Below are 144,179 nucleotides of genomic sequence, written 5' to 3' on the forward strand. Positions count from 1 at the left end.
CAAATATTCAAGGGCGAAATAGGAATTTTATCAATTTTTGGCTAGGCCAGATCGTTTCGGACCCAGGCCCGAGACACGGGCGAGGCTAATGGGTCTAAGCCCGGTCGAAAGCCGAGCCAGGCTCTCACATGCTAGTTACGGTCTTGTGATTCATTTCAATCTGTAGCCATTCATTGCTGTAGTTTCTACTATGGACAAGAGCGATAGGGCTTTTCCAGCCGTTGGTTGGCAAGAGTATCTATAGCTCCATTTCCTTTCCTTTATATATAAGTGGGCTGTCTATCAGTCCATGGACTTCAAATATTAACCCGTCTAAAATTAGGCCCTGAAATGATTGGCGATGATTGGGCCAACTCAGGCCCATATGATTCAATGTGGGATGACCCACGAAAATCATTTTAGAAGATGCTAACATGCAGCTATGAAATTGTCTGCTGTTTACTCTCACGGTACACGTGGCAAAACATGAGGTATGTATGATCAAGACCGTTAGTCATATGGGCCACAAGGTGGATGGGCGGTCGACGAAAAAATTACTATCATTAGAAAACTTTAGCCATACATTGATTGGATTGCTGCTACAATCCCAACCCTGTCTCTAGGATATCGCCTATCCACGCGGTGGCCCACCAGATCAACAGTTTCTATTAATACATCTTTGGCCTGACGTCAAAAGATCTATTTTGTGGGATCCACCCGTGAGATGATTATGTTGAATCTAGACCGTGCTTCCGGTGGACCTCAGTTTAAATGTACATATCAAGAATTATCCTTATCCAAAATTAGGTGGAACACACCAAAGTAGCAATGTACAGTACACCTAAAATGTAAATGGCCTTATCCACGGGGGCTAATATGGTTTTTCGGTAGTCCTTGGTGAAAATATATACATTATATCACCCTTTATGAGTGGCGTCATGGTTGGATTGGCATGATCGACCAAGTAGCATGTGACATGCCTCCATGTCAAGTATATCACATACTATTTCGTCTTTATAATGTTTGTCAATTGATAATGATATAGTATATTGTTCAGTTACCTTTGTCTTGCTGACCTTCTTAATCCAACTGATTATATATAGGGAGGGATAACGTTCCATTTTCAAATGCAAACTCTCTACCATCACCTTGGAAATGATGTTCTCGCTGCTCACACTGTCGATGATCACATCATAAACTTTTCCATTCACCGTACGCCTAGTTCGGAAGATATTATGTCGTTGTGGGTGTACCTCTTTCCTCGGCACATAAAATAGTCACCTCATGATGAGTGACTCACTATGATCCTGCTAAACCCAATCTATCTCATCCGCCTCGTCTTCTATAGCCTGTTCTGGTTCCTAAACATCTGAATCTTCATCGGTTTTTTCAGCACTACTATCATTAATAGCGAGGTTCACCAATTATCGCTGGGGACAAGTATTTGATAGGTGACCTGGTTGGCCACAACGAAAGCAATTGTTGGGTCTTAGCCGAGCATAGGGGTTCAAGATTCAGCTTAGACCAGTAGCAGTCGATACGCCCCTTTGAGGCCTAACTTGCCTGCTTCTTTGATCTTAGTTCATGGGTGTAAGAGGTTGAGTGTGTGCTCCTACAAGCTCCTTCCCTTTGAGCTGTGGAACTCTCTGGGGTGGACCCGCAGCGACGACTCTAGCGGTAAGATAGGTTCGCCTGTTGAGACATTTAAGCTACGCTTCCGCTGAGGTAACCAACTTGATTGCATCATTCATCGTCCAAATGGACTATATCTGGACCTGATCATAGATCATCATACGCAATCCACCGTTGAATCGAGCGACTTTATGTAATTAAATCTGGACTAAATCGTTACACGCTGCCAATCGATAGAATTCGTTTACGTAATCTCTCACCAACCGACAACCTTGCTGACAATTTTAATATTGTTGGAATAGTACCTGATTTAGTCGCTATGGAGAAATTGTGCACCTAGTAGCTGCTTCATCTGTTGCGATGTGCAGATTGGTGCTTTCAGCTATATTTTTCATGCGATTTATAGTTGCTCCCACCAAGCTAAAGCTCCGCCCTTCAACTTGTAAGCCACAAGTTTGACTTTCTTCGTTTCAGGGATTTTCATATAGTCGAATAATCGTTGGACTTCAGAAAGCCAATTGAAGAAATCTTCAATGTGAAGTTAGCCATTGAAACTAGGGATATCGACCTTCATCCTAAACTCTCGATCTCACCGATCTGCTTGATCACTGCATTGTCTGGGATGTTGAAGAATCATGTTATCAACCCCCTTGTCGTTGGATTACCCTTCCTCAGGAATGGCTTATTGGTTCACCACAGGTATCATCGTGCGATCAGGCCGATTATGAGTTCCAACAATTACTGGTTGCAGATTGCTACCAGAAACACAAAGCTGCCCTAGGGCTTCCATCATGTGATCCGTCGTATGATCAATGGAAGTTTGCAGCCCTTTTATGACTTATCGATTCTCTCGCTGGGCCGCTTCGAAGGCCACCACCATCGTTAAAGGATAATTCTCTGGATCACCGTTCATGGAATGATTGCCCGACCCATCGTTAGAAGCCATAAATTTGAGGAAAAGCCTCACTCTAATACCAAATTGACGTAGGGAAGGACGTGAGGTCGAGCACCGCCTTCCTCGGGGGGATAACTGCTCAGAATCTACGGAACTTCACTGAACTCCTCACAGAGAAACCTCGAATCCATGAGGAAAAGAAAATAAAAATAATTCTAAGAAATTCGAAATAATTTGATTAATGATGAAAAACAAGATTACCCCTTTAAATAGGGATATATACTAAGCCATGGAAGAAGTTTCGGAATTAAGCTACAACTAAAACTCCTAGAATTCATGACTTACTATAAATAGTAAAGTTACTAATTATAGATAGTCATGATTCCTACCAGTGCGCATGGTTTTTGACCAAAAATAGTAACTGTCCTATTTAGCTTCACCACGTTGTTCTCCTAATTCTAAGCACTTTTCATGTTGGGCACAACTCTTAAAGCCCAACGGATGAAGAGTTATACTCAAACTAAAATTTACTGTAAATAGTAAAAATGAAATTAAAATATGTATTTGACCGTCGATCTGATGGTATTTCGCAAATTCGGCATGGGTAACCTAGCATAACAGGGTTGGGTGGCTAAAGTAGCTCATTCTACCCCAAAATCATATATATATGATACGTCTGATAGCTTGTTCTGATTTGCGAGATACGCCCGTTTTAAGTTCTGATGGTTTGGATCACTTATGTTGTTGGCCAAACCTTTTCTGATCCATCTTGGCCATAAAGTTATCCACAACCCACTGTACATCAGATATCCTGCCAACCTTTGTGGATTCTTGGATCCACCAAAGCTGCTTACTTTATATCTCCGTTCTTGAAAATAAGTATAGATCTTTTTTACATTGTTAGTTGGTTCCAGTGCATGCTTTTATAAATAAGAAAATTTTAAGAGTCTTCAAAAAAAATCAGTAGGAATTTAGGGATAAAAATCCCTAAAAACTTATTATCAGGAGACAATGAGTGCATGCTTTTATAAATAAGAAAATTTTAACAGTCTTAAAAAAAAATCGGTAGGAATTTTGGGATAAAAATCCCTAAAAACTTATTATCGGGAGACAATGTTTTTCTTCCATTCATCCATGTGACCAAGTTAAAAGGTTGGAGGGTATATAAACATCCCAACACCCCTGAGGAAGTTTTTAATGATGGGCATTCAATCATTATTGTTTTTTCTTTGTGGTATGGTCCACTAGAGATTTGGACATTTTCAAATTTGAGTTCATATCACGAATGATCCCGAAAAATAGATGAATGGCATGGATACAATACATACGTTATAGTGGGTCCTATAGAGAACTGCACCATAGCCATCTTAGTGCTGGCAGCGTAGATGCTATGCAAGTCCAAATATCATTTTCTCGCTCAAGCATCTTTCCAAAGTCTCGGACGCGGATGGGCTAGTCCCCCACCAGTAGCCCCTGGGTTGGTGCTTATAGCGGGTGCCTTACCATTGGTGCGTCAGAGTAGGTCCCATCATGGCTGTCGAGGTAAGCGAAATGACCATTACAAACGGCATTAGGGCCCGTTTCACCCGAGTATCTGCTCGAGACGAGAAGACATCCGAATTCTCTCCCGCCTCTCCCTCTCTCGAGTCCAACAAAAACCCATTTCTCTCCCGCTCTCCCTCTCTCAAATCCAACAGAAACCGCTATGTCTCTGTTGCATCTCACGGCGTGCTAACCCCAACGCATGAATCGGACCTCGAATCCAAAGCCTCTCACCATAGGAGCCCTCCATTGTCCAAGAGAAACCCAAACACTCCACATCGGGTCTGTCTGATTCTCTCTCTCTCTCTCTCTCAATCTTATTTGCAACAGCATGGGGATTTGGAGATTTCTCATTTTCGAATGTGGATTTGGTCATTTTTCAGCTTCGTATGTCGATTTTTAGGATTTGGGGATTTTTCAACTTCGGAGGTAGATTTTAGAATTTGGGGATTTTCCAACCTGAATGTGGAAATTGATTTGGGGAATTTAGCATCTTCTTTGGGATGCCTAATCTAGACTTGGTAAGGAGCAAGGAGTCTGCAAGCATGGGGGATGCATGGTTCGACTTCACATTCATATTCGACGAATAATGGAGGGCTCTGCCGAACATAGATTACAATCTGATTAGAGTCCAAATTCGTTGTTAGACTTGAACATGTTTGAAAAGTAGCCCACCCCTTGGTGATGAAAAGCCAACTTTTCAAAGTTTTCTTATTGGTGCAGTTCTGTGAGCAGAAGATCTACTGAGAATGTCTTGAAAGCTGAAAATCTACTCAGCCAGATAATCTTAAAGTTTTTGCAATGTTTCCAGTTTATGATGTAGCAAGATGAGACACATTTACAAATCTTGCAGATATAAGGGCTAAGGAAATCGATCTCTACTCAACTAATCAAGATTGCATCAAGGTGCTTGTTGTAAACAAAGTTGATAAGGTAATTCCTACAAAGGTTTACAACAACTATACCTCCATTCTCAGAGGACTTTTCAACACAGGGTGGCCTCAGAACTCCTATGCTGTAAACGTGGTTTAAGTGCACTTCCAATCACGGCCTTATTCTTTTGAATTATATATCATAAGATTTCCACAGTTTAAATACAAGATATGCATCTTGATGTTTAATTTTGCAGGAAAGTGGAAGGGTTGTCATGAAGAAAGAGGGAATTGATTTTGCTCGGGAGTATGGATGTTTTTTCCTTGAATGTAGTGCAAAAACTCGAATTAATGTGCAGCAGTGTTTTGAAGAGCTTGTTTTAAAGGTGCACACTCTGTCAACATTTATTTTTATTTTATTTCAGGATGATCATGTGGACATGGAAAAAGTTGTCCTTGGCATTTGTGATGGAAGAGTGGTCTAACGGATCGATTTTTGTCAGAAAAACCGCATAAAACAGATAGCCCACTTGTTTTAACTTATAGTAGAAACCGAGTAGAAATGAGTGGAGTCTGTTATTTCAGGCCGTTCAGCAGGAAATAGAGAGCCTAGTACTTGGCTTGTCATTACTGCAGCATATATATTAGTTTTTATTTATTCAATCAATCAATCATGTTCTTCTTTCTTGCAACGAATTTTGGGTTAGACTGATTTTTAAGATCCAGGTGAGAATATGGTGACACATCTAATGGATGAGTGGACTGGATGAAAATTCTCCACCATGCAGCTATATGCTTAACTATGTTTGTTAGTTCCTTACTTAAATTCTCGTATGTATGTGTGGAAGCTGCTTTAGTGATGGATTCTTTTTTTCTTTTTTTTTCTTGTTTGATATACATGATGGAAATATATTGGTAGGATCATCCAATCAGTCCTACCAAAAAAAAAGTGTGATTTTGCACTGTGGGAATGAAAAGTTGGTAGTCCACATCAGTTGATTTGTATGTCCAAAGGTTTCTAAAAGCTAGCATGGCATAGGCAGCTTCCCTACCCCTCTTGCATAAAAGATCCATCATCATAGTATGTAGTATGTACATGCCTGCTTGCATAATGCTACCACCAGTATGATTTTTTTGAACTGTTAACTCCAGGATGCAGGAAATTGTCTACTCCAAAGGGAGAATTTTCATCTTCGCTCCCTGTCCAAGGCCCCTGTTGGCAAAAAGAAATTTGATTTGTTTTGTATACTTCCTTATCCAATCATTTTCATGATGGATTTCATTTTTAAAATTCCAGCACTTTTCGGAAGTATCTTTTCATGCAGTGTGATTTTATTTTTTTTTCCCTTCTTGTTTGATAGATGATGAAATTAGGGGGGCACATTCAATTGGTTTTTTGCAGGAATTGTAATTAGATTCTTCTCAGCATGTTCGCGCTGCTTCCTCCTAGGCTATTCTGAATCAACCAACAATCAGAGTTGTAACTATAATAGCTGAAGGTTGTAAAGAAGCCTCCACCTACTCTAATGGAGAAGACATAATCAAAAGTGAAAAATAAGCAAGAGGAGCCCAAAGCCAATGAGATGAAAGCGGCTAGGGTTGGACTAAAAGTTAGTTGGAAATTTGGTCAAGATGCAATTCTATAGGCCAATCTTTCTACACTAGGGAGCAGTAATGGTATGGCCTTTCTGATGATTTTATAGGCTAGAACATTGGTTTGCTATGTTCCACTGTGTATGGACTCTGGCATGCTCCAAAAATCTACTCAGCCGGATAATATTAAAGTTTTTATTTAGGAGAATTTTGACCAGAAGGTTTCATATGTAAACTCCTAGAAGCCAAATCCTGTTTTTTAGTATCTAAAACTTCCCTACCATTATTTCAAATCACAGGTGATGGACCACAATTTGTCGGCTTGATGTTTGTAATCTAGATGTAAAATACCTCTGTTATGAGTGGTCTAGATGTTGCACAAGTTGATATTGGTTTGTGTACTGCAAATTGCCTCTTCAATCTCTCCTCATGCCATTCAACCTAGCATTTCTCATCAATATTTTCAGAAATTGACCTTTTTTTTGGAGATTTCTTTGTTTGAATTTTTTTTTTTTTAATTACAATTTAAGGAATTGCAGTGAGTTGTGAAAAACCATGGTGGATCTGTTCTTATTGGATGCTTGTTTTGGTCTTTTGGATATGCATGTATTGAATTTCTGTAACAAAAACATGATCTTTGCACTAACAATAACATGCTTTATAACTTGGCTATGGAACAAACTTTTTGGGAACAGAATTATTGGAACTTAGTGTTCTATGTTTTGGGAACAAAAACTATTTGGCTCAACATTATAAATCCTACTCGGCCAGAAAAATCGAAACAAGGGAGCTTTACAAATCATTTTCCACCAGAAAGATTCGAAAAGAGAATCTCACTTCAGTGGTGAGATGACATGGCAAGATTTGATTGATAGGGTCGCATGCTTATAGATACCCAACAGTGTAAGGTCCACCGATCAAATCTTTCCACATCATCTCACCACCCAATTTAGGTATTACCTCAGAAAATATCTAATCCGTGACTACGTGTATGAGACCATAGATGATGAAATTAGTTGAATGCCACACAACATGGATACCATTTGATATTGAATTTGGACCATCAATAAAATTTTCATAACTGCTCATTTATTTTGTCCTTGTGTGGCCCAACATGTCTTTTTTGAAAATTTGTTTGTGGGAACGCTGTTTGGAGCATTAATTCAGTTTTGAGTTTATTGTTTATTTCATGCAGGAACCTGCATCAGAGATACAGGATAAGATTTTATTTATGATTAATAATATTTCAACTTCAAATATGGATGTGAAAGCAAAAGAATTTACTGATGTCCTGAAAGAGCAGTACTATCCATGGTTTGCTCAGTATATGGTGATGAAAAGGTGAGAAAAATCTTATTAATAACCTTTTAGTTTCATCAGCTGATTTTTACTTTACTGGGACATTATATTTGACAGAGCAGGCATTAAGCCAAATTTTCATGAGCTGTACTTGAAGTTCTTGGAGAAAGTTAATTCAAGAATGCTGAATAAGGAGATTGTCAAAGCTACTTATGAGAATTGCAAGGTGCCTTAGCAAAACTTTTTTGTTACCCCTGGTTGTCATTGTCACCATACACCTTTTCCAATCTCCCATAGACACGGACGAATGAGGTCCAGCCAAAGCTTCTAAAAGGGATCGTCAAGTACTTGGAATGCAGTTTTGTCATCAGGAACGTCGAACAACAATTCAAATACACTGAGGTGCTTTCGACTCCTTTAAAAAACCAACCATCCACTCTTTTTTTCAACTTCCACAAAAAGAAGTGTGGCTGTAAGCACGCGAATGACTACTAAATATTTTTGAGGAAGACAGTTGCACAATAACTGAATTAAAATTTCTGCAACCAGCCATAAGGAGGTGGTGGTAGTCATAGTGGTGGTGGTGGTGGTGTTGGGCCAATTCAACCCCTTCTTCTAAAAGTTGATCATATCAGATAAATGTGACAACACATTGCTCAATGTAATATTTTGGTAACATAGCCGATCATGCTTCTGGTTGTTTCGGTTCTCATGTTTAAGCAGCCGCCTTGGCTTTAGACTTCTTTCCTTTCGTCTCTGGCGCTGGGTTGTTCTAGAAGGGAAGGAAGGCAGTACCCATGAAGGGTTGTAAAGGTGCCGGAATCTCAATGCCATCTTCTTTTTGGTAATTTTCAAGAATACAGCAAATGGTCCTTTCTGTTGCTGTGAGGGTAGAGTTCAACAAATGACTGCCTGTTCTTTCTTTCTTTTGCGAAATATTGCGGAGTCCACCTTCTTTCATGAATTACCAGGAAACTAATTTTGTAATTGTAATTGTAATTGATTGAATAAAGGATTGTAATTGAATGAATGAATGATTATGCAGGTGATAATTGAATGAATGAATGATTATAAATTATTATTTTTAAATAGAGGAATTAGCTACGAATTAAATCCGTAGCTATAATTTTCAGACCTATACCTACGGTCGTGCTACGGACTGAAACCGTAGCAACAGACCTGTAGAGCAGTTTAAAAACCTAAAGTAAGGTTTTTGCAATTTTAGACTTTGGTTGCTAGTGTTCTGTTTCTTTCGTGGAAAGGTATATGAGCACACTAGTTGAACTTTGTTAATATGGCATAAATCTATACAAGCCAAAGATCTCAGGAATCACTTGTTTGAATATGTGCATTAATAAATAGGGCCGACCGAAGATACAGACTGTCAAATATGTTAGGCCTATTGAGGATTGCACATACACAAAAATTCTCCAGATCAATGAAAATTCCAAACATGGTCCCATAATATAAGCTTAAGAAAGAGAGTGTAGCATATCAAAGGTATTTTATATTTTACAGGGACTATCAAGGTTGATGTAGGGCATACTTGAATAAGGAATGCATTCCAATGTTCTTGCAAAATATGGTGAGCAGTTTGGCCCCTTTTATTCGGAGAACGTACCCATAGCCTTCGTAATAATCCTGTTTACCTTCAAATAAACATCTGGGAAATTTACATATTTCAATGCGTTCATCATATTGACAAGGCTAAAGCAACAAAAAAGACTTGATTATTTGCCAACAACGCATTTACATTCAGCTACACATGCAATCCACATTCAACCTGTTAATCATTCAATTACATATTCAATCCATATCTAAATCACATATTCAAAATCCAAATCCTGCCCATATTAATATATACCCATTCTTTCTTCTTCTTTTTCTAAAGGTGGGAAGCACACCACCCAAGATTATTGAGTGGAAATGCTCTATACAACTATTCAGGCGGACGCCAACAAAAAGGGCAGCAGTCACGCCTATCATTTAGAGCACTTGTACAAAAAAAAAAAAAAAAACACAAAACAAAAAATTATACAGGGCTAAAAAAATTAAAAAATTATAACAAACCCACAGAACAAGCCACCAATCTGGCACCCCAAAATTGATCTAAATCTTCAATGACACCCACCAACTACCATCCCTACAAACTAGCTGCACACCACAATAAGACCACACCACAATAAGACCACACCAAACCCACAACAGCCCAAGACAAAACGACCAGGGTAGCTTCTATCCAAAACTTGCACAACACCAACCGCAGGACAACCACAGGGAGCAAAAGAAGGCCACATTGATTTGAAAAGAACATGTTGCTTCTGCTGCTACATACAGGGGCTGTTGTTGAAAACCATATCATGTCCTACATGGAGAGCCATGAGGGTTGCGACTGCTTCCAGCTATGAAGCCACATGCAGCTTAAAAACCTAGAAGTGCTGAAGAGCAATATAATCTTCTCATACACGTCTTATAACATCATTTCAGACATGTAGAATTTACCTGCAACATTATCAACAAGAAAAAATTAATAGGTAAAAAGCATTCTATGCAAATAGAGTAGAAAAGCAGTTACAAATTGGCAAAGTATAATGGATGATACAAAGCAGTTATAATTTACTAAAACATTACATACATAAATACAAGTAATTCCAACTATGTAATGGTCATTTCACTTACCTCGATACCCATGATGGGACCTACTCTGACACACCAATGGTAAGGTGCCAGCTATGAGCACCAGCCCAAGAGCGGACGCGGATTGGCTAGTCCCCTCACCGAAAGTGAAGAGACTAGACGTGCGCACTCTAGACAAAATGAAAATGTTGATACTAAAAGTGCATGCCATGAGCCAACTGAAAGCATAGATATAGAAAGAACACACCCCGAGCCTATTAAAAAAGAAGTTACTTTTGTTAATAACTAGAGTTCACAAACTGTAAGTGGGATTAAAGTAAAGCCTCGAGTTGGGGGCAGCCGTCGTGTGTATCAAAATCCGTTGGATAAAGTATGGAAGAAAAAATCTCGTACTGAATCCATTCAGCCACAAGCAAATCAAGAGAGACGAGAAACTGCTCAAGCACCAAACATAATGTACCCTACTTCATTTCAACCTTCAATTTATTTAATTCCATCTCCTGAACTGAGTCATCTTAATCAGGTATTAGTGAGAACTTATTTACCAAATCTTGTTATGTCACATGTCTATGTTCTTTAAATTCTTGATTTTTTTTTTCCTTCCATCAGGGTACACATATTGCTGTCATGAGTCCCTCAGAAGTACCGATAGGATCCCATGTAGGACCTGGTCATTATATGGTGATTGGCTATACTCCTGCCTCTAGTGGGTCCATAAATGCACCACTGGTTCAATTTCGATACCAAGCACCTCATTTTGGCATGTTTCGACAAAATCTCTTCAACATTAGACCACAGGTAAAAGTGCGATTTAATTTTGTATATTTCTAATATTAGAGTAACATTTATAGGAGTTGACATTCATGTAAGTTGTGCTCATTAAAGTTTTCATTATTGTGTTTTTGCTATGCTAGACTTCAATTGGTACCAGTCTGAGTCGTTTTGTGATACCTAAGATCGGTCCTAGTGGATCAATTAATGGCCCTTTGGTTGCTTGTGGCTACCAACCAAGTACAAACTTGTACAAGCAAATTCCCTCAAGCAACCTGCAATTGGCACATTTACGTGAAGATACATCTATAGGAAGTATTGCATTTCAACAGGTAAAACTGTTAATCTCTATCATTCATAGTATCGAATGAACTTTTTAATTTTCAATACAGTGAGACATCTTATTCATTAAAATTTGAAATCCCTGTTCTTGATGGGTGAGAGAGTAATGGATTCTGTTCTTGATCCTCCTCCATTGATGAAAAATTCAAAAATCTTAAGAGAATCAGAGCAAAACTCGATGAGAAAACCGAACAAAGCTTCGAATCGGATGAGGAAACCTGTAAGAACCGATCTGTTCTTGATCTTCTTCCACCAGCAGAAATCCAAGTACTAGAAAAGAAACAGAGCAGAACACAGATCATAAATCCAAGTAAAGAGTTCTAGTCAATCAGATCATTGGATTTCCTCGAAGCTCTAACAAATCTGAGAAGAACCCATCTCAAATTTCTTGAGTTTCTTGCCTAAGAAGTAGATCTCAAGAGATTGAAATCATACTATTGTGGAGCTGAAATGAAAACTGGTGGTAGTGGTCGGGGCGGGCGTACGGCTGGCAGTGGGCAGAGAAAGAGAAAGGGAAAGGGAAGGAGGTGCGTGGTCGGGTAGAGACTCTAGGGTTTGTTTTATATTTTTTTTTTTATTTTTAAGTTTAAACTTAAAACTTATATTAATAATATATATATATATATATATATAATATTTAATATATTTATTAATCGAGCCCAGTCAAGCTCAAGTTCGAGCTTCGAGTCGAGTCGAGTTGAAATGCCCTCTGGTCGAACTTGGCTTGAACTCAACTCGAGCTTCAAAGAATTAGCTTGGCTCAGCTCGAATCGGCCATTCAAGCCGAGTCAATCTGAGCTGACTCAAGCCGAGTTGAGCGAGCTTTTCGAGCTAACTTGACTCATGAACAACCCTATCTTAAACCCCAAGCAAGGTCCAAGCTTCTGGAATCAACCCTAAGGCCGCTCTAGCAGGAATGAAGGTACAACACAAAAGAACCATGAGAATGTTTAAACATTAGTGTTCTAAAATGAGCTCTCAAAATATATCAACAAAGTGGATTTCTTGTAAACATCACGGTGGGACCCACGTAACATCCCAATTCAATAACTTCGTGAATTAGCAGCCTTTCGTTTTTTATACTAATAATAATAATAATAGAGAGATGCTCACACAACTAGTTGGACACTGCATTTTAGTCCAACTAGCTTGGCATTTAATGTCAAGAGAGGGTAAAGACAGCTAGTTTGACACTACGTTTTAGTCCAACTACCTTGGCATTTAATGTCGATAGAGGGGCTGAAGACAACTAGTTGGACACTGCCTTTTAGTCCAATTAGCTTGGCATTACTTGGCATTTAATGTCGAGAGAAGGGGTGAAGACAACTAGTTGGACACTGCGTTTTGGTCATTTAATGTCGAGAGAGGGGGCGTTTGCTTCACATTAGCTTTTTAAGAGAGTTTTTGAAAATGATCCCTAGCTTGGGTGGGCCCTACTGTGGTGTTAATGGAAAATCCACCTTGACCATCATGTATGTTGACCCATGTTAGACATATGCACCAAAGATCAACTCCATCCATGGTTCAAGTGGACCGTACAATTAGAAATAGTTTGCAAAAAAAAGCTTACCTTTCAAAATAATTCCTTTGATGAGGCACACTTAAATCAAATATGGCCCTGGTTTTTGAGTTCTACGTCTAACCTTTGGTGTGGCATCTAATGGTTGGAGTTGATTTCAATGCCCCCTCTCCACATTAAATGCCAAGTTAGTTGGACCACTACAAACAGCGTCCAACTAGTTGTGTGTGAGCATTTCTCTTACTAATAATAATAATAATAATAATAAAAGATTCCTCAGTTTGCGTAATGACCCGCCTTTCTCCCCTCGTAGACAACAATCTCCAGCCACTATAAATGGTGCAACCATAAGCCAGTTGATTTGAACAAAACATCAATCTTCCCCTTCCATTGGAAAGAGGACCGTCAACTGAGCAACTGACCATGCCCCGTGCTGGCTCACTCTCATTCGTATCCATTTTAGTCATCTGCCTCCTAACGATCAACACTGCGATCGCAGTCATCCGATCATATGACGATCCATGGACCTTGGCCTCTGTCATCTCCGTCTATCTACTGGTAAAGCTTTTGTTTTGGTCTTTACGTGTGTATGACCGAATTTCTGAGAAGATGAAGAGACTGAAGATCCTCATATGGGTGGTGGGGACGGCCCTCAACATTGTCATCGCCTATCGGGTGGCGATGATCATGAATGTAGCCATGAAGTGCGTGGTGTGGGCCATTTCTATCTTCAGCATCAGTTGGGGTTTTTTCATTGTTCTTCATCTTCCCTAATAAGACCAACAAACGTCCAAGCAAGTCATGATGCCCCATCTCAGCCGGTCTCTGCTTCATGCTAAAGTCTGTTTTTGTAATAGCCCAAGCAAGTCATGATTGCTCGTCTCAGCCGATCTCTGCTTGATGCTAAAGTCTGCAACGTCTGTTATTGTAATAGCTGATAGTTAGTTATTATTAAGATTGTAATATTATAATTTAGTTTTTTTTTTAATATATTAAAAGATTCATGAGTTATGTATCTCTCACTGCCAAAAAACAGGGCAAAGCCAAAGGACTTAGGTTGGCCTCAGGTACGGTAAAAGCCGTCAATAATACGAACAGATACTAGCCGTGCCTGAAGCCAATTAATCCGTCGCTAAAGGCCCTTTTTTAAACGGTGGATGTCCAATCGCCTCTTTAATTCTTTCCGCTTCTAAGAATGTCTAGAAATGGATGTACGGCGTGGATAAAACAAAAACATCATGCTGGGCCATATAGCCTTACCAGATCTAATGCTTTAAGGAACCCTTTTTTTTTTACTGAAAATGTGAGTGAGTTTTGCATTTTCTGTAAAATTATGGTGACTCGAATTTAGAAATAGTGGTAATGATATAGGGATATCCAGACCAACCAAATAATGTTTCTAGTAGTAGATGGGTAATATTTATATATTTTCTTACATAAAACTATTTAACCATCCAGTAAATGGTCCTTTACATGTACGGCTGTTAATATAGTGTATGTAATAAATGATGGTAAACACACAATATACGGATTTGAAAGTAGTTCCTCAATCCAGATGAGGGATTTCCAAACGCACTCGCCATGCCTCTTCCCTCTTTCGAACGCCCATTCTTCCTCGCCAGAGCTCTTCCCTCTTTCGAACGGCCCAATCTTCCTCGTCAAAGCTCCGAATCCTTGAAGAATTTCCTCGCGCCATGCGGATTCATCTCAAATAGGTGAGCTTCTCTCGAAATCCCTTATGTTCCTCGCCGATTGTTCCTCTTCTTGCTGTTTTTATTCCAGAATCTCAAATGGAGGAATGTTCTATAGGAGTTATTTTTACTTGAGTGAGGTTGTTGAAGGGATTCAAAATTTTATTTTATTTTTATCAGTGAATATCCACAACCGCCCTGTGGCAGGTGGAAATCTGTCCTTCATGTAAATCCAACCTTCATTTTTCGCCTCATGTTTTTCTATATTCAAGCCCATTGCTGTAAAATTATTCTTTGCATTTTGTTGTGTAAAGTCTCCTAGGGAAGGTGAAGGGGCAGGGATGGATTATGCCATGCCAGTGAGTGTGGTTTGTCTTCTATTTTTTATTTTTATTTTTTTTGGTCTGTCTCCGCTGGTGGGGAGGCATTCTTTGTAGGTAAAAGCAAGCATTCAGCCATTATAGTGTTTTTGGGAGAATCCATATCCTTCTCCCCTTTTCTTTGTAAAGCAATTAGGATACAAAGAACAAATATTTACACCTCTACATCTATTTTGTAGGATTTTTTTTTTTCCTCGAGAATTTAATCGAGTGAAGTTTGTAAATGGCAGTTGGTTGCATATACTTCATGCATTGTATGTGATTTCTACATCTATGACAAGTTTTCTTTTGCTTCTGTCTTTGGCTTCAAGTGTGAAATGAATCATTGGGCTTGATTTATGTAATGGCAACGAGACATAATCCCTGCTTGTGAGATGGAGCATTTTGGTGACCCTCCCTACTTCCTGCGGATCTCCACGTATGAATGTAGGATGTACGGCCTGGGTAGGCTCTCGGCTTGCTTATTAGCTGGGCCTCATTATGTGGCTGAGGCCTGGCTTGTGGGTCTCTTACAGGCTTGAACCCAACAGGTTTTAGGCAAGGGCTGTGGGTCATCTTCAGTCAAAATTTTTATAACTCGTCCATTGCATAGCACCATTAATCATGAAACAGGGACCAGCACCAATGGTGATTCTTCAATTACAAAGGAAAAAAGAAATAATAAAGAAAGCGAAAAAGAAAAGAAAAGAATACTAGTTACCCATGTGTTGATGGGATCCCATGAAGGGGGCTGATGAAGATTTCCTCTCTCTTCAAATTTGCACTTGGCCGCAATACCCAGGGTTTGCCTGTCCTGCCTGCTGGTTTTTGGAAACATGCATTCCGTGGGTCCCACTATGGTAAGTGCCTAGTGTGCCAAAATCTGATGAGATAGGACGTTCACATATTGTTTTAACTGGACATTTGTGTGGCATTGATTATGAAGGTCATGTTGATATGGGATTGCATGGTAGTATGCATCTATGGTGGGGGTTCTCATCTCTGCATTGGAGACCAAAAAGATGAGCAATCAAAGGGAATGGATTGAGCTTTATTGATCAAAGGAATTCAAATGCATCAAAGGAGGGTTTTAACTGTATAAGACAGCCTCCAACACACCATCCAAAACATTTGAACAAGCAATGTATCATCCAACAATAGTTTAGGTTGTAAGATTTTATGATATTTCATGAAATATGGTGCATTCAAACACTCCCTCAGACTCAATAGAAAGGTGAAACAATAGATGGTTGGTTAAAGAATGAACTTAGACTACATAATTTACTGGATGATTTGCAATTGTACTCTTTCCCTAAACACTGGACAAAAGAGATCTTCAGCCAATGCAAAAGTAAACAATCTTTCATTTGGTTGTTATTTACCATATTTGTGAGCACTTTCAACAACAATACGATGAATATTACCGAAACCCGTCTGTTAGTGCTCTCATCTCCACAATCAAATTACTGCAAATGCTGAACTGAGAGAAATCAGTGACAAAAGTTTTATGCCAATTTCAAAGCACACCTGCCCCACTCGCGAAACACTAGTGCATCTCAAATCACTGCCCATCTAATACCATTTTAAGTGATTTTTTAGGTGAAGCTCTTGCACATGAAGTACAAATATGTTTGACAGTGTTTGATGTTTTTTTTTTTTTTTTTCCTTTCTTTCTTTCTTTTAATTGTAATTCTCTTTGACTGTTTTAGATCAACAAGGGACGTCCCTGTATTCAAGCAAGGCTACATTCCCGTATTCAATGGGCAATTTGTGGATTCGACATCAGGTTTGTCCTTCATATCATGGAATTACTTGAGCTCAATCTGGATGTTCCTTTGTTAACCGCAACTACAATTGAACCCATGCTCTAATCTCACTTGGTTGTCATTGTCACCATACACATTTTCCAATCTCCCATAGACACGGACGAATGAGGTCCAGCCAGAGCTTCTACAAGGGACCTTCAAGTGCTTGGAATGCAGTTTTGCCATCAGGAACGTCTAACAACAGGTCAGATACACTGTGGTGCGTTCGACTCCATTCCTCGAAAATTGCATTTTACTGATTTTTACCCTTCAATATGTTAGGATGAGATGTTTTATTGTGATTTGCACTTTGTGCATTGGGACTGTTGTTCTTGCAAAATATCATGTACATGGTCCACAGTTTTAAAGGTTTGATTTGAATTACTAGTAATATGTTAATGTTCAAATGTTTGCCAAGCCCACAAACATGCATAAGGCATCCCACCTTTGTGCACATGTATCAGTGGCCAGTTGTGATACTCTTATCTGTTCATCAAGTGCAAATTGAAGATGTTTTCAGTAGTGTTAGAATGATAGTGTGATGATAATGGGTCTGGCCTGTTGTTTTACATACCGTATAGGATTGGGTGCTGCTCATGTGATACTAATCTGGTGGGATTTGATTGGTAGGTAAGCTTTTATTGCATATAATTTATTTCCTTACATATTTTGTAAAAGAAGTATTGTAGATGATTTACGTCCTCTGGGAGTGTATTCTTTCCTTAATGAATTATATATGCTTATTCAGATCAGCTCGAACTGCTTGGGAGTGTATTCTTTCCTTAATTTCTTTGTTCTTGTGAGATTATTGCGAGAGCTTTGACAGCCAATTCTATGGAAGAAGTCCTTGGCTAGACATAGAGACTCGGTTCACAGGACACAACGTTCCATTTAACAAGTAGCTCTGATATGTATGTGCACTAATAGAGAACTCCTCAAAAAGAAATTGGGAACTCTACCCAATCCATGGTGCTGGTTGTTAAAGGGCATTGCATGGCTTTGTATGGATTTTCCCGTTGACTTCTTCCATGAGCTAAATTTCCATACATTTTATAAGAACAAAAATGATGGTCATTACCTTTGTTTTTAAACTAAGAATGTATCAAACAGTTGAACTGGATTCAGAGCGATGCAGTAGCTATTCAGCAAATGCCAAGAGCATTACCAACAGCATTTGATAACAGATTTAATGGGGATGCATCATCATTAGCTCTATTTTAGAACTCAGAGAACCTGCTAACAAAGTGCTTGGAAGCTACAATGTTTTAGGAGATTTGGAGTAGTTACAGGCCTGTTTTGGGGAGGCCTGCAATTTTCTCTCTCCTGATTGAGCATGTGCTCAAGCAGACGGTATACACTCTTGTTTTGTTTGGCTGTGACTTGTGCTAGCTTGAGGCTGTTTCAGAGTGTGTTTGGATGCAATGTGAAATTGAATTGTAATATTCTAGTAACTCTATTTGATTAGGTCGATGGCTCTTTCTATTTGCAGGCAAGCTTTGGACCTCTTTGGCAACCTCATTCATGATGACCGGAGGTTAAGACCTGTATTAGGCTATTTTGCGCTTGTGTAAGTACAGTATGACAGGAAACATGCTACTGGGTTTAGAAAGATAACCCTTCACTCTAGGACTCTATTTTATTTTTTATTTGTTATGCATAAGTATTCGCTGACAGCTCTTATGGTGATTGTTAACATCTAGTTCAATAGCATATCGTGCTTCTCCTTTATCTTTTAACTAATGTATCCTATATGCTTATTTACCGAGTAACTGAAGTTCTCTCTTTGTTGGTACCTTTTCCAGTTTAGTTATGATTAGATGTTAATATTGTTTCTCAACGAACACTCAATAACATTCCTTTCTTTTTTACTATTTTGTATATCTTTTGTTTGCAGAACCAGTATGGCGTAGTTTTTACGTGCTAATGGAATTACTGTTTTCAAATTATGAGAGGAAACTGTCAAATTACTTGGAAAATTGGACATACTGTTTAGTCCTAAGCATCGACCCTTGACTGAACTAGTTCAAAGGACATCCAATTGGGCTCTAGATGAGAAAGATAAAATCAGGTAATTTTGAAACTATTTTCTCCTCGCATTCTTGTGCTAAAATCCGTCGGGGAAAGTCATTGCCGGCGGTTTTTAACTGCCAGCGCTGCCCTATTTTCTGGTAGTGTCTCTAAATAAACTTTTTTAGATTAAATCAATATAGACAATTCAATAAGAATTCTCCAAAATATTACCAAATTTCTGACTTATCATGGTATCAAAGAGGTACATCTGGTCATTGATCATTGAGTCCTCTACCTAATGACCATTGAGTCCTCTACCTACTAACGAACGTAGAGGTTCTCCTCAAACCCATTACCTCATGTTGAAACTCCTGTGAGCATGCTACGTAGGCATAAGGACACAAATTTAGATCTTCTTTTGTTTATGAGTAAATGCCCTAAATTGATCTAGCAAAATGGATGAATTATGAGGATATAGAATAAATACTTTAAAGTGGGCCCAGGATAAGGGCCACATTGTCTTGGGTAAGACAGAAGCTGCACCTAATCCGCTCCCCTTGATTTTAGGGAAACGAATTGGACGGTGTAGATAAAACATAGATCATGGTGAAGCCCACATAGCAACCACTAGCTACCCAGCTAGTGGCAGTAGGGATGTGGAAAGAGCTGTATACAAGTCGAATCAAGTCGATCTTGGCACAGCTTGATTCGGCTCGGCTCGGTCCTCGAGCCTGACTGGCTAGCTTGGTTCGGTTGGGCCAGCAACTCGGGCCAATTCGAGCCGAGTTCAAGCTTGTGCGGCATTTCTCAAACACATGGAGTGCACCTTCAATTTCTCACGGTATGCAAAACAACAGCAGCAGTTTATAAGTATTTCACCAAGCACTCAGCAGACAGCATCAAAATCAAAATACAAAGTTTTATCTTGTGATGATTTTTTATTTTTTTTTTTGTAGTAATTTGTTTCATTTCCATACCTTTCACACCACTAGCCAACCTCGCGGAGAATGTATGCACCTGAAACAACACTTTGTTGTGTCATTTCATCAAACACTTGATGAGCAACATCAATATCAAAATAACCAGGTCACCGAATTGGTTCGATCCAAGTTCGATTCGAGTCGATTCGAGCTCGAACTCGGCTCGAAATATTTTCTAGCTCCAAAAATCAGCTTGACTTGGCTCGAACTCAGTTTCGAACCGAGTTGAATCGAACTTTTTGGAGTTGAGTCCAGCGAGTTAACCGAGCTAACTTGGTTCGTGTGCAGCTCTAGATGTGGATCAAGCATTGCCAACACCACCCTGGTGGTGGTGTCCATGAGTTGGGCGTTGTGGGCCCCGATATGATGTGTATCTTATAAGGAAGCGGTCCATCTGTTTTGCTCCCTCCTTCTAGGGCATGAACTAAAAAATGAGGCACGTCCAAAGTTTAAGTGGACCCCACCACATGAAATAGTGGTGATCGAACGCACCATTAAAAACTCCTCCACTGGGCGGCACAAATTTTTGGATCAGGCTGATATTTGTGTTATCCCTTCATCCAAGTCTAAGTGCCATTATCAAAAGCTTAAGATGACAAATAAACATTACCGCTGGCCCTATAAAGGTTTCGACGGTGTGTGTGTGTGACTTTGTTCCCACTGTTTCTTGTGTTGTGGTCCACTTGAGCTTCGGATCTACTTTATTTGTGAGTTCATGCCCTCAAATGAGCTGGAAGAAATGAACAAACCGTGTAGATATAAAAACCACATATCATGTCAGACTCCACAGCCCCTCACACGTAAGCACACCACAACTGGTTTGGCAACACCACATAATCGGCATGCTTGATGGAAGGGGATTGCGTCTTGCCCACGTGGTCCTGCCTGGACAGTGCTCAATAAGCCCCACCACAATGTATGTGTTTTATCACAACTTTGACCACACTACAAGAAAACATTGATGATTGAGTGACCACCATTAAAAACTTAATAAGGCCAATTGTAATGCTTATTTGCCATCTAACCTATTAATTAGGTCACACAGATGAAGCAAATTGCCTATTGAGTAAACTTTGCGGGGTCCACTATGATTTATGTAAATTTGACGTCCAACCTGTTGATGAGGAACTTGAAGAAAAACATTAAATTTGCAAATAACGCGTGATGCACTCCAAAAAATCATACCTTAGCTTTTCCTATTGGAAGGCAGAAACTGGAATCAAGAACTTCCCCTGAAACAGGGAAAGACTCCATATGTGGAGCATCCCAAAATCAATGCTAATTGGATAAATACTTCAAGTTTCACGTGACAAAAATAGTTCCACGTTCGAAAAGCCACTTACAGCAACTCATTTTCAAGAAAAACTACAAGATCAGGATCTCTAATAGCAGCTTTTAAAAGGCCCCGAGCATCTTCTGATGAGTATGGAGTCAAAACTTTCAACCTAGGAATGTGAGCATACCAAGCTGCATAACACTGGATATGATTTCAAAATGAGAACCATCCTACATTTCTTTTAACACACTTTAATGCATTATACAACATATTTAAATTAAAATTGCTTTATTAAGCTCTATTCACTAACAATAAATGCAACTTACATTAAAAAACAAAGTTTCAAACATCTTAAACTACTAAAAGATCAATCAGCTTGACTCAAATTTCTATTTTAAAACAGTGTTTATGACAGCATAGAGAGAATATAGCAACTTACAACTTGCACCTTGCAGCTTCCTAAAATATATAACAGATAATTAGGATGAAAATTGGTTTTTTATTAAGCCACATTAGGTAATTCAAAATGGTAGAATAGAAGCAGATTAAAGTGCAGTATCAGTGCAATAAAAAAAATGATAGACTGCTAGTGAAATTGGGTAGATTAGCTTTCCCCATGTGTGTTCATATCAGTGCCACATCTAGGTTATATTCTGAGCCATATGCCTGCGTAATAATCCATTGATATTTTTATAAATAACTTATTCTAACGATGACAAGTTTAGCTCTCGTCCATCATTTTCTTGCACATAAACCAAAGGCCATGAACTTCTCAAATTTGCAAGAGAGTCAGTTTTTATATATTTGGAGGACTGGTGCTACATGAAGAGATTTTGCCCTATTGGCTTGAAGATTCGTTGAAAACTTATTTCATGTTGTTGCACGTACAAATAGAAGGATGCGTCGATTTGTTGAGTATGTTTGTCTTGAAAAGTTCAGCGCATTTGTTACGTGTTTGGATCGTTTTTCATATTTAATCTTGGCATATCCACTATTATTTTGTTTTGCAACAGCTGGTTCTCTTTCTTCTTACCTTTAACCAAGTTCTCTGATTCCAAAGATCATTTGAATTATGAGAAGGTGCCACCATAGTCTGTTCCAGACCCCAGGTAAAAATGGAAGATTGATGTTCGGTGTCATAAAAGATTTGCCAATCTACCATTCAAAAGCCAACACGGAAGTGTTGGAAGGCTAATATAAAGATGATGATGAAAAGACAACGACGACATATTGAGAATAGAAAAAGTTCCACTAGTATGTTACCTTGTTTAAGAAGAAAAGAAGTACAAAAGCAAGGCATTTATACTAATCCAAGATTTGAATATAGCATGCAAGCTAGCAACTGAGACTCTCCCTAGCTTTTAACGAAGTGTGAACTTCTATACAACTCATGAAACTCTAAATATCTCAGGAAATCATAACTCGCAATCCTTTTTCTTTCTTTTTTTCTTAACTCAGCATCATTTTAAAGAGAGTTTTACCATACAAAACAAAGCATTTCAAAAGAACTCAACAAAACATGTATAACAGTTCCCATGCATTCCCCCAAAAATTCAAGAGATGCATTGTACATTTCAGTCCCATGCACTCCTGCTTTAAAAATAAAAAAAACTAAAAATAAAAAAAATAAAAAATAAAAATAAAAAACACCCCATGCACCATGGCATTGGTTTATAGATGTTAACCAATGATTAGTCTAAACAACTCTGATCTTTCTCTTTTTTAGGACATCCAAAAGTCAGAAGGCCGAAGGAGTCAGGCTTCTTGTCTTTTTCTTTTTCTTCCTTTAACCAAGAAATGGTTAAACAAAAAGACCAGTGAACTAGCATAAATGAGAAGAATAGAATCGACCTTGCTTACTTCTCCAGATCAAGATCCCATTGGAACTACACTTGCACACTCGTGATTGCTATTGCTTAAAGCATTCATCCCCTGCACCTTATGAACACAAAAATACACTACACGTAACTAGTAGATTGGTTAACTTTAGCTTGGCAACCTCTAAAAAACAAAACCAAAATATACATATCATATTGAAAGCCAATAACATGCATACCTGTGTATTTATTGGCTGCCCATGAATCTGGTTTGGCCTCGAGTTGAGATCAATCATTGCAGAGGTGATCTTGCCCGGATCTTCTGTGTTAGCGTCTAGCACTGGAACAGGAGAGACCTGTGGTTTTGCAGTTTCTCATTCGTTGTCAATTTAGGCAGTTGAGTCTGTTACCTACTAAATTCAATTGGTTCTGTAGGTTGCAAGGCCTGCACTCCCAAAGGAATGGGTTTGTCCCCTGGGAACTATATTGAAACCAAACAGGTATTAGTTTTGTGAGGTCTCCTATAGGCAATGATCCAACCCAATGCCCTCTAGAACAAAAACTAACCTCAACCCTCTGCCTCAACAGCAGATATCTTCCATGGGTTCTTTTACCTCCAACATGTACGGTCATGTCACAGTGCAATCAAAGGGAACTCTCATCTATATCACAGCAAAAGAATGCTACATCTAGTTTCCAAGAATAAAAATAAGTTCAATTCTTTCTTAAGTTCAAGGAAAAAGGACTTTCATGGCAAAATAAAAAAAAAATAAAAATGAATGCATATTCAACCATTGCTTGTCCATAAAAAACTTAAGGACATCCCTACTGATACCTTAGAGGCACACAGATCTGATTTGACGTCGATTGTCTCTTCGATCTAGGAAGCATATACATGAGGGCAAACATTTTTTGAGCAGTACTATTTCAAATGCTCTGTTGCCTCTGTCCAACCATGAACTAGAACCTGCAATGGAAGGCCATATAATGCAGTACTTTGAATGTTGCACATGTCGGGTCCTTGCTCTTGCTCCAATGGTAGACTCTCATGAGTTTCAACACCGGGTCAAGGGTTCGAGTACCCATAGGTGGTGAAATTCCACTAGTGCGAGTGTGTGGGAGTGTGTGTGTGTAAAAAAAAAAAAAATGTTGCACATGTCACAAATGCCAAGCAGAGAACTAGGGAATCTGCTAGAAACAAAGGCATGATTCAACACTGTAAAGGAGAAATCAAATAACTGGTTATTGTCAGCCCACCCATGATTTTTTTTTTAAGAGCCCAATGATGAGTCTGATATGATAATGTTGACAAGATCTGTCAACAAAGAAAGCATTTAAGCCCAAATCAAACCCAAGGTAGAAGTTAAGAAACTTGGGCATTGGAGTATGACATAATGCTTGTCTCCTCATTGCCCTTGTAAAGGGCATTTTGACCAAAATGTCCATTAAATTAAAGGAAGAATATGGAGACAAGGCATGACTTTAACCAAAGAACTAAGGTCTTATTACAATACACATAGTAAAATACAAAATCAAGGAATTCAGAAAGCATATTAATAGATTACATGATAGAAAAGAGTTCAAAATCATTATTGAAAATATAGAGAAACCAAAACTTGAAATTTTATGCAAGAGAACGCTCTACATACCTTTAAAGAAGAAGCATTCAATCTAATATAGAATGAACCACTAATGCGCTAAGAAGATGGTTTCTGATGGTTGCCACCTTAGGTCAATCCAAAAAGCCCTATGCTAGATGATGATGGGGTCCTCTTCTCACTCTCCAAACTCTCCCAATGAAAGATTGCACAACATATCATTCAAAGATGATGAAAACTACATCACAATCACTCGATCACATACCCGTTTCAGCAAAAATTCATTTTCTAAAGAGAAAAAAAAAAAAAGAAAAAGAGAGGATTAGCTTTCTCCGTATTCTTTGTTTTTTTTTTTTTTTTGGTTTTCATATAAAGAGCGCAACTTCGACTGATAAAAGACAATTCACGAAAATCTCACGCGGTTCACAAAATGTGAAATTATAAACGCCTATTTGGAAATGCATGTTAAGATTCCTACTATCTGCTATCAGATGGCATGAGACGTGCAGTCTCCTAGTATACAATGTGCACACAATATCTTTCATGAAAAATACAAAAGTCGTATTTGTGTAAATTAACATAGCAGTGCCAATTTATATTTGAAAGCAACGAACGGTAAGCTTTTGATTCATTCATATAAATAGATGAGAATAGGAATATTACCAAGAGGGAAACAAAATGCCGCTCCCAGGACCGAAGCCAACATCACATTCCTAGCCTGCCAAAGTAGGGAACCTTGTACTATAATGAGAAGAGAAAAAGGATTGGATAAAGTGTTGGCTGAGTAGATGATTGAATCAATGCCATTTATCTAATATAAATGAGTGGTTTTCTCAATTCAGCCTGAAATCTTCGAACATAGTTCATAAGTCATAACAAACCTTTCATAAACATGAAAAAGAATAGCTGCCAACCATGATAAGTAGCCTGGATCGATCTACTAAGGATCTTGAAACAAATAGCTACCAACCATGATCTGCCAATCATAATTCTAATTGTAAGTACTGTGAAAGAGTTCAATGAGATCAAGGACTCACAGCAAAGAGTAATAGAAAGTTAGCAGGAAGAATCTGTAAAGAGGATGAAGACCTGTACCAGGAAGAATCTGTAAAGAGGATGAAGACCTGTACCAACACATGCTATGTCAGGAACTGCTTGCCATGAGAATATAAATTTCAAACAAATGATATAATGTAGTTAAGCAATAAAGACATGAAAACATTATAGCTGTGAGGAAGAGGAAAGTAATGGCAAGATATTCAAACATGTGGGAGAGAGGTCACCATCCAAATTCATCCATAATTCACCTGAAACTTTACACAAAGATTAGTTGTGTTTCAAACTATAACTAATATATGGAGTATCTTGCAAGCTAATAGTACCAATATGGTCAACCTCAAAAAATGATTGAATGTCCCAAGAAGAGTTTTCAAATTGCTATCCTCCAACTTTACCTTCCAAACCATCATGGGAGTCTTTTATTAGCAATTGGCCTCCCTCAAGATCAGACAAAAAAGTCGATTCAAATTCTCCTACATGCTTGCACATCGTACAAAATATAGCTCAATGTTTGTCAAATTAAATGTTCCTCTTCAAATAGCCTCCAAATGGCATAAACAGGTCTCCATCAAAACCAACGAACTGCCTTTAAGAATTGTTGAAATAACATTTAGAACAGAAATAGGCCTCCAAAAAGCTGTAGCTAATCCCCAATCTCATTTAACAACTCAACAGAACACCATAAAACCAGAACTCACTTAACCAGATTAGAAGATCCTTTAAGAGTTGCTGAAATAACATTTAGAACAACAATAGGACCAAGATGTTATTTGCCACAAAAATTATTGAGTTCTTTCAATTTAGGCATTGCATTAATAGGCAAGGCATCATTTTGTTGTCAACGATGTTTACCAAAATTTGCCAGCTCGACTACATTTTCCATTCCTGGTCATGCAATCTGAAATATAGACCATTGCAATCCTGGTCAATATTTTTACCAATCCAAAATTACCATCCTATATTTCGAGAAAAGAACACCTTAAAACTGATGCTCCAATCCAACTTAAACGACAGAAATTTGAGAGAGACAAAACTTGAAGAAGCTTGGGCAAATAAGCAAATAGACCACATGAAAGGCTCCAACAAGGATGGAGACAACTTGCGTACTTTACCAGGAATGACAAAAACTGGCCCTGCTAGCAAACTAACTAAACAGCAAACAAACCAAAACCTTAGAAGATTAAGGCCTTGCTCGTAGAAAATCTAACCACCCAAAACCCTGGCTTACTAGAACATTTCACATGCAATAGTTGTTAGCTTTCTCTTGTAGGAACAAAGAAACTGAAACTTAACATAGTTGCATGACATCTCTTGCAAGAAATTTCAAATGAGCAGAAATTGGTCCTGCACCATATGCATATACTAGAACATCAATACAAGAATATTTTCATTGGCCAAAAAACAAACTACTACCATGCATATGATCTTTGCTACCATGCATATGATCTTTCAAATGAGCAGAAACATTTCAAGTGAGTAGAAACAAGAATATCAATACAAGAACATTTTCATTGGCCAAAAACCAAACACCTACCATACTCTATCAAAACAACATCATTTGTAACAGCTGACCTCTATCAAAATCATCAGCTAACAGGCTTTCATGGTCATAATGCCTAGGTTAAGGATCTCTAAATCTTGATATCTTAAGAAAAACACAGGAAGTCAATCGTGCCTGTATAATTGTGACTGATCATTTGAAAAATATGGCCAGTCAAATAAACAGGAGCCGCAGAGTGGACCGGCCCAATTTCAGTGAAGAGAGATTAGCCAAGATTTTGTCCTTCTCAGCTCAATACAGAACCTAGACCTCTGGACCAAGATACATGGCCTGCCCATTGCATCTTTCCCTTTACTAGCTTCCTTTATAATGTCCTAATAGAGGAAAGCTGATCTGAGTAAAATCCTAACTAACACAGCTTACAGCACATGTGTACAGAGTAAAGATGTGCAAGACCTAGCATTCGAAGTGGCTTACCTATACATGCTTGGTGGCACCTACTTGTTCCACCTTGTGTATGAACTGATCAAACGAATAGTAAGGGAGCAAACGCAAGTGCCATTGAGCATACAATCCGATCAGATTCCCCAAATCACTAACCTGTAAAACCCAATCCACAAAAGAAAAAATCAACATATACTTTAGAAATTGCAAAGATAAAAGAGAATCCGATTCAAATGAACAGATCTACAAAATCCAAAATCTATTACCAGTATCAAGATTAATTATCAAAATCAGTGAACCCTAACCGAACATCACAAGATCATATCTCGATTCCCGTCCACATTCGTGTTCAAAACACGAAGAATGTGCTGGAAATCTTCGTTTGCGATCAGAGACATGTTTGGAGGGAGAGATGCAGTGAGAGAAAGAGAGGATGACGCCTCGCAGCTACTTGTAGAAAGGACCGCAGAGCTATGGAGAGGAGCTTCACGGTGTGTGTTTCTTCGGGTAGGAGCTTCATGGCTGCTGCAATGGAGAGAGATAGAAGAGCCGGCAGAGATTAATTGGAGAGAGAGGGAGGAGAATGAGAGATAGAGGTGGGCATCGGACCGAGTCGAATCGGATTCGGCCCAACTCGACCAGGTCCGAGTTCTGCATGGCCTGACCCGAACTCGGTCAGAACCGGGACCGACTCTGGGTCCTCTGACCCAATCCGATCCTAAACCCTGCTGACCTGGACCGATCTGAGTCCGACTCGGTTAGGAAAACCGAGTCGGATCGGATTGGCCCAAGTTCGGATCGGGTTTTTTCCCACAGAGAAGAAAAGAAAAAACAAGATCAAGATGTTTTCTTATGCCTAACAAAAATGAAAACAGTCGGTTAGGGTAGAGTCGCAGTGCATATATGCATTTACGGACTCCTCATCTCAGTAGCCACGACATCTACTGAGGCTGACCCTATACTACCTCAAGATCAAACATTAACAACGAATTCCACCATGCTAACCCTAAAACACATAATATACAGAAGCTGAAAAATCAAATCCCACTTTCCCGGTAGTATAGAGCCATGCATTCATCAAATTTCTCAACAAACCTTTAAAATCAAAGATCCCATACTATCGAGAGGAGGAAATAAAAATAAAAAATCAAATCTGTACTAATTTCCAAACACTAAAGCAACCAAGCAACTAAAAAAGCTTAAAAGATAGAACATTGAGATTGAATTTTTGAAAGAAAAAAACCCCAGAAATCATAAATATTGGGAAAAGAAAAGCTACCTCCAACCCTAACTGATCGTCTGCCCTCTTCAACACCACTCGACCACTGTCGCCTCCAGTGGAACCTTCCCGAAGCTGCAAATGGCAGAGAGCTGCAGCGAGCTTCCTCGCAGAGACGAAAACCTCTCCAACATTCTTCTCTTTCCGGCGAGATTTATTGATTTGGGGATTGGGACGGGATGATTTGGGGATTCATCGAATTTTCAGGTGCGGGTAGGGTAGAGTCGCAGAGAAGACAAGTAGGTAGGGTAGAGAAGACAAGTAGGTAGGGTAGAGAAGACAGTCGTCAGTCGGGTAGGGTTGTAGAGATCTTCGGGTGCAGGTAGGGTAGAGAAGATGATTTGGGGATTTTTAGGGTTTGGGCGGCGAGAGGGGAGATGCGGTTGGGGTAGGGTAAAAAAACAGTCGGATAAAAAAAGTTAAAATTTTATATATATACTAATATATACGGGTCGGGTCAGGTCTATTCGAGTCGGATCCTTTCGGATCGGATTCCGGGTTGGGTCGGGTCGGAACATGGTTTATCCGGAATCGAGCCGAAAATATTTCGGATCTGGTTTCTGCTACCCGATCCTGACCATCGGTTCTGTTCGAATCGGGTCGGATCGGGTCTGATCGGGTCGGATCCAACGGTTCGGGTATGAAACGCCCACCTCTAATGAGAGAGATGGAGAGGGAGAGAGAGGATTGGGAAACAGAGAGAGAGATGGGGGGATTGGGAAACAGAGAGAGAGAGAGAGAGAGAGAGAGAGAGAGAGAGAGAGAGAGAGAGAGAGAGAGAGAGAGAGAGAGAGAGAAATAACCCCATTTTGAGCGCCGTCTATTTTGAACACGTGCCCAAATTTGGGCGTCGGTTCGTGAGACGGACCGTGGACCGTCCTAATATGGGCTTTGTGGGGCCACTATGATGTATTTCGTTTATCCATTCCGACCATTAATTTTATTAAATTATTTTAGTTTATGATCCCAAATTTAAGGTAGATTGAAGGCCCAATCGGACCACAACGTAGGAAGCAAATGTGATTTAATCTCCATGTTTCTTACCATGTGGTCCACTTGAGCCTTTGATCTAGCTGATTTTTTATTTTATGCATAAATTAATATTTCCAAATAGATGGAAGGGTTAGATAGAACATATATATTTTTAGGCCCATAGAGCCCCTTACAATACTATTAATTGTTTGTGGTGCGTCAACTTTTTAGTTGCAGAATAAACCCATAGTAAATATAGCTATGGTTTATATTCTTAGCAAAAAAGTTAGTCCGTATCTTTTGCCCGCTCCTTTCGTAGAGGGCCTATGCGTACAGCATTACCAAACTCAACGTTAGGCTTTTTATCAGTATTTTAAAAATATATTTACCAAACATCTAAAGGACATATAAATAGCTAATGTTAAGTGACTTACTGTCCAAATGACTGGAGATATAAGTAGCTTATGTTAAGTAACATACCATCCGGACACCTGAAGATATAAGTAGCTTATGTTAAATATTTTACCATCCAAACGCACCCTTATATACTCGTACAGGTCTTTGAGAGAGCCCGACCGTCTTGACAGTGGGTATGAGTTTCGTTTTTGAACCAGTGTCTAGATTACCATAGAGAATATGATTTGGTATGTTTAAGCATCTCCACTATTCAAATTACGCACATGCCAACCTATCCTGACTATTGATTCAATGGTCCATAGCCTTCAATAAACACGTGTCCATAAGTTGGTCCTTATCATCTGATCAATACCATGGTTTTGGATGGCCACAAAAAGTCCATTGATTGGATTTTAAGTTCATTTGTTCGATGCAAATTTTGGGCTACACTTACTTAATTTAAGAGGTGGCCCATCAAATTGAAGGCCAAGATTCATGGGCATGTGGCACAAATAGAAGGTATATATAGTATGCATCATCTTACATGCATTTGCACAAACCATTGTCTAAAAGCATGAAAACCTAACTCGACCCAGAACCCACTCGAGTCGAGTCAACTCGAGAAACTCGTTTTTTTGACCGAGTCATGACCACAATTCACTAAATCTGGTCGAGTCGAGTTGAATTAGGTGAGTCAACTCGGGTTTTTAAACTGTTGTGAAAGCTATTACTACAAGCGATGTACTACTACATGTATACAGTTGAGATCTTGAAATACGTATGTGTACGTATGTGTATACAATCTACGGTAATTTTGCAGGTAGAGGAGCTCCTGAGGGAGTACGAAAATGTGTGCACACTCAGGGTCCGAATGCCGATCTCGTCCGATCTGAGCAATCCACGCAACTTCATCACCAAGATCAGCCGTTACAATAAGGTGGTCAACAAACCAAACAGCATGACGGTGCTTGATGAGCTCCTGCCAATCTCGATCGAGATGGCGAAGCGTAACTGCCGTGGGATCTGGAATTTCACGAATCCCGGCGTGATCAGCCACAATGAGATTTTGGAAATGTATAGGGACTACATCGACCCTCAATTCAAGTGGGCCAACTTCAATCTGGAGGAACAAGCGAAGGTGATCGTTGCCCAACGGAGTAACAACGAATTGGATGCATCCAAGCTAAAGAAGGAATTCCCGGACCTGCTCTCGATCAAGGACTCAATTATCAAGTATGTATTCGAACCTAATAAGAAGACTTGAAGATCATTGGTTGGATGCTTGATCAGGGGCCCACCAATGATCAGCGGTGTGAAGGAGTATGGACATTTGCATGGTTAGTGTTGTTTCATTTCTTGGATTTTTAAATAACCTTTGTATGGAAATTTTCAAGACTTTTCATGTCTGTTGTATGTAGATGTGGATTACCATCTGCAAGACAGTATGGTGAATGGTAATCTCCACCGTACACGTGGCCATGTATACGATGTTTGATTTCATTTATTGGGTAGGGGCCAATTGTTGAAAGGTGACAGATCGGGTCCATCTGTTGTGATAGTTGTATTATGTATATTATAGGATGTGCAATATTAGGGGAATGATCATATATGTTCTATGTATTTGAGCTGTGGGGCCCACCAGTGCTGTGTATTGGAATTCAAACCGTGAATCTAGTGTGCCTCCTGTTCATCATACATTCCAACAATCATCCTTATATATCCAAAGCTCAGGTAGGACACACCACCGGGAGCAATGTAAAATGACATGTAAACCCTAGATGTTCACGTAGTGTGGCCCACCTGAGTTTTGGTCATTTGGTGCCCCTTCATCACCGGTGGGGTTGATCTGATGACTAGGATGGATCGCATATACACAACATTCTAGATGCCACATTCTATCTGGAAGTTTCTATGGTGGGCCTCACCCTCCTGATTGTCCCCCATCTTTCCCTTTGGTGTGGGCCACCTGAATTAGGGATCAGGATAGATTCTGGGATCTAGGCCTAACACGGGTGACACAGGTGAATCGTGATGGGAAACGGATTGGCTACTCACCCTGCCACTAGCCAATGGCTTGTGGTCGGTGGACTGGGCCCCACCATGATGTATTCGTTTCATCCATACCGTCCACTCATTCTTCCAGATCATTTTATGGTATGAGCCCAAAAATGAGGTTGATCCAAATCTCAAGTGGACCGCACAGTGTTGATTGAACGCTTACCATTAAAAACTTCTTGGGGGCCCCAAAATTTTTGGATCAAGCTGATATATTTTTTTTCCCTTCATCCAAGTCTGTATGACCTAATCAACAGGTTAGATGTCAATAAGATAACAGTGGGCCGTAGGAGGTTTTTAATGGTGGACATTCAATCACTACTCTTTACTCATGGTGTGGTCCACCTTAGACTTAGATCTACCTCATTTTTGGGTTCAAGCATAAAATTATCTTTAAAAATAAATGGACGGCGTGGATAAAACACATACATCATGGTGGGTCCCACAGAGCACCAACGACTAGCCACCTGGCTGGCTGGTTGCAGCGTCACTAGCCAATCCGTTTCCCATGTGATGGAAGGGTTTTTGGATGGCAGTCAGTCTCATGCATCAAAGAGACGTATGTGATCGGTTCCCTCCGTGGGCCCACCTCGACGGTTGATGTGTTGTGTATCCATTTCGTGCATCCGTTCTGAAAGACCATTTTAGTCCATGGTCCAAAAAACGAGGTAAATCCAAATCTCAGGTGGACCACAAAAATTCAGAAACCAACCCGACATCATTTTAAGGCTTGCGTTCAGATCATTTTATCCCAACCTTGCATGGCTCGGCCCATCCCCTCTCGACCGGACTTCATATGTACGGATATGTCGTTCTAATCTTTCATTAGGCATCCCATGCATCTTAAATGTAGACCGTTGATTTTGTTCATCCATGTGGCTGTATCTTTGTGATGTGTGGCCTACATGATCAATAGATGGATTATAAATATTCAAGTGCGAAATAGGAATTTTATCAATTTTTGGGCTAGGCCAGATCGTTTCGGACCCAAGCCCGAGACACGGGCGAGGCTAATGGGTCTAAGCCCGGTCGAAAGCCGAGCCAGGCTCTCACATGCTAGTTACGGTCTCGTGATTCATTTCAATCTGTAGCCATTCATTGCTGTAGTTTGTACTGTGGACAAGAGCGATAGGGCTTTTCCAGCCGTTGGTTGGCAAGAGTATCTATAGTTCCATTTCCTTTCCTTTCTATATAAGTGGGCTGTCTATCAGTCCATGGACTTCAAATATTAACCCGTCTAAAATCAGGCCCTGAAATGATTGGCGATGATTGGGCCAACTCAGGCCCATATGATTCAATGTGGGATGACCCACGAAAACCATTTTAGAAGATGCTAACATGCAGCTATGAAATTGTCTGCTGTTTACTCTCACGGTACACGTGGCAAAACATGAGTTATGTATGATCAAGACCGTTAGTCATATGGGCCACAAGGTGGATGGGCGGTCGACGAAAAAATTACTATCATTAGAAAACTTTAGCCATACATTGATTGGATTGCTGCTACAATCCCAACCCTGTCTCTAGGATATCGCCTATCCACGCGGTGGCCCACCAGATCAACAGTTTCTATTAATACATCTTTGGCCTGACGTCAAAAGATCTATTTTGTGGGATCCACCCGTGAGATGATTATGTTGAATCTAGACCGTGCTTCTGGTGGACCTCAATTTAAATGTACATCTCAAGAATTATCCTTATCCAAAATTAGGTGTAACACACCAAAGTAGCAATGTACAATACACCTAAAATGTAAATGGACTTATCCACGGGGCCAATATGGTTTTTCGGTAGTCCTTGGTGAAAATATATACATTATATCACCCTTTATGAGTGGCGTCATGGTTAGATTGGCATGATCGACCGAGTAGCATATGACATGCCTCCATGTCAACTATATCACATACTATTTCGTCTTTATAATGTTTGTCAATTGATAATGATATAGTATATTCTTCAGTTATCTTTGTCTTGCTAACCTTCTTAATCCAACTGATTATATATAGGGAGGGATAACGTTCCATTTTCAAATGCAAACTCTCTACCATCACCTTGGAAATGATGTTCTTGCTGCTCACACTGTCGATAATCACATCATAGACTTTTTCATTCACCGTACGCCTAGTTCGGAAGATGTTATGTCGTTATGGGTGTACCTCTTTCCTCGGCACATAAAATAGTCACCTCATGATGAGTGACTCACCATGATTCTGCTAAACCCAACTTGTCTCATCCGCCTCGTCTTCTATGGCCTGTTCCGATTCCTAAACATCTGAATCTTCATTGGTTTTTTCAGCACTACTATCATTAATAGTGAGGTTCACCACTTATCACTGGGACAAGTATTTGATAGGTAATCTGGTTGGCAACAACGAAAGCAATTGTCGGGTTTTAGCCGAGCATAGGGGTTCAAGATTCAGCTTAGACCAGTAGCAGTAGATACACCCCTTTGAGGCCTAACTTGCCTGCTTCTTTGATCTTAGTTCATGGGTGTAAGAGGTTGAGTGTGTGCTCCTACAAGCTCCTTCCCTTTGAGCTGTGGAACTCTCTGGGGTGGACCCGCAGCGACGACCCTAGCGATAGGATAGGTTCGTGTGTTGGGACATTTAAGCTACGCTTCCGCTGAGGTAGCCAACTTGATTGCATCATTCATCGTCCAAATGGACTATATCTGGACCTGATCATAGATCATCATACGCAATCCACCGTTGAATCGAGCGACTTGCTGTAATTAAATCTGGACTAAATCGTTACACGCTGCCAATCGATAGAATTCGTTTACGTAATCTCTCACCAACCGACAACCTTGCTGACAATTTTAATATTGTTGGAATAGTACCTGATTTAGTCGCTATGGAGAAATTGTGCACCTAGTAGCTGCTTCATCTGTTGCGATGTGCAGATTGGTGCTTTCAGCTATATTTTTCATGCGATTTATAGTTGCTCCCACCAAGCTAAAGCTCCGCCCTTCAACTTGTAAGCCACAAGTTTGACTTTCTTCGTTTCAGGGATTTTCATATAGTCGAATAATCGTTGGACTTCAGAAAGCCAATTGAAGAAATCTTCAATGTGAAGTTGGCCATTGAAACTAGGGATATCGACCTTCATCCTAAACTCTCGATCTCACCGATCTGCTTGATCACTGCATTGTCTGGGATGTTGAAGGATCATGTTATCAACCCCCTTGTTGTTGGATTACCCTTCCTCAGGAATGGCCTATTGGTTCACCACAAGTATCATCCTGCGATCAGGCCGATTATGAGTTCCAGCAATTACTGGTGGCGGATCGCTGCCAGAAACACAAAGCTGCCCTAGGGCCTCCATCATGTGATCCGTCGTGTGATCGATGGAAGTTTGCAGCCCTTTTATGACTTGTCGATTCTCTCGCTGGGCCGCTTCGAAGGCCACCACCATCGTTAAAGGATAATTTCCTGGATCACCGTTCATGGAATGATTGCCCGACCCATCGTTACAAGCCATAAATTTGAGGAAAAGCCTCACTCTAATACCAAATTGACGTAGGGAAGGACGTGAGGTCGAGCACCGCCTTCCTCGGGGGGATAACTGCTCAGAATCTACGGAACTTCACTAAACTCCTCATTGAGAAACCTCGAATCCATGAGGAAAAGAAAATAAAAATAATTCTAAGAAATTCGAAATAATTTGATTAATGATGAAAAACAAGATTACCCCTTTAAATAGGGATATATACTAAGCCATGGAAGAAGTTTCGGAATTAAACTATAACTAAAACTCTTAGAATTCATGACTTACTATAAATAGTAAACTTACTAATTATAGATAGTCATGATTCCTACCAGTGTGCATGGTTTTTGACCAAAAATAGTAACTGTCCTATTTAGCTTCACCACGTTGTTCTCCTAATTCTAAGCACTTTTCATGTTGGGCACAACTCTTAAAGCCCAACGGATGAAGAGTTATACTCAAACTAAAATTTACTGTAAATAGTAAAAATGAAATTAAAATATGTATTTGACGGTCGATCTGATGGTATTTCGCAAATTCGGCATGGGTAACCTAGCATAACAGGGTTGGGTGGCTAAAGTAGCTCATTCTACCCCAAAATCATATATATATGATACGTCTGATAGCTTGTTCTGATTTGCGAGATACGCCCGTTTTAAGTTCTGATGGTTTGGATCACTTATGTTGTTGGCCAAACCTTTTCTGATCCATCTTGGCCATAAAGTTATCCACAACCCACTGTACATCAGATATCCTGCGAACCTTTGTGGATTTTTGGATCCATCAAAGTTGCTTACTTTATATCTCCGATCTTGAAAATAAGTATAGATCTTTTTTACATTGTTAGTTGGTTCCAGTGCATGCTTTTATAAATAAGAAAATTTTAAGAGTCTTAAAAAAAATCAGTAGGAATTTAGGGATAAAAATCCCTAAAAACTTATTATTGGGAGACAATGAGTGCATGCTTTTATAAAAAAGAAAATTTTAAGTCTTCAAAAAAAATCAGTAGGAATTTTGGTATAAAAATCCCTAAAAACTTATTATCGGGAGACAATGTTTTTCTTCCATTCATCCATGTGACCGAGTTAAAAGGTTGGAGAGTAAATAAACATTCCAACACCCCTGAGGAAGTTTTTAATGATGGGCATTCAATCATTATTGTTTTTTCTTTGTGGTATGGTCCACTAGAGATTTGGACATTTTCAAATTTGAGTTCATATCACGAATGATCCCGAAAAATAGATGAATGGCATGGATACAATACATACGTTATAGTGGGTCCTATAGAGAACTGCACCATAGCCATCTTGGTGCTGGCAGCGCAGAGCTATGCAAATCCAAATATCATTTTCTCGCTCAAGCATCTTTCCAAAGCTTCGGACGCGGATGGGCTAGTCCCCCCACCAGTAGCCCCTGGGCTGGTGCTCATAGCGGGCGCCTTACCATTGGTGCGTCAAAGTAGGTCCCATCATGGCTATCGAGGTAAGCGAAATGACCGTTACAAACGGCGTTAGGGCCCATTTCACCGGAGTACCTGCTCGAGACGAGCAAACATCCGAATTCTCTCCCGCCTCTCCCTCTCTCGAGTCCAACAAAAACCCATTTCTCTCCTGCTCTCCCTCTCTCAAATCCAACAGAAACCGCTGTGTCTCTGTTGCATCTCACGGCGTGCTAACCCCAACGCATGAATCGGACCTCGAATCTAAAGCCTCTCACCATAGGAGCCCTCCATTGTCCGAGAGAAACCCAAACACTCCACATCAGGTCTGTCTGATTCTCTCCCTCTCTCTCTCTCTCTCTCAATCTTATTTGCAACAGCATGGGGATTTGGAGATTTCTCATTTTTGAATGTGGATTTGGTCATTTTTCAGCTTCGTATGTCGATTTTTAGGATTTGGGGATTTTTTAACTTCGGAGGTAGATTTTAGAATTTGGGGATTTTCCAACCTGAATGTGGAAATTGATTTGGGGAATTTAGCATCTTCTTTGGGATGCCTAATCTAGACTTGGTAAGGAGCAAAGAGTCTGCAAGCACTGGGGATGCATGGTTTGACTTCACATTCATATTCGACGAATAATGGAGGGCTCTGCCGAACATAGATTATAATCTGTTTAGAGTCCAAATTCGTTGTTAGACTTGAATATGTTTGAAAAGTAGCCCACCCTTTTGGTGACGAAAAGCCAACTTTTCAAAGTTTTCTTATTGGTGCAGTTCTGTGAGCAGAAGATCTACTGAGAATGTCTTGAAAGCTGAAAATCTACTCAGCCGGATAATCTTAAAGTTTTTGCAATGTTTCCAGTTTATGATGTAGCAAGACGAGACATATTTACAAATCTTGCCGATATAAGGGCTAAGAAAATCGATCTCTACTTAACTAATCAAGATTGCATCAAGAGGCTTGTTGGAAACAAAGTTCATAAGGTAATTCCTACAAAGGTTTACAACAACTATACCTCCATTCTCAGAGGACTTTTCAACACAAGGTGGCCTCAGAACTTCTATGCTGTAAATGTGGTTTAAGTGCACTTCCAATCACGGCCTTATTCTTTTGAATTATATATCATAAGATTTCCACAGTTTAAATACAAGATATGCATCTTGATGTTTAATTTTGCAGGAAAGTGGAGGGGTTGTCATGAAGAAAGAGGGAATTGATTTTGCTCGGGAGTATGGATGTCTTTTCCTTGAATGCAGTGCAAAAACTCGAATTAATGTACAGCAGTGTTTTGAAGAGCTTGTTTTAAAGGTGCACACTCTGTCAACATTTATTTTTATTTTATTTCAGGATGATCATGTGGACATGGCAAAAGTTGTCCTTGGCATTTGTGATGGAAGAGTGGTCTGACGAATTGATTTCCGTCAGAAAAACCGCATAAAACAGACAGCCCACTTGTTTCAACTCATAGTAGAAACCGAGTAGAAATGAGTGGAGTCTGTTATTTCAGGCCGTTCAGCAGGAAATAGAGAGCCTAGTACTTGGCTTGTCATTACTGTAGCATATATATTAGTTTTTATTTATTCAATCAATCAATCATGTTCTTCTTTCTTGCAGCGAATTTTGGGTTAGACTGATTTTTAAGATCCAGGTGAAAATATGGTGACACATCTAATGGATGAGTGGACTGGATGAAAATTCTCCACCATGCAGCTATATGCTTAACTATGTTTGTTAGTTCCTTACTTAAATTCTCGTATGTATGTGTGGAAGCTGCTTTAGTGCTGGATTCTTTTTTTTTTCTTGTTTGATATACATGATGGAAATATATTGGTAGGATCATCCAATCAGTCCTACCCAAAAAAAAAGTGTGATTTTGCACTGTGGTAATGAAAATTTGGTAGTCCACATCAGTTGATTTGTATGTCCAGAGGTTTCTAAAAGCTAGCAAGGCATAGGCAGCTTCCCTACCCCTCTTGCATAAAAGATCCATCATCATAGTATGTAGAATGTACATGCCTGCTTGCATAATGCTACCACCAGTATGATTTTCTTGAACTGTAAACTCCAGGATGCAGGAAATTGTCTACTCCAAAGGGAGAATTTTCATCTTCGCTCCCTGTCCAAGGCTCCTGTTGGCAAAAACAAATTTGATTTGTTTTGTATACTTCCTTATCCAATCATTTTCATGATGGATTTCATTTTTTAAATTCCAGCACTTTTCGGAAGTATCTTTTCATGCAGTGTGATTTTATTTTATTTTTTTCCTTCTTGTTTGATAGATGATGAAATTAGGGGTGCACATTCAATTGGTTTTTTGCAGGAATTGTAATTAGATTCTTCTCAGCATGTTCGCGCTGCTTCCTCCTAGGCTATTCTGAATCAACCAACAATCAGAGTTGTAGCTATAATAGCTGAAGGTTGTAAAGAAGCCTCCACCTACTCTAATGGAGAACACATAATCAAAAGTGAAAAATAAGCAAGAGGAGCCCAAAGCCAGTGAGTTGAAAGCGGCTAGGGTTGGACTAAAAGTTAGTTGGAAATTTGGTCAAAATGCATTTCTATAGGCCAATCTTTCTACACAAGAGAGCAGTAATGGTATGGGCCTTTCTGATGATTTTATAGGCTAGAACATTGGTTTGCTATGTTCCACTGTGGATGGACTCTGACATGCTCCGAAAATCTACTCAGCCGGATAATCTTAAAGTTTTTATTCAGGAGAATCTTGACCAGAAGGTTTCACAAGAAAATACCTAGAAGCCAAATCCTGTTTTTTAGTATCTAAAACTTCCCTGCCATTATTTCAAATCACAGGTGATGGACCACAATTTGTGGGCTTGATTTTTGTAATCTAGATGTAACATACCTCTGTTATGAGTGGTCTAGATGTTGCACAAGTTGATATTGGTTTATGTACTGCAAATTGCCTCTTCAATCTCTCCTCATGCCAGTCAACCTAGCATTTCTCATCGATATTTTTAGAAATTGACTTTTTTTTTGGAGATTTCTTTATTTGAATTTTTTTTATTTTTAAATACAATTTAAGGAATTGCAGTGAGTTGTGAAAAACCATGGTGGATCTGTTCTTATTGGATGCTTGTTTTGGTCTTTTGGATATGCATGTATTGAAGTTTTGTAACAAAAACATGATCTTTGCACTAACAATAACATGCTTTATAACTTGGCTATGGAACAAACTTTTTGGGAACAAAATTATTGGAACTTAGTGTTCTATGTTTTGGGAACAAAAACTATTTGGCTCAACATTATAAATCCTACTCGGCCAGAAAAATCGAAACAAGGGAGCTTTACAAATCATTTTCCACCAGAAAGATTCGAAAAGAGAATCTCACTTCGGTGGTGAGATGACATGGCAAGATTTGATTGATAGGGTCGCATGCTTATAGATACCCAACAGTGTAAGGTCCACCGATCAAATCTTTCCACATCATCTCACCACCCAATTTAGGTATTACCTCAGAAAATATCTAATCCGTGACTACGTGTATGAGACCATAGATGATGAAATTAGTTGAATGCCACACAACATGGATACCATTTGATATTGAATTTGGACCGTCAATAAATTTTTCATGACTGCTCATTTATTTTGTCCTTGTGTGGCCCAACATGTCTTTTTTGAAAATTTGTTTGTGGGAACGCTGCTTGGAGCATTAATTCAGTTTTGAGTTTGTTGTTTATTTCATGCAGGAACCTGCATCAGAGATACAGGACAAGATTTTATTTATGATTAATAATATTTCAGCTTCAAATATCGATGTGAAAGCAAAAGAATTTACTGATGTCCTGAAAGAGCAGTACTATCCATGGTTTGCTCAGTATATGGTGATGAAAAGGTGAGAAAAATCTTATTAATAACCTTTTAGTTTCATCAACTGATTTTTACTTTACTGAGACATTATATTTGACAGAGCAAGCATTGAGCCAAATTTTCATGAGCTGTACTTGGAAGTTCTTGGAGAAAGTTAATTCAAGAATGCTAAATAAGGAGATTGTCAAAGCTACTTATGAGAATTGCAAGGTGCCTTCGCAAAACTTTTTTGTTACCCCTGGTTGTCATTGTCACCATACACTTTTTCCAATCTCCCATAGACACGGACGAATGAGGTCCAGCCAGAGCTTCTACAAGGGATCTTCAAGTACTTGGAATGCAGTTTTGTCATCAGGAACGTCGAACAACAATTCAAATACACTGAGGTGCTTTCAACTCCTTTAAAAAACCAACCATCCACTCTTTTTTTCAACTTCCACAAAAAGAAGTGTGGCTGTAAGCACGCCAATGACTACTAAATATTTTTGAGGAAGACAGTTGCACAATAACTGAATAAAAATTTCTGCAACCAGCCATAAGGAGGTGGTGGTAGTGGTAGTGGTGGTGGTGTTGGGCCAATTCAACCCCTTATTCTAAAAGTTGATCATATCAGATAAATATGACAACGCATTGCTCAATGTAATATTTTGGTAACATAGCCGATCATGCTTCTGGTTGTTTCGGTTCTCATGTTTAAGCAGCCACCTTGGCTTTAGACTTCTTTCCTTTCGTCTCTGGCGCTGGGCTGTTCTGGAAGGGAAGGAAGGCAGTACCCATGAAGGGTTGTAAAGGTGCCGGAATCTCAATGCCATCTTCCTTTTGGTAATTTTCAAGAATACAGCGAATGGTCCTTTCTGTTGCTGTGAGGGTAGAGTTCAACAAATGACTGCCTATTTTTTCTTTCTTTTGTGGAATATTGCGGAGTCCACCTGCTTTCATGAATTACCAGGAAACTAATTTTGTAATTGTAATTGTAGTTGATTGAATGAAGGATTGGAATTGAATGAATGAATGATTATAATATATATTTTTTTAAATGGAGGAATTAGCTACGGATTAAATCCGTAGCTATAATTTTCAGACATGTACCTATGGTCGTGCTATGGACTAAAACCGTAGCAAAAATCCGTAGAGCAATTTAAAAAATCGGAATAAGGTTTTTGCAATTTTAGACTTTGGTTGCTAGTCTTCTGTTTCTTTCATGGAAAGGTAGATGAGCACACTAGTTGAACTTTGTTAATATGGCATAAATCTATACAAGCCAAAGATCTCAGGAATCACTTGTTTGAATATGTACATTAATAAATAGGGCCGACCGAAGATACAGACTATCAAATATGTTAGGCCTATTGTGGATTGCACACACCCAAAAATTCTCCAGATCAATGAAAATTCCAGACATGGTCCCATAATATAAGCTTAAGGAAAAGAGTGTAGCATATCAAAGGTATTTTATATTTTACAGTGACTATCAAGGTTGATGTAGGGCATACTTGAATAAGGAATGCATTCCAATGTTCTTGCAAAATATGGTGAGCAGTTTGGCCCCTTATATTCGGAGAACATACCCATAGCCAGCGTAACAATCCTGTTTACCTTTAAATAAACATCTGGGAAACTTACATATTTCAATGTGTTCATCATATTGAGAAGGCTAAAGCAACAAAAAGGACTTGATTATTTGCCAACAACGCATTTACATTCAGTTACACATGCAATCCACATTCAACCTGTTAATCATTCAATTACATATTCAATCCACATCTAAATCAAATATTCAAAATCCAAATCCTTCCCATATTGATATATACCCATTCTTTCTTCTTCTTTTTCTAAAGGTGGGAAGCACACCACCCAAGATTATTGAGTGGAAATGTTCTATACAACTATTTAGGCGGACGCCAACAAAAAGGGCATCAGTCACGGCTATCATTTAGAGCACTTGTACAAAAAAAAAAAAAAACTATACAGGGCTAAAAAAATTTAAAAATTATAACAGACCCACAGAACAAGCCACCAATCTGGCACCCCAAAACTGATCTAAATCTTCAATGACACCCACCAACTACCATCCCTACAAACCAGCTGCACACCACAATAAGACCACACCAAACCCACAACAGCCCAAGACAAAACGACCAGGGTAGCTCCTATCCAAAACTTGCACAACATCAACCGCAAGACAACCGCAGGGAGCAAAAGAAGGCCACATTGATTTGAAAAGAACGTGTTGCTTCTGCTGCTACATACAGGGGCTGTTGTTGAAAACCATATCATGTCCTACATGGAGAGCCATGAGGGCTACGACTGCTTCCAGCTATGAAGCCACATGCAGCTTAAAAACTCAAAAGTGCTGAAGAGCAATGTAATCTTCTCATACACGTCTTGTAACATCATTTCAGACATGTAGAATTTACCTGCAAGATTATCAACAAGAAAAAATCATAAGGTAAAAAGCATTCTATGCAAATAGAGTAGAAAAGCAGTTACAAATTGGCAAAAGTATAATGGATGATACACAAGCAGTTAGAATTTACTAAAACAATAAATACATGAATACAAGTAATTCAAACTATGATGTCTCAATTAGATATATCATGAACAAAATATTACACTTTGTTCGTTATCCATAAATAAGATTTTTGAATGATTATTGAATGGCTAAAATGGAAAATATTAGAAGGTCTTATTGAAAAACAAGCATTGGCATTTTGTAATGTACAAATTTAACTTCACATTTTTAACGAAATTTAGGAACAAATTTTGACTTTTCATTTTTGACAAATTTGACGACAAAAGTCTTATGGAAGTTTTGACCTCACATTGTTGACAACTATGACAAATTTGACAACAAAGGTCTTATTACAAGCACATATATTACTAATTTTGACAACAAATTTGACTCCAAATTTATTGACAAAATTCCGACTCAATAACTTCTAGTGGCTTTTTGCTATTAGTAAGGCTAGCATAAGCATAGTAGGTGGAAAAATGGGTGCTCACTAAAATCAGCTGAAATTTTGTAACTTGCCAACCTATTTATATCACAACTCACATTCTAAATGGACCGCCTTGATTTTTTTTTTTGCAGTAGTCCACCTAATGGATGCCTTGAACATTTGAATACCATTATGGGAGTTCCCACCAAAGAAGCCAAATCAACATCTCTTTTGATTTTCCATCTCAAAATTCCACATAAGTGGAGAAAACATGCTTGTGAAAATCAGATCCTTTCCACCTCAAAAAGTCCCATGAAGGATATGGATGGTGCATCGGTCCCTTCCTACCTTAATATCGCAAACTTTTGCACACAAAACGTAAAATTTCTTCTTCTTTTTCTTTCGTTCTGTTAAGAGAAAAGAAAGTAAACAGATTCCACCAATCAAGTTGTAATCTTCTCGCTTTTGTAAGAAGAGTTAAAACATACACTCACCTTTGAGGAAAGAAAATCTATTTATTCAAACGTAGGTTGTGTTCTTCACACTGTAACAGTTGACTCTTATCACATGGTGCTGATGATAACTGCATACAGGGATTTCAAATTTCAATGAATAAGACGTCTCACTATATTGAAAATTAAAAAGTTCATTCAATACTATGAATGATAGAGATTAACAGTTTTACCTGTTGAAATGCAATACTTCCTATAGATGTATCTTCACGTAAATGTGCCAATTACAGGTTGCTTGAGGGAATTTGCTTGTACAAGTTTGTACTTGGTTGGTAGCCACAAGCAACCAAAGGGCCACTAATCGATCCACTAGGGCCGATCTTAGGTATCCCAAAACGACTCAGACTGGTACCAATTGAAGTCTAGCATAGCAAAAACACAATAATGAAAACTTTAGTGAGCATAACTTACATGAATGTTAACTCCTATAAATGTTACTCTAATATTAGAAATATACAAAATTAAATCGCACTTTTACCTGTGGTCTAATGTTGAAGAGATTTTGTTGAAACATGCCAAAATGAGGTGCTTGGTATCGAAATTAAACCAGTGGTGCATTTATGGACCCACTAGAGGCAGGAGTGTAGCCAATCACCATATGATGACCAGGTCCTACATGGGATCCTATCGGTACTTCTGAGGGACTCATGACAACAATATGTGTACCCTGATGGAGGGAAAAAAATCAAGAATTTAAAGAACATAAACATGTGACATGACAAGATTTGGTAAATAAGTTCTCACCAATACCTGATTAAGATGACTCAGTTCAGGAGATGGAATTGAATAATTTGAAGGTTGAAATGAAGTAGGGTGCATTATGTTTGGTGCTTGAGCAGTTTCTCGTCTCTCTTGATTTGCTTGTGGCTGAACAGATTCAGTACGAGATTTTTTCTTCCATACTTTATCCAGCGGATTTTGATACACACGACGGCTGCCCCCAACTCGAGGCTTTACTTTAATCTCACTTACAGTTTGTGAACTCTGGCTATTAACAAAAGTAACTTCTTTTTCAATAGGCTCGAGGTGTGTTGTTTCTATATCTATGCTTTCAGTTGGCTCATGGCATGCACTTTTAGTATCAACGTTTTCATTTCGTCTAGAGTGCGCACGTCTAGTCTCTTCACTTTCGGTGGGGGGACTAGCCAATCCGCGTCCGCTCCTGGGCTGGTGCTCATAGCTGGCGCCTTGCCATTGGTGCGTCAGAGTAGGTCCCATCATGGCTATCGAGGTAAGTGAAATGACTAGTACATAGTTTGAATTACTTGTATTCATGTATGTAATGTTTTAGTAAATTATAACTGCTTGTGTATCATCCATTATACTTTGCCAATTTGTAACTGCTTTTCTACTCTATTTGCATAGAATGCTTTTTACCTTATGATTTTTTCTTTTTGATAATGTTGCAGGTAAATTCTACATGTCTAAAATGATGTTACAAGACGTGTATGAGAAGATTACATTGCTCTTCAGTGCTTTTGGGTTTTTAAGCTGCATGTGGCTGTGAGACTTAATTTATATGCGGAATAGGCCCACGGATCTGTCTGTGCATGGGACATGGCGATCAGGGGTTCAGATAGCTTACCTAGCTGAGACGCCGCCATGGAAGCCGGATAAGAACACCAAAATACCAGAATTCCTTTAGAGCTTAGGATCTTCCTCTCCGTCACACCCTTTCTGCAAATCAGTAGATGGGACTCAAATTTCTACTGTGGTGTAGGATCAGGGACCCAGCTCTCTTTTATAGAATCTGTGGAGAAAGAGTTTGAAACCCATTACAACTCTCTCTCCCACGCTCCACACTGTAGCATCCTAGTGCAACTCAAATTGTTGTCTGCGTAAGATAGCTATAGCATTCCAGCCCTAGTACGCAAAGCTGCGCAGATAGACTGCACAGTGCATCACCTGAAGTGGGGCCCACTAGTCTACTCAATCATCCAGCCCAACTGAATGATAATCCAGACTGTTGATCAGTAAGGCCCACTAAATAGAGTTCTTACATTCTCCCACTTGGGCCTCATTGAGCAACGTCAATGATAGTCATATATATAATAATTTTGTAAACAAGTTTTGATATTTTAAGAAAATATCCAAATGGTTAACCAATGAAAACAGTTAGACAATATGAGTAATGCTATTCAATCTGGGCCATTAAGACTGTCAGTATCGAAACGAGGTAGTCATCACAACATTTAATTTAGGCGAAGTGAGACTAAGCGCGATCACGAGTACTTTCAATCTTAACGACATAGATCACGAACTAGGAAATGTGGTATAAGGATCACACACTTTAGTGTGATGATATGTGTCTATCCTTAAGAGGTCCTGAAGCTTTTACATGTCTCCAACGAGACACGACTGTAGTTCTACTTACTCAAAATTTGTACATATATATAGAGAAGCAGAAATAAATCTTTATATCAAAATTATCCAAACAAACTGTATAAAACGAGATCTCTAAGTGTCTGTGAAAATCAAAGTACGCTCAACTCCCACTAACTGAAAATATCTGTGGGATTAATGACTCCCATAGATGTTACATGCTCCTGAAATAGCGTGATAGGGAACCCTTTAGTGAGCGGATCTGCAATCATCTGCTTAATGCCGATGAATTCCACGGACACTTGATGATTCTGAACTCTTTCCTCTACAATAAGATACTTGATGTAGATATGCCTCGACCTTAACGAATGCATGTTATTACTAGAAAAGGAAATAGCAGCCGAATTATCACAAAATATTCTCAATGGTTTCGGGATATGCTCCAGTACCCGCAAACCTGAGAAGAAACTCTGTAACCATAGTGCCTGATTAGATGCCTCATGGCAGGCACTAAATTCAGCTTCCATAGTGGATGAGGCTGTGGTAGATTGTTTCACGCTTTTCCACGACACAACTCCTCCCACCATCATGAAGATGTATCCTGAAGTAGACTTCTTAGTATCGACGCAGCCTGCGAAGTCTGCATTTGAATATCCGATCAACTCCAACTGATCAGACCTTCTGTATGTGAGTCCGAAGTCTTTCGTTCTCTAAAGATACCGTAATATTTTCTTTGCAGCTATTAAATGTTGCATTCCTGGATTAGATAGATATCTTCCCAACATTCCAGTGACAAAGGCAATGTCCGGTTGCATACAGACTTGAGCATACATGATGCTCCCTACTACTGATGCGTACGAAAATTCTTTCATTTGATTCTTTTCTAAATCTTTCTTTGGACACTGAAATAAACCAAATTTGTCGCCCTTCACAATGGGCGACTTTCCTGAAGCATAATTTTGCATGCCATACCTTTCGAGTACCCCAGTAATAAAGGCCCTCTGTGACAAGCTGAGCAGTCCAAGTGTTCTGTCACAGCGAATCTCAATGCCGATAATGTAAGAAGCTTCACCAAGGTCTTTCATTTCAAACCTTTGAGATAAGAATTTCTTGGTGTCGCTCAACATCTTGGTATCACTGCTAGCTAACAGAATATCATCAACATACAAAATCATCATAACGAACTTACTCCCACTGGTTTTAATGTAGATGCATACATCTGCAGTGTTTTCTACAAAGCCATATGAAGAAATTACTTCATGAAACTTAAGGTACCACTGCCACGATGCCTGTTTCAACCCATAAATGGACTTCTTAAGTTTGTAAATCAAATGTTCTGAGCCAATAGCTACAAAACCTTTGGGCTGCAACATGTACACATTCTCATTCAGATCCCCATTGAGAAATGCGGTCTTTACATCCATCTGATGTAACTCTAAATCCATATAAGATACAAGAGCTATTATGATCCTGAACGAGTCTTTCTTGGATACTGGTGAGAAAGTCTCCTTAAAGTCATTGCCCTCACGTTGGTTAAAACCCTTGGCAACAAGTCTGGTTTTATATCGTTCGACATTACTTTTGGAGTCCCGTTTGGTTTTAAATATCCATTTACAACCAATCGGCCTTATTCCAGTGGGTAACTCTACAAGACCCCATACTTTATTGTCCTGCATGGATTTCAACTCATCTTTCATGGCATTAAACCAACGAGAAGGATCAGCACTTTGTTTGACTTGTGTAAAGGATTCAGGATCCTTTTCCACCCCTATGTCAAAGTCGTGTTCCTGTAAGTATACGATGTAATCGTCTCGATTTACAGGCCTTCTCTCTCTTTCAGATCTTCTTAATGGTTCAGCTTGTTGGGTCTGATTTTGATTTTCCTCATCAGTGGTTTATATATGAGGTTCTACGTGGTGCTCTGCAGTGACTGCAGAATCGACTGCATCACTAATGTCCACGTGATCTGAATTGACTATGACAGGAGTCACAGTCCTTTGTTCCTCAAATATAAAATTTCTTATGTTCGTACTCCCATTGTTTTCAGTGTCCTCAATGAATCTGGCATTCACAGTCTCAACAATCTTTATGGAGTGGGAAGGACAGTAGAATCAATAGCCTTTTGATCTTTCTAGGTATCCAATGAAGAAACAACTTATAGTTCTAGGATCAAGCTTCTTTTCATGCGGATTATAAATTTTGGCCTCAGCAGAATAACCCCAAACATGTAGATATCGGAGACTTGGTTTTCTCCCATTCCACAACTTAAAAGGAGTTTTGCTTACTGTTTTCCTGGGAACCCTGTTTAATATATGAACTGCAGTTTTGATCGCATCACCCCACAGAGATTCTGGCAATGTTGAATTGCTGACCATACTTCGCACCATATCCATAAGGGTGCGATTATGTCTCTCAGCAACTCCATTCTGCTCTGGAGTACCAGGTATAGTGTACTGAGCAACAATGCCACAATCCTGCAGGTATTTAGCGAATGGCCTTGGATTGTGTCCTGATTCGTCATATCTGGCATAGTATTCACCACCACGGTCAGATCTGACAACTTTAATTCTCTTATTGAGTTAATTTTCAACCTCGGCCTTATAGATTTTAAAAGCATCCATGGCATCTGATTTCTTACTGATAAGGTATAGGTACCTAAAGCGAGAGTAGTCATCTATAAAGGTAATGAAATATGTGGCCACTCTATGAGCCTGTAGGGAATGGTCCACAGATATCTATATGTATAACCTCTAATAGATCTACACTCCTGGTTACAACTTTTTTTCTCATTCTAGTCTGTTTCCCTTTTATGCAATCAATGCAAACTTTATAATCAGAGAAGTCTAGAGAATGCAAAATTCCTTCTCGCACAAGCCTGTCTAATCCCTCACGAGATATATGGCATAGCCGCCTGTGCCACAACATGGAGGAATTCTCATAGTCGAGTCTTCGCTTGGATCCCACTACATTTCCATACAAGGTATTAATATTATAGACGTGAGAGGCAATCAAGTCTAACTGGTATAAGTTGTTTACTAAAGAGCCGGTTCCAACTTTAATCGAATTAAAGCAAATACTAAAACTTTTATTTCCAAAGTGGAACGAATATCCCAACTTATCCAAACAGAAAATTGAAACTAAATTGCGCCTTATAGACGGCACACATAATGTATTTACTAAATTCAAAAAATGACCAGTCTTCAACTTAAGCCTATAGACTCATATTGCCTCCACGTCAACTTTGACACCATTGCCTACATATACTGAGCGCTCCGCATCAGTCGGTGGCTTGGCCTGTAGTAATTCCTGCATAGAAGTGCATATGTGAATAGTAGTTCATGAATCTATCCACCAAGAATCCACTGACACATCGGTCAGATTAGATTCAAAACAGACAAGAACAGAATGATTACCTTTCTTTATAAGCCAATCCTTAAAACCTTCGCATTCTTTCTTTAGATGACCCGTCTTTTTACAAAAGAAGCACGGTTTGCCTTTAACCCGTTTGCGTTTAGATCCATTTCCAGATTGATTCTCATGGTTTCCAGATGGAAGACCAGAGAATCCATTATTAGAACCTTGTTTCCTCTTCCTTCTACCTTTATTCCCTTACCCATGCCCTTGTCCTGAAGTCACCATATTAACATTTTGAAATTTTATCATCTGTCTGATCCTGTCTTCTTCTTGGACGTAGTGAGTGATGAGTTCATCCAATGTCCACATGTCCTTTAGAGTATTATAGTTTACCAGGAACGTGCCGAATTGGGGAGGTAGGTTGTTCATGATCAAATGAATCAGTTGATCATCAGTGAGCACAAGCCCTAGAGCATGGATCTTAAAAACAACTTTGATCTGCTCTACAATGTATTCACGGATGTTGCCTTTTCCATCGTAGGACGAGCGAGTCAATTTATTCAGAAGAATGCCCACTTCAGATTTATCAGATTTCTTGAATCGTTTTCCCATTTCAGTCAGGAAAACTCCTTATCTGTTTCAGGTATGGCACCCTTCATCGATTCAGAAATTAAATACTTAATGACTTTCAAGCATGTATCATTTGACCTAAACCATGCAACCCATCGATTATATTCAGCTTCAGTGGCATTATCAGATAGCTTTGGCGGTTCTGGTGTTATCAGGCCAAGATCTAATTGAAGACAGCCCAGTACAACTTCAATGGCGTTCTTCCATTGAGCGTAATTATATCCATTAAGGGCAGAGACTTGATTCTGGTTAGTTGGAATTGAGACTAAAATAAAAGAGATGCATTTATACTCACATTAGTTTATAATTTCACAAAGCAATTTAGTGAATGTAAACAAATATCAGACAAAGTTGATTAATTCAGTTGCTAAGGGAGGCATCAACTGAATCATCCAGGATGACGATGGCCCCAACCATCTCATCCTGGTGAGAATCTATTACATCATCATCATTCCTCCTGTGGGAGGTAATAACAACATGTCAGTGATTCTCCTGAACATGAAGCTAAGTGATGTAAGTCATGTAAATCTGAGACACTCAACACCTGTGGGTGAGATGAGTTTTTCAGCTTTATATTACCAGCACCATTTACTTCACTCGTTCACTTGACTGCCAAACGGTAATCGTCTGTGTTTTCGTTACCGTACGCATGAAAAAATGAACGCAACTGTATGCAATCCTCATTATCTCAATGTTATAAGTATGTACTTGTAAAGTTTTCATCGATTGAGGTCACTATGGTAGCTAACACAACCGAATCCAAAACTACAAATATAGACTTTAGGATTGCTATTATAATCCTACCTCTATATGGATTATATCTTAATCAGTCCGATGCGGTCCATAAGTTAGTTGATTTTGACCTTTTGGAAATCCTTAAAGTGAAACATATAAATAGGTTTCATACCTTATATTCCAACGGTCCATATCAATACTTAAAGATGGGTGATGGGCCAACTATAGGGCCGAATCAGGACTCCCTATCGTCAGCTCACACTGAATGAGTAAAGCAAATCTCGTACATTACATTTACATGATAGATAGAAAATATTAACCTTTAAACAGCTGGATGTGTGGATTCATTCATGGGTGTCTACAACATGGATGGATCAGCCAATATACTAAATATTTGTCAAATATAGGTTATTATTTGCATTACCTATTAAGAGAATGCATAAGATTAATTGCTCATGGCGAATTGTTCACACCGATTAGATGTGGGCTAACATGTGACCCAATTAGAATGGTCCAAAAAATTGGACCCTTAGCTAAAATGGTCATGGTATATCAATGATGCCTACCACATAAAAAACCTTATATGTGGGCAATGTGCCTGCTACCAAGACATGAGATATAAATCAAATGGCCCAGATGTGCAATGGGCCGGTTATCAGTGCAGGTTCGCAGGATATAACATTGAGACCATACGCGAGCCCACAAGGTGGACCCGAATGTATGTAATCGGGTCCATTGACCCAACTACCTATAAGGTCGGTTTCGACCAAGCAGTGATCGACTAAGGGTAAGGGAAGCGAGAAAAAAAAATTCCCTTTCGTGAGATGTATCTGAAGTTTGTGGAAGATCTCGTCACCTCATCGTCCACGACGCTGATTCGAGAAGAAATCAAGCCGTTTCTGACCTACTGAGGGCAACTACTGAAGGGAGAGGGAGATTTCTTCTTCTCTGCAGATGGATTCGCAGCCGGTTGGACGTCAGGTCTTCCCTGATGGTGGGTTACATGGCCCACAATGGTGCTGAAATCCATGACCGTCTCCATTGAAGACACAGGTGGGTATATAAAATCCCCAATTTTGGGATTATCGGTTTCGAATCTGAATTTTGGAATTAGCAATCTGAAATCCCCAATTGCGGTATATGGGGATTTGAGAACGAAATCCCTAATTAGATGAGGGTTTCGATTGGAAAACCCCAATAACTGATGTGAGTTTCGAAATCCCTAATTGATTTGTATTTGGGATTCGAAATCCTCAATTCTGGATTTCTAAATTCAGGGATTCGAAAATCCCTAATAGGCGATGACTGTATTTAGGGTTTTAGAATAATCCCTGTTTAGCTGGATTTAGGGTTTCGAATGGAAAACTTTAATTGCAGAATTTGGATTTGGGGATTCGAATCTAAATCCCTAATAGAAACTGGATTTAGGGTTGTAGATCTGAAATCCCTAATCTGACATGGGTTTTGAATTCGAAAAATCAATAACTGATATGAATCTGGAATAGATGAATCTGATCATCCATGCCTTTGCACAGTGGCTCTGATACCAAATGTGGAACTTAATTTATATGCGGAATAGGCCCATAGATCTGTCTGTGCATGGGACATGGCGATCAGGGGTTTAGATAGCTTACCTAGCTGAGACGCCGCCATGGAAGCCTGATAAGAATACTAGAATACCAGAATTCCTTTAGAGCTTAGGATCTTCCTCTCCTTTACACCCTTTCTGTAAATTAGTAGATGGGACTCGAATTTCTACTGTGGTGTAGGATCGGGGACCCAGCTCTCTTTTATAGAATCTGTGGAGAGAGAGTTAGAAACCCATCACAACTCTCTCTCCCACGCTCCACATTATAGCATGCTAGTGCAACTCAAATTGCTGTCTGCGTAAGACAGCTATAGCATTCCAGCCCTAATACGCAAAGCTGCGCAGATAAACTGCGCAGTGCATCACCTGAAGTGGGGCCCACTGGTCTACTCAATCATCCAGCCCAACTGAATGACAATCCAGACCGTTGATCAGTAAGGCCCACTAAATAGAGTTCTTACAGTGGCTTCATAGCTGGAAGCAATCGTAACCCTCATGGCTCTCCATGTAGGACATGATATGGTTTTCAACAACAGCCCCTGTATGTAGTAGCAAAAGAAACATGTTCTTTTCAAATCAATGTGGCCTTCTTTTGCTCCCTGCGGTTGTCCTACGGCTGATGTTGTGCAAGTTTTGGATAGGAGCAACCCTGGTCGTTTTGTCTTGGGCTGTTGTGGGTTTGGTGTGGTCTTATTGTGGTGTGCAGCTGGTTTGTAGGGATGGTAGTTGGTGGGTGTCATTGAAGATTTAGATCAGTTTTGGGGTGCCAGATTGGTGGCTTGTTCTGTGGGTCTATTATAATTTTTTAATTTTTTTAGCCTTTTTTTTTTTTTTTTTTTTTTTTTTTTTTTTTTTTTTTTTTGTACAAGTGCTCTAAATGATAGGCGTGACTGCTACCCTTTTTGTTGACGTCTGCCTGAATAGTTGTATAGAGCATTTCCACTTAATAATCTTGGGTGGTGTGCTTCCCACCTTTAGAAAAAGAAGAAGAAAGAATGGGTATATATCAATATGAGCAGGATTTGGATTTTGAATATGTGATTTAGATGTGGATTGAATATGTAATTGAATGATTAACAGGTTGAATGTGGATTGCATGTGTAACTGAATGTAAATGCGTTGTTGGCAAATAATCAAGTCCTTTTTATTGCTTTAGCCTTGTCAATATGATGAACGCATTGAAATATGTAAGTTTCCTAGATGTTTATTTGAAGGTAAACAGGATTGTTATGCAGGCTATGGGTATGTTCTCCGAATGAAAGGGGCCAAACTGCTCACATATTTTTTCAAGAACATTGGAATGCATTCCTTATTCAAGTATGCCCTACATCAACCTTGATAGTCACTGTAAAATATAAAATACCTTTGATATGCTACACTCTCTTCCTTAAACTTATATTATGGGACCATGCTTGGAATTTTCATTGATCTAGAGAATTTTTGTGTGTGTGCAATCCACAATAGGCCTAACATATTTGACAGTCTGTATCTTTGGTCGGCCCTATTTATTAATGTACATATTCAAACAAGTGATTCTTGAGATCTTTGGCTTGTATAGATTTATGTCATATTAACAAAGTTCAACTAGTGTGCTCATCTACCTTTCCATGAAAGAAATAGAAGACTAGCAACCAAAGTCTAAAATTGCAAAAACCTTACTCTGATTTGTAAAACTGCTCTACAGGTCTTTTGCTACGGTTTTAGTTCGTAGAACGACCGTAGGTATAGGTCTGAAAATTATAGCTACGGATTTAATTCGTAGCTAATTCCTCCATTTAAAAAAAAATATTATAATCATTCATTCATTCAATTCCAACCCTTCATTCAATCAATTACAATTACAATTACAAAATTAGTTTCCTGGTAATTCATGAAAGCAGGTGGACTCCGCAATATTCCGCAAAAGAAAGAAAAAATAGGCAGTCATTTATTGAACTCTACCCTCACGGCAACAAAAAGGACCATTTGCTGTATTCTTGAAAATTACCAAAAGGAAGATGGCATTGAGATTCCAGCACCTTTACAACCCTTCATGGGTACTGCCTTCCTTCCCTTCCAGAACAGCCTAGCACCAGAGACGAAAGGAAAGAAGTCTAAAGCCAAGGCAGCTGCTTAAACATGAGAACCGAAACAACCAGAAGCATGATCGGCTATGTTACTAAAATATTAAATTGAGCAATGTGTTGTCACATTTATCTGATATGATCAACTTTTAGAAGAATGGGTTGAATTGGCCCAACACCACCACCACTACCACTACCACCACCTCCTTATGGCTGGTTGCAGAAATTTTATTCAGTTATTGTGCAACTGTCTTCCTCAAAAATATTTAGTAGTCATTGGCGTGCTTACAGCCACACTTCTTTTTGTGGAAGTTGAAAAAAAGAGTGGATGGTTGGTTTTTTAAAGGAGTCGAAAGCACCTCAGTGTATTTGAATTGTTGTTCAATGTTCCTGATGACAAAACTGCATTCCAAGTACTTGAAGATCCCTTGTAGAAGCTCTAGCTGGACCTCATTCGTCTGTGTCTATGGGAGATTGGAAAAAGTGTATGGTGACAATGACAACCAGGGGTAACAAAAAAGTTTTGCTAAGGCACCTTGCAATTCTCATTAGTAGCTTTGACAATCTTCTTATTCAGCATTCTTGAATTAACTTTCTCCAAGAACTTCAAGTACAACTCATGAAAATTTGGCTCAATGCTTGCTCTATCAAATATAATGTCCCAGTAAAGTAAAAATCAGCTGATGAAACTAAAAGGTTATTAATAAGATTTTTCTCACCTTTTCATCACCATATACTAAGCAAACCATGGATAGTACTGCTCTTTTAGGACATCAGTAAATTCTTTTGCTTTCACATCCATATTTGAAGCTGAAATATTATTAATCATAAATAAAATCTTGTCCTGTATCTCTGATGCAGGTTCCTGCATGAAATAAACAACAAACTCAAAACTGAATTAATGCTCCAAACAGCGTTCCCACAAACAAATTTTCAAAAAAGACATGTTGGGCCACACAAGGACAAAATAAATGAGCAGTTATGAAAAATTTATTGACGGTCCAAATTCAATATCAAATGGTATCCATGTTATGTGGCATTCAACTAATTTCATCATCTATGGTCTCATACACGTAGTCATGGATTAGATATTTTCTAAGGTAATACCTAAATTGGGTGGTGAGATGATGTGGAAAGATTTGATCGGTGGACCTTACACTGTTGGGTATCTATAAGCATGTGACCCTATCAATCAAATCTTGCCATGTCATCTCACCATTGAAGTGAGATTCTCTTTTCGAATCTTTCTGGTGGAAAATGATTTGTAAAGCTCCCTTGTTTCGATTTTTCTGGCCGAGTAGGATTTATAATGTTGAGCCAAATAGTTTTTGTTCCCAAAACATAGAACACTAAGTTCCAATAATTTTGTTCCCAAAAAGTTTGTTCCATAGCCAAGTTATAAAGCATGTTATTGTTAGTGCAAAGATCATGTTTTTGTTACAAAAATTCAATACATGCATATCCAAAAGACCAAAACAAGCATCCAATAAGAACAGATCCACCATGGTTTTTCACAACTCACTGCAATTCCTTAAATTGTAAAAAAAAAATAATAATAAATAAATAAAATTCAAACAAAGAAATCTCCAAAAAAAAGGTCAATTTCTGAAAATATCGATGAGAAATGCTAGGTTGACTGGCATGAGGAGAGATTGAAGAGGCAATTTGCAGTATGCAAACCAATATCAACTTGTGCAACATCTAGACCACTCATAATAGAGGTATTTTACATCTAAATTACAAACATCAAGCTCACAAATTGTGGTCCATCACCTGTGATTTGAAATAAATGCAGGGAAGTTTTAGATACTATAAAACAAGATTTGGCTTCTAGGAGTTTACATGTGAAACCTTCTGGTCGAGATTCTCCTGAATAAAAACTTTAAGATTATCCGGCTGAGTAGATTTTTGTAGCATGTCAGAGTCCATCCACAGTGGAAGATAGCAAACCAATGTTCTAGCCTATAAAATCATCAGAAAGGCCATACCATTACTGCTCTCCTGTGTAGAAAGATTGGCCTATAGAATTGCATTTTGACCAAATTTCCAACTAACTTTTAGTCCAACCCCAGCCGCTTTCATCTCACTGGCTTTGGGCTCCTCTTGCTTATTTTTCACTTTTGATTATGTGTTCTCCATTAGAGTAGGTGGAGGCTTCTTTACAACCTTCAGCTATTATAGCTACAACTCTGATTGTTGGTTGATTCAGAATAGCCTAGGAGGAAGCAGCGCGAACATGCTGAGAAGAATCTAATTACAATTCCTGCGAAAAACCAATTGAATGTGCACCCCTAATTTCATCATCTATCAAACAAGAAGGAAAAAAATAAAATAAAATCACACTGCATGAAAAGATACTTTCAAAAAGTGCTGGAATTTAAAAAATGAAATCCATCATGAAAATGATTGGATAAGGAAGTATACAAAACAAATCAAATTTCTTTTTGCCAACAGGAGCCTTGGACAGGGAGCGAAGATGAAAATTCTCCCTTTGGAGTAGACAATTTCTTGCATCCTGGAGTTTACAGTTCAAGAAAATCATACTAGTGGTAGCATTATGCAAGCAGGCATGTACATTCTACATACTATGATGATGGATCTTTTATGCAAGAGGGGTAGGGAAGCTGCCTATGCCATGCTAGCTTTTAGAAACCTCTGGACATACAAATCAACTGATGTGGACTACCAACTTTTCATTACCACAGTGCAAAATCACACTCTTTTTTTTTTGGTAGGACTGATTGGATGATCCTACCAATATATTTCCATCATGTATATCAAACAAGAAAAAAAAAAGAATCCAGCACTAAAGCAGCTTCCACACATACATACGAGAATTTAAGTAAGGAACTAACAAACATAGTTAAGCATATAGCTGCATGGTGGAGAATTTTCATCCAGTCCACTCATCGATTAGATGTGTCACCATATTTTCACCTGGATCTTAAAAATCAGTCTAACCCAAAATTCGCTGCAAGAAAGAAGAACATGATTGATTGATTGAATAAATAAAAACTAATATATATGTTGCAGTAATGACAAGCCAAGTACTAGGCTCTCTATTTCCTGCTGAACGGCCTGAAATAACAGACTCCACTCATTTCTACTCGGTTTCTACTATGAGTTGAAACAAGTGGGCTATCTGTTTTATGCGGTTTTTCTGACGGAAATCGATTCGTCAGACCACTCTTCCATCACAAATGCCAAGGACAACTTTTGCCATGTCCACATGATCATCCTGAAATAAAATAAAAATAAATGTTGACAGAGTGTGCACCTTTAAAACAAACTCTTCAAAACACTTTTGTACATTAATTTGAGTTTTTGCACTGCATTCAAGGTAAAGACATCCATACTCCCGAGCAAAATCAATTCCCTCTTTCTTCATGACAACCCCTCCACTTTCCTGCAAAATTAAACATCAAGATGCATATCTTGTATTTAAACTGTGGAAATCTTATGATATATAATTCAAAAGAATAAGGCCGTGATTGGAAGTGGACTTAAACCACATTTACAACATAGAAGTTCTGAGGCCACCCTATGTTGAAAAGTCCTCTGAGAATGGAGGTATAGTTGTTGTAAACCTTTGTAGGAATTACCTTATCAACTTTGTTTCCAACAAGCATCTTGATGCAATCTTGATTAGTTGAGTAGAGATCGATTTCCTTAGCCCTTATATCCGCAAGATTTGTAAATATGTCTTGTCTTGCTACATCATAAACTGGAAACATTGCAAAAACTTTAAGATTATCCGGCTGAGTAGATTTTCAGCTTTCAAGACATTCTCAGTAGATCTTCTGCTCACAGAACTGCACCAATAAGAAAACTTTGAAAAGTTGGCTTTTCGTCACCAAAAGGGTGGGCTACTTTTCAAACATGTTCAAGTCTAACAACGAATTTGGACTCTAATCAGATTGTAATCTATGTTCGGCAGAGCCTTCCATTATTCGTCGAATATGAATGTCAAGTCGAACCATGCATCCCCTGTGCTTGCAAACTCCTTGCTCCTTACCTAGTCTAGATTAGGCATCCCAAAGAAGATGCTAAATTCCCCAAATCAATTTCCACATTCAGGTTGGAAAATCCCCAAATTCTAAAATCTACCTCCGAAGTTGAAAAATCCCTAAATCCTAAAAATCGACATACGAAGCTGAAAAATGACCAAATCCACATTCGAAAATGAGAAATCTCCAAATCCCCATGCTGTTGCAAATAAGATTGAGAGAGAGAGAGAGAGAAAGAGAGAGAGAGAGAGAGAGAGAGAGAGAGAGAGAGAGAATCAGACAGACCTGATGTGGAGTGTTTGGGTCTCTCGGACAATGGAGGGCTCCTATGGTGAGAGGCTTTGGATTCGAGGTCCGATTCATGCATTGGGGTTAACACGCCGTGAGATGCAACAGAGACATAGCAGTTTCTGTTGGATTTGAGAGAGGGAGAGCGGGAGAGAAATGGGTTTTTGTTGGACTTGAGAGAGGGAGAGGCGGGAGAGAATTCAAATGTCTTCTCATCTCGAGCTAGTACTCGGGTGAAACAGGCCCTAACGCCGTTTGTGACGGTCATTTCGTTTACCTCGATTGCCGTGATGGGACCTACCCTGACGCACCAATGGTAAGGCGCCAGCTATAAGCACAGCCCAGGAGCTACTGGTGGTGGGACATCCGTTTCCATCCGCGTCCAAACGCCTGCTTCATCAACCTACTCTGACTTCAGATGTCCGGAAAATATTATATTTTGGCGGGAAAAAAGGTGCAGCATCGTAAGCTTAGCATGCCGGGGTTCCATGTGATCGTTCTTCTTAAAAATTATCATCAGATTACTGATGAAGGGTTTGATCATTCCACACGCGTGTAATGCTTACACATCCAGATTCGGGCACCAATTCAAACATGACACACGTGTGTGAGATCTGAACTTTACTTATGGTTGGAAATAACGCTCAGCTCACCTGTCTAAAAACCCAGACAATTTTTAAATTTCAGGTGGGCTACAAGGTACAAAAAGTAATTGACCGTTAAATTTTCTTCGAGCTATTCATTTGTTTCGTACGATGTGGCCCACCTGAGGCGTGTGAAATAGTCTGATTTCTCTGTTAGTGGATCTAAACAGATCATCTCAGCTGACAGAAAGCGTAGATCTCAAACTCCCACACGCGTGTGGAATTAACAAAACTGTAGTGGTGATAGTAACTGTATCATTAAAAAAACCCTGTGAGTCAACCCACTAATCGAGAATTTGATTTTGGTCTCTCGGTGGGGTTTGGCTAGCGCACGGTAGCTCCGTACCACGGTTTGGTACAGTGGCTGATTTCCACCCCCGAATTGCAACCCTATATTTATATCTGAACCGTTCATGTTCTCAATCCAACCATATAGAAGCTATAATCATACAATCATTTTTCATTAATGATACTAACCTTTGAATATCACTCATTAAATATTCATCTTCATAGCCAATCACCCGTTCAACAAACGGTTCTTACTGGGTAGCATAGAATCCACAACATGAACGGTTGAGATCATCATGTAAAATGCAATTCAGGGGTGAAAACCAGCCACCTTACTATACTGCATCGAGAAACAACCAGCTTCGAGTTAACGGGGTCAACTCGCCCGACTCATGCAAGCAAGTTAGCTTAATTTAAAACTTGTGTTAAGGACCCTATTTACACCCACCTTGTTTGAATGATACACCTTTTCTCCTACTTTTGGTAATACAATGCAAAATAAAGGAAAATCACGTCGAGTCTAAGTCACTAACAAAACCCATTTGCACGAAGTCGCATCAACTTAAACATCTGAATTTTCATAGGCATTTTCAGCACTACCATCATTGATGGCGAGGTTCACCACTTATCGCTGAGAACAAGTATTTGGTAAGTGACCTAGTTGGCCACAACGAAAGCAATTGTCGGGTCTTAGCCGAGCATAGGGGTTCGAGATTCAGCTTAGACCAGCAACAGTCAATACGCCCCTTTGGGGCCTAACTTGCCTACTTTCTTAATCTTAGTTCATGGGTGTAAAAGGTTGAGTGTGTGCTCCTACGAGCTCCTTCCCTTTGCGTTGTGGAGCTTCCTGAGGTGGACCTGCCGCGACAACCCTAGCGGTAAGATAGGTTCGTGTGTTGGGACGTTCAAGCTACGCTTCCGCTAGCGTAACCAACTTGATATATGCCCCTTTGGGGCCTAACTTGCCTACTTCCTTAATCTTGGTTCATGGGTGTAAAAGGTTGAGTGTGTGCTCCTACGAGCTCATTCCCTTTGCGTTGTGGAGCTCCCTGGGGTGGACCCGCCGCGACAACCCTAGCGGTAAGATAGGTTCGTGTGTTGGGACGTTCAAGCTACGCTTCCGCTGGCTCCTACGAGCTCCTTCCCTTTGCGTTGTGCAGCTCCCTGGGGTGGACCCGTCGTGACAACCCTATCGGTAAGATAGGTTCGTATGTTGGGACGTTCAAGCTACGCTTCCGCTGGCGTAACCAACTTGATTGCATCATTCATCGTCCAAACGGACTACATCTGGACCTGATCATGGATCATCATACGTAATCCACCGTTGAATCGGGCGACTTGCTGTAATTAAATCTGGACTTACGTGCCGCCAAGCGATAGAATTTGTCTGCATAATCTTTCACCAACCGACTACCTTACCAAAAATTTTGATATTGTTGGAATAGTACCTGATTTAATCGCTAAGGAGAAATCGTGCACCTAATAACTACTTCATCCGCTGCCATGTGCGGATTGGTGCTTTCATCTATCTTGTCCGTGCGAGTTGTAGTTGCTCCCACCAAGCTAAAGTTCCACCCTTCAATTTGTAAGCCACAAGTTTGACCTTATTCGTTTCAGGGATTTTCATATAATCGAATGATCGCTCGACTTCAGAAAGCCAATCGAGAAAATTCTTAATGTGAAGTTGGCCATTGAAACTAGGGATATTAACCTTCATCCTGAACTCTCGATCTGACTGATCTGCTCGATCAGCGCTTTGTCTAGGATGTTGGAGGATCATGTTATCAACCCCCTTGTTGTTGGATTACCCTTCCTTAGGAATGACTCGTTGGTTCACTGCAGGTATCATCTTGCGATCAGGCTGATTATGAGTTCCAGCAATTGCTGGTGGCAGATCGCAGCCAGAAACATAGAGCTACCCTCAGGCCTCCATCATGTGATCTGTCGTGTGATTGATAGAAGTTTGCAGCCCTTTCATGACTTGCCGATTCTCTCGTTGTGCCGCTTCGAAAGTTGTCGCCACAGTTAAAGGATAATTCCCTGGAGCACCGTTCATGGGATTATTGCCCGACTCATCATTAGAAGCCATAGATCCGAGGAAAAGCCTCGCTCTAATACCAAACTGACGCAGGGAAGGACGTGAGGTCAAGCACCGCCTTCCTCAGGGAGGTAACTGTTCAAAATCCACGAAACTTCTCTAGACTCCTCACAGAGAAACCTCAAATCCAAGAGGAAAAGAAAATAAAAATAATTCTAAGAAATTCAAAATAATTTGATTGATGATAAAAAAAAAAATGAGATTACACCCCTTTAAATAGGGATATATACTAAGCCATGGAAGAAGTTTCGAAATTAAACTACAACTAAAACTCCTAGAATTCGCAACTTACTATAAATAGTAAACTTACTATTTGTAGACAATCATGATTCCCACTAGTGTGCATGGTTTTCGGCCAAAAATAGTAAGTGTCCTATTTGGCTTCACCACGGTTTTCTCCTAATTATTCTAAGCACTTTTCATGTTGGGCTCAACTCCTAAAGCCCTATGGATGAAGAGTTAAACTAAAATTTACTATAAATAGTAAAAATTAAATTAAAATATGAATTCGATAGTCGATTTGATGGTATTTCAGCAAATTCGGTATGGGTAACCCAGCATATCAAGGTTGGGTGGCTAAAGTAGCTCATTCTACCCCCAAAATCATATATGGTACGTATGATAGCTCATTTTGGTTTGCAAGATACGTCCGTTTTAAGTTTTGACGGTCCAGATCACTTATATTGTTGACTGAACCTTTTCTGATCCATCTTAGCCATGAATTTGTCCACAACCCACTGCACATCAGATATCCTGCCAACCTTCGTGGATTCCCGGATCCACCAAAGCCCACCGTATGTCTCCAATTCTTGAAAATAAGTACAGGTCCTTTTTACTTTGTTAGTTGGTTCCAATGCATGCTTTTATAAATAAAAGAATTTTAACAGTCTTTTAAAAAACTCGTAGGAATTTTGGGATAAAAATCCCTGAAAACTTGTTATAGGGAGACAATGTTTCTCTTCCATCCATACATGTCCATGTGACCTAGTCAAAAGGCTAGAGGCTAAATGAACTTTACAATACCCCTGAGGAAGTTTTTAATGATGGGCATTCAATCACTATTGTTTTTGTACCGTAGCCATCTTCCTGCACAAGGATGTTGCGTGGGACCCACCGAGATGTTTTTGTAAAATCCACCCCGTCCATTCGTTTTGAGAGACCATTTTAGGAAGTGAGACCAAAAAATAGATTTATATAACACTCATATGGGCCACACGAGAGGAAACATTGGGTATTCAGTGAGAACCATTGAATCATTATTTTGGCCATAAAAGTTCTATATCAAACTATATTTTTGGTGTTTTCACTTCATCACATTCGGAATGACATTATAAACGGTTTGGATAGCGTATAAACATTAAGATGGAGTCCTGGAAGGTTTCAACAGCGGGAATTTCTTTCCCCAATTTTCTCTCTGGTGTGACCCACTTGAGTTTTGTATCCACCTAATTTTTGGTCCCACGTCTTAAAATGAGCTCTCAAAACTGATGGACGGAATGAATTTCTATCATACAATGCAGTGGGCCCCACCCAGCATCCTTGCGCAGGAACTTCTCCCTATGGAACTACCGTAGCCATCATGTGTGTGCGTGTAAAACCCCAAAAAACAAAACAAAAAAAACAAAAAAACAAAAAAAAAAATGCTTTGCGAGACCAACTTTAATATCTTTGACTTTCTGGCTCATCTATAATTATCTTGTTAATGTAAATCTTTCCCATGCTACGGTTACGTTTTAAACACTTTTTCCGACTCAGTCGGTTGCTTTCAGAAAACTTTTCCAATAATACCGCCTTAGCCGGTTATTTTTTCAACACTTAAATTGAAAATTTTGCAAAATAAATGTGGGTCACCATAATTTGTGTGTGGCTTATCCACACTGCACAACCATTACGCCAACTGAATTTGAGGCATGAAGTGAAAACATAAAAGAACTATGAGAATGTTTAAACAGTGGTTATTGAAAACCCACTGTTTCATCTTGTGAGGCCCACTTGAGTTTCAGATAAGCTTAATTTTTGGTCTCATGTCCCAAAATGAGCTCTCAAAATATATAAACGAAGTGGATTTCTTATAAACATCACAAGGGGACCCACGTAACATCCCAATTCAATAACTTCGTGAATTAGCGCCTTTCTTTATCATTATAATAATAATAATAATAATAATAGAGAGATGCTCACACACTTAGTTGGAAACTGTGTTCACACACAACTAGTTGGACGCTGCCTTTTAGTCCAACGGTCCGGTCTTTTAATGTGAAGAGAGAGGGGCCGTTTACTTCACCTTAACTTTTAAAAGGTCTTTTGATAATGATTCCTAGCTTGGTTGGGCCCCACTGTAGCGTTAATGGAAAATCCACCTTGACCATCATGTATGTCGACCCATGTTAGACATATGAACCAAAAATCAACTCCATCCATGGTTCAAGTGGACCACACAATTAGAAATAGTTTGCAAAAAAAAGCTTACCTTTCAAAATAATTCCTTTGATGACGCACGCTTAAACCAAGTATGGCCCTAATTTTTGAGTTCTATGTCTAACCTTTGGTGTGGCATCTAATGGTTGGAGTTGATTTCAATGCCCCCTCTCCATATTAAATGTCAAGTTAGTTGGACCAATACGCAGCGTCCAACTAGTTGTGTGTGAGCATTTCTCATAATAATAATAATAATAATAGTCAATGCCTCAGCTTATTTGCTTGATGACCGTCTTTCTCCCCTCGTAGACGACTAGCTCCAGCCTCTATAAATAGGAAGTGCAACCATAAGCCAGTTGATTTGAGCAAACCATCAATCTTCCCCTTCCATTGGAAAGAGGACCGTCAACTGAGCAACTGACCATGCCCCGTGCCGGCTCACTCTCATTCGTATCCATTTTAGTCATCTGCCTCCTAACGATCAACACTGCGATCGCAGTCATCCGATCATATGACGATCCATGGACCTTGGCCTCCGTCATCTCCGTCTATCTATTGGTAAAGCTTTTGTTTTGGTCTTTACGTGTGTATGACCGAATTTCTGAGAAGATGAAGAGACTGAAGATCCTCATATGGGTGGTGGCGACGGCCCTCAACATTGTCATCGCCTATCGGGTGGCGATGATCATGAATGTAGCCATGAAGTGCGTGGTGTGGGCCATTTCTATCTTCAGCATCAGTTGGGGTTTTTTCATTGTTCTTCATCTTCCCTAATAAGACCAACAACCGTCCAAGCAAGTCATGATGGCCCGTCTCAGCCGGTCTCAGTTTCATGCTAAAGTCTGTTTTTGTAATAGCCCAAGCAAGTCATGATTGCTCGTCTCAGCCGGTCTCTGCTTGATGCTAAAGTCTGCAAAGTCTGTTATTGTAATAGCTGATAGTTAGTTATTATTAAGATTGTAATATTATAATTTAGTTTTTTTATATATATATATATATATATTAAAAGATTCATGAGTCATGCATCTCACTGCCCAAAAAAAGGGCAAAGCCGACGGACTTGGGTTGGTTTCAGTTATGTTAAAAGCCGTCAATAATAAGAACGGCTTCTAGCCGTGCCTGAAACCTATTCGCTAAAAGCCCTTTTTTTTAACGGTGGACGTCCAATCGCCGCTTTAATCCTGTGGTGCGGTTCAACCAAGGTTTATTTACACCTCATTTTTTTTATTTCTCCCTTTAAGAATGTTTAGAAATGGATGTACGGCGTGGATAAAACAAAAACATCATGCTGGCCATAGAGCCCTACCAGATCCAAAGCGCAAGGTACCCTTTTTTTTTTTCTACTGTAAATGTGAGTGAGTTTTGCATTTTCTGTAAAAATATGGTGACTCGATTTTAGAAATAGTGGTAATGATATAGGGATATCCAGACCAGCCAAATAATATTTCTAGTTGTAGATGGGTAATATTTATATATTTTCTTAAATAAAACTATTTAACCATCCATTAAATGGTCCTTTACATGTACGGTTGTTAATATAGTGTATGTTATAAATGATGGTAAACACACAATATACGGATTTGAAAGTAGTTCCTCAATCCAGATGAGGGATTTCCAAACGCACTCGCCATGCCTCTTCCCTATTTCGAACGCCCATTCTTCCTCGCCAGAGCTCTTCCCTCTTTCGAACGGCCCAATCTTCCTCGTCAAAGCTCCGAATCCTTGAAGAATTTCCTCGCGCCATGTGGACTCATCTCAAATAGGTGAGCTTCTCTCGAAATCCCTTATTTTCCTCGCCGATTGTTCCTATTCTTGCTGTTTTTATTCCAGAATCTCAAATGGAGGAATGTTCTATAGGAGTTATTTTTACTTGAGTGAGGCTGTTGAAGGGATTCAAATTTTTATTTTATTTTTATCAGTGAATATCCACAACCGCCCTGTGGCAGGTGGAAATCTGTCCTTCATGTAAATCCAACCTCCATTTTTCGCCTCATGTTCTTCTATATTCAAGCCCATTGCTGTAAAATTATTCTTTGCATTTTGTTGTGTAAAGTCTCCTAGGGAAGGTGAAGGGGCAGGGATGGATTTTGCCTTGCCAGTGAGTGTGGTTTGTCTTCTATTTTTTATTTTTATTTTTTTGGGTCTATCCCCACTGGTGGGGAGGCATTCTTTGTAGGTAAAAGTAAGCATTCAGCCATTATAGTGTGTTTGGGAGAATCCATATCCTTCTCCCCTTTTCTTTGTAAAGCAATTAGGATACAAAGAACAGATATTTACACCTCTACATCTATTTTGTAGGATTTTTTTTTATTTTTATTTTCTCGAGAATTTAATCGAGTGAAGTTTGTAAATGGCAGTTGGTTGCATATACTCCATGCATTGTATGTGATTTCTACATCTATGACAAGTTTTCTTTTGCTTCTGTCTTTGGCTTCAAGTGTGAAATGAATCATTGGGCTTGATTTATGTAATGGCAACGAGACATAATCCCTGCTTGTGAGATGGAGCATTTTGGTGACCCTCCCTACATCCTGCGGATCTCCACGTATGAATGTAGGATGTACGGCCTGGGTAGGCTCTCGGCTTGCTTATTAGCTGGGCCTCATTATGTGGCTGAGGCCTGGCTTGTGGGTCTCTTACAGGCTTGAACCCAACAGGTTTTAGGCAAGGGCTGTGGGTCATCTTCAGTCAAAATTTTTATAACTCGTCCATTGCATAGTACCATTAATCATGAAACAGGGACCAGCACCAAAGGGAATGGATTGCATAGTACCATCTTCAGTCAAGTGCCTAGTGTGCCAAAATCTGATGAGATAGGACGTTCACATATTGTTTTAACTGGACATTTGCGTGGCATTGATTATGAAGTCATGTTGATATGGGATTGCATGGTAGTATGTATCTATGGTGGGGGTTCTCATCTCTGCATTGGAGACCAAAAAGATGAGCAATCAAAGGGAATGGATTGAGCTTTATTGATCAAAGGAATTCAAATGCATCAAAGGAGGGTAACTGTAGAAGACAGCCTCCAACACACCATCCAAAACATTTGAACAAGCAATGTATCATCCAACAATAGTTTAGGGTGTAAGATTTTATGATATTTCATGAAATATGGTGCATTCAAACACTCCCTCAGACTCAATAGAAAGGTGAAAACAATAGATGGTTGGTTAAAGAATGAACTTAGACTACATAATTTACTGGATGATTTGCAATTGTACTCTTTCCCTATACACTGGACAAAAGAGATCTTCAGCCAATGCAAAAGTAAACAATCTTTCATTTGGTCGTTATTTACCATATTTGTGAGCACTTTCAACAACAATACGATGAATATTACCGAAACCCATCTGTTATTGCTCTCATCTCCACAATCAAATTACTGCAAATGCCGAACTGAGAGAAATCAGTGACAAAAGTTTTATGCCAATTTCAAGCACACCTGCCCCACTCGCGAAACACTAGTGCATCTCAAATCACTGCCCATCTAATACCATTTTAAGTGATTTTTTAGGTGAAGCTCTTGCACATGAAGTACAAGTATGTTAGACTGTGTATGATGTTTTTTTTTTTTTCCTTTCTTTCTTTCTTTTAATTGTAATTCTCTGACTGTTTTAGATTAACAAGGGACGTCCCTGTATTCAAGCAAGGCTACATTCCCGTATTCAATGGGCAATTTGTGGATTCGACGTCAGGTTTGTCCTTCATATCATGGAATTACTTGAGCTCAATCTGGATGTTCCATTGTCAACCGCAACTACAAATCTAACCCATGCTCTAATCTCACCTGGTTGTCATTGTCACCATACACATTTTCCAATCTCCCATAGACATGGACGAATGGGGTCCAGCCAGAGCTTCTACAAGGGACCTTCAAGTGCTTGGAATGCAGTTTTGCCATCAGGATCGTCTAACAACAGTTCAGATACACTGTGGTGCGTTCGACTCCATTCCTCGAAAATTGCATTTTACTGATTTTTACCCTTCAATATGTTAGGATGAGATGTTTTATTGTGATTTGCACTTTGTGCATTGGGACTGTTGTTCTTGCAAACTGCCATGTACACGGTCCACAGTTTTAAAGGTTTGATTTGAATTACTAGTGATCTATTAATGTTCAAATGTTTGCCAAGCCCACAAACATGCATAAGGCATCCCACCTTTGTGCACATGTATCAGTGGCCAGGTGTGATACTCACTGTTCATCAGGTGCAAATTGAAGATGTTTTCAGTAGTGTTAGAATGATAGTGTGATGATAATGGGTCTGGCTTGTTGTTTTACATACTGTATAGGATTGGGTGCTGCTCATGTGATACTAATCTGGTGGGATTTGATTGGTAGGTAAGCTTTTATTGCATATAATTTATTTCCTTACATATTTTGTAAAAGAAGTATTGTAGATGATTTACATCCTCTGAGAGTGTATTCTTTCCTTAATGAATTAGATATGCTTATTCAGATTAGCTCGAACTGCTTGGGAGTGTATTCTTTCCTTAATTTCTTTGTTCTTGTGAGATTATTGCGAGAGCTTTGACAGCCAATTCTATGGAAGAAGTCCTTGGCTAGACATAGAGACTCGGTTCACAGGACACAAGGTTCCATTTAACAAGTAGCTCTGATATGTATGTGCATTAATAGAGAACTCCTCAAAAAGAAATTGGGAACTCTACCCAATCCATGGTGCTGGTTGTTAAAGGGCATTGCAAGGCTTTGTATGGATTTTCCTGTTGACTTCTTCCATGAGCTAAATTTCTATACATTTTATAAGAACAAAAATGATGGTCATTACCTTTGTTTTTAAACTAAGAATGTATCAAACAGTTGAACCGGATTCAGAGCGATGCAGTAGCTATTCAGCAAATGCCAAGAGCATTACCAACCGCATTTGATAACAGATTTAATGGGGATGCATCATCATTAGCTCTATTTTAGAACTCAGAGAACCTGCTAACATAGTGCTTGGAAGCTACAATGTTTTAGGAGATTTGGAGTAGTTACAGGCCTGTTTTGGGGAGGCCTGCAATTTTCTTTCTCCTGATCGAGCATTTGCTCAAGCAGACGGTATATACTCGTTTTGTTTGGCTGTGACTTGAGCTAGCTTGAGGCTGTTTCAGAGTGTGTTTGGATGCAATGTGAAATTGAATTGTAATATTCTAGTAACTCTATTTGATTAGGTCGATGGCTCTTTCTATTTGCAGGCAAGCTTTGGACCTCTTTGGCAACCTCATTTAACCGTAGGTTAAGACCTGTATTAGGCTATTTTGCGCTTGCTACTGGGTTTAGAAAGATAACCCTTCGCTCTAGGACTCTATTTTATTTTTTATTTGTTATGCATAGGTATTCGCTGACAGCTCTTATGGTGATTGTTAACATCTAGTTCAATAGCATATCGTGCTTCTCCTTTATCTTTTAACTAATGTATCCTATATGCCTATTTACCGAGTAACTGAAGTTCTCTCTTTGTTGGTACCTTTTCCAGTTTAGTTATGATTAGATGTTAATATTGTTTCTCAACGAACACTCAATAACATTCCTTTCTTTTTTACTATTTTGTATATCTTTTGTTTGCAGAACAAGTATGGCGTCTAAGTTTTTATGTGCTAATGGAATTACTATTTTCAAATTATGAGAGGAAACTGTCAAATTACTTGGAAAATTGGACGTACTGTTTAGTCCTAAGCATCGACCGTTGACTGAACTAGTTCAAAGGACATCCAATTGGGCTCTAGATGAGAAAGATAAAATCAGGTAATTTTGAAACTATTTTCTCCTCACATTCTTGTGCTAAAATCTGATGGGGAAAGTCATTGCCGACGGTTTTTAACCGCCAGCGTTGCCCTATTTTCTGGTAGTGTCTCTAAATAAACTTTTTTAGATTAAATCAATATAGACAATTCAATAAGAATTCTCCAAAATATTTCCAAATTTCTGACTTATCATGGTTTCAAAGAGGTATATCTGGTTATTGATCATTGAGTCCTCTACCTACTAACAAACGTAGAGGTTCTCCTCAAACCCATTGCCTCATGTTGAAACTCCTGTGAACATGCTACGTAGGCATAAGTAAGGACACAAGTTTAGATCTTCTTTTGTTTATGAGTAAATGCCCTAAATTGATCTAGCAAAATGGATGAATTATGAGGATATAGAATAAATACTTTAAAGTGGGCCCAGGATAAGGGCCGCATCATCTTGGGTAAGACAGCAGCTGCACCTAATCCGCTCCCCTCGATTTTAGGGAAACGAATTGGACGGTGTAGATAAAACATAAATCATGGTGGAGCCCACACTAGCCACCCAGCTAGTGGTAGTAGGGATGTGGAAAGAGCTGTATACGAGTCGAATCAAGTCGATCTTGGCACAGCTTGATTCGGCTCGGCTTGGTCCTTGAGCCTGACTGGCTAGCTCGGTTTGGTTCGGCCAGCAACTCGGGCCAATTCGAGCCGAGTTCGAGCTTGTGTGGCATTTCTCAAACTCATGGAGTGCACCTTCAATTTCTCACGGTATGCAAAACAACAGCAGCAGTTTATAAGTATTTCACCAAGCACTCAGTAGACAGCATCAAAATCAAGATACAAAGTTTTATCTTGTGATGATTTTATTTTTTTTTGTAGTAATTTGTTTCATTTCCATACCTTTCTCACCACTAGCCAACCTCGTGGAGAATGTATGCACCCGAAACAACACTTTGTTATGTCATTTCATCAAACACTTGATGAGCAACATCAATATCAAAATAACCAGGTCACCGAATTGGTTCGATCTAAGTTCGATTTGAGTTGAGGAGGTCACCGAATTGGTTCGATCTAAGTTCGATTTGAGTTGAGGTTCGATACGAGTCGATTCGAGCTCGAACTCGGCTCGAAATATTTTCGAGCTCCAAAAATCAGCTTGACTTGGCTCAAACTCAGTTTCGAACCGAGTTGAATCGAACTTTTTGGAGTTGAGTCCAGCGAGTTAACCGAGCTAACTCGGTTCGTGTACAGCTCTAGATGTGGATCAAGCGTTGCCAACACCACTCCGGTGGTGGTGTCCATGAGTTGGGCGTTGTGGGCCCCGATATGATGTGTATCTTATAAGGAAGCGGTCCATTTGTTTTGCTCCCTCCTCCTAGGGCATGAACTAAAAAATGAGGCACATCCAAAGTTTAAGTGGACCCCACCACATGAAATAGTGGTGATTGAACGCACCATTAAAAACTCCACTGGGCGACACAAATTTTTGGATCAGGCTGATATTTGTGTTATCCCTTCATCCAAGTCTAAGTGCCCTTATCAAAAGCTTAAGATGACAAATAAACATTACGGCTGGCCCTATAAAGGTTTCAACGGTGTGTTTGACTTTGTTCCCACTGTTTCTTGTGTTGTGGTCCACTTGAGCTTCGGATCTACTTTATTTGTGAGTTCATGCCCTCAAATGAGCTGGAAGAAATGAACAAACCGTGTAGATATAAAAACCATATATCATGTCAGACTCCGCAGCCTCTCATACGTAAGCACACCACAACTGGTTTGGCAACACCACATAATCGGCATGCTTGAAGGAAGGGGATTGTGTCTTGCCCACGCGGTTCTGCCTGGACAGTGCTCAATAAGCCCCACCACAATGTATGTGTTTTATCACAACTTCAATCTTAAGTGGACCACACTACAAGAAAACATTGATGATTGAGTGACCACCATTAAAAACTTAATAAGGCCCATTGTAATGCTTATTTGCCATCTAACCTATTAATTAGGTCACACAGATGAAGCAAATTGCCTATTGAGTAAACTTTGCGGGGTCCACTATGATTTATGTAAATTTGACGTCCAACCTGTTGATGAGGAACTTGAAGAAAAACATTAAATTTGCAAATAACGTGTGATGCACTCCAAAAAATCATACCTTAGCTTTTCCTATTGGAAGGCAGAAACTGGAATCAAGAACTTCCGCTGAAACAGTGGAAGACTCCATATCTGGAGCATCCCAAAATCAATGCTAATTGGATAAATACTTCAAGTTTCACATGACAAAAATAGTTCCACGTTCGAAAAGCCACTTACAGCCACTCATTTTCAAGAAAAACTACAGGATGAGGATCTCTAATAGCAGCTTTTAAAAGGCCCCGAGCATCTTCTGATGAGTATGGAGTCAAAACTTTCAACCCAGGAACGTGAGCATACCAAGGTGCATAACACTGGATATGATTTCAAAATGAGAACCATCCTACATTTCTTCTAAGACACTTTAATGCATTATACAACATATTTAAGTTAAAATTGCTTTATTAAGCTCTATTCACTAACAATAAATGCAACTTACATTAAACAACAAAGTTTCAAACATCTTAAACTACTAAAAGATCAATCAGCTTGACTCAAATTTCTAGTTTAAAACAGCGTTTATGACAGCATAGAGAGAATATAGCAACTTACAACTTGCACTTTGCAGCTTCCTAAAATATATAACAGATAATTAGGATGAAAATTGGTTTTTTATTAAGCCACATTAGGTAATTCAAAATGGTAGAATAGAAGCAGATTAAAGTGCAGTATCAGTGCAATAAAAAAAAAAAATGATACTGCTAGTGAAATTGGGTAGATTAGCTTTCCCCATGTGTGTTCATGTTAGTGCCACATCTAGGTTATATTCTGAGCCATATGCCTGCGTAATAATCCATTGATATTTTTATAAATAACTTATTCTAACGATGACAAGTTTAGCTCTCGTCCAGCATTTTCTTGCACATAAATCAAAGGCCATGAACTTCTCAGATTTGCAAGAGAGTCGGTTTTTATATATTTGGAGGACTAGTGCTACATGAAGAGATTTTGCCCTATTGGGTTGAAGATTCGTTGAAAACTTATTTCATGTTGTTGCTCGTACAAATAGAAGGATGCGTCGATTTGTTGAGTATGTCTGTCTTGAAAAGTTCAGCACATTTGTTACGTGTTCGGATCGTTTTTCATATTTAATCTTGGCATATCCACTATTATTTTATTTTGCAACAGCTGGTTCTCTTTCTTACCTTTAACCAACTTCTCTGATTCCAAAGATCATTTGAATTATGAGAAGGTGCCACCATAGTCTGTTCCAGACCCCAGGTAAAAATGGAAGATTGATGTTCGGTGTCATAAAAGATTTGCCAATCTTCCATTCAAAAGCCAACACCGAAGTGTTGGAAGGCTAATATAAAGATGATGATGCAAAAGACAACAACGACATATTGAGAACAGAAAAAGTTCCACTAATATAGGTTACCTTGTTTAAGTAGAAAAGAAGTACAAAAGCAAGGCATTTATACTAATTCAAGATTTGAATATAGCATACAAGCTAGCAACTGAGACTCTCCCTAGCTTTTAACAAAGTGTGAACTTCCATTCAACTCATGAAACTCTAAATATCTCAGGAAATCATAACTCGCAATCCTTTTTCTTTCTTTTTTTCTTAACTCATCATCATTTTAAAAAAAGTTTTACCATACAAAACAAAGCATTTCAAAAGAACTCAACAAAACATGTATAATAGTTCCCATGCATTCCCCCAAAAATTCAAGAGATGCATTGTACATTTCAGTCCCATGCACTCCTGCTTAAAATAAAAAAATTAAAAAAAAAAAAACCCCATGCACCATGGCATTGGTTTATAGATGTTAACCAGTGATTAGTCTAAACAACTCTGATCTTTTTCTTTTTTAGGACGTCCAAAAGTTAGAAGGCTGAAGGAGTCAGGCTCCTTGTCTTTTTCTTTTTCTTCCTTTAACCAAGAAATGGTTAAACAAAAAGACCAGTGAACTAGCATAAATGAGAAGAATAGAATCTACCTTGCTTACTTCTCTAGATCTTGATTGCAAGATCCCACTGGAACTACACTTGAAAGCATTCATCCCCTGCACCTTACGAACACAAAAATACACTGAACTTCACGTAACTAGTAGATTGGTTAACTTTAGCTTCGCAACCTCTAAAAAACAAAACCAAAATATACATGTCATATTGAAAGCCAATAACATGCATACCTGTGTATTCGAAGGCTGCCCATGAATCTGGTTTGGCCTCAAGTTGAGATCAATCATTGTAGAGGTGATCTTGCCCGGATCTTCTATGTTAGCGTCTAGCACTGGAACAGGAGAGACCCTGTGGTTTTGCAGTTTCTCATTCGTTGTCAATTTAGGCAGCTGAGTCTGTTGCCTACTAAATTCAACTGGTTCTGTAGGTTGCAAGGCCTACACTCCCAAAGGGGACAAAAGGAATGGGTTTGTCCCCTGGGAACTATATTGAAACCAAACAGGTATTAGTTTTGTGAGGTCTCCTATAGGCAAGGATCCAACCCAATGCCCTCCAGAACAAAAACTAACCTCAACCCTCTGCCTCAATAGTAGATATCTTCCATGGGTTCTGTTACCCCCAACATGTACGATCATGTCACAGTGCAATCAAAGGGAACTCCCATCTATATCGCAGTAAAAGATTGCTACATCTAGTTTCCAAGAATAAAAATAAGTTCAATTCTTTCTTAAGTTCAAGGAAAAAGGACTTTCATGGCAAAATAAAAAATAAAAAAAATGAACGCATATTCAACCATTGCTTGTCCACAAAAAACTTATGGACATCCCTACTGATACCTTATAGGCACACAGATCTGATTTGACGTCGATTGTCTCTTCGATCTGGGAAGCATATACATGAGGGCAAACATTTTTTGAGCAGTACTGTTTCAAATGCTCTGTCGCCTCTGTCCAACCATGAACTAGAACCTGCAATGGAAGGCCATATAATGCAGTACTTTGAATGTTGCACATGTCGGGTCCTTGCTCTTGCTCCAATGGTAGACTCTCAGGAGTTTCAACATCGGGTCAAGGGTTCAAGTACCTATAGGTGGTGAAATTCCACTAGTGCGAGTGTGTGGGGGAGTGTGTGTGTAAAAAAAAAAAATGTTGCACATGTCACAAATGCCAAGCAGAGAACTAGGGAATCTGCTAGAAACAAAGGCATGATTCAACACTGTAAAGGAGAAATCAAATAACTGGTTATTGTTAGCCCACCCATGATTTTTTTTTATTTTTATTTTTAGAGCCCAATGATGAGTCTGATATGATAATGTTGACAGGATCTGTCAACAAAGAAAACATTTAAGCCCAAATCAAACCCAAGGTAGAAGTTAAGAAACTTGGGCATTGGAGCATGACACAATGCTTGTCTCCTCATTGCCCTTGTAAAGGACATTTTGACCAAAATGTCCTTTAAATTAAAGGAAGAATATGGAGACATGGCATGACTTTAACCAAAGAACTAAGGTCTTATTACAATACACATAGTAAAATACAAAATCAAGGAATTCAGAAAGCATATTAATAGATTACATGGTAGAAAAGAGTACAAAATCATCACTGAAAATATAGAGAAACCAAAATTTGAAATTTTATGCAAGAGAACGCTCTACATACCTTTAAAGAAGAAGCATTCAATCTAATATAGAATGAACCACTAATCCGCTAGGAAGATGGTTTTTGATGGTTGCCACCTTAGGTCAATCCAAAAAGCCCTATGCTAGATGATGATGGGGTCCTCTTCTCACTCTCCAAACTCTCCCAATGAAAGATTGCACAACATATCATTCAATGATGATGAAAACTACATCACAATCACTCGATCACATACCTGTTTCAGCAAAAATTCATTTTCTAAAGAGAAAAAAATTGAGAGGATTAGCTTTCTCCGTATTCTTTGTTTTTTTTTTATTTTTTTCTTTTTGGTTTTCATATAAAGAACGCAACTTCGACTGATAAAAGACAATTCACGGAAATCTCACGTGGTTCACAAAATGTGAAATTTTAAATGCCTGTTTGGAAATGCATGTTAAGATTCCTATTATCTGCTATCAGATGGCAAGAGACGTGCAATCTCCTGGTGTACAATGTGCACACGATATCTTTCATGAAAAATACAAAAGTCATATTTGTGTAAATTAACATAGCAACGCCAATTTATATTTGGAAGTAATGAACGGTAAGCTTTTGATTCATTCATATAAATAGATGAGAATGGGAATATTACCAAGAGGGAAACAAAATGCCGCTCCCAGGATCGAACCCAACATTACATTCCTAGCTCGCTAAAGTAGGGAACCTGGTACTATAATGAGAAGAGAAAAAGGATTGGATAAAGTGTTGGCTGAGTGGATGATTGAATCAATGCCATTTATCTAATATAAATGAGTGGTTTTCTCAATTCACCCTGAAATCTTCGAACATATTTCATAAGTCATAACAAACCTTTCATAAACATGAAAAAGAATAGCTGCCAAATAGCTGCCAACCATGATAAGTAGCCTGGATTGATCTACTAAGGATCTTGAAACAAATAGTTGCCAACCATGATCTGCCAATCATAATTCTGGTTGTAAGTACTCTGAAAGAGTTCAATGAGATCAAGGACTCACAGCAAAGAGTAATAGAAAGTTAGCAGGAAGAATCTGTAAAGAGGATGAAAACCTGTACCAAGAGGATGAAGACCTGTGCCAACACATGCTATGTCAGGAACTGTTTGCCATGAGAATATAAATTTCAAACAAATGATATAATGTAGTTAAGCAATAAAGACATGAAAACATTATAGCTTTGAGGAAGAGGAAAGTAATGGCAAGATATTCAAACATATGGGAGAGGTCACCATCCAAATTCATCCATAATTCACCTGAAACTTTACACAAAGATTAGTTGTGTTTCAAACTATAACTAATATATGGAGTATCTTGCAAGCTAACAGTACCAATATAGTCAACCTCAAAAAATGATTGAATGTCCCGAGAAGAGTTTTCAAATTGCTATCCTCCAACTTTACCTCCCAAACCATCATGGGAGTCTTTAATTGGCAATTGGCCTCCCTCAAAATCAGACAAAAAAGTCATTCAAATTCTTCTACATGCTTGCTCATCGTACAAAATATAGCTCAATGTTTGTCGAATTAAATGTTTCTCTTCAGATAGCCTCCAAACGGCATAAACAGGTCTCCATCAAAACCAACAAATTGCCTTTAAGAATTGTTGAAATAACATTTAGAACAACAATAGGCCTCCAAAAAGCTGTAGCCAATCCCCAATCTCATTTAACAACTCAATAGAACACCATAAAACTAGAACTCAACCAAATCAGAAGATCCTTTAAGAGTTGCTGAAATAACATTTAGAACAACAATAGGACCAAGATGTTATTTGCCACAAAAATTATTGAGTTCTTTCAATTTAGGCATTGCATTAATAGGCAAGGCATCATTTTGTTGTCAACGATGTTTGCCAAAATTTGCCAACCCCACTACATTTTCCATTCCGGGTCATGCAATCTGTAATATAGACCATTGCAATCCTGGTCAATATTTTTACCAATCCAAAATTACCATCCTATATTCCAAAAAAAGAACACCTTAAAATTGATGCTCTAATCCAACTTGAACGACAGAAATTTGAGAGAGACAAAACCTGAAGAAGCTTGGGCAAATAAGCAAATAGACCACATGAAAGGCTCCAACAAGGATGGAGACAACTTGCGTACTTTACCAGGAATGATAAAAACTGGCCCTGCTAGCAATCTAACTAAACAACAAACAAACCAAAAGCTTAGAAGATTAAGGCCCTGCTCGTAGAAAATCTGACCACCCAGAACCCCTAGCTTACCAGACCATTTCACATGCAATAGTTGTTAGCTTTCTCTTGCAGGAAATATCAAAGAAACTGAAACTTAACATAGTTGCATGACATCTCTTGCAAGAAATTTCAAATGAGCAGAAATTGGTCCTGCACCATATGCATATACTAGAACATCAATACAAGAATATTTTCATTGGCCAAAAAACAAACTACTACCATGCATATGATCTTTGCTACCATGCATATGATCTTTCAAATGAGCAGAAACAAGAATATCAATACAAGAACATTTTCATTGGCCAAAAACCAAACACCTACCATACTCTATCAAAATAACATCATTTGTAACAGCTGACCTCTATCAAAATCATCAACTAACAGGCTTTCATGGTCATAATGCCTAGGTTAAGGATCTCTAAATCTTGATATCTTAAGAAAAAAACAGGAAGTCAATCATGCCTGTATAACTGTGACTGATCATTTGAAAAATATGGCCAGTCAAATAAACAGGAGCCGAAGAGTGGACTAGCCCAATTTCAGTGAAGAGAGATTAGCCAAGATTTTGTCCTTTAGCTCAATACAGAACCTAGACCTCTGGACCAAGATACATGGCCTGCCCATTGCATCTTTCCCTATACTAGCTTAATTTATAATGTCCTAACAGAGGAAAGCTGATCTGAGTAAAATCCTAGCTAACACAACTTATAGCACATGTGTGCAGAGCAAAGATGTGCAAGACCTAGCATTCGAAGTGGCTTACCTATACACGCTTGGTGGCACCTACTTGTTCCACCTTGTGTACGAACTGATCAAACGAATAGTAAGGGAGCAAACGCAAGTGCCATTGAGCATACAATCCGATCAGATTCTCCAAATCACTAACTTGTAAAACCTAATCCACAAAAGAAAAAATCAACATATACTTTAGAAATTGCAAAGATAAAAGAGAATCCGATTCAAATGAATAGATCTACAAAATCCAAAATCTATTACCAGTATCAAGATTAATTATCAAAATCAGTGAACCCTAACCGAACATCACAAGATCAGATCTCGATTCCCATCCACATTCGTGTTCAAAACACGAAGAATGTGCTGGAAATCTTTGTTTGCGATTAGAAACATGTTTGGAGGGAGAGATGCAGTGAGAGAAAGAGAGGTTGACACCTTGTAGCTACTTGTAGAAAGGACTGCAGAGCTATGGAGAGGAGCTTCACGGTGTGTGTTTCTTCAGGTAGGAGCTTCACGGCTGCTGCAATGGAGAGAGATAGAAGAGACGACAGAGATTAATTGGAGAGAGAGGGAGGAGAATGAGAGATAGAGGTGGGCATCGGACCGAGTCGAATCGGATTCGGCCCAACTCGACCAGGTCCGAGTTCTGCATGGCCTGACCCGAACTCGGTCAGAACCGGGACCGACTCTGGGTCCTCTGACCCAATCCGATCCTAAACCCTGCTGACCTGGACCGATCTGAGTCCGACTCGGTTAGGAAAACCGAGTCGGATCGGATTGGCCCAAGTTCGGATCGGGTTTTTTCCCACAGAGAAGAAAAGAAAAAACAAGATCAAGATGTTTTCTTATGCCTAACAAAAATGAAAACAGTCGGTTAGGGTAGAGTCGCAGTGCATATATGCATTTACGGACTCCTCATCTCAGTAGCCACGACATCTACTGAGGCTGACCCTATACTACCTCAAGATCAAACATTAACAACGAATTCCACCATGCTAACCCTAAAACACATAATATACAGAAGCTGAAAAATCAAATCCCACTTTCCCGGTAGTATAGAGCCATGCATTCATCAAATTTCTCAACAAACCTTTAAAATCAAAGATCCCATACTATCGAGAGGAGGAAATAAAAATAAAAAATCAAATCTGTACTAATTTCCAAACACTAAAGCAACCAAGCAACTAAAAAAGCTTAAAAGATAGAACATTGAGATTGAATTTTTGAAAGAAAAAAACCCCAGAAATCATAAATATTGGGAAAAGAAAAGCTACCTCCAACCCTAACTGATCGTCTGCCCTCTTCAACACCACTCGACCACTGTCGCCTCCAGTGGAACCTTCCCGAAGCTGCAAATGGCAGAGAGCTGCAGCGAGCTTCCTCGCAGAGACGAAAACCTCTCCAACATTCTTCTCTTTCCGGCGAGATTTATTGATTTGGGGATTGGGACGGGATGATTTGGGGATTCATCGAATTTTCAGGTGCGGGTAGGGTAGAGTCGCAGAGAAGACAAGTAGGTAGGGTAGAGAAGACAAGTAGGTAGGGTAGAGAAGACAGTCGTCAGTCGGGTAGGGTTGTAGAGATCTTCGGGTGCAGGTAGGGTAGAGAAGATGATTTGGGGATTTTTAGGGTTTGGGCGGCGAGAGGGGAGATGCGGTTGGGGTAGGGTAAAAAAACAGTCGGATAAAAAAAGTTAAAATTTTATATATATACTAATATATACGGGTCGGGTCAGGTCTATTCGAGTCGGATCCTTTCGGATCGGATTCTGGGTTGGGTCGGGTCGGAACATGGTTTATCCGGAATCGAGCCGAAAATATTTCGGATCTGGTTTCTGTTACCCGATCCTGACCATCGGTTCTGTTCGAATCGGGTCGGATCGGGTCTGATCGGGTCGGATCCAGCGGTTCGGGTATGAAACGCCCACCTCTAATGAGAGAGATGGAGAGGGAGAGAGAGAGAGAGAGAGAAATAACCCCATTTTGAGCGCCGTCTATTTTGAACACGTGCCCAAATTTGGGCGTCGGTTCGTGAGACGGACCGTGGACCGTCCTAATATGGGCTTTGTGGGGCCACTATGATGTATTTCGTTTATCCATTCCGACCATTAATTTTATTAAATTATTTTAGTTTATGATCCCAAATTTAAGGTAGATTGAAGGCCCAATCGGACCACAACGTAGGAAGCAAATGTGATTTAATCTCCATGTTTCTTACCATGTGGTCCACTTGAGCCTTTGATCTAGCTGATTTTTTATTTTATGCATAAATTAATATTTCCAAATAGATGGAAGGGTTAGATAGAACATATATATTTTTAGGCCCATAGAGCCCCTTACAATACTATTAATTGTTTGTGGTGTGTCAACTTTTTAGTTGCAGAATAAACCCATAGTAAATATAGCTATGGTTTATATTCTTAGCAAAAAAGTTAGTCCGTATCTTTTGCCCGCTCCTTTCGTAGAGGGCCTATGCGTACAGCATTACCAAACTCAACGTTAGGCTTTTTATCAGTATTTTAAAAATATATTTACCAAACATCTAAAGGACATATAAATAGCTAATGTTAAGTGACTTACTGTCCAAATGACTGGAGATATAAGTAGCTTATGTTAAGTAACATACCATCCGGACACCTGAAGATATAAGTAGCTTATGTTAAATATTTTACCATCCAAACGCACCCTTATATACTCGTACAGGTCTTTGAGAGAGCCCGACCGTCTTGACAGTGGGTATGAGTTTCGTTTTTGAACCAGTGTCTAGATTACCATAGAGAATATGATTTGGTATGTTTAAGCATCTCCACTATTCAAATTACGCACATGCCAACCTATCCTGACTATTGATTCAATGGTCCATAGCCTTCAATAAACACGTGTCCATAAGTTGGTCCTTATCATCTGATCAATACCATGGTTTTGGATGGCCACAAAAAGTCCATTGATTGGATTTTAAGTTCATTTGTTCGATGCAAATTTTGGGCTACACTTACTTAATTTAAGAGGTGGCCCATCAAATTGAAGGCCAAGATTCATGGGCATGTGGCACAAATAGAAGGTATATATAGTATGCATCATCTTACATGCATTTGCACAAACCATTGTCTAAAAGCATGAAAACCTAACTCGACCCAGAACCCACTCGAGTCGAGTCAACTCGAGAAACTCGTTTTTTTGACCGAGTCATGACCACAATTCACTAAATCTGGTCGAGTCGAGTTGAATTAGGTGAGTCAACTCGGGTTTTTAAACTGTTGTGAAAGCTATTACTACAAGCGATGTACTACTACATGTATACAGTTGAGATCTTGAAATACGTATATGTACGTATGTGTATACAATCTACTGTAATTTTGCAGGTAGAGGAGCTCCTGAGGGAGTACGAAAATGTGTGCACACTCAGGGTCCGAATGCCGATCTCGTCCGATCTGAGCAATCCACGCAACTTCATCACCAAGATCAGCCGTTACAATAAGGTGGTCAACATACCAAACAGCATGACGGTGCTTGATGAGCTCCTGCCAATCTCGATCGAGATGGCGAAGCGTAACTGCCGTGGGATCTGGAATTTCACGAATCCCGGCGTGATCAGCCACAATGAGATTTTGGAAATGTACAGAGACTACATCGACCCTCAATTCAAGTGGGCCAACTTCAATCTGGAGGAACAAGCGAAGGTGATCGTTGCCCAACGGAGTAACAACGAATTGGATGCAGCCAAGCTAAAGAAGGAATTCCCGGACCTGCTCTCGATCAAGGACTCAATTATCAAGTATGTATTCGAGCCTAGTAAGAAGACTTGAAGATCATTGGTTGGATGCTTGATCAGGGGCCCACCAATGATCAACGGTGTGAAGGAGTATGGACATTTGCATGGTTAGTGTTGTTTCATTTCTTGGATTTTTAAATAACTCTTGTATGGAAATTTTCAAGACTTTTCATGTTTGTTGTATGTAGATGTGGATTACCATCTGCAGGACAGTATGGTGAATGGTAATCTCCACCGTACACGTGGCCATGTGTACGATGGTTGATTTCATTTATTGGGTGGGGGGCCAATTGTTGAAAGGTGACAGATCGAGTCCATCTGTTGTGATAGTTGTAAATGTATATCATAGGATGTGCAATATTAGGGGAATGATCATATATGTTCTATGTATTTGAGCTGTGGGGCCCACCAGTGCTGTGTATTGGAATCCAAACCGTGAATCTAGTGTGCCTCCTGTTCATTCTTATATATATCCAAATCTCAGGTAGGACACACCACCAGGAGCAATGTAAAATGACATGTAAACCCTAGATGTTCATGTAGTGTGGCCCACCTGAGTTTTGGTCATTTGGTGCCCCTTCATTACCGGTGGGGTTCATCTGATGACTAGGATGGATCGCATATACAAAACATTCTATCTGGAAGTTTCTATGGTGGGCCTCACCGTCCTGATTGTCCCCCATCTTTCCCTTTGGTGTGGACCACCTGAATTAGGGATGAGGATAGATTCTGGGATCTAGGCCTAACACGGGTGACACAGGTGATGGGAAACGGATTGGCTACTCACCCTGCCACTAGCCCATGGCTTGCGGTCGGTGGACTGTGGGCCCCACCATGATGTATTTGTTTCATCCATGCCGTCCACTCATTCTTCCAGATCATTTTATGGTATGAGCCCAAAAATGAGGTTGATCCAAATCTCAAGTGGACCGCACAGTGTTGATTGAACACTTACCATTAAAAACTTCTTGGGGGCCACAAAATTTTTGGATCAAGCTGATATATTTTTTTTTCCCTTCATCCAAGTCTGTATGACCTAATCAACAGGTTAGATGTCAATAAGATAACAGTGGGCCGTAGGAGGTTTTTAATGGTGGACATTCAATCACTACTCTTTACTCATGGTGTGGTCCACCTTAGACTTAGATCTACCTCATTTTTGGGTTCAAGCATAAAATTATCTTTAAAAATAAATGGACGGCGTGGATAAAACACATACATCATGGTGGGTCCCACAGAGCACCAACGACTAGCCACCTGGCTGGCTGGTTGCAGCGTCACTAGCCAATCCGTTTCCCATGTGATGGAAGGGTTTTTGGATGGCAGTCAGTCTCACACATCACAGAGACGTTTGTGATCGGTTCCCTCCGTGGGCCCACCTCGATGGTGGATGTGTTGTTTATCCATTCCGTGCATCCGTTCTGAAAGACCATTTTAGGCCATGGTCCAAAAAACGAGGCAAATCCATATCTCAGGTGGACCACAAAAATTCAGAAACCAACCCGACATCATTTTAAGGCTTGCGTTCAGATCATTTTATCCCAACCTTGCCTGGCTCGGCCATCACCTCTCGACCGGACTTCATATGTACGGATATGCCAATCTAATCTTTCATTAGGCAACCCGTTCATCTTAAATGTAGACCGTTGATTTTGTTCATCCATGTGGCTGTATCTTTGTGATGTGTGGCCTACATGATCAATAGATGGATTACAAATATTCAAGGGCGAAATAGGAATTTTATCAATTTTTGGCTAGGCCAGATCGTTTCGGACCCAGGCCCGAGACACGGGCGAGGCTAATGGGTCTAAGCCCGGTCGAAAGCCGAGCCAGGCTCTCACATGCTAGTTACGGTCTTGTGATTCATTTCAATCTGTAGCCATTCATTGCTGTAGTTTCTACTATGGACAAGAGCGATAGGGCTTTTCCAGCCGTTGGTTGGCAAGAGTATCTATAGCTCCATTTCCTTTCCTTTATATATAAGTGGGCTGTCTATCAGTCCATGGACTTCAAATATTAACCCGTCTAAAATCAGGCCCTGAAATGATTGGCGATGATTGGGCCAACTCAGGCCCATATGATTCAATGTGGGATGACCCACGAAAACCATTTTAGAAGATGCTAACATGCAGCTATGAAATTGTCTGCTGTTTACTCTCACGGTACACGTGGCAAAACATGAGTTATGTATGATCAAGACCGTTAGTCATATGGGCCACAAGGTGGATGGGCGGTCGACGAAAAAATTGCTATCATTAGAAAACTTTAGCCAAACATTGATTGGATTGCTGCTACAATCCCAACCCTGTCTCTAGGATATCGCCTATCCACGCGGTGGCCCACCAGATCAACAGTTTCTATTAATACATCTTTGGCCTGACGTCAAAAGATCTATTTTGTGGGATCCACCCGTGAGATGATTATGTTGAATCTAGACCGTGCTTCTGGTGGACCTCAATTTAAATGTACATCTCAAGAATTATCCTTATCCAAAATTAGGTGTAACACACCAAAGTAGCAATGTACAATACACCTAAAATGTAAATGGACTTATCCACGGGGCCAATATGGTTTTTCGGTAGTCCTTGGTGAAAATATATACATTATATCACCCTTTATGAGTGGCGTCATGGTTAGATTGGCATGATCGACCGAGTAGCATATGACATGCCTCCATGTCAACTATATCACATACTATTTCGTCTTTATAATGTTTGTCAATTGATAATGATATAGTATATTCTTCAGTTATTTTTGTCTTGCTAACCTTCTTAATCCAACTGATTATATATAGGGAGGGATAACGTTCCATTTTCAAATGCAAACTCTCTACCATCACCTTGGAAATGATGTTCTTGCTGCTCACACTGTCAATAATCACATCATAGACTTTTCCATTCACCGTACGCCTAGTTCGGAAGATGTTATGTCGTTATGGGTGTACCTCTTTCCTCGGCACATAAAATAGTCACCTCATGATGAGTGACTCACCATGATTCTGCTAAACCCAACTTGTCTCATCCGCCTCGTCTTCTATGGCCTGTTCCGATTCCTAAACATCTGAATCTTCATTGGTTTTTTCAGCACTACTATCATTAATAGTGAGGTTCACCACTTATCACTGGGACAAGTATTTGATAGGTAATCTGGTTGGCAACAACGAAAGCAATTGTCGGGTTTTAGCCGAGCACAGGGGTTCAAGATTCAGCTTAGACCAGTAGCAGTAGATACACCCCTTTGAGGCCTAACTTGCCTGCTTCTTTGATCTTAGTTCATGGGTGTAAGAGGTTGAGTGTGTGCTCATACGGGCTCCTTTCCTTTGAGCTGTGGAACTCTCTGGGGTGGACCCGCAGTGACAACCCTAGCGGTAGGATAGGTTCGTGTGTTGGGACGTTCAAGCTACGCTTCCGCTGAGGTAGCCAACTTGATTGCATCATTCATCGTCCAAATGGACTACATCTGGACCTGATCATAGATCATCATACGCAATCCACCGTTGAATCGAGCGATTTGCTGTAATTACATCTGGACTAAATCGTTACACGTTGCCAATTGATAGAATTCGTTTGCGTAATCTCTCACCAACCGACAACCTTGCTGACAATTTTAATATTGTTGGAATAGTACCTGATTTAATCGCTAGGGAGAAATTGTACACCTACTAGTTGCTTCATCTGTTGCGATGTGCGGATTGGTGCTTTCATCTATATTTTTCATGCGATTTATAGTTGCTCCCACCAAGCTAAAGCTCCGCCCTTCAACTTGTAAGCCACAAGTTTAACCTTCTTCATTTCAGGGATTTTCATATAGTCGAATAATCGTTGGACTTCAGAAAGCCAATTGAAGAAATCTTCAATGTGAAGTTGGCCATTGAAACTAGGGATATCGACCTTCATCCTAAACTCTCAATCTGACCGATCTGCTTGATCACTGCATTGTCTGAGATGTTGAAGGATCATGTTATCAACCCCCGTATTATTGGATTACCCTCCCTCAGGAATGGCCTATTGGTTCACCACAAGTATCATCCTACGATCAGGCCGATTATGAGTTCCAGCAATTACCGGTGGCGGATCACTGCCAGAAACACAAAGCTGCCCTAGGGTCTCTATCATGTGATCCGTCGTGTGATCGATGGAAGTTTGCAGCCCTTTCATGACTTGTCGATTCTCTCGCTGGTCCGCTTCGAAAGCCACCGCCACCGTTAAAGGATAATTCCCTAGATCACCGTTAATGGAATTATTGCCCGACCCATTATTAGAAGCCATAAATTTGAGGAAAAGCCTCACTCTAATACCAAAGTGACGTAGGGAAGGACGTGAGGTCGAGCACCGCCTTCCTTGGGGGGAATAACTGCTCAGAATCTACGGAATTTCTCTGGACTCCTCACAGAGATACCTCGAATCCATGAGTAAAAGAAAATAAAAATAATTCTAAGAAATTCGAAATAATTTGATTGATGATGAAAAACAAGATTACCCCTTTAAATAGGGATATATACTAAGTCATGGAAGAAGTTTCGAAATTAAACTACAACTAAAACTCCTAGAATTCATGACTTACTATAAATAGTAAACTTACTAATTATAGAGTCATGATTCCTACCAATGCGCATGATTTTTGACCAAAAATAGTAACTATACTATTTAGCTTCACCACGTTGTTCTCCTAATTCTAAGCACTTTTAATGTTGGGCACAACTCCTAAAGCCCAACGGATGAAGAGTTATACTCAAACTAAAATTTACTGTAAATAGTAAAAATAAAATTAAAATATGTATTTGACGGTCGATCTGATGGTATTTCGCAAATTCGGCATGAGTAACCCAGCACAACAGGGTTGGGTGGCTAAAGTAGCTCATTCTACCCCAAAATCATATATATATGATACGTCTGATAGCTTGTTCTGATTTGCGAGATACGTCCGTTTTAAGTTCTGATGGTTTGGATCACTTATGTCGTTGGCCAAACCTTTTCTGATCCATCTAGGCCATAAAGTTATCCACAACCCACTGTACATCAGATATCCTGCCAACCTTTGTGGATTCTTGGATCCACCAAAGCTGCTTACTTTGTATCTCCGTTCTTGAAAATAAGTATAGGTCTTTTTTACATTGTTAGTTGGTTCCAGTGCATGCTTTTATAAATAAGAAAATTTTAAGAGTCTTCAAAAAAAAAAAAAATCAGTAGGAATTTTGGGATAAAAATCCCTAAAAACTTATTATAGGGAGACAAAAAGTGCATGCTTTTATAAATAAGAAAATTTTAAGAGTCTTCAAAAAAAAAAAAAAACAGTAGGAATTTTGGGATAAAAATCCCTAAAAACTTATTATAAGGAGACAATGTTTTTCTTCCATTCATCCATGTGACCGAGTTAAAAGGTTGGAGGGTAAATAAACATTCCAATACCCCTGAGGAAGTTTTTAATGATGGGCATTCAATCATTATTGTTTTTTCTTTGTGGTATGGTCCACTAGAGATTTGGACATTTTCAAATTTGAGTTCATATCACGAATGATCCCGAAAAATAGATGAATGGCATGGATACAATACATACGTTATAGTGGGTCCTATAGAGAACTACACCGTAGCCATCTTGGTGCTGGCAGCGCAGATGCTATGCAAGTCTAAATATCATTTTCTCGCTCGAGCATGTTTCCAAAGTTTCGGACGCGGATGGGCTAGTACCCCCACCAGTAGCCCCTGGGCTGGTGCTCATAGCGGGCGCCTTACCGTTGGTGCGTCAGAGTAGGTCCCATCACGGCTATCGAGGTAAGCGAAATGACCGTTACAAACGACGTTAGGGCCCATATCACCCGAGTACCTGCTCGAGACGAGAAAACATCCGAATTCTCTCCCGCCTCTCCCTCTCTCGAGTCCAACAAAAACCCATTTCTCTCCCGCTCTCCCTCTCTCAAATCCAACAGAAACCGCTATGTCTCTGTTGCATCTCACGGCGTGCTAACCCCAACGCATGAATCGGACCTTGAATCCAAAGCCTCTCACCATAGGAGCCCTCTATTGTCCGAGAGAAACCCAAACACTTCACATCAGGTCTGTCTGATTCTCTCTCTCTCTCTCTCTCTCTCTCTCTCTCTCTCAATCTTATTTGCAACAGCATGGGGATTTGGAGATTTCTCATTTTCGAATGTGGATTTGGTCATTTTTCAACTTCGTATGTCGATTTTTAGGATTTGGGGATTTTTCAACTTCGGAAGTAGATTTTAGAATTTGGGGATTTTTCAACCTGAATGTGGAAATTGATTTGGGGAATTTAGCATCTTCTTTGGGATGCCTAATCTAGACTTGGTAAGGAGCAAGGAGTCTGCAAGCATTGGGGATGCATGGTTCGACTTCACATTCATATTCGACGAATAATGGAGGGCTTTGCCGAACATAGATTACAATCTGTTTAGAGTCTAAATTCGTTGTTAGACTTGAATATGTTTGAAAAGTAGCCCACCCTTTTAGTGACGAAAAGCCAACTCTTCAAAGTTTTCTTATTGGTGCAGTTCTGTGAGCAGAAGATCTACTGAGAATGTCTTGAAAGTTGAAAATCTACTCAGCCGGATAATCTTAAAGTTTTTGCAATGTTTCCAGTTTATGATGTAGCAAGACGAGACACATTTACAAATCTTGCGGATACAAGGGCTAAGGAAATCTATCTCTACTCAACTAATCAAGATTGCATCAAGATGCTTATTGGAAACAAAGTTGATAAGGTAATTCCTACAAAGGTTTACAACAACTATACCTCCATTCTCAGAGGACTTTTCAACACAGGGTGGCCTCAGAACTTCTATGTTGTAAATGTGGTTTAAGTGCACTTCCAATCACGGCCTTATTCTTTTGAATTATATATCATAAGATTTCCACAGTTTAAATACAAGATATGCATCTTGATGTTTAATTTTGCAGGAAAGTGGACGGGTTGTCATGAAGAAAGAGGGAATTGATTTTGCTCGGGAGTATGGATGTCTTTTCCTTAAATGTAGTGCAAAAACTCGAATTAATGTACAATAGTGTTTTGAAGAGCTTGTTTTAAAGGTGCACACTCTGTCAACATTTATTTTTATTTTATTTCAGGATGATCATGTGGACATGGCAAAAGTTGTCCTGGGCATTTGTGATGGAAGAGTGGTCTGACGGATCGATTTCCGTCAGAAAAACTGCATAAAACAGATAGCCCACTTGTTTCAACTCATAGTAGAAACCGAGTAGAAATGAGTGGAGTCTGTTATTTCAGGCCGTTCAGCAGGAAATAGAGAGCCTAGTACTTGGCTTGTCATTACTGTAGCATATATATTAGTTTTTATTTATTCAATTAATCAATCATGTTCTTCTTTCTTGCAGCGAATTTTGGGTTAGACTGATTTTTAAGATCCAGGTGAAAATATGGTGACACATCTAATGGATGAGTGGACTGGATGAAAATTCTCCACCATACAGCTATATGCTTAACTATGTTTGTTAGTTCCTTACTTAAATTGTCGTATGTATGGCTGCTTTAGTGCTGGATTCTTTTTTTTTTTTTTTTTCTTGTTTGATATACATGATGGAAATATATTGGTAGGATCATCCAATCAGTCCTACCAAAAAAAAAGTGTGATTTTGCACTGTGGTAATGAAAAGTTGGTAGTCCACATCAGTTGATTTGTATGTCCAGAGGTTTCTAAAAGCTAGCATGGCATAGGCAGCTTCCCTACCCCTCTTGCATAAAAGATCCATCATCATAGTATGTAGAATGTACATGCCTGCTTGCATAATGCTACCACCAGTATGATTTTCTTGAACTGTAAACTCCAGGATGCAGGAAATTGTCTACTCCAAAGGGAGAATTTTCATCTTCGCTCCCTGTCCAAGGCTCCTGTTGGCAAAAAGAAATTTGATTTGTTTTGTATACTTCCTTATCCAATCATTTTCATGATGGATTTCATTTTTTAAATTCCAGCACTTTTCGGAAGTATCTTTTCATGCAGTGTGATTTTATTTTATTTTTCCTTCTTGTTTGATAGATGATGAAATTAGGGGTGCACATTCAATTGGTTTTTTGCAAGAATTGTAATTAGATTCTTCTCAGCATGTTCACGCTACTTCCTCCTAGGCTATTCTGAATCAACCAACAATTAGAGTTGTAGCTATAATAGCTGAAGGTTGTAAAGAAGCCTCCACCTACTCTAATGGAGAACACATAATCAAAAGTGAAAAATAAGCAAGAGGAGCCCAAAGCCACTGAGATGAAAGCGGCTGGGGTTGGACTAAAAGTTAGTTGGAAATTTGGTCAAAATGCAATTCTATAGGCTAATCTTTCTACACAAGAGAGTAGTAATGGTATGGCCTTTCTGATGATTTTATAGGCTAGAACATTGGTTTGCTATGTTCCACTGTGGATGGACTCTGACATGCTCCAAAAATCTACTCAGCCGGATAATCTTAAAGTTTTTATTTAGGAGAATCTCGACCAGAAGGTTTCACATGTAAACTCCTAGAAGCCAAATCTGTTTTTTAGTATCTAAAACTTCCCTGCCATTATTTCAAATCACAAGTGATGGACCACAATTTGTGGGCTTGATGTTTGTAATCTAGATGTAAAATACCTCTGTTATGAGTGGTCTAGATGTTGCACAAGTTGATATTGGTTTGTGTACCGCAAATTGCCTCTTCAATCTCTCCTCATGCCAGTCAACCTAGCATTTCTCATCAATATTTTTAGAAATTGACCTTTTTTTTGGAGATTTCTTTGTTTGAATTTTATTTTATTTTTAAATACAATTTAAGGAATTGCAATGAGTTGTGAAAAACCATGGTGGATCTGTTCTTATTGGATGCTTGTTTTGGTCTTTTGGATATGCATGTATTGAATTTTTGTAACAAAAACATGATCTTTGCACTAGCAATAACATGCTTTATAACTTGGCTATGGAACAAACTTTTTGGGAACAAAATTATTGGAACTTAGTGTTCTATGTTTTGGGAACAAAAACTATATGGCTCAACATTATAGATCCTACTCGGCCAGAAAAATCGAAACAAGGGAGCTTTACAAATCATTTTCCACCAGAAAGATTCGAAAAGAGAATCTCACTTCAGTGGTGAGATGACATGGCAAGATTTGATTGATAGGGTCGCATGCTTATAGATACCCAACAGTGTAAGGTCCACCAATCAAATCTTTCCACATCATCTCACCACCCAATTTAGGTATTACCTCAGAAAATATCTAATCCGTGACTACGTGTATGAGACCATAGATGATGAAATTAGTTGAATGCCACACAACATGGATACCATTTAATATTGAATTTGGACCGTCAATAAATTTTTCATAACTGCTCATTTATTTTGTCCTTGTGTGGCCCAACATGTCTTTTTTGAAAATTTGTTTGTGGGAACGTTGTTTGGAGCATTAATTCAGTTTTGAGTTTGTTGTTTATTTCATGCAGGAACCTGCATCAGAGATACAGGACAAGATTTTATTTATGATTAATAATATTTCAGCTTCAAATATGGATGTGAAAGCAAAAGAATTTACTGATGTCCTGAAAGAGCAGTACTATCCATGGTTTGCTCAATATATGGTGATGAAAAGGTGAGAAAAATCTTATTAATAACCTTTTAGTTTCATCAGCTGATTTTTACTTTACTGGAACATTATATTTGACAGAGCAAGCATTGAGCCAAATTTTCATGAGCTGTACTTGAAGTTCTTGGGGAAAGTTAATTCAAGAATGCTGAATAAGAAGATTGTCAAAGCTACTTATGAGAATTGCAAGGTGCCTTAGCAAAACTTTTTTGTTACCCCTGGTTGTCATTGTCACCATACACTTTTTCCAATCTCCCATAGACACAGACGAATGAGGTCCAGCCAGAGCTTCTACAAGGGATCTTCAAGTACTTGGAATGCAGTTTTGTCATCAGGAACGTCGAACAACAATTCAAATACACTGAGGTGCTTTCGACTCCTTTAAAAAACCAACCATCCACTCTTTTTTTCAACTTCCACAAAAAGAAGTGTGGTTGTAAGCACGCCAATGACTACTAAATATTTTTGAGGAAGACAGTTGCACAATAACTGAATAAAAATTTCTGCAACTAGCCATAAGGAGGTGGTGGTAGTGGTAGTGGTGGTGGTGTTGGGCCAATTCAACCCTTTCTTCTAAAAGTTGATCATATCAGATAAATGTGACAACGCATTGCTCAATGTAATATTTTGGTAACATAGCTGATCATGCTTCTGGTTGTTTCGGTTCTTATGTTTAAGCAGCCGCCTTGGCTTTAGACTTCTTTCCTTTCGTCTCTGGCGCTGGGCTGTTCTGGAAGGGAAGGAAGGCAGTACCCATGAAGGGTTGTAAAGGTGCCGGAATCTCAATGCCATCTTCCTTTTGGTAATTTTCAAGAACACAGCAAATGATCCTTTCTGTTGCTGTGAGGGTAGAGTTCAACAAATGACTGCCTGTTTTTTCTTTCTTTTGCGGAATATTGCGGAGTCCACCTGCTTTCATGAATTACCAGGAAACTAATTTTGTAATTGATTGAATGAAGGATTGTAATTGAATGAATGAATGATTATGCAGGTGGTAATTGAATGAATGACTGATTATAATATATATTTTTTAAAATGAAGGAATTAGCTACGGATTAAATCCGTAGCTATAATTTTCAGACCTATACGTACAATTGTGTTACGAACTAAAATGGTAGCAAAATACCTGTAGAGCAGTTTAAAAACTCAGAGTAAGGTTTTTGCAATTTTAGACTTTGGTTGCTAGTCTTCTATTTCTTTCATGGAAAGGTAGATGAGCACACTAGTTGAACTTTGTTAATATGGCATAAATCTATACAAGCCAAAGATCTCAGGAATCACTTGTTTGAATATGTACATTAATAAATAGGGCCGACCGAAGATACAGACTGTCAAATATGTTAGGCCTATTGTGGATTGTACACACCTAAAAATTCTCCAGATCAATGAAAATTCCAAACATGGTCCCATAATATAAGCTTAAGGAAGAGAGTGTAGCATATCAAAGGTATTTTATATTTTATAGTGACTATCAAGGTTGATGTAGGGTATACTTGAATAAGGAATGCATTCCAATGTTCTTGCAAAATATGGTGAGCAGTTTGGCCCCTTTCATTCGGAGAACATACCCATAGCCTGCATAACAGTCCTGTTTACCTTCAAATAAACATCTGGGAAACTTACATATTTCAATGCGTTCATCATATTGACAAGGCTAAAGCAACAAAAAGGACTTGATTATTTGCCAACAACGCATTTACATTCAGTTACACATGCAATCCACATTCAACCTGTTAATCATTCAATTACATATTCAATCCACATCTAAATCACATATTCAAAATCCAAATCCTGCCCATATTGATATATACCCATTCTTTCTTCTTATTTTTCTAAAGGTGGGAAGCACACCACCCAAGATTATTGAGTGGAAATGCTCTATACAACTATTCAGGCGGACGCCAACAAAAAGGGCAGCAGTCACGCCTATCATTTAGAGCACTTGTAAAATAAATAAAAAACAAAAACAAAACAAAAAACTATACAGGGCTAAAAAAATTAAAAAATTATAATAGACCCACAGAACAAGCCACCAATCTGGCACCCCAAAACTGATCTAAATCTTCAATGACACCTACGAACTACCATCCCTACAAACCAGCTGCACACCACAATAAGACCACACCAAACCCACAACAACCCAAGACAAAACAACTGGGGTAGCTCCTATCCAAAACTTGCACAACATCAGCCGCAGGGAGCAAAAGAAGGCCACATTGATTTGAAAAGAACATGTTGCTTCTGCTGCTACATACAGGGGCTGTTGTTGAAAACCATAACATGTCCTACATGGAGAGCCATGAGGGCTGCGACTGCTTCCAACTATGAAGCCACATGCAGCTTAAAAACCCAAAAGTGCTGAAGAGCAATGTAATCTTCTCATACACGTCTTGTAACATCATTTTAGACATGTAGAATTTACCTGCAACATTATCAACAAGAAAAAATCATAAGGTAAAAAGCATTCTATGCAAATAGAGTAGAAAAGCAGTTACAAATTGGCAAAGTATAATGGATGATACACAAGCAGTTAGAATTTATAAAACATTACATACATAAATACAAGTAATTCAAACTATGATGTCTCAATTAGATATATCATGAACAAAATATTACACTTTGTTCGTTATCCATACATAAGATTTTTGAATGATTATTGGATGGCTAAAATGGAAAATATTGGAAGGTCTTATTGAAAAACAAGCATCAGCATTTTGTAATGTACAAATTTAACTTCACATTTTTAACGAAATTTAGGAACAAATTTTGACTTTCCATTGTTGACAAATTTGACGACAAAAGTCTTATGGAAGTTTTGACCTCACATTGTTGACAACTATGACAAATTTGACAACAAAGGTCTTATTACGAGTACATATATTAGTAATTTTGACAACAAATTTGACTCCAAATTTATTGACAAAATTTCGACTCAATAACTTCAAGTGGCTTTTTGTTATTAGTAAGGCTAGCATAAGCATAGTAGGTGGAAAAATGGGTGCTCACTAAAATTAGCTGAAATTTTATAACTTGCCAACCTATTTATATCACAGCTCACCTTCTAAATGAACCGCCTTGATTATTTTTTTTGCAGTAGTCCACCTGATGGATGCCTTGAACATTTGAATACCATTATGGAGGTTCCCACCAAAGAAGCCAAATCAACATCTCTTTTGATTTCCCATCTCAAAATTTCACATAAGTGGAGAAAACATGCTTGTGAAAATCAGATCCTTTCCACCTCAAAAAGTCTCATGAAGGATATGGATGGTGCATCGGTCCCTTCCTACCTTAATATCGCAAATTTTGCACACAAAACGCAAAATTTCTTCTACTTTTTCTTTCATTCTGTTAAGAGAAAAGAAAGTAAACAGATTCCACCAATCAAGTTGTAATCTTCTGGCTTTTATAAGAAGAGTTAGAACATACACTCACCTTTGAGGAAAGAAAATCTATTTATTCAAATGTAGGTTGTGTTCTTCACACTCTAACAGTTGACTCTTATCACATGGTGCTGGTGATAATTGCATACAGGGATTTCAAATTTCAATGAATAAGACGTCTCACTGTATTGAAAATTAAAAAGTTCATTCAATACTATGAATGATAGAGATTAACAGTTTTACTTGTTGAAATGCAATACTTCCTATAGATGTATCTTCACGTAAATGTGCCAATTGCAGGTTGCTTGAGGGAATTTGCTTGTACAAGTTTGTACTTGGTTGGTAGCCACAAGCAACAAAAGGGCCACTAATTGATCCACTAGGGCTGATCTTAGGTATCCCAAAACGACTCAGACTGGTACCAATTGAAGTCTAGCATAGCAAAAACACAATAATGAAAACTTTAGTGAGCATAACTTACATGAATGTCAACTCCTATAAATGTTACTCTAATATTAGAAATATACAAAATTAAATCGCACTTTTACCTGTGGTCTAATGTTGAAGAGATTTTGTTGAAACATGCCAAAATGAGGTGCTTGGTATCGAAATTAAACCAGTGGTGCATTTATGGACCCACTAGAGGCAGGAGTGTAGCCAATCACCATATGATGACCGGGTCCTACATGGGATCCTATCGGTACTTCTAAGGGACTCATGACAACAATATGTGTACCCTGATGGAGGGAAAAAAAATCAAGAATTTAAAGAACATAAACATGTGACATGACAAGATTTGGTAAATAAGTTCTTACCGATACCTGATTAAAATGACTTAGTTCAAGAGATGGAATTGAATAATTTGAAAGTTGAAATGAAGTAGGGTGCATTATGTTTGGTGCTTGAGCAGTTTCTCATCTCTCTTGATTTGCTTGTGGCTGAATGGATTTAGTACGAGATTTTTTCTTCTGTACTTTATCCAGCGGATTTTGATACACACGATGGCTGCCCCCAACTCGAGGCTTTACTTTAATCCCACTTACAATTTGTGAACTCTGGCTATTAACAAAAGTAACTTCTTTTTCAATAGGCTCGGGGTTTGTTGTTTCTATATCTATGCTTTTAGTTGGCTCATGGCATGCACTTTTAGTATCAACATTTTCATTTCGTCTAGAGTGCGCACATCTAGTCTCTTCACTTTCGGTGGGGGGACTAGCCAATCCGCGTCCGCTCCTGAGCTGGTGCTCATAGCTTGTGCCTTACCATTGGTGCGTCAGAGTAGGTCCCATCATGGCTATCGAGGTAAGTGAAATGACTAGTACATAGTTTGAATTACTTGTATTCATGTATGTAATATTTTAGTAAATTATAACTGCTTGTGTATCATCCATTATACTTTGCCAATTTGTAACTACTTTTCTACTCTATTTGCATAGAATGCTTTTTACCTTATAATTTTTTCTTGTTGATAATGTTGCAGGTAAATTCTACATGTCTGAAATGATGTTACAAGACGTGTATGAGAAGATTACATTGCTCTTCAGCACTTTTGGATTTTTAAGCTGCATGTGGCTTCATAGCTGGAAGCAATCGCAACCCTCATGGCTCTCCATGTAGGACATGATATGGTTTTCAACAACAGCCCCTGTATGTAGCAGCAAAAGAAACATGTTCTTTTCAAATCAATGTGGCCTTTTTTTGCTCCCTGCGGTTGTCTTGCGGCTGATGTTGTGCAAGTTTTGGATAGGAGCTACCCTGGTCGTTTTGTCTTGGGCTATTGTGGGTTTGGTGTGGTCAGTGTGCAACTGGTTTGTAGGGATGGTAGTTGGTGGGTGTCATTGAAGATTTAGATCAGTTTTGGGGTGCCAGATTGGTGGCTTGTTCTGTGGGTCTGTTATAATTTTTTAATTTTTTTAGCCCTGTATAGTTTTTTGTTTTGTTTTGTTTTTTTTTTTTGTACAAGTGCTTTAAATGATAGGCGTGACTGCTGCCCTTTTTGTTGGCGTCCGCCTGAATAGTTGTATAGAGCATTTCCACTCAATAATCTTGGGTGTTGTGCTTCCCACCTTTAGAAAACGAAGAAGAAAGAATGGGTATATATCAATATGGGCAGGATTTGGATTTTGAATATGTGATTTAGATGTGGATTGAATATGTAATTGATTGATTAACAGGTTGAATGTGAATTGCATGTGTAACTAAATGTAAATGCGTTGTTGGCAAATAATCAAGTCCTTTTTGTTGCTTTAGCCTTGTCAATATGATGAACGCATTAAAATATGTAAGTTTCCCAGATGTTTATTTGAAGGTAAACAGGATTGATACGCAGGCTATGGGTATGTTCTCCGAATGAAAGGGGCCAAACTGCTCACGATATTTTGCAAGAACATTGGAATAAATACCTTTGATATGCTACACTCTCTTCCTTAAGCTTAGATTATGGGACCATGTTTGGAATTTTCATTGATCTGGAGAATTTTTGGGTGTGTGCAATCCATAATAGGCCTAACGTATTTAACAGTCTGTATCTTCAGTTGGCCCTATTTATTAATGTACATATTCAAACAAGTGATTCCTGAGATCTTTGGCTTGTATAGATTTATGCCATATTAACAAAGTTCAAATAGTGTGCTCATCTACCTTTCCATGAAAGAAATAGAAGACTAGCAAGCAAAGTCTAAAATTGCAAAAACCTTACTCTGAGTTTTTAAACTGCTCTATAGGTATTTTGCTACCGTTTTAGTCTGTAGCACAATCGTACATATAGGTCTAAAAATTATAGCTACGGATTTAATCCGTAGCTAATTCCTTCATTTTAAAAAATATATATTATAATCAGTCATTCATTCAATTACCACCTGCATAATCATTCATTCATTCAATTACAATCCTTCATTCAATCAATTACAAAATTAGTTTCCTGGTAATTCATGAAAGCAGGTGGACTCCGCAATATTCTGTAAAAGAAAGAAAAAACAGGCAGTCATTTGTTGAACTCTACCCTCACAGCAATAGCAAGGACCATTTACTGTATTCTTGAAAATTACCAAAAGGAATATGGCATTGAGATTCCGGCACCTTTACAACCCTTCATGGGTACTGCCTTCCTTCCCTTCCAGAACAGCCCAGCGCCAGAGACGAAAGGAAAGAAGTCTAAAACCAAGGCGGCTGCTTAAACATGAGAACCGAAACAACCAGAAGCATGATCGGCTATGTTACCAAAATATTACATTGAGCAATGCGTTGTCACATTTATCTGATATGATCAACTTTTAGAAGAAAGGGTTGAATTGGCCCAACACCACCACCACTACCACTACCACCACCTCCTTATGGCTGGTTGTAGAAATTTTTATTCAGTTATTGTGCAACTGTCTTCCTCAAAAATATTTAGTAGTCATTGGCGTGCTTACAGCCACACTTCTTTTTGTGGAAGTTAAAAAAAAGAGTGGATGGTTGGTTTTTTAAAGGAGTCGAAAGCACCTCAGTGTATTTGAATTATTGTTCGACGTTCCTGATGACAAAACTGCATTCCAAGTACTTGAAGATCCCTTGTAGAAGCTCTGGCTGGACCTCATTTGTCTGTGTTTATGGGAGATTGGAAAAGGTGTATGGTGACAATGACAACCAGGGGTAACAAAAAAGTTTTGCTAAGGCAGCAATTCTCATAAGTAGCTTTGACAATCTTCTTATTCAGCATTCTTGAATTAACTTTCTCCAAGAACTTCAAGTACAGCTCATGAAAATTTGGCTCAATGCTTGCTCTGTCAAATATAATGTCCCAGTAAAGTAAAAATTAGCTGATGAAACTAAAAGGTTATTCATAAGATTTTTCTCACCTTTTCATCACCATATACTGAGCAAACCATGGATAGTACTGCTCTTTCAGGACATCAGTAAATTCTTTTGCTTTCACATCCATATTTGAAGCTGAAATATTATTAATCATAAATAAAATCTTGTCCTGTATCTCTGATGCAGGTTCCTGCATGAAATAAACAACAAACTCAAAACTAAATTAATGCTCCAAACAGCGTTCCCACAAACAAATTTTCAAAAAAGACATGTTGGGCCACACAAGGACAAAATAAATGAGCAGTTATGAAAAATTTATTGACGGTCCAAATTCAATATCAAATGGTATCCATGTTGTGTGGCATTCAACTAATTTCATCATCTATGGTCTCATACATGTAGTCACGGATTAGATATTTTCTGAGGTAATACCTAAATTGGGTGGTGAGATGATGTGGAAAGATTTGATCGGTGGACCTTACACTGTTGGGTATCTATAAGCATGTGACCCTATCAATCAAATCTTGCCATGTCATCTCACCACTGAAGTGAGATTCTCTTTTCGAATCTTTCTGGTGGAAAATGATTTGTAAAGCTCCCTTGTTTCGATTTTTCTGGCCGAGTAGGATCTATAATGTTGAGCCATATAGTTTTTGTTCCCAAAACATAGAACACTAAGTTCCAATAATTTTGTTCCCAAAAAGTTTGTTCCATAGCCAAGTTATAAAGCATGTTATTGTTAGTGCAAAGATCATGTTTTTGTTACAAAAATTCAATACATGTATATCCAAAAGACCAAAACAAGCATCCAATAAGAACAGATCCACCATGGTTTTTCACAACTCACTGCAATTCCTTAAATTGTATTTAAAAATAAAATAAAATTCAAACAAATAAATCTCCAAAAAAAAGGTAAATTTCTGAAAATATTGATGAGAAATGCTAGGTTGACTGGCATGAGGAGAGATTGAAGAGGCAATTTGCAGTACACAAACCAATATCAACTTGTGCAACATCTAGACCACTCATAACAGAGGTATTTTACATCTAGATTACAAACATTAAGCCCACAAATTGTGGTCCATCACTTGTGATTTGAAATAATGGCAGGAAAGTTTTAGATACTAAAAAACAGGATTTGGCTTCTAGGAGTTTACATGTGAAACCTTCTGGTCGAGATTCTCCTAAATAAAAACTTTAAGATTATCCAGCTGAGTAGATTTTTGGAGCATGTCAGAGTCCATCCACAGTGGAACATAGCAAACCAATGTTCTAGCCTATAAAATCATCAGAAAGGCCATACCATTACTGCTCTCTTGTGTAGAAAGATTGGCCTATAGAATTGCATTTTGACCAAATTTCCAACTAACTTTTAGTCCAACCCCAGCCGCTTTCATCTCAGTGGCTTTGGGCTCCTCTTGCTTATTTTTCACTTTTGATTATGTGTTCTCCATTAGAGTAGGTGGAGGCTTCTTTAAAACCTTCAGCTATTATAGCTACAACTCTGATTGTTGGTTGATTCAGAATAGCCTAGGAGGAAGCAGCGTGAACATGCTGAGAAAAATCTAATTACAATTCCTTCAAAAAACCAATTGAATGTGCACCCCTAATTTCATCATCTATCAAACAAGAAGGAAAAATAAAATAAAATCACACTGCATGAAAAGATACTTCCGAAAAGTGCTGGAATTTAAAAAATGAAATCCATCATGAAAATGATTAGATAAGGAAGTATACAAAACAAATCAAATTTCTTTTTGCCAACAGGAGCCTTGGACAGGGAGCGAAGATGAAAGTTCTCCCTTTGGAGTAGACAATTTCCTGCATCCTGGAGTTTACAGTTCAAGAAAATCATACTGGTGGTAGCATTATGCAAGCAGGCATGTACATTCTACATACTATGATGATGGATCTTTTATGCAAGAGGGGTAGGGAAGCTGCCTATGCCATGCTAGCTTTTAGAAACCTCTGAACATACAAATCAACTGATGTGGACTACCAACTTTTCATTACCACAGTGCAAAATCACACTTTTTTTTTTTTGGGTAGGACTGATTGGATGATCCTACCAATATATTTCCATCATGTATATCAAACAAGAAAAAAAAAAAAGAAAAAATAATCCAGCACTAAAGCAGCTTCCACACATACATACTAGAATTTTAGTAAGGAACTAACAAACATAGTTATGCATATAGCTGCATGGTGGAGAATTTTCATCTAGTCCACTCATCCATTAGATGTGTCACCATATTTTCACCTGGATCTTAAAAATCAGTCTAACCCAAAATTCACTGCAAGAAAGAAGAACATGATTGATTAATTGAATAAATAAAAACTAATATATATGCTGCAGTAATGACAAGCCAAGTACTAGGCTCTCTATTTCCTACTAAATGGCCTGAAATAACAGACTCCACTCATTTCTACTCGGTTTCTACTATGAGTTGAAACAAGTGGGCTATCTGTTTTATGCGGTTTTTCTGACAGAAATCGATCCGTCAGACCACTCTTCCATCACAAATGCCCAGGACAACTTTTGCCATGTCCACATGATCATCCTGAAATAAAATAAAAATAAATGTTGACAGAGTGTGCACTTTTAAAACAAGCTCTTCAAAACACTGCTATACATTAATTCGAGTTTTTGCACTACCTTCAAGGAAAAGACATCCATACTCCCGAGCAAAATCAATTCCCTCTTTCTTCATGACAACCCCTCCACTTTCCTGCAAAATTAAACATCAAGATACATATCTTGTATTTAAACTGTGGAAATCTTATGATATATAATTCAAAAGAATAAGGTCGTGATTGGAAGTGCACTTAAACCACATTTACAGCATAGAAGTTCTGAGGCCACCCTGTGTGGAAAAGTCCTCTGAGAATGGAGGTATAGTTGTTGTAAACCTTTGTAGGAATTACCTTATCAACTTTGTTTCCAACAAGCATCTTGATGCAATCTTGATTAGTTGAGTAGAGATCGATTTCCTTAGCCCTTATATCCGCAAGATTTGTAAATGTGTCTCGTCTTGCTACATCATAAACTGGAAACATTGCAAAAACTTTAAGATTATCCGGCTGAGTAGATTTTCAGCTTTCAAGACATTCTCAATAGATCTTTTGCTCACAGAACTGCACCAATAAGAAAACTATGAAAAGTCGGCTTTTCGTCACCAAAAGGGTGGGCTACTTTTCAAACATATTCAAGTCTAACAACGAATTTGGACTCTAAACAGATTGTAATCTATGTTCGGCAGAGCCCTCCATTATTTGTCGAATATGAATGTGAAGTCGAACCATGCATCCCCAATGCTTGCAGACTTGCTCCTTACCAAGTCTAGATTAGGCATCCCAAAGAAGATGCTAAATTCCCCAAATCAATTTCCGCATTCAGGTTGGAAAATCCCCAAATTCTAAAATCTACCTCCGAAGTTGAAAAATCCCCAAATCCTAAAAATCGACATACAAAGCTGAAAAATGACCAAATCCACATTCGAAAATGAGAAATCTCCAAATCTCCATGCTGTTGCAAATAAGATTGAGAGAGAGAGAGAGAGAGAGAGAGAGAGAATCAGACAGACCTGATGTGGAGTATTTGGATTTCTCTCGGACAATGGAGGGCTCCTATGGTGAGAGGTTTTGGATTCGAGGTCCGATTCATGCATTGGGGTTAACACGCTGTGAGATGCAACAAGTACATAGCGGTTTCTGTTGGATTTGAGAGAGGGAGAGCGGGGAGAAATGAGTTTTTGTTGGACTCAAGAAAGGGAGAGGCGGGAGAGAATTCAAATGTCTTCTCGTCTCGAGCAGGTACTCAGGTGAAACGGCCCCTAACGCTGTTTGTAATGGTCATTTCGCTTACCTCGATAGCCGTGATGGGACCTACTCTGACACACCAATGGTAAGGCGCCAGCTATAAGCACAGCCTAGTAGCTACTAGTGGTGGGACATCCGTGACCAAACGCTTGCGTCATCAATCTACTGGCGCACCAATGATAAGGCACCAGCTATGATCGCTGGCCCAGGAGATACTGGTGGTGGGACATACGCGTCCAAACGCTTACTCAACAAATCCTGTCTACCTTAGCGACGTGCGTAGGATAAGTCCAAGTATCATTTGCTCGCTCGAGCATCTTTCTCAACGCCTACTTTATCAACATGCGTAAGATAGCAAGTCAAAGTATCATTTTTTCACTCGAGCATCTTTCTAGACGCCTTCCTTATCAACATGCGTAAGACAGCAAGTCCAAAGATCATTTCCTCGCTGGAGCATCTCTCTCAACGCCTACATTATCAACATGCGTCTCACAGGGAAAAAAATGTTTAAACGGTGGTTATTGAGTTTCATCTTGTGAGGCCTACTTGAGTATGGGAAAAGCTTAATTTTCGGTCTCGTGTCCTAAGATGAGCACTCAAAATATATAAACGAAGTGGATTTCTTATAAACATCACGGTGGGACCCACGTAACATCCCAATTCAATAACTTAGTAAATTAACAGCCTTTTTTTATAATAATGACAATAATAATAATAAAAAGACTAGTCAGTTTGCGGAGGGCCCGCCTTTCCGATCCAGCATCTATAAATAACTACAAACACGCCAGTTTTGGATTTGAACTGCCCTTCCATTGGAAAGAGGACCGTCAACTGAGCAACTGACCATGCCCCGTGCCGGCTCACTCTCATTCGTATCCATTTTAGTCATCTGCCTCCTAACGATCAACACTGCGATCGCAGTCATCCGATCATATGACGATCCATGGACCTTGGCCTCCGTCATCTCCGTCTATCTATTGGTAAAGCTTTTGTTTTGGTCTTTACGTGTGTATGACCGAATTTCTGAGAAGATGAAGAGACTGAAGATCCTCATATGGGTGGTGGCGACGGCCCTCAACATTGTCATCGCCTATCGGGTGGCGATGATCATGAATGTAGCCATGAAGTGCGTGGTGTGGGCCATTTCTATCTTCAGCATCAGTTGGGGTTTTTTCATTGTTCTTCATCTTCCCTAATAAGACCAACAACCGTCCAAGCAAGTCATGATGGCCCGTCTCAGCCGGTCTCTGTTTCATGCTAAAGTCCGTTTTTGTAATAGCCCAAGCAAGTCATGATTGCTCGTCTCAGCCGGTCTCTGCTTGATGCTAAAGTCTGCAAAGTCTGTTGTTGTAATAGCTGATAGTTATTATTAAGATTGTAATATTATAATATAGTTTTTTTTCAATATTAAAAGATTCATGAGTTATGTATCCCCCGCTACCAAAAAACAGGGCAGAGCCGACGGACTTGGGTTGGTTTCAGCTACGGTAAAAGCCGTCAATAGTACGAACGGATTCTAGCCGTGCCTGAAACCAATTAATCCGTCGCTAAAGGCCCTTTTTTTAACGGTGGATGTCCAATCGCCACTTTAATCCTGTGGTGTGGTTCAACCAAGATTTATTTACACCTCATTTTTTGCTTTTTTACTTTTAAGACTGTTTAGAAATGGATGTACGGCGTGGATAAAACAAAAACATCATGCTGGCCAAAAAGCCCTACCAGATCCAATACTCAAGGTACCCTTTTTTTTTGGGTTTTGCATTTTCTGTAAAAGTATGGTGACTCGATTTTAGAAATAGTGGTAATGATATAGGGATATCCAGACCAACCAAATAATGTTTCTAGTTGTAGATGGGTAATATGTATAATTTTCTTACATAAAACTATCTTAACCATCCACTAAATGGTCCTTTACATGTACGGATGTTAATATGGTGTATGTTATAAATGATGGTAAACACACAATGAACGGATTTGAAAGTAGTTCCTCAATCCAGAGGAGGGATTTCCAAACGCACTCACTATACCTCTTCCCTATTTCGAACGCCCATTCTTCCTCGCCAGAGCTCTTCCCTCTTTCGAATGGCCCAATCTTCCTCGTCAAAGCTCCGAATCCTTGAAGAATTTCCTCGCGCCATGTGGACTCATCTCAAATAGGTGAGCTTCTCTCGAAATCCCTTATTTTCCTCGCCGATTGTTCCTATTCTTGCTGTTTTTATTCCAGAATCTCAAATGGAGGAATGTTCTATAGGAGTTATTTTTACTTGAGTGAGGCTGTTGAAGGGATTCAAATTTTTATTTTATTTTTATCAGTGAATATCCACAACCGCCCTGTGGCAGCTGGAAATCTGTCCTTCATGTAAATCCAACCTCCATTTTTCGCCTCATGTTTTTCTATATTCAAGCCCATTGCTGTAAAATTATTCTTTGCATTTTGTTGTGTAAAGTCTCCTAGGGAAGGTGAAGGGGCAGGGATGGATTTTGCCTTGCCAGTGAGTGTGGTTTGTCTTCTATTTTTTATTTTTATTTTTTTGGGTCTATCGCCACTGGTGGGGAGGCATTCTTTGTAGGTAAAAGTAAGCATTCAGCCATTATAGTGTGTTTGGGAGAATCCATATCCTTCTCCCCTTTTCTTTGTAAAGCAATTAGGATACAAAGAACAGATATTTACACCTCTACATCTATTTTGTAGGATTTTTTTTTATTTTTATTTTCTCGAGAATTTAATCGAGTGAAGTTTGTAAATGGCAGTTGGTTGCATATACTCCATGCATTGTATGTGATTTCTACATCTATGACAAGTTTTCTTTTGCTTCTGTCTTTGGCTTCAAGTGTGAAATGAATCATTGGGCTTGATTTATGTAATGGCAACGAGACATAATCCCTGCTTGTGAGATGGAGCATTTTGGTGACCCTCCCTACATCCTGCGGATCTCCACGTATGAATGTAGGATGTACGGCCTGGGTAGGCTCTCGGCTTGCTTATTAGCTGGGCCTCATTATGTGGCTGAGGCCTGGCTTGTGGGTCTCTTACAGGCTTGAACCCAACAGGTTTTAGGCAAGGGCTGTGGGTCATCTTCAGTCAAAATTTTTATAACTCGTCCATTGCATAGTACCATTAATCATGAAACAGGGACCAGCACCAAAGGGAATGGATTGCATAGTACCATCTTCAGTCAAGTGCCTAGTGTGCCAAAATCTGATGAGATAGGACGTTCACATATTGTTTTAACTGGACATTTGCATGGCATTGATTATGAAGTCATGTTGATATGGGATTGCATGGTAGTATGTATCTATGGTGGGGGTTCTCATCTCTGCGTTGGAGACCAAAAAGATGAGCAATCAAAGGGAATGGATTGAGCTTTATTGATCAAAGGAATTCAAATGCATCAAAGGAGGGTTTTAACTGTAGAAGACAGCCTCCAACACACCATCCAAAACATTTGAACAAGCAATGTATCATCCAACAATAGTTTAGGGTGTAAGATTTTATGATATTTCATGAAATATGGTGCATTCAAACACTCCCTCAGACTCAATAGAAAGGTGAAAACAATAGATGGTTGGTTAAAGAATGAACTTAGACTACATAATTTACTGGATGATTTGCAATTGTACTCTTTCCCTATACACTGGACAAAAGAGATCTTCAGCCAATGCAAAAGTAAACAATCTTTCATTTGGTCGTTATTTACCATATTTGTGAGCACTTTCAACAACATTACGATGAATATTACCGAAACCCATCTGTTATTGCTCTCATCTCCACAATCAAATTACTGCAAATGCTGAACTGAGAGAAATCAGTGACAAAAGTTTTATGCCAATTTCAAAGCACACCTGCCCCACTCGCGAAACACTAGTGCATCTCAAATCACTGCCCATCTAATACCATTTTAAGTGATTTTTTAGGTGAAGCTCTTGCACATGAAGTACAAATATGTTAGACTGTGTATGATGTTTTTTTTTTCTTTTTCCTTTCTTTCTTTCTTTTAATTGTAATTCTCTTTGACTGTTTTAGATTAACAAGGGACGTCCCTGTATTCAAGCAAGGCTACATTCCCGTATTCAATGGGCAATTTGTGGATTCGACATCAGGTTTGTCCTTCATATCATGGAATTACTTGAGCTCAATCTGGATGTTCCTTTGTTAACCGCAACTGCAAATCTAACCCATGCTCTAATCTCACCTGGTTGTCATTGTCACCATACACATTTTCCAATCTCCCATAGACACGGACGAATGAGGTCCAGCTAGAGCTTTTACAAGGGACCTTCAAGTGCTTGGAATGCAGTTTTGCCATCAGGAACGTCTAACAACAGGTCAGATACACTGTGGTGCGTTCGACTCCATTCCTCGAAATTTGCATTTTACTGATTTTTACCCTTCAATATGTTAGGATGAGATGTTTTATTGTGATTTGCACTTTGTGCATTGGGACTGTTGTTCTTGCAAAATATCATGTACATGGTCCACAGTTTTAAAGGTTTGATTTGAATTACTAGTAATATATTAATGTTCAAATGTTTGCCAAGCCCACAAACATGCATAAGGCATCCCACCTTTGTGCACATGTATCAGTGGCCAGGTGTGATACTCTATCTGTTCATCAAGTGCAAATTGAAGATGTTTTCGGTAGTGTTAGAATGATAGTGTGATGATAATGGGTCTGGCCTGTTGTTTTACATACCGTATAGGATCGGGTGCTGCTCATGTGATACTAATCTGGTGGGATTTGATTGGTAGGTAAGCTTTTTTTGCATATAATTTATTTCCTTACATATTTTGTAAAAGAAGTATTGTAGATGATTTACGTCCTCTGGGAGTGTATTCTTTCCTTAATGAATTATATATGCTTCTTCAGATCAGCTCGAACTGCTCGGGAGTGTATTCTTTCCTTAATTTCTTTGTTCTTGTGAGATTATTGCGAGAGCTTTGACAGCCAATTCTATGGAAGAAGTCCTTGGCTAGACATAGAGACTCGGTTCACAGGATACAACGTTCCATTTAACAAGTAGCTCTGATATGTATGTGCACTAATAGAGAACTCCTCAAAAGGAAATTGGGAACTCTACCCAATCCATGGTGCTGGTTGTTAAAGGGCATTGCATGGCTTTGTATGGATTTTCCCGTTGACTTCTTCCATGAGCTAAATTTCCATACATTTTATAAGAACAAAAATGATGGTCATTACCTTTGTTTTTAAACTAAGAATGTATCAAACAGTTGAACCGGATTCAGAGTGATGCAGTAGCTATTCAACAAATGCCAAGAGCATTACCAACAGCATTTGATAACAGATTTAATGGGGATGCATCATCATTAGCTCTATTTTAGAACTCAGAGAACCTGCTAACAAAGTGCTTGGAAGCTACAATGTTTTAGGAGATTTGGAGTAGTTACAGGCCTGTTTTGGGGAGGCCTGCAATTTTCTTTCTCCTGATCGAGCATGTGCTCAAGCAGACGGTATATACTCTTGTTTTGTTTGGCTGTGACTTGTGCTAGCTTGAGGCTGTTTCAGAGTGTGTTTGGATGCAATGTGAAATTGAATTGTAATATTCTAGTAACTCTATTTGATTAGGTCGATGGCTCTTTCTATTTGCAGGCAAGCTTTGGACCTCTTTGGCAACCTCGTTCATGATGACCGGAGGTTAAGACCTGTATTAGGCTATTTTGCGCTTGTGTAAGTACAGTATGACAGGAAACATGCTACTGGGTTTAGAAAGATAACCCTTCACTCTGGGACTCTATTTTATTTTTTATTTGTTATGCATAAGTATTCGCTGACAGCTCTTATGGTGATTGTTAACATCTAGTTCAATAGCATATCGTGCTTCTCCTTTATCTTTTAACTAATGTATCCTATATGCCTATTTACCGAGTAACTGAAGTTCTCTCTTTGTTGGTACCTTTTCCAGTTTAGTTATGATTAGATGTTAATGTTGTTTCTCAACGAACACTCAAATAACATTCCTTTCTTTTTTACTATTTTGTATATCTTTTGTTTGCAGAACTAGTATGGCGTAGTTTTTACGTGCTAATGGAATTACTATTTTCAAATTATGAGAGGAAACTGTCAAATTGCTTGGAAAATTGGACATACTGTTTAGTCCTAAGCATCGACCCTTGACTGAACTAGTTCAAAGGACATCCAATTGGGCTCTAGATGAGAAAGATAAAATCAGGTAATTTTGAAACTATTTTCTCCTCGCATTCTTGTGCTAAAATCTGTCGGGGAAAGTCATTGCCGATGGTTTTTAACCGCCTGCGCTGCCCTATTTTCTGGTAGTGTCTCTAAATAAACTTTTTTAGATTAAATCAATATAGACAATTCAATAAGAATTCTCCAAAATATTTCCAAATTTCTGACTTATCATGGTATCAAAGAGGTACATCTGGTCATTGATCATTGAGTCCTCTACCTAATGACCATTGCGTCCCCTACCTACTAACGAACGTAGAGGTTCTCCTCAAACCCATTACCTCATGTTGAAACTCCTGCGAGCATGCTACGTAGGCATAAGTAAGGACACAAATTTAGATCTTCTTTTGTTTATGAGTAAATGCCCTAATTGATCTAGCAAAATGGATGAATTATGAGGATATAGAATAAATACTTTAAAGTGGGCCCAGGATAAGGGCCACATCGTCTTGGGTAAGACAGAAGCTGCACCTAATCCGCTCCCCTTGATTTTAGGGAAACGCATTGGACGGTGTAGATAAAACATAGATCATGGTGGAGCCCACATAGCAACCACTAGCTACCCAGCTAGTGGCAGTAGGGATGTGGAAAGAGCTGTATACGAGTCGAATCAAGTCGATCTTGGCACAGCTTGATTCGGCTCGGCTCGGTCCTCAAGCCTGACTGGCTAGCTCGGTTCGGTTCGGCCAGCAACTCGGGCCAATTCGAGTTGAGTTCGAGCTTGTGCAGCATTTCTCAAACACATGGAGTGCACCTCCAATTTCTCACAGTATGCAAAACAACAGCAGTAGTTTATAAGTATTTCACCAAGCACTCAGCAGACAGCATCAAAATCAAGATACAAAGTTTTATCTTGTGATAAATTATTATTTTTTTTTGTAGTAATTTGTTTCATTTCCATACCTTTCTCACCACTAGCCAACCTCGTGGAGAATGTATGCACCCGAAACAACACTTTGTTATGTCATTTCATCAAACACTTGGTGAGCAACATCAATATCAAAATAACCGGGTCACCGAATTGGTTCGATCCAAGTTCGATTCGAGTTGAGTTTCGATACGAGTCAATTCGAGCTCAAACTCGGCTTGAAATATTTTTGAGCTCCAAAAATCAGCTTGACTTGGCTTGAGCTCAGTTTCGAACCGAGTTGAATCGAACTTTTTGGAGTTGAGTCCAGCAAGTTAACCAAGCTAACTTGGTTCGTGTACAGCTCTAGATGTGGATCAAGCGTTGCCAACACCACTCAGGTGGTGGTGTCCATGAGTTGGGTGTTGTGGGCCCCGATATGATGTGTATCTTATAAGGAAGCGGTCCATCTGTTTTGCTCCCTCCTAGGGCATGAACTAAAAAATGAGGCACATCCAAAGCTTAAGTGGACCCCACCACATGAAATAGTGGTGATCGAACGCACCATTAAAAACTCCTCCACTGGGCGACACAAATTTTTGGATCAGGCAGATATTTGTGTTATCCCTTCATCCAAGTCTAAGTGCCCTTACCAAAAGCTTAAGATGACAAATAAACATTACGGCTGGCCCTATAAAGGTTTCAACGGTATGTGTGACTTTGTTCCCACTGTTTCTTGTGTTGTGGTCCACTTGAGCTTCGGATCTACTTTATTTGTGAGTTCATGCCCTCAAATGAGCTGGAAGAAATGAACAAACCGTGTAGATATAAAAACCACATATCATGTCAGACTCCACAGCCCCTCACACGTAAGCACACCACAACTGGTTTGGCAACACCACATAATCGGCATGCTTGATGGAAGGGGATTGCGTCTTGCCCACGTGGTCCTGCCTGGACAGTGCTCAATAAGCCCCACCACAATGTATGTGTTTTATCACAACTTCAATCTTAAGTGGACCACACTACAAAGAAAACATTGATGATTGAGTGACCACCATTAAAAACTTAATAAGGCCCATTGTAATGCTTATTTGCCATCTAACCTATTAATTAGGTCACACAGATGAAGCAAATTGCCTATTGAGTAAACTTTGAGGGGTCCACTATGATTTATGTAAATTTGACTTCCAACCTGTTGATGAGGAACTTGAAGAAAAACATTAAATTTGCAAATAACGTGTGATGCACTCCAAAAAATCATACCTTAGCTTTTCCTATTGGAAGGCAAAAACTGGAATCAAAAACTTCCGCTGAAACAGGAAAAGACTCTATATCTGGAGCATCCCAAAATCAATGCTAATTGGATAAATACTTCAAGTTTCACGTAACAAAAATAGTTCCACGTTCAAAAAGCCACGAACTCATTTTCAAGAAAAACTACAGGATCAGGATCTCTAATAGCAGCTTTTAAAAAGCCCCGAGCATCTTCTGATGAGTATGGAGTCAACTTTCAACCCAGGAATGTGAGCATACCAAGCTGCATAACACTGGATATGATATCAAAATAAGAACCATCCTACATTTCTTCTAACACACTTTAATGCATTATACAACATATTTAAGTTAAAATTGCTTTATTAAGCTCTATTCACTAACCATCAATGCAACTTACATTAAAAAATAAAGTTTCAAACATCTTAAACTACTAAAAGATCAATCAGCTTGACTCAAATTTCTATTTTAAAACAGTGTTTATGACAGCATAGAGAGAGTATAGCAACTTACAACTTGCACCTTGCAGCTTCCTAAAATATATAACAGATAATTAGGATGAAAATTGGTTTTTTATTAAGCCACATTAGGTAATTCAAATGGTAGAATAGAAGCAGATTAAAGTGCAGCATCAGTGCAATAAAAAAAAATGATAGACTGCTAGTGAAATTGGGTAGATTAGCTTTTCCCATGTGTGTTCATATCAGTGCCACATCTAGGTTATATTCTGAGCCATATGCCTGCGTAATAATCCATTGATATTTTTATAAATAACTTATTCTAACCATGACAAGTTTAGCTCTTGTCCAACATTTTCTTGCACATAAATCAAAGGCCATGAACTTCTCAAATTTGCAAGAGAGTCAATTTTTATATATTTGGAGGACTGGTGCTACATGAAGAGATTTTGCCCTATTGGCTTGAAGATTCGTTGAAAACTTATTTCATGTTGTTGCACGTACAAATAGAAGGATGCGTCGATTTGTTGAGTATGTTTGTCTTGAAAAGTTCAGCGCATTTGTTACGTGTTTGGATCGTTTTTCATATTTAATCTTGGCATATCCACTATTATTTTGTTTTGCAATAGCTGGTTCTCTTTCTTCTTACCTTTAACCAAGTTCTCTGATTCCAAAGATCATTTGAATTATGAGAAGGTGCCACCATAGTTTGTTCCAGACCCCAGGTAAAAATGGAAGATTGATGTTCGGTGTCATAAAAGATTTGCCAATCTACCATTCAAAAGCCAACACCGAAGTGTTGGAAGGCTAATATAAAGATGATGATGAAAAGACAACGACGACATATTGAGAATAGAAAAAGTTCCACTAGTATAGGTTACCTTGTTTAAGAAGAAAAGAAGTACAAAAGCAACGCATTTATACTAATCCAAGATTTGAATATAGCATACAAGCTAGCAACTGAGACTCTCCCTAGCTTTTAACGAAGTGTGAACTTCTATACAACTCATGAAACTCTAAATATCTCAGGAAATCATAACTCGCAATCCTTTTTCTTTCTTTTTTTCTTAACTCAGCATCATTTTAAAGAGAGTTTTACCATACAAAACAAAGCATTTCAAAAGAACTCAACAAAACATGTATAACAGTTCCCATGCATTCCCCCAAAAATTCAAGAGATGCATTGTACATTTCAGTCCCATGCACTCCTTTAGAAAAAAAAACACCCCATGCACCATGGCATTGGTTTATAGATGTTAACCAGTGATTAGTCTAAACAACTTTGATCTTTTTCTTTTTTAGGACATCCAAAAGTCAGAAGGCCGAAGGAGTCAGGCTCCTTGTCTTTTTCTTTTTCTTCCTTTAACCAAGAAATGGTTAAACAAAAAGACCAGTGAACTAGCATAAATGAGAAGAATAGAATCTACCTTGCTTACTTCTCTAGATCTTGATTGCAAGATCCCACTGGAACTACACTTGCACACTCGTGATTGCTATCATTTAAAGCATTCATCCCCTGCACCTTATGAACACAAAAATACACTAAACTTCACGTAACTAGTAGATTGGTTAACTTTAGCTTTGCAACCTCTAAAAAACAAAACCAAAATATACATATCATATTGAAAGCCAATAACATGCATACCTGTGTATTTGAAGGCTGCCCATGAATCTGGTTTGGCCTCGAGTTGAGATCAATCATTGTAGAGGAGTTCTTGCCCGGATCTTCTGTGTTAGCATCTAGCACTGGAACAGGAGAGACCCTGTGGTTTTGCAGTTTCTCATTCGTTGTCAATTTAGGCAGCTGAGTCTGTTGCCTACTAAATTCAATTGGTTCTATAGGTTGCAAGGCCTGCACTCCCAAAGGAATGGGTTTGTCCCCTAGGAACTATATTGAAACCAAACAGGTATTAGTTTTGTGAGGTCTCCTATAGGCAATGATCCAACCCAATGCCCTCTAGAACAAAAACTAACCTCAACCCTCTGCTTCAACAACAGATATCTTCCATGGGTTCTTTTACCTCCAACATGTACGGTCATGTCACAGTGCAATCAAAGGGAACTCCCATCCATATTGCAGTAAAAGAATGCTACATCTAGTTTCCAAGAATAAAAATAAGTTCAATTTTTTCTTAAGTTCAAGGAAAAAGGACTTTCATGGCAAAATAAAAAATAAAAAAAAAATGAATGCATATTCAACCATTGCTTGTCCACAAAAAACTTAAGGACATCCCTACTGATACCTTATAGGCACACAGATTTGATTTGACGTCGATTGTCTCTTCGATCTGGGAAGCATATACATGAGGGCAAACATTTTTTGAGTAGTACTATTTCAAATGCTCTGTTGCCTCTGTCCAACCATGAACTAGAACCTGCAATGGAAGGCCATATAATGCAGTACTTTGAATGTTGCACATGTCGGGTCCTTGCTCTTGCTCCAATGGTAGACTCTCAGGAGTTTCAACACCGGGTCAAGGGTTCGAGTACCCATAGGTGGTGAAATTCCACTAGTGCGAGTGTGTGGGAGTGTGTGTGTGTAAAAAAAAAAAAATGTTGCACATGTCACAAATGCCAAGCAGAGAACTAGGGAATCTGCTAGAAACAGAGGCATGATTCAACACTGTAAAGGAGAAATCAAATAACTGGTTATTGTCAGCCCACCCATGATTTTTTTTTAAGAGCCCAATGATGAGTCTGATATGATAATGTTGACAAGATCTGTCAACAAAGAAAGCATTTAAGCCCAAATCAAACCCAAGGTAGAAGTTAAGAAACTTGGGCATTGGAGTATGACACAATGCTTGTCTCCTCATTGCCCTTGTAAAGGGCATTTTGACCAAAATGTCCTTTAAATTAAAGGAAGAATATGGAGACAAGGCATGACTTTAACCAAAGAACTAAGGTCTTATTACAATACACATAGTAAAATACAAAATCAAGGAATTCAGAAAGCATATTAAAAGATTACATGATAGAAAAGAGTTCAAAATCATCACTGAAAATATAGAGAAACCAAAATTTGAAATTTTATGCAAGAGAACGCTCTACATACCTTTAAAGAAGAAGCATTCAATCTGATATAGAATGAACCACTAATCCGCTAGGAAGATGGTTTCTGATGGTTGCCACCTTAGGTCAATCCAAAAGGCCCTATGCTAGATGATGATGAGGTCCTCTTCTCGCTCTCCAAACTCTCCCAATGAAAGATTGCACAACATATCATTCAAAGATGATGAAAACTACATCACAATCACTCGATCACATACTTGTTTCAACAAAAATTCATTTTCTAAAGAGAAAAAAAAATGAGAGGATTAGCTTTCTCCGTATTCTTTGTTTTTTTGTTTTTTTTGTTTTTTTTTTTTTTTGGGTTTTCATATAAAGAGCGCAACTTCGACTGATAAAAGACAATTCACGGAAATCTCATGCGGTTCACAAAATGTGAAATTTTAAACGCCTATTTGGAAATGCATGTTAAGATTCCTGCTATCTGCTATCAGATGGCAAGAGACGTGCAGTCTCCTGGTATACAATGTGCACACGATATCTTTCATGAAAAATACAAAAGTCGTATTTGTGTAAATTAACATAGCAGCGCCAATTTATATTTGGAAGCAACGAACGGTAAGCTTTTGATTCATTCATATAAATAGATGAGAATAGGAATATTACCAAGAGGGAAATAAAATGCCGCTCCCAGGACCGAAGCTAACATCACATTCCTAGCCCGCCAAAGTAGGGAACCTGGTACTATAATGAGAAGAGAAAAAGGATTGGATAAAGTGTTGGCTGAGTGGATGATTGAATCAATGCCATTTATCTAATATAAATGAGTGGTTTTCTCAATTCAGCCTGAAATCTTCAAACATAGTTCATAAGTCATAACAAACCTTTTATAAACATGAAAAAGAATAGCTGCCAAATAGCTGCCAACCATGATAAGTAGCCTGGATCGATCAACTAAGAATCTTGAAACAAATAGCTGCCAACCATGATCTGCCAATCATAATTCTGATTGTAAGTACTGTGAAAGAGTTCAATGAGATCAAGGACTCATAGCAAACAGTAATAGAAAGTTAGCAGGAAGAATCTGTAAAGAGGATGAAGACCTGTACCAGGAAGAATCTGTAAAGAGGATGAAGACCTGTACCAACACATGCTATGTCAGGAACTGCTTGCCATGAGAATATAAATTTCAAACAAATGATATAATGTAGTTAAGCAATAAAGACATGAAAACATTATAGCTGTGAGGAAGAGGAAAGTAATGGCAAGATATTCAAACATATGGGAGAGAGGTCACCATCCAAATTCATTCATAATTCACCTGAAAGTTTACACAAAGATTAGTTGTGTTTCAAACTATAACTAATATATGGAGTATCTTGCAAGCTAATAGTACCAATATGGTCAACCTCAAAAAATGACTGAATGTCCGAAGAAGAGTTTTCAAATTGTTGTCCTCCAACTTTACCTTCCAAACCATCATGGGAGTCTTTTATTGGTAATTGGCCTCCCTCAAGATCAGACAAAAAAGTCGATTCAAATTCTCCTACATGCTTGCACATCGTACAAAATATAGGTCAATGTTTGTCGAATTAAATGTTCCTCTTCAGATAGCCTCCAAACGGCATAAATAGGTCTCCATCAAAACCAACGAACTGCCTTTAAGAATTGTTGAAATAACATTTAGAACAACAATAGGCCTCCAAAAAGCTGTAGCTAATCCCCAATCTCATTTAACAACTCAACAGAACACCATAAAACCAGAACTCACTTAACCAGATCAGAAGATCCTTTAAGAGTTGCTGAAATAACATTTAGAACAACAATAGGACCAAGACGTTATTTGCCACAAAAATTATTGAGTTCTTTCAATTTAGGCATTGCATTAATAGGCAAGGCATCATTTTGTTGTCAACGATGTTTACCAAAATTTGCCAGCCCCACTACATTTTCCATTCCGGGTCATGCAATCTGAAATATAGACCATTGCAATCCTGGTCAATATTTTTACCAATCCAAAATTACCATCCTATATTCCGAGAAAAGAACACCTTAAAACTGATGCTCCAATCCAACTTAAATGACAGAAATTTGAGAGAGACAAAACTTGAAGAAGCTTGGGCTAATAAGCAAATAGACCACATGAAAGGCTCCAACAAGGATGGAGACAACTTGCGTACTTTACCAGGAATGACAAAAACTGGCCCTGCTAGCAAACTAGCTAAACAGCAAACAAACCAAAAGCTTAGAAGATTAAGGCCTTGCTCGTAGAAAATCTGACCACCCAAAACCTCTGGCTTACTAGAACATTTCACATGCAATAGTTGTTAGCTTTCTCTTGCAGGAAATATCAAAGAAACTGAAACTTAACATAGTTGCATGACATCTCTTGCAAGAAATTTCAAATGAGCAGAAATTGGTCCTGCACCATATGCATATACTAGAACATCAATACAAGAATATTTTCATTGGCCAAAAAACAAACTACTACCATGCATATGATCTTTGTTACCATGCATATGATCTTTCAAATGAGCAAAAGCATTTCAAATGAGTAGAAACAAGAATATCAATACAAGAACATTTTCATTGGCCAAAAACCAAACACCTACCATACTCTATCAAAATAACATCATTTGTAACAGCTGACCTCTATCAAAATCATTAGCTAATAGGCTTTCATGGTTATAATACCTAGGTTAAGGATCTTTAAATCTTGATATCTTAAGAAAAACATAGGAAGTCAATCGTGCCTGTATAATTGTGACTGATCATTTGAAAAATATGGCTAGTTAAATAAACAGGAGCCGAAGAGTGGACTGGCCCAATTTCAGTGAAGAGAGATTAGCCAAGATTTTGTCCTTCTCAACTCAATACAAAACCTAGACCTCTGGACCAAGATACATGGCCTGCCCATTGCATCTTTCCCTGTATTAGCTTCCTTTATAATGTCCTAACAGAGGAAAGCTGATCTGAGTAAAATCCTAACTAACACAGCTTACAGTACATGTGTGCAGAGCAAAGATGTGCAAGACCTACCATTCGAAGTGGCTTACCTATACATGCTTGGTGGCGCCTACTTGTTCCACCTTGTGTATGAACTGATCAAACGAATAGTAAGGGAGCAAATGCAAGTGCCATTGAGCATACAATCCGATCAGATTCCCCAAATCACTAACCTGTAAAAACCAATCCACAAAAGAAAAAATCAACATATACTTTAGAAATTGCAAAGATAAAAGAGAATTCGATTCAAATGAACCGATCTACAAAATCCAAAATCTATTACCAGTATCAAGATTAATTATCAAAATCAGTGAACCCTAACCGAACATCACAAGATCAGATCTCCATTCGCATCCACATTCGTGTTCAAAACATGAAGAATGTGCTGGAAATCTTCGTTTGCGATCAGAGACATGTTTGGAGGGAGAGATGCAGTGAGAGAAAGAGAGGATGACGCCTCGCAGCTACTTGTAGAAAGGACTGCAGAGCTATGGAGAGGAGCTTCACAGGGTGTGTTTCTTCGGGTAGGAGCTTCATGGCTGCTGCAATGGAGAGAGATAGAAGAGATGGTAGAGATTAATTGGAGAGAGAGGGAGGAGAATGAGAGAGATGGAGACGGAGAGAGAGGATTGGGAAACAAAGAGAGAGAGAGAGAGAGAGAGAGAGAGTGTGAGTGAAATAACTCCGTTTTGGGAGCCGTCTGTTTTGAGCGTGTGCCCAAATTTGGGCGTCAGTTCGTGAGACGGACCGTGGACTGTCCTGATATGGGCTTCGTGGGGCCACTATGTTGTATTTCGTTTATCCATTCCGACCATTAATTTTATTAAATTATTTTAATTTATGATCTCAAATTTAAGGTAGATTGAAGGCCCAAGTGGACCACACTTAGAAAGCAAATGTGATTTAATCTCTATGTTTCTTACCATGTGGTCTATTTAAGCCTTCGATCTAGCTGATTTTTTATTTTATGCATAAATTAATATTTCTAAATAGATGAAAGGCTTAGATAGAACATATATATCTTTAGGCCCCCATAAAGCCCTTTACAATACTATTAATTGTTTGTGGTGTGTCAACTTTTTAGTTGCGAAATAAACCCGTGGTAAATATATCTATGGTTTATATTCGTAGCAAAAAATTAGTCCGTGTCTTTTGCCCGTTGCTTTGGTAGTGAGGGAGCTTATGCGTACAGCATTACCAAACTCAACGTTAGGCTTGTTATCGGTATTTTAAAAATATATTTACCAAACATCTAAAGGACATATAAATAGCTAATGTTAAGTGACTCACTGTCCAAATGACTGGACATATAAGTAGCTTATGTTAAGTAACATACCATCCGGACAACTGAAGATATAAGTAGCTTATGTTAAGTATTTTACCATCCAAACGCACCCTTCTATACTCATACAGGTCTTTGAGAGAGCCCGACCGTCTTGACAGTAAGTATGAGTTTCGTTTTTGAACCAGTGTCTAGATTACTATATAGAATATGATTTGGTATGTTTAAGCATCTCCAATATTCAAATTACGCACATGCCCACCTATCCTGACTATTCATTCAACGGTCCATAGCCTTCAATAAACACGTGTCCATAAGATGGTCCTTATCATCTGATCAATACCATGGTTTTGGATGGCCACAAAAAGTCCATTGATTGGATTTTAAGTTCATTTGTTCGATGAAAATTTTGGGCTACACTTATTTAATTTTAGAGGTGGCCCATCAAATTGAAGGCCAAGATTCATGGGCTATGCATCATCTTACATGCATTTGCACAGACCATAGTCTAAAAGCATGAAAACCTAACCCGACCGGAGTCGGGTCAACTCGAAAAACTCGTTTTATTGACCGAGTCATGACCACATTTCACTAAATCTGGTCGAGTCGAGTTGAATTGGGTGAGTCAACTCGGGTTTTTTAACTGTTGTGAAAGCTATTACAACAAGCGATGTACTACTACATGTATACAGTTGAGATCTTGAAATACGTATATGTACGTATGTGTATACAATCTATGGTAATTTTGCAGGTAGAGGAACTCCTGAGGGAGTACGAAAATGTGTGCACACTCAGGGTCCGAATGCCGATCTCGTCCGATCTGAGCAATCCACGCAACTTCATCACCAAGATCAGCCGTTACAATAAGGTGGTCAACATACCAAACAGCATGACGGTGCTTGATGAGCTCCTGCCAATCTCGATTGAGATGGCGAAGCCGTGGGATCTGGAATTTCACGAATCCCGGCGTGATCAGCCACAATGAGATTTTGGAAATGTATAGGGACTACATCGACCTTCAATTCAAGTGGGCCAACTTCAATCTGGAGGAACAAGCGAAGGTGATCGTTGCCCAACGGAGTAACAACGAATTGGATGCATCCAAGCTAAAGAAGGAATTCCCGGACCTGCTCTCGATCAAGGACTCAATTATCAAGTATGTATTCGAACCTAATAAGAAGACTTGAAGATCATTGGTTGGATGCTTGATCAGGGGCCCACCAATGATCAACGGTGTGAAGGAGTATGGACATTTGCATGGTTAGTGTTGTTTCATTTCTTGGATTTTTAAATAACTCTTGTATGGAAATTTTCAAGACTTTTCATGTTTGTTGTATGTAGATGTGGATTACCATCTGCAGGACAGTATGGTGAATGGTAATCTCCACCGTACACGTGGCCATGTGTACGATGGTTGATTTCATTTATTGGGTGGGGGGCCAATTGTTGAAAGGTGACAGATCGAGTCCATCTGTTGTGATAGTTGTAAATGTATATCATAGGATGTGCAATATTAGGGGAATGATCATATATGTTCTATGTATTTGAGCTGTGGGGCCCACCAGTGCTGTGTATTGGAATCCAAACCGTGAATCTAGTGTGCCTCCTGTTCATCATACATTCCAACAATCATCCTTATATATCCAAAGCTCAGGTAGGACACACCACCAGGAGCAATGTAAAATGACATGTAAACCCTAGATGTTCATGTAGTGTGGCCCACCTGAGTTTTGGTCATTTGGTGCCCCTTCATTACTGGTGGGGTTGATCTGATGACTAGGATGGATCGCATATACACAACATTCTAGATGCCACATTCTATCTGGAAGTTTCTATGGTGGGCCTCACCCTCCTGATTGTCCCCCATCTTTCCCTTTGGTATGGGCCACCTGAATTAGGGATCAGGATAGATTATGGGATCTAGGACTAACATGGGTGACACGTGTAAAGGAAGGGTTGGATGGCAGTCAGTCTCACACATCACAGTGACGTTTGTGATCGTTCCCTCCGTGGGACCCACCTCGATGGATTTGTTGTATATCAATGCCGTCCATCCGTTTTGAAAACCATTTTAGACTATGATCCAAAAAAATGAGGCAGATCTAAATCTCAGGTGGACCACAAAAATTTAGAAACCAACCCGACATCATTTTAAGGCTTGCGTTGGGATCATTTTATCCCAACCTTACCTCGCTCGGCCCATCCCCTCTCGACCGGACTTCATATGTACGGATATGTCATTCTAATCTTTGATTAGGCAACCCATGCATCTTGAATGTAGACCGTTGATTTTGTTCATCCATGCTGTATCTGTGTGATGTGTGGCCTACATGATCAATAGATGGATTAGAAACATTCAAATGTGAAATAGGAATTTTGTCAATTTTTGGGCCAGGCCAGATCGCGTCGGACCCAAGCCGGAGCCATGGGCGAGGCTAACAGGTATAAATCCGGTCGAAAGCCGAGCCAGGCTCTCAAATGCTAGTTACGTTCTTGTGATTCATTTCAATCTGAAGCCATTCATTGGTGTAGTTTCTAATGTGGACAAGAGCAATAGGGCTTTCCCAGCCGTTGGTTGGCAAGAGTATCTATAGCTCTATTTCCTTTCCATTATATATAAATGGGCCGTCCATCAGTCCATGGACCTCAAATATTAACCCGTCTAAAATCAGGCCCTGAAATGATCGGCGATGATTGTTCCAACTCAGGCCCATATGATTCAATGTGGGATGATCCACGAAAACCATTTTAGAAGATGCTAACATGCAGCGATGAAATTGTCTGCTGTTTACTCTCACGGTACACGTGGCAAAACATGAGGTATGATCAGGACCGTTAATCATATGGGCCACTACATGGATGGGCTATCGACAAAAAATGACTATCATTAGAAAACTTTAGCCATACATTGATTGGATTGCTGCTGCAATCCAAACCCTGTCTCTAGGATCGCCTATCCACGAGGTGGCCCACCAGATCAACGGTTTCTATTAACACATTTGTGGGAGTACACATCTTTGGCCAAACGTCAAAAGATCTATTGTGTGGGATCCACCCGTGAGATGTTTATGTTGAATCCAGACCGTGCCTTTGGTGGGCCTCAGGTTAAATGTACATCCCAAGAATAATCTTGACCCAAAAATAGGTGGGACACACCAAAGGAGCAATGTACAAATATAATACACCTAAGACGTAAATATCCCCTTCGTTAGGCCCAACTGACTTTTTGAGTATCCTTTTTTCGCTCTGTCCCTTCATCCAGTTGCGTAGCACCTGATGAATGGTTTTGATGGCATATACGTATTCCATATAGAAGTTTCTATGGTGGGTGTCATCCTCCCCCATGTACTCCTTCGTCCCCTTTGGTGTGGCCCATCTTAGTAATGGATGAGACGAATTTTTTATCGACTCCTAAAATGAGGGTGGAGGAGTCTAATGGACGGGTTGGATAAAACTTTTAAATTACAGTGGACCCTGCACGCCTTGCACGTTTGTTAATTATCATACGTCAGAATGTACCTGATCATTTCCCAGATATTCATGTGATGAGTGCCGTTACATGATTGAATTTTGGTACACTGTGCAGAGTACGGCTATCCATACTCGTGCGGACAGCCACCGTATACATAGAAGACAAAAATCTTAGCCAGAACCGTGAAAGTACTGCGTCCCACATCAGATGTGGTAAACCTGCAAAATCAGATTGAATTGCAATTTTAATTCAACATTTTTAATAATTGAACATTTTTTGTTGAATTTGGACCATTGGATTTTAAAATTCCAACTGTCCATTTAATGGCTACCAATCGATAATCAGAATTATCCATTTACCTTATTCTTTGGGTAATGACCATAGATAGCATGTACGGTTGGATGGAGGTAAAAATATGAAGCATCTACGGAGGTAGCATGCATGAGTATAGATCTTTGTGCTCCTACATAGTACAAAGCAGTTCCTCTTTAGAGCATTACAACTGTACGACCCATTTATGGCCCATGTACCTTTTAAGGCCCACTTTTTTTTTTCTCTCCAGAATAAGCCCCATACGTACAGACGGCTTCCCAAAGGTCGAAAATGTCATCGCTTTTCCTTCTGTAAGAGTAGAGCTGGGCAATCCTGACCCGATTCGACCCGATCTGAACTGATCCGACCGCCTGGATCGATGCGGATCGAGTAGGATAGTCCAGATCCGAAAGTGTTTCGGGTCGAGTTCGAATTCATACCTACCCAAACCGACCCGATCCGTAATCCGATCCGATTAGATTCGATTCGATTCGATCCGACCCGACCCAGAGATGTATGTGTTTCATCCATTCCGTTCATCCATTTTACAGATCATTCCAGGGCTTTATACAACCAAAAAAGAAGAAGAAGAAGAAGAAGATGGGGATACAAATCTCAGGTGGACCACACCACAGGAAAACAATAATGTTTGGATATCCACCATTATAATCCTCCTAAGGCCCACTGTACTGTTTATTTGGCATCTAATCTGTTGATTTGGTCATAAGGACCCAGATGAAGGGAAACGATAAATATCAGCTTGATCAAAAACTTTTATAGCCTCCAAAACGTTTTTAATGGTCAACGTTCATTCAACACTGTTTCCTATAATGTGGTTCACTTGAGATTTCGATATACCTCATTTTTTTTTCTCATAAATAAAATGATCTATAAAAATAGATGGAGGGCATGGATGAAATATATACATCATGGTGGGGCCCACAGAGCACCAATCACCAGCCAGTGGCAGGTGGCAAGGGGAGTAGCCAATCCGTTTCCAGTATAGGTACTGGCATCTGGCGCTCCGAGTTGTACAAACGGTTCAAAGGAGATCAAAGTTATATGGGCCCCACAGTGATGTATTTATTATATCTACACCGTTTATATATTTTTAAAGAAAATTATAGAGAATTATCCAAAAAAATAAACAATATCCAAAGATCATATGGACCACACCACAAATAACAGCAGAGAATGATTTTCACCGTTAAACAATTCATGTGGTCCACTTGATAGTTAGATCTGTCTTATTTTTCGTCCCAAGCCTTAAGAAGAGCTCGCCAAATGGATGGATGGTTTGGATATAACACATATCCCATGATCAGACCCACAGAACTCGCAAACGTCGATAAAGAAGTCATTATGTGGACTCTGTGCTTGCATGAAAAGCAAGCCACTGCCATTTCGTGCAGTGCACCGTTCACGTCAAAAGTTAAAGTCCAGTAAAAACATGTATATGGTAGATTGAAAGTCTTCCAGAGCCATGTGGGGCCTACCTTGATGTATGTATTTTATCTAAGCCGTTTATCCATTTTGATATATTATTTTATACCATGGGCACAAAAAGTTAGTATATTAAAGGCTGAAGTGGACCACACCACATGAAACAGTTGAATTAAAGTTCATACGATCCGAATCGTACCCAACCCGATATGACTTGGTTTCCCTGACCGAGTCGGACTCGGTTCGGGTCAGGCCAACCATGCATCGGATCAGTCCGAGTCTAGTGACCTAGATTGAGTCTCGAATCGGATCGAGTTCGGGTCAAGTCATTGGGATTTCGGATGAGATCGGGTTGGACGTAATCCGATCCGATCCAGACCGATGCCCAGCTCTACGCAAGAGGATCGGCTGGTGCTCGAAGACGCATGCTAACGCTCCTCGAACTCCAAGTTGTACAAACGGTTCAAAAGAGATCAAAGTTACTTCGGCCCACAGTTATGTATTTATTATATCCACAACGTTCATCCATTTTTCGAGATCATTTCGAAGCATTATAAAAAAATTTTAAAAAAAAAAATCATATCGAAAGATCAACTGGACCACACCACAAAGAGCAGTGGGAAAATTGATTTTCACCGTTAAAAATTTTGTAGGCCCCACCATAACATTTATTTTCCATCCAATCTATTCATAAGGTCACAAAGACTTGGATGAAGAGGAAAAACAAATTTCACAATGTTCCAAAACTTCTGGGACCCCTAAAAGGGTTTCAATGTTAGACGTTCAATCCTCCACTGCCTTTTACAGTGTGGTCCACTTGATAGCTAGATCTGTCTTATTTTTCGTCTCAAGCCTTAATATGAGTTCGCCAAATAGATGGACGGTTTGGATATAACACATACCTCATAATAGGACCCATAAAAAAGTGGTGAAGATTACAACAGAAAAAAAAAAACAAACAAAGCGAGGAACCTATGGCTACGGATTACAACCGTAGCCATAACCGTAGGCCATGCTTTCGATATGTATCAAAGGTCTTTCGATATGTACTTCAATATGTATCGAAGGTCTTTCGATATGATCGAAAACGGTCCGGAATTGTCCAGCGAGTTTGCCTCAAAAATCCTGCAATTTTCGATACATATCGAAGAGTTCCCTATGGCTATGGATTATAATTGTAGCCATAACTGTAGTCCATTATATATATATATATATATATATATATATATATATATACATGGAGAAGTTTATTCTACCTACATTTTTCTCTAATACATATTTATATAAATATGTATATATAAGCATATAATAAAAAAAAGTCTCTCTTTTTTTTTTTTTTTTATATAAATATGTATATATAAGCATATATATATATATACATTTCTTTCTTTGTTCATTTAACAAGAATATCTTCTAAACCAAAATTAGTTACTTGACATACCATATTTGATTTTGGGGTAGGAGAAGCTACTTTAGCCAACTAACCTGGTCATTTTCATAGATTCCATCAGGTTAATGGTCGAAAATCCATTTCATTCACTTCGCAGTCAATTTCAATCACTTTGCGGTCAATTTCATTCACTTCGCAGTCAATTTCAATCAATTCGCGGTGAATTTCATTAACTTCATGGTCAATTTCATTCACTTCACAGTCAATTTCAATCACTTCACGGTCAATTCCCTTCATTTCACGGTCAATTCCATGCATTTGACGGTCAATCACGGCGATTCCCCTTCACTTCACGGTCAATTCCATGCATTTCATGGTCAATTCTGGCGATTCCCCTTCACTTCACGGTCAATTCAATTCATTTCACAGTCAATTCCCTTCACTTCATGGTCAATTCAATTCATTTCACCGTCAATTCCCTTCACTTCATGGTCAATTCCATGCATTTCACGGTCAATTCCGGTGATTCCCCTTCACTTCACGGTCAATTCAATTCATTTCACGGTCAATTCCCTTCACTTCAGGGTCAATTCCATGCATTTCACGGTCAATTCCGGTGATTCCCCTTCACTTCACTGTCAATTCCATACATTTCACGATCAATTCCAGTGATTCCCCTTCACCGTTAATTCAATTCATTTCACGGTCAATTCCCTTCACTTCACAGCCAATTCCATGCATTTCACGGTCAATTTCGGCGATTCCCCTTCACTTCACGGTCAATTTAATTCATTTCATAGTCAATTCCCTTCACTTCATGGTCAATTCCATGCATTTCATGGTCAATTCCGGCGATTCCCCTTCACTTCGCAATCAATTCAATTCATTTCACGGTCAATTCCTTTCACTTCATAGTCAATTCCATGCATTTCATGGTCAATTCCCTTCACCTCACAGTCAATTCCATGCACTTCACTCCATTCACTCCCTTACAATTAAATACACGTCTGAACTCATCTCTGCCATTCCTATGGAGATTTAATGAAGAAAATGGGTGAGAAGAAGGAATAAGGATGGCAGAGATGAGTTCAAACGTGTATTTGAGTGTAAGGGAGTGAAATTGATAAAGCACCGTGAAATGCATGGAAATGACCGTGAAATGCATTGATATGACCGTGAAGTAAAGGGAATTGACTGTGAAATACATTGAATTGACCGTGAAGTAAAGGGAATTGTCCATGAAATGCATGGAATTGACCGTGAAGTGAAGGGGAATCGCCGGAATTGACCGTGAAATGCATGAAAATGATCATGAAGTGAAGGGAATTGACTGTGAAATGCATTGAATTGGCCGTGAAGTAAAGGGAATTGACCGTGAAATGCATGGAATTGACCGTGAAGTGAAGGCGAATCGCCGGAATTGATCGTGAAATGCATGGGATTGTCCGTGAAATGAAGGGAATTGACCATGAAATGCATGGAATTGACCGTGAAGTGAAGCGAAGCGAATTAACTGTGAAATGCATTGAAATGACCGTGAAGTTAAGGGAATTGACCGTGAAATGCATGGAATTGACCATGAAGTGAAGGGGAATCACTAGAATTGACCATGAAATGCATGGAATTGACCGTGAAATGAAGGGAATTGACCGTGAAATGCATTGAATTAACCATAAAGTAAAGGGAATTGACCATGAAATGCATGGAATTGATCGTGAAGTGAAGGGGAATCGCCAAAATTGACCATAAACTGCATGGAATTGACCGTGAAATGAAGTAAATTGACCGTGAAATGCATCGAATTGACCGTGAAGTAAAGGGAGTTGACCGTGAAATGCATGGAATTGACCGTGAAGGGGACTCGCCGGAATTGACCATGAAATGCATGGAATTGACCATGAAGTGAAGGGAATTGACCGTGAAATGCACAGAATTGACCGTGAAGTGAAGGAAATTGACCGTCAAATGCACGGAATTGATTGCGAAGTAAATGAAATGAATGATACGCTGGTTACAAGCGGTAGGAGTTCTGAACAAGGTACGGGTTCTTCAGGTTCTAGATCCAAATCCAAAGGCAAGGGCAAGGAAAAGGTAAAGTGCTAGAACTGTGGGAAGGAATGACATGTGAAAAAGGATTGCGAAAATCCTAAATCAAAGAGAGAAGATTATGAGGCTTTGTACAGGGAGGTTAATGCTGCCACATCAAATGGATCGAGTAGATATGATGGTAATGTTTTATCTTTATTTTCGCTCAGACGACCATACGACGATTGTAAGGACTAGTGGATACTAGACACAGGGGCATCTTTTCACATAACTCCTCATCGGAGTTGGTTCACCAGCTACAGGGAGTGCGATGGTGGAGAGGTATTTATAGGCAATGACAGTGCTTGTAATGTTGTAGCTGTTGATACGGTGCGTATCAAAATATTTGATGGGGTGGAGCGTAGCTTGACTGATGTCAGGCACGTTCCTGATTTGAAGCAGAATTTGATTTCTCTTGGTATGCTTGAGGCAAAAGGATGCAAGTACACAGGTATTGATGGTGCTCTTAAGGTATCTAAGGGGGCACGGGTAATCATGAAATCACAATGACTCGGTAACATATACAGGTTGATCGGAAGCATTTCAAAAAGTGGAGCTACAGTGGATGTAGCAGATTCCACCTCTACACGTGTGTGGCATGTTGGGCATGGCCACATGAGCGGGCAGGACAAGAAGGCTGAGACGTGCAGACAGGGATACAGAGCAGGTGGAGCAGCCACCTGTGAGAAGAATCACACGGCATGATCGCAGGATATCGGCGAGGTACATGGACGACTCTAATATCGCAGGGGATTCATCTTTTATTCAGATGGCTCTAGGTGAACTTGGTGCTAAGAAGTGAAAGGTGACTATGGGCGATGTAATTGAATCGTTGTACCAAATCGACATATGGGAGCGGGTGGAGCTTCCAGTGGGCCGGAGAGCGGTTGGATGCAGGTGGATCTTCAGGAGGATACAACATAGATATAAGGCGAAGTTGGTAGTGAAGGATTATGCCCAGAGAGAAGGGATCGGCTTCTCAGAGATATTCGCACCGACAGTATAACAAATGTCTATTAGATCCGTGATTGGCGCTGGTTGGCCAATGTAATGTTGAGATGGAAGGATGGATGTGGAGTCTACGCTTCTGCAAGGGAAAGTGAAAAGTAGATCTACACAAAGCAACTAGAGCATTTTGAAGTTAAAGGGGCTGAGAAAAGACTTTGCAAGAAGCCGTGGTTCAACCTGTCGCCTAGGCAGTGGTTTGATTCCTTCATGGTGAGTCAAGAATTGATGACATGTAGATTGTCAATTATGACATGTCTGAAATCAATGTACTAAAGACTCGGTTAAGTGAGACATTTAAGATGAAGGATCGGGGGGCTGCAAAGACAGTTCTCGAGGTTGAGATTGAAAGAGGAGTTGGCTTTGGTAATCATAGGAGGAATACCTTGTGTGCAGGTATTGATCAAGGATGTGATAGGCCAGGTAAAGCCGGAGAGCATTCCCTACGCGTCTCTCCTCAAGTTTTCTTGAGGACATGTCCCAAAACAGATAAAGAAAAGTAGGATATCTCATGAGTCTTATTCGAATGCGGTTGGCAGTATATGGCATGGTTTTGGACCGATTATTTCACAAGCTATCAGTGTTGTGATCAAGTACCCCGGCAAGCAATATTAGATAGCAGCAGGATAGTAAGAAGACTACGTCTTTCCTTTTGAGAAGACAGGAACAAAGGTGGTTGGGCACGTAGACTCAAATCCTGCAGGGATGTTCACCTAGATCGTTCTTGTATAAAAGTTCAAGTTCTGTGCAACTTCTCTAGGCTTGATGATGACGGAAAAGAATGACAGAGTATGTACGAGAAGCTATGATGTGATGCGAAGATAAGAGAAGAGATTAAGAAGCTACACGGTTGAAGATTGAAGACTTGGTGGAAATTGTTGTCAGAAAAATCTTCAAGTCTGCTCGACTGGTCGAGCAGGCTGCTTGACCAGTCGAGGGTCCACTCGACCGGTCGAGGTCGGCTCGACTCAAAGTCCAGCGAGCTCAGTTTTTTCGGTGTCCGTGATGCTCGACCAGTCGAGGGTTAAGCTCGACCAGTCGAGGCCCCCCTTCGACTAGTCTAGGTTACGCAGATCCTGCGCGGACTGCATAAATTTGAGGCAGTTTCCAGACTTTTCTGGATTAAGGACGTAAGTGGAGTTTCCTAAAATATAAATAGGGGTCTCTAGGGCTATTCTAAGGGATTCTAAAGCTTTCCAAAAGTTTTCCAAGGGTTTTCGGATTATCAAAGGGTGTAGCAAGGGTGAATTCGAGGTTGTTCGAATCGAGTAAATCCTCTTTCTTGTAATTTCTATTTCATAGTGGATTTCTGTCGCTTTGTGTCATGGTTTTTTTCCACAAGGGTTTTCCACGTTAAATCTTTGTGTTCTCTTGTAAATGCTTGATGTTATTAGATTGTTATCTTAGATCTAGATCTGTGTGATTCCGCAGCACAAATCCCCAACAGGGCCCACCTCGATGTATTTATTATATATCCACGTTGTTCCTCTGTTTTCCAGCTTATTTTAGGCAATGGTCCCACAACTGAAGAAATAAAAATTTTAGGTGGACCACATCACAGGAAACCATAATTATTGGCCATTAAAAACCTCATGTGGGCCAAGAAATATTCGAGTCAATCTGATTTTATTTTATTTTTTCTTTCCTTTTATCCCGGTACGCGTGATCTTATCAATAGGTTGGATGGTCAATAAACATTACGTGGAAGCTAGATAATTTTTAACGGTGGGTGATCAATGATTACTGTTTCCTGTGGTATGGTTCACCCGAAATTTGCACATGCGTTATTTTTTGTATCATGCTTTTAAAATGAGCTGGAAAAACATGACATAAATATACAATTAATACATGGACGTGGGTCCAATAGTTAGGGTCTCACCACATCGGTGGTTCCGAGGTCAGATACAAGTCGTTCTCCATAACGTGGCCCACTTCAACTGCATCTGTGGACCACTTTAATTCCCTCTGTAAACAAGCTGAAACCGCATCCTCTAATAGACCAATCATGGCCCCACATCCATCTGCACAGTTAAGAAAAGGGGAAAAACTTTGATACTCTGCAGAGTGTGAGAAATGATACGCAGGCACTTAGAAATTGCATACATGGGTTATCAGTAATTCAAATTTAACTGTCCAAAATATGTCTTTCCAATTTGGATGTATCATGAACTAAAATTTACGCTTTTTTTAAAAAAAATTATATATCTACTATCAGATTGGTGGACATTTATTCGACGGTTAAAATGAAAAATATCCAATGGTCGAGTGAGTGCACGTATCTGAGGTTAGAGTCGTTCCATCGATCGAATTTTCAGAATTTAGTTAATGTATGCCACGTGTACAATTTCTACATGCCTGTGTATCAAGTATCCCATGCTGTCTGTGTATCATGTAACTACAACTACGAGAGCCTGCTAACAAACAATACCATGTTTGGCAAGCCACTTTGCAATTCACCCGGATCAGGAAAATAGAAGAGAAAAAAATCCAGAAATTTTTAATTTTTAATTTTTTTTTGTTAGCTTGTTAGTACACCCCACTGTCAGTTGACGCTTCACTTGTAGCCATCCCCACTAGGGATCGATACCAAAACCTCAGTGTTGAAAGGAGTTATCTTTCACTCAGTCTACCACTTGAGCTATGGATCTAGGTATAGATCTAAATCCAGATCATGAACTTACACGTGGCAGGAGGGACTGTGGATTGGGCGATCCTCTAGTGGGCACTGGCGGATGGTCCTAACCGTCAGTTTGTCAGCTACCATCCATTTGAAGGCTAGTAATTGGACCACTAGGATCATTCCAATTGTGAGATTTTGGAGAGATGGAACATCCACCGTAGAGCCCAATAGATTTACCGTTCAGATCCAGCGTCCATCCTACCACGTGTAGAACGGAATGGGTCTCCGTCAAAATATAATGTCAAACAACAAGATACTCATTGCTGATTGCACTCGCTTCACCCGTGGGAGCGAACCACGCGGGTGAAAGATCAGACTCCCTCGTCAGGCAATTCTCACTGTTTACATTCCTCACATTAAAATAAGGCTCAGGTGGTCTACTAATTGATCAATTTCTCTTTAACGGTTCATTTACTTTGATGCGTTGTGACCCACCTAATGATCACATGGACCTGGATATCTAGGGGTCATTTGGCATCATGGATTTGGGGTGATTTTAAGGGTTTGTTTGGGCAGTGGGATTAGAAGGGATTAGGTGGGATGGGATTCAAAAAAACATAATTATTATGCATAGCAGCGATTGTCCCCTGTTGCCATGGGATAAAATTAATGCCATGCTTTGTTGATAATACCGTGGTACATTGAATGGATATACCTATTAACATTTGAAATTATTGAGAATAACACACATGTGTTATATCTAAGCCGTTAATTTGTTTTGAAACCTCATTTTATGCATGGGCCTAAAAATGAGGTAGATCCAAAACTTATGTGGCCTCAAAGAAGTTTTCAACGGTAAGGATTTAATCCCCGTTGCTTTCTATGGTGGAGTCCACTTGAGCTTTAGATTTACCTGATTTTTTAGCCCATGCTCTAAAATAATCTAGATAAATGGGTGGACGGTGTGGATATAGCCCCCACATCGTGGCAAGACCTACACAACTTCTCAAACATTGAGTGAAATTGGTGCCGGACCCAATGCAATTCCATTTAACGTAATTCCAAACTTTTCCATACTTTCCAAACATGGAGTGGAATTCGCACGGGACGAGATGAATCCCATCCCACCTAATCCCTTCTAATCCCACCGCCCGAACAGACCCTAAGGGCCCGTTTGGCCGGTCGGATTGGAAGGGATTGGATGGTATTGGAAGGGATTGGAAGTCAAATCCTGGGATTGGCCTGGCGTGCCAAACACAGTCGGTGATCTGATCCCAATCCCATGGATCTTAAGACAATCCACTGACAACACCATCAGTACCTTTAAATCCCATCCAATCCACCCTAATCCTTTTAAATTTGACCGGGGACGTGTTTGGTTTGAGGCACTGGAAGGGGTGAGAAGGTTTAATACCAAGATTGGCCGGGCGCACCAAACGGACTTGATGTAGCAATCCAGGGATATAGCAATCCCATGGATCTCGAGACAATCCACCGACAACACCATCATTACCTAGAAATCCATGCCATCCACCCTAATACCATTCAATCCCTCCTAATCAACCCGGCCAAACGGGCCCTAAGGGATTCGAGGAGATTTAAAATCCCCTGGTTGTTTGGATAACACTTAAAATCTTTTCAATAATTCCATGCCTAACATGTATGTTACCATGCTATTATTCTATTGGGTACATGGCTCACTAATGATATCAAAAATAATTCGATTATCAATTGCATCATTATAATTACTTTAATATGATGATCAGCACCGTCCAAACATTGTCCATGGCTAAAATTGTTGGTTAGTCACTCAGACATGATCTTGTGCTTGTGGCCCATCCAAGACTTGGAATTTCATCATTTTCGGGCAAAGCATATACCTCAGCAAGCTTATTACAACCATTATGTCAAACATTACATACATAGCTAATTAAAAATATTAAAGTTGATTTAGTAATTAAATTCAAACCCTATAAATATACCATGCATAACTACTTCTGGATTAAAGTGACACTTCAGGGTGCCAAACACAATGGGAGGATTTCAAATCAGCCGGTTTCAAATACGGCGGGTTCCAAATCCAGGAGTTCTAAATCCACGCTCCCAAACAGCCCGTAATCCACACTCTTGGGGCCTGTTTGGCCGGGCAGATCCCATGGTATTAGGAGGGATGAGATCAATTTTAAGGTAATGATGGTGGTGTCAGTGGATTGTCTTAAGATCCATGGGATTGCTTATATACCGGGACAAGTTCACTGGGTCTGTTTGGCACGCCGTGCATATCCCCAGATTTTACCTTCCAATCCATCCATCCAACCAAGGGATAGGATCAATTTTAAGGTAATGATGGTGATGTTGGTGGATTGTCTTAAGATCCATGGGATTGCTCATATCCCGGGACAAGTTCACCGGATCTGTTTGGCTCGTCACACGTATCCCAGTATATTGCCTATCCCATCCCTCCTAATACGGTGGGACCTGCCTGGCCAAACAGGCCCTTGGGATTGCTTGACTAGCTGATTTGATATTCGCACGTGTGGTCGTGCACACGAGAGGATGCAATCAGCTGATTAGAGTTACTTTTCAATATGTACACACCACTTTTTGAGACAGTCACCCCATTTCTTTTACTCTTGGTAGTAGAGTAGCACCAAGTTTTATTACTTCACTACCAAATTCTGCTACTAAGAAGTAGAAAAAGGATGTATGCATTAAAAAGATGGGTGTAAATATCATTACCTTGCAACACAACATATTAACAATAAGTGCAAAGATTTTGCATTGGATATGTCTTTTTCTCAATCTTGGTATTTTGTTTTCCCGAGGAGCTTAAAGCAAGCAAACAAACAAGGAAGCTCAAAAATTTTTGAAAGTTAAAAAGAAAGTAACATTACTATTTATTGATTTACTGCTTCAAGCTCTACTACAATTAAAAACTTACTTTATACATTATAAAAGCTTTATGAACTTAATTTATTTATTAATAAATATGTATCCTTAGAAACTAAACTAAACTGTGTATAAATATATAAATATTTAATACTTGGCATCCAAACCATCCTTAATTGTGCAAAACAAGATGTATAAATTAGGTTCATATATGTAGTTATTTGTCTATACAATTCTACATGAGGTTTCCTTGGTTTTGGACTAGATGTTTTGAAATTCAATGAGCCCACCTGTAAATTTCTGGCTAATGGATTTCCTACCAATGGTCATATTTTTAATTCTCTCAATGTTTCTAGTGAATTGAGCTGTTCCGAGTTGATATAGCTGTATAATTTTTATGGGCAATGCTAATACCTAGTGTCACCTTGTATCTTCCATGGGCAATATTTTAAGTGGATTGCAATAATACATTAAAGGGAATTAAAAATACAAACAAAACTACCTCATTAATCTGGTACCATTTAATATTTATAATAAACAAAAAAAAAAAAAAAAAAAACATAAACTATCTCATTAATCAATGTGTATCATTCCACTACCTTCCATCAAGGCAGCTGTGAGAGCATATGAGTGGGTGGCTCGGTTGGGTCCATAATAACATTTATGGAAAATTCACCCTGACTACCAAGTGTGTCACCTTATGTTAGGTCAAAAGCTTAAAATTCTGCTTCATATGTGATTCAAGCAAACCTTATTATTGGAAACAGTGTATAATGCAATGCTTACACTTCAAATTATTTCCGTTAGTGTGACCCACATGAATCATGAATGGATATGGTTTTTGGAATACAAGACTAAATATTTGTATTGAATCAAATTATTGGAGAATCATTGGAATACATTTCATTCAATTATAATGGTGGACCCCATAAAAATTAAAGGTGGATGTCTCTCTCTCAACTGTTTTCTTTAGTATGGCCACTAGAATCACAGTGGATGTGGGTCTTCCGTAAACATAACAGCAGCCCCATCAAAATTGAGGGTGGCTTCTCATCAAGTTCTGTATTTGCTCTGAATACTCTATGTAGAGATGGAGAGAGGGATGCCAAGACTTGATTTACGATGGTGCCCATGTGATGTTTATCTAATATATTGTCCAACCATTAGTGACATGTGATTTAGGTGGGACACGCCAAAGAAAGTCCCTTTAAAAAAAAAAAAAAAAACCTAAAAATATGTTTTTAAGACCCTTTTAAATTCCGGCATCCAAATGACTCCTGAACAAGAAAAAGGAAGAATAATTTCAGTCAAGCACTTACAATCATGATACAATTACATTTATCCGCTTGGTCTTTCAACAAATGGAATTCATTTAACAACCATAATACCATTTCCATAAAATCTAATTTATTACTGATTTCTTTTGAGAGAATAAAATGCACAACGTGTGGTGGCAATGGTCAAGAGTCGTGAAAATTTGGTGATGTGGATGGAGGACTTCATGTGGATGAGATCCAAGCTGTCTATCATGTACCCACCCATTTTATATAGAAACTTAGGTGCCCACAGAAACGATCATACGGAAATAGAAACTTACAAGTGACTAACAGAAGAAAACAACAACATTTTGTATTTGCATGCGAAAAGCAACTTTTAACATGCAAACATCTTTTCAATTCCACCCATTTCTTAGAAAAATCATTTTCCTTTAAACGAAATTTCAAATTTCAATCAATATTTTGTTTAGCATGAAATTGTTGGAAGAAAGATCCATTCTCCACCACAAGTACAACAGTATCAAAATCAAAAGAAAGCAGAAAAAATGTGCAACTACGACACAAATATTTGCATGATTTCCTTTTGGTATATTCATGGATTCTTGCCAATCAATTATGCACAAATGAAAAAACTGCTCTCAATAAAATGATTGTTGGAGGGTACATTAATCTAGATTGAAACAAATAAGAACGAAAATCCAACCAAACACATAGAAAACATAATTTTTTACATAAACAATTCCTGCAGGAAAAAATCACGGCACAAGGCGTCAATTAATCTACTATCTAGAGAAGATGGGAAGGATGGAGAAAACTTACAATCAAAACCCTAGATCTCTATCTTTTGGAGGCTCTCAAAAAATATCATTGTATAAGGAAAATGTCTAAAATACTCCTCCAAAGGTCAACTAACACTTGAGCTTTAATAGCATGTGAAACATGGTCATAAGAGCTCAAAAAATTTAATAAACCCAATAGTAATATTTGTGTCATAATTTAAACAATGACGGCTCTCTCCCTCATGGAACCATATATATTATTCTAAATGACCTTTGATTTACATAAAAATCAATGTGGAATTAGGAAATTGACCCCAAACAAGGATCGTTGCCCACGTGGCCCCTATCAACTCAACACTAAACTCGTCCCAAGAAAGCACTGGTTGGATCGACAGTTGGATCGACAGTACACCTTTGATGACCATGCTCTATGCACCCCGATAGAAACCAAATGTTAAGATTGGGTCCTTTCTTTTCATTATCTTTTTTTTCCTTTTTCCTTTCAAAATTCAGGAACCCATATGCCTGGATTTCGCCTACTCCAACAGCACAAGTACAACACAATAAAAGATGAGAAGAATCAAAATCCAAGTTCAACCAAAAAGGAAGAAACTGACTTCTTCAAGAATCTGAGAGTATGCAATCTAAAATTCAAAGAATCAATGAAAATAAAACCAAAAAACAAATAAACCCAAGAACAGATAAAGATCAAATATCAGATATTTTATTTTATTTTTTAAAACACATTCATAAATATCGTTTGGCAAACAGAGCATTTTATAACAAAAAGTAAAGACCTTGCATTGGGTTTCTTTCCCCCTTTTTTTTACTAAATATTTCTTCTCCTTCTACTCTTTCAATTCAAAATTCAAGAATTCCAACATGGCCAATCCGTTCAAATAGAAGAATCAGGCATGGGCAGCAGAAGACGAATGCACCACCTTGTTCTGCCTCCCCACAAGCCACAACAAAGTTCTTCTCCCAAACGAGGGCGGATTTGCCAAAGATTCCAGCCCATTACAGCTTCCACCTCCAAAATTCAATCCCAATTCCCCTCTCCCTCTGCCCAACCACCCAACATCGATTTCCGAAACTGTCCTCCTACCACCAATCCGCTTTAGCTTCATCTCATCAGCTGCTGCCCGTTGCAGAGGCAGTCGGAACGAAAAGGCTCGCCTTGAAGAATCCTCGACAAATGACTTATCCTTCTTCGACCGAAGCCATATCTTCGAAATTGAAAAGCTCTCTCCTTTCCCCTTCCCAATATCAGTTGCATTAGCACTAACACTACAATCTCCATGAATCTCAACTCCCTTACCAGCATTGAAGCCTTCAAACACATCCCTACTTGAAAGGCAATCGCATTCCGACATGGCAGCCCGATGGCCTGGTGTCAACGGCAGAGAAGGCTTCTTACTATGTTTCCTCACAGGCGATCGTATTGCCACTTGCAATACAGAGCTCTCATCCAACACATACTCAAAAGACCCCATTGAAAAACACCTCCTTCCATCCAAATTACAATTGCTACTGTTACTACATTCACCTCCCTCAACAGCAACATCGGCATTCCGAAATTTCCCGAGCTTAACCGGCATGAATCTTGCCTCCTCTTCCGTCTTTCCACCAACATCGCCATCTCCCAAAAAACTCAATTGGGTGCCCTCATTCGGGCTTTCTCTGCCCACATCTATACCCGAACCAATCTCTCTCGAGCTCTCACAGCCTGCCGACTCAAGAACAGGAACGACGGTGGAGTAGTTGCTGCTGCGGCCACTCGAAGAGAATTCAGGCAGCAAGCTGACTCGACAGAGCGGGCATGTCGAGTGCGATAGAAGCCATGTATCGATGCAAACGAGATGGAATGCATGGCTGCATTTGGGGAGCAATCGGAGCTTGTCGTCTGCCTTGAATTCACACAAACAGATAGCACAATCAAATGGGTTTTTCAATCTTATGATGGCTTTGTAGAGGAAAACAGGAAGAGAGTCTAGGAATGACTGATCTACCCCTGCATCATGGAGTTCGAATAGCTGCTGTAGCTGCCCTTGGCGTGCAGTGGCATTGAAAAAATCATCTGGGTCTCTGTCAGAAGGCCTGTAGAAGAATCTCACAAGAAGATGGAGAAGTCCAGAGATGAAGAAGATGACTGCTAGGACTACTACAATGAGGAGAATGCTTGGACTGATATCGTTTTCTGATGGATTGGAGTTGTTTGGTGGGATTAGAGATGGGAAAGGAGAAAGATTATACTCTGATTTGGTTTGGAAAATAACCCAATTCATGGTTGTTGTTTTTTTTTTTTTTAATAGGGAGAAATCACAAGGAGTTTGGATTTCGATGGGATTTAGGTGCTGTCCAAACGCACATCTGAAAGAAAACAAACAAAACATGAAGAGAGAGAAGCCAAAGAAGATTTTATGATCGTTTACCACCATCTAAAAATGGTGGTTACTCTTAACCTTACACGTGGCAAGTGTGTGGAAATCCAAACCGTCCAAATTTCTGAACGGATTGTGGACGGAGCATAACCCAAAAGTTAGACTGGAATTTATGTTTGGAATTTGGATGACTCACTGCTTTGTTCTTAACCGTCCATTGTCGTCCATCAATTAGATGGTTTGGATTTCTTGGTCTGTGTGATTTTGTAGCTATGATCCATCTACAATGTGCCTCACATTTTGGATGGTCTGGATCATAGAGAGAGAGAGAGAGAGAGAGAGAGAGATCGATCTAAGATGGTGGGAATTGGATGAATACGGTTGAAAACTTCTTCGGATGAATGTAGGCTCTTACCAAGTTGATGTTTGTGTTTACTTACGTGACCCCACGAAGAGTTTAGATGGCAAATAAACCTCAGGTTCAACCCTAATAAGGTTTCAATGGTAGTTGTTTAATCTCTATTATTTTTTGTGGTGTTGTCCACTTAAATTTTGGATGTGCTTCATTTTTGAGCTCATGCTCTAGACTAATCTTTCAAAATTAATGGACGGCATAGATTTGAAACATAAATCATTTTAAGAAAAATAAGTTCCATGCGTTAAAAGCTACGTTGTGTAGGTAGAGAGAAATCCCGCGTATCTTGTCAGTGATGACGTGTATCAACTAGAGCATTTAATTTTCCTGCACCTTCACCTTCAACAAAGAAGATCCTCACTCTAGTCAAAATCCATAGGCCTATCAGCTGGAGCATATCATGTGAGGACCTAAGCCTAGGAAGCCTTGACAAATCCACTCCGTACATCTGTTTTGAAAGATCACAATATGATATAATTCTAAAAATTAGACAAATTCAAAACTAAAGTAGGCCACACCAATAAAATAATGGAAGTAAAAATGTCCACCGTTGAAACCTTTTTAAACATGTGACTATATGTTTATATGCCATCCAAATCATTCATAGGGTTATTACCTCTCACTAAACTAGAGGAATAAATATCATTCATCCCAGGCGTCTACTGTAGTGTTTCAAGGCCGTTGGATATAGCTAACATCTTTGTGGACCCCACAACCACATGTCTCTGTACCTGGTCACAGGCAATCCGCTTCCCGTGTCACCGGCCATCCGCTTTCCTCGACCTAACAAATGAAGCTGATTCAGAGTTCTGGCGTACCACAACGAGAGAAACGGTAAGAATGGAGACATGTACAGTAGTAATAGGGTCCACCATGTTGTTTATCCTCCATCTGTCTAATGGGACTTAAATGGAATGAAGAGGCAACCCACTTGATCCAAAACTTAGGTGGGATAAACCATGTGAACTTACATGTTTTAGTTGCATTTTCTTATTTTTCCCCTGTTGTGGCCCACCTTAATCTTGGATTGGGTGTAATTTCATTTTGAACGGTGAAAATGAGGTGGGTCAACTGATGGACGAGATGGATTTTGAATAAACATCACGATAGGCCTCAAAGAGCTCGGTTGTTGCACACTCTTCCAAGAACCACATTGCAGGGAATCGGTCCTAATTATTCGGGAGCAGATTGCATGCCGGGGGACGCGGATTGCGTACCGACAGCGTCCGAGGTAGCTACTGACAGTTCTATGTGAGCCCGAATGATATATATTTGTTTTATCCAAGCCGTTCATCTATTTTTCCAGATCATTATACAGCATGTGCCCAAAATCTAGGCATATCGAAATCCCAAGTGGACCACACAACAAGAAAATAGTGGCGATTGAATTCCCACCATTAAAAACTTCCTCGGGCTCACAGGAAAATAGGGCTATTACCAATCAAATAAACTGTAATCCTTATACAAAACTTTGCCACCCTCAGTGCTCAATCCCAACTGTTTCGTGTGGTATGGCCCACATGATTTTTGAATCCAAATTTTAGAATCTTTCCTACCGTGATCTTTCAAAACAGATGAACGGAGTGGATTTGTCACAGACATCTCCATAGCCATACACAGCCCCTGCACGCACAGGAATATATCTTTGGCTAGGGTCAAAGGCAATGCGCTCAACCTAAAAAATGAAGGCGATCTGAATACTGAGGATGTAGACATGAACCGTAGGAATAGGGTCCACCATGTTGTTTTTATTCCTTATGTCTGCTGGGACTTGCATGGAATCAAGAGACACCTCAAAACCCAGTTTGATCCAAAACATAGGTCGGATACACCATGAGATTTTAGAGGTTTTAGATGCATTTTCCTCTTTTTTTACCCATGTGATGGCCCACCTGAGTCTTGGATCAGACACATTTTTATTGTGCATGGAGATAATGAGGTGAGTCAACTGATGAACGGAGTGGATTTTCAACACACATCAAGATAGGCCCCATGGAGCTCAGTTGTTGCAGATTCTCCGGAGAACCACAGTGCAGGGAATCGGTCCTAGTTTTTCAGAACCGGGTTATCGGTGACCCGGGTCAGGCCCACGGATGTGGGTCCGTCCATATATTTTAAAAGACCACGATAGTACTGGAATCTAAAACTCAGGCAGATCCAAAACTCATGTGGGCCACACCAAATGAAAAAGTAGGAACGGAAATGTCCACCGTTAAAACCTTTCTGGAGCTGACCATGACGTTTATATGCCATACAAACCATTCATAAGGTTATTACCACTGAGATAAACGGTAGGCACAAATATCATCAAGATACAAAACTTCTGTCATCCCTCGAAGTTCAATCCCCACTATTTCATGTGGTATGGCTCACATGAGTTTTGGATCTTCCTGAGATTGACGGAGTGGATTTATCATGGACATTTCAATGGCCCCACATAACCCAGGGTTATTCCTGTGCCCGAGTCAAGATACGTGGACAATTTCCGTCATCAACTTACAATGTTAGTTTTACATCATTTAAAAAATGGTGGTGATTCTTGGAAGGTATCCATGCCCTAATGCAAGGTAGGGCTGGGTTGGACTAAGGCCTGGCTCCTGCTAGGACCTGAAATAGACGTCCTGGGCCAGGTTCGGGTTAGCTAGTTTTGGCCATCATAGGTCAGGTCAAACTCGGGTTGGGGTGGGCGGGTAGCTCAGTGATAAATACAATGCGTTTCAACTAACAGGTCATGGATTTGGAACCCATGTGGTATGTGGTTGTGAGAGTGTGTATTAAAACAAATGAAAATTAAACTCAGTTGGGGTTTTAGTCTACAGGCTCGGCTTGAACAAGTTCTAGCCCAACCCATTGGTGAAATGACATGATGAGATTTGATTGGAGGGCGTATGCTGTGAAAGATGGGTCCGGCCTTTTATAAGACTTTTCAGCCAAGTAGATAAAAGCCTAGGGAAGTCATTTTCTGAGAAATGACTGGACACATGGGATTCCAATGCATTTCTTTATCCTAGCTAAGACTCCTTGCCGACATGCCGTCTTCAGTCTCTACTGTTTGGAGCCTTACAACAGCATATGCACTTACTCAGCTTACCTAATCCTACCACAATAACACCTAGTGTTAGAGTTTAGCTTGAAAAGCAAACAATATGGGCAATCTTTGTTGCGACTCCAACAATGCTATTAGATGGCGAATGATCTTCAACCATCATAAGATGAATGTTGTTATGGGTAAATCTAAACTGAGCTGCATCAAGTCAACTTTAGCATCAATGAATAAAGCCTCAAGCGGGTAACGTCCAAGCCAAGGAACATGTCCGACCCTAGGGTTCTGATAGAACTATGACGCTAACCCGATCTTTTCATAATCTTGTAAAGATCACCTCAGAGCAGTAGCAATATGTCCGAGCCAATCCATCCACGGGCTCAGCTCGGATCGTCGAGTAAGATCTGAGCCAGGGGGTCGGGTTGGATGGGAACCCGATCGGTGATATTAATGTACAATCCCAGTAATGCATATCCAGAGTTATATCTGGCGCACGACCTCCGGCTAACTACCAACCACCGCCACCGCATAATCCTCGCGTAATGGCTATGACCGCACGTTCACCGCGACCCTCAGGTATAAATACAAGTCATTTTTACAAGATTAGGTACGCAATATCTTGCACCCCCACTCTACTCTATGCTACTTAGACCCAGATTCCTTAGCTAACTTTGGCATCATTCCTTAGCCTGACTTTGGCATCGAAGGGTCCCTTGCTTGAGCTAAGGTCTCCTCTGTTTATTGCTGTGCAGGACCACGGTTCGTTCTGAGCAAGCAGGGCTCGATGGAAGGTGATCTAGATTTTTGCATCAACAAATGCCATGAATCGAATGCTTTTCCAAAATGTGTTACAAAGGCATTTGGAAAACTACCTTATAGCTTATTTGGTACTTTATATCTAAAATGCATTGGAATCAAAATCACAAATATACATTAGGGCATTTGAATGGGAGTAAATGGAGGTAAATGAAGGCAAATGGCATTTGAGATGTGTTTAGATGGGAATAAATGCAAGAAAATAAAATGAAATGAAATGAGAGTAAATGGACTTGTAAATGAAATCCTCTCCTTGATAGAGGATTTGGAAGTAAATGACGTGAAATACTTTTTTGAGCGCCCTTGCAAAGTCACATGAGCAAACAAATTAAGGTTCCACTATACACGTCTGCCAAACATGTGACACATTAATAATGCTCTGAAACAATCTAATTTATCAACTAAATCACATCAATGAAATTATCCAAACAATCCAAAGGTTCGCCATTTAAATGTATAGTTAAAAAACAATGGCAAGTTGCTTATTTGCAATC

General features: G+C 39.3%; 7 protein-coding genes and 6 long non-coding RNA genes across 21 annotated transcripts; 3 read left to right on the plus strand and 10 right to left on the minus strand.

Annotated features, from left to right (window-relative positions):
- The first annotated feature begins 6,749 nt into the window (after positions 1–6,749).
- Positions 6,750–18,824, plus strand: LOC131256858 (uncharacterized). Of its 3 annotated transcripts, XM_058257920.1 has the most exons (5): positions 6,750–7,801; positions 7,838–7,854; positions 7,930–8,038; positions 17,052–17,141; positions 18,426–18,824. In XM_058257920.1, the coding sequence occupies exons 1-4, from the start codon at positions 7,703–7,705 to the stop codon at positions 17,133–17,135; spliced, it is 309 nt and encodes a 102-aa protein (XP_058113903.1). In that variant the 5' UTR covers positions 6,750–7,702; the 3' UTR covers positions 17,136–17,141; positions 18,426–18,824. The 3 variants fall into 3 exon arrangements, 2 of the variants coding, with proteins under 2 accessions (XP_058113903.1, XP_058113902.1); XR_009176990.1 differs by lacking the exons at positions 6,750–7,801; positions 7,838–7,854; positions 7,930–8,038 and adding exons at positions 14,659–14,796; positions 16,841–16,917; XM_058257919.1 differs by lacking the exon at positions 7,930–8,038 and having other exon boundaries at positions 6,758–7,854.
- Positions 18,825–22,605: 3,781 nt separating this feature from the next.
- Positions 22,606–23,030, minus strand: LOC131256863 (uncharacterized). The gene is made up of 2 exons (XR_009176995.1): positions 22,851–23,030; positions 22,606–22,813 (listed from the first exon to the last, which is right to left on the minus strand). It is a non-coding gene; the product is annotated as an uncharacterized LOC131256863 (long non-coding RNA).
- Positions 23,031–23,095: 65 nt separating this feature from the next.
- On the minus strand, positions 23,096–23,704 carry LOC131256862 (uncharacterized). Its single transcript, XR_009176994.1, has 3 exons — positions 23,587–23,704; positions 23,259–23,500; positions 23,096–23,140 (listed from the first exon to the last, which is right to left on the minus strand). It is a non-coding gene; the product is annotated as an uncharacterized LOC131256862 (long non-coding RNA).
- A 989-nt stretch (positions 23,705–24,693) lies between these two features.
- LOC131256861 (uncharacterized) lies at positions 24,694–28,210 on the minus strand. Its single transcript, XR_009176993.1, has 6 exons — positions 27,888–28,210; positions 27,655–27,777; positions 25,742–25,924; positions 25,532–25,706; positions 25,281–25,352; positions 24,694–24,809 (listed from the first exon to the last, which is right to left on the minus strand). It is a non-coding gene; the product is annotated as an uncharacterized LOC131256861 (long non-coding RNA).
- A 2,797-nt stretch (positions 28,211–31,007) lies between these two features.
- Positions 31,008–31,554, plus strand: LOC131256480 (bifunctional dTDP-4-dehydrorhamnose 3,5-epimerase/dTDP-4-dehydrorhamnose reductase-like). The gene is made up of 2 exons (XM_058257360.1): positions 31,008–31,046; positions 31,089–31,554. The coding sequence occupies exons 1-2, from the start codon at positions 31,008–31,010 to the stop codon at positions 31,530–31,532; spliced, it is 483 nt and encodes a 160-aa protein (XP_058113343.1). The 3' UTR covers positions 31,533–31,554.
- Positions 31,555–38,370: 6,816 nt separating this feature from the next.
- Positions 38,371–93,137, plus strand: LOC131256855 (uncharacterized). Of its 2 annotated transcripts, XM_058257912.1 has the most exons (4): positions 38,371–38,556; positions 40,957–41,102; positions 92,760–92,868; positions 92,940–93,137. In XM_058257912.1, the coding sequence occupies exons 1-4, from the start codon at positions 38,446–38,448 to the stop codon at positions 93,135–93,137; spliced, it is 564 nt and encodes a 187-aa protein (XP_058113895.1). In that variant the 5' UTR covers positions 38,371–38,445. The 2 variants fall into 2 exon arrangements, with proteins under 2 accessions (XP_058113895.1, XP_058113896.1); XM_058257913.1 differs by lacking the exons at positions 38,371–38,556; positions 40,957–41,102 and adding an exon at positions 92,084–92,684.
- Positions 41,478–59,532, minus strand: LOC131256859 (uncharacterized). 2 transcript variants are annotated; one of them, XM_058257921.1, is made up of 6 exons: positions 59,513–59,532; positions 57,063–57,483; positions 55,993–56,085; positions 55,940–55,956; positions 55,756–55,864; positions 41,478–42,006 (listed from the first exon to the last, which is right to left on the minus strand). In XM_058257921.1, exons 2-6 carry the CDS (start codon positions 57,147–57,149, stop codon positions 41,968–41,970), a joined length of 345 nt encoding a protein of 114 aa, XP_058113904.1. In that variant the 5' UTR covers positions 57,150–57,483; positions 59,513–59,532; the 3' UTR covers positions 41,478–41,967. The 2 variants fall into 2 exon arrangements, 1 of the variants encoding a protein (XP_058113904.1); XR_009176991.1 differs by lacking the exons at positions 55,756–55,864; positions 57,063–57,483; positions 59,513–59,532 and having other exon boundaries at positions 55,940–56,883.
- Positions 42,854–45,652, minus strand: LOC131256860 (uncharacterized). The gene is made up of 6 exons (XR_009176992.1): positions 45,279–45,652; positions 45,007–45,195; positions 44,702–44,890; positions 44,511–44,599; positions 44,133–44,423; positions 42,854–43,494 (listed from the first exon to the last, which is right to left on the minus strand). It is a non-coding gene; the product is annotated as an uncharacterized LOC131256860 (long non-coding RNA).
- On the minus strand, positions 72,836–115,621 carry LOC131256856 (B-box zinc finger protein 19-like). 2 transcript variants are annotated; one of them, XM_058257914.1, is made up of 6 exons: positions 115,517–115,621; positions 114,705–114,836; positions 114,436–114,551; positions 114,107–114,349; positions 73,013–73,146; positions 72,836–72,925 (listed from the first exon to the last, which is right to left on the minus strand). In XM_058257914.1, exons 3-6 carry the CDS (start codon positions 114,499–114,501, stop codon positions 72,889–72,891), a joined length of 480 nt encoding a protein of 159 aa, XP_058113897.1. In that variant the 5' UTR covers positions 114,502–114,551; positions 114,705–114,836; positions 115,517–115,621; the 3' UTR covers positions 72,836–72,888. The 2 variants fall into 2 exon arrangements, with proteins under 2 accessions (XP_058113897.1, XP_058113898.1); XM_058257915.1 differs by lacking the exons at positions 72,836–72,925; positions 73,013–73,146 and adding an exon at positions 113,324–113,977 and having other exon boundaries at positions 115,517–115,612.
- LOC131256866 (uncharacterized) lies at positions 76,401–79,484 on the minus strand. Its single transcript, XR_009176997.1, has 3 exons — positions 79,354–79,484; positions 77,006–77,083; positions 76,401–76,536 (listed from the first exon to the last, which is right to left on the minus strand). It is a non-coding gene; the product is annotated as an uncharacterized LOC131256866 (long non-coding RNA).
- Positions 93,452–102,900, minus strand: LOC131256857 (uncharacterized). Of its 4 annotated transcripts, XR_009176989.1 has the most exons (4): positions 102,782–102,900; positions 102,457–102,585; positions 99,901–100,046; positions 99,003–99,825 (listed from the first exon to the last, which is right to left on the minus strand). XR_009176989.1 is itself a non-coding variant. In XM_058257917.1 (3 exons), the coding sequence occupies exons 1-3, from the start codon at positions 101,202–101,204 to the stop codon at positions 93,488–93,490; spliced, it is 291 nt and encodes a 96-aa protein (XP_058113900.1). In that variant the 5' UTR covers positions 101,205–101,219; the 3' UTR covers positions 93,452–93,487. The 4 variants fall into 4 exon arrangements, 2 of the variants coding, with proteins under 2 accessions (XP_058113900.1, XP_058113899.1); XM_058257917.1 differs by lacking the exons at positions 99,003–99,825; positions 102,457–102,585; positions 102,782–102,900 and adding exons at positions 93,452–93,587; positions 101,160–101,219; XM_058257916.1 differs by lacking the exons at positions 102,457–102,585; positions 102,782–102,900 and adding an exon at positions 101,160–101,289.
- LOC131256865 (uncharacterized) lies at positions 94,338–96,195 on the minus strand. The gene is made up of 3 exons (XR_009176996.1): positions 96,114–96,195; positions 95,737–96,026; positions 94,338–95,100 (listed from the first exon to the last, which is right to left on the minus strand). It is a non-coding gene; the product is annotated as an uncharacterized LOC131256865 (long non-coding RNA).
- A 22,111-nt stretch (positions 115,622–137,732) lies between the features above and the next one.
- LOC131256867 (RING-H2 finger protein ATL13-like) lies at positions 137,733–139,406 on the minus strand. Its single transcript, XM_058257923.1, has one exon. The coding sequence runs from the start codon at positions 139,313–139,315 to the stop codon at positions 137,939–137,941; it is 1,377 nt and encodes a 458-aa protein (XP_058113906.1). The 5' UTR covers positions 139,316–139,406; the 3' UTR covers positions 137,733–137,938.
- Positions 139,407–144,179: the final 4,773 nt, after the last annotated feature.

This window comes from Magnolia sinica, chromosome 9, assembly GCF_029962835.1.
Source record: "Magnolia sinica isolate HGM2019 chromosome 9, MsV1, whole genome shotgun sequence".
NCBI classification, from domain to species: Eukaryota; Viridiplantae; Streptophyta; class Magnoliopsida; order Magnoliales; family Magnoliaceae; genus Magnolia; species Magnolia sinica.

Excerpts from the sequence above, each read along its gene's own strand:
- LOC131256858 (XM_058257919.1), top strand. The coding sequence starts at position 7,703 with ATGCAGGAACCTGCATCAGAGATACAGGATAAGATTTTATTTATGATT. Across the intron at positions 7,855-17,051 it reads CAGTATATGGTGATGAAAAG|ACACGGACGAATGAGGTCCA; the intron begins GTGAGAAAAATC and ends AATCTCCCATAG. Across the intron at positions 17,142-18,425 it reads TCAGGAACGTCTAACAACAG|GCAAGCTTTGGACCTCTTTG; the intron begins GTCAGATACACT and ends TTCTATTTGCAG.
- LOC131256480 (XM_058257360.1), top strand. The coding sequence starts at position 31,008 with ATGTACTACTACATGTATACAGTTGAGATCTTGAAATAC. Across the intron at positions 31,047-31,088 it reads CAGTTGAGATCTTGAAATAC|GTAGAGGAGCTCCTGAGGGA; the intron begins GTATGTGTACGT and ends GTAATTTTGCAG.
- LOC131256855 (XM_058257912.1), top strand. The coding sequence starts at position 38,446 with ATGAAGAAAGAGGGAATTGATTTTGCTCGGGAGTATGGATGTCTTTTC. Across the intron at positions 38,557-40,956 it reads TTGAAGAGCTTGTTTTAAAG|GAACCTGCATCAGAGATACA; the intron begins GTGCACACTCTG and ends TATTTCATGCAG. Across the intron at positions 92,869-92,939 it reads CTACTTATGAGAATTGCAAG|ACACAGACGAATGAGGTCCA; the intron begins GTGCCTTAGCAA and ends AATCTCCCATAG.
- LOC131256859 (XM_058257921.1), bottom strand. The coding sequence starts at position 57,149 with ATGGACTCTGACATGCTACAAAAATCTACTCAGCCGGATAATCTTAAA. Across the intron at positions 56,086-57,062 it reads TCGACCAGAAGGTTTCACAT|GAACCTGCATCAGAGATACA; the intron begins GTAAACTCCTAG and ends TATTTCATGCAG. Across the intron at positions 42,007-55,755 it reads CTACTAATGAGAATTGCAAG|GTGGACTCCGCAATATTCCA; the intron begins GTGCCTTAGCAA and ends TCATGAAAGCAG.
- LOC131256857 (XM_058257916.1), bottom strand. The coding sequence starts at position 101,204 with ATGCAATTCTATAGGCCAATCTTTCTACACAAGAGAGCAGTAATG. Across the intron at positions 100,047-101,159 it reads TACACAAGAGAGCAGTAATG|GAACCTGCATCAGAGATACA; the intron begins GTATGGCCTTTC and ends TATTTCATGCAG. Across the intron at positions 99,826-99,900 it reads CAGTATATGGTGATGAAAAG|AGCAAGCATTGAGCCAAATT; the intron begins GTGAGAAAAATC and ends TATATTTGACAG.
- LOC131256856 (XM_058257914.1), bottom strand. The coding sequence starts at position 114,501 with ATGACCGTACATGTTGGAGGTAAAAGAACCCATGGAAGATATCTGTTG. Across the intron at positions 114,350-114,435 it reads TGTTGAAGCAGAGGGTTGAG|TTCCTAGGGGACAAACCCAT; the intron begins GTTAGTTTTTGT and ends GTTTCAATATAG. Across the intron at positions 73,147-114,106 it reads GGCAGCCTTCAAATACACAG|TGTTATGCACCTTGGTATGC; the intron begins GTATGCATGTTA and ends AATCATATCCAG.
- LOC131256867 (XM_058257923.1), bottom strand. The coding sequence starts at position 139,315 with ATGAATTGGGTTATTTTCCAAACCAAATCAGAGTATAATCTTTCTCCT.